This window comes from Vigna unguiculata, chromosome 11 (assembly GCF_037176805.1).
Source record: "Vigna unguiculata cultivar grain cowpea cultivar isolate G323 ecotype 2 chromosome 11, ASM3717680v1, whole genome shotgun sequence".
Taxonomy (NCBI): Eukaryota; Viridiplantae; Streptophyta; class Magnoliopsida; order Fabales; family Fabaceae; genus Vigna; species Vigna unguiculata.
The window spans coordinates 9194506-9321458 of record NC_140802.1 but is presented as its reverse complement, the minus strand read 5'-3'; the positions used below and the strand labels follow the sequence as shown (position 1 = coordinate 9321458).

Genomic DNA, 126953 nt, shown 5'->3' with positions numbered 1-126953 from the left:
AAGATGAAAAATATCTTAGAGATCTAAGAAAACTTTTCAAATATCAACATATATACTCAATGTTTGATAAAAAAATGACGCAAAGAACAAATAATAAACATAATAAAATTTTATCATAGATCTGATATCTTTTAAACTCCAATATATGTTGGATGGTGATAAAAAAATATTCATGACAATTACATTAAATTTTTATATTGTAGTAAATAAAAATTATTTATACAATTATATTGAAAATATTTAAGTATGATTGTAATGAGTTAGAAAATAAAAAATAATTAGATAAAATTTATCGAAATAGTATTCTATATGATGAAAATAAACAAAAATAAAAATATTAAAAAATTAACAAATGTGTGTCTTATAAATAATTTGGAGATTATTGTAAGGAATTGCACAAAGAAAAACAAATGTATAATTAAGGGTATGATAAGACGAAAAACATCTTAGAGATCTAAGAAAACTTTTCAAATATCAACATATATACTCAATGGTTGAGAAATAACAAAAAATATTTTAGCGAAATAAAAGAGTTCTTCAAATGAAATAAAAATTAATAATAATAAGTAAAGAATTTTTTTTATATTACCTAGTAAATGAAATGTTTATGCTATTAAACACTTATATGAGAGTATTAAATATTCTCATGTGAAAGGAAAATATACAATAAAAAAATATTAAAAAATAATAGAAATATTCAAATGTTAGACCTAAATTTTTTTTAATTGACATACATCATTTTCACATAATTACATAAAGGTTGTGATAAAATAAAAAATATATTGGAGATGCGAAATAAGTTTCATGACAAACCAAATATTTAGAAGAAATAAAAAATAAAAATCATCCTCATTTAAATTATTAAAATATTTACAATTAATTAAGTAACCCTATATATATATATATATATATATATATATATATATATATATATATATATATATATATATATATATATAGACACACATGTAAAAGGATTCAGTAACCTGGAGGTGTGCAATTACATAACTAAAGTGGTGGAATCTGTTAAGAGTGTGCCAAACCAGTAAAATCGCCTTATTGGTGCAGCGCCTGGCGGCAGGTTTGGAACCGCAAGGCGGTAGCTACAGTTCAGAGAGCAATAGAGAAGGGTGATGCTTGGCGATGGTAGTCGATTCGCCAAGCGATAGCCACCAAAAAGTGGGCTCCTGGAACGTGTGCGCCTGATGGTGAGGGGGGTCCCGTCAGGCGTTGTCTGCAAGTCTGGGTAGTTTGAGGCGCTTGGCGACTGACGACATGTGTCCCCCGCTAGGCGATCTGGAAGCGACAGCGCTTGGCGCCTCGTGAGCAGTACCAGGCGATCTGGTGGCAGTAGAATGATGTTTCTTTGCTGGTATTGTTTGCGTGATCTACAAGGCTTTAGTGATGCTTCAAAGGTTGGCTTGCTGGTGTTCCTTGATTTTTGTATTTTTGGACTATTGTTGGTGGATTAAAAGTTTTAAATTTCCCGTGTTTTTGGGAAATAACATTATAATAAATGAGGTTTATAAATTATTTAAAACCGTAATATCCGGTAGGAGAGAAGTCCTCGACCCCCAACCCCGCTTACAAAGGATCACAACTGCTTGGTTGATTTCTTCATAAAAAAAGTAAAGGATGGTATTCGTGGTCGACATAATGTCAAATGGGTACACAAAATATGAAAAGCTCGGATGAATGCCCAATTGTTCGGATAAAGCTGAGCAGGTGCCACGTTTAACTCCGTCAATAACCCCTTCTCAAAGGAGCTCAATGGCAATTGCAGACCGACTTTCAAAATTCAACAAAAAAATAACAAATGAAAATATCAAGAATGTAAATAACATTTAAACAATATAACACGATAAATGTTCTATTGCCCAATTGGGGAATGTAACTACAGTTGAGTTTTTAACTATTACAACAATGTTTATGAAATGCAATGTATTGCTTCATACATAAGCAATATGAATTCGTTCAAGTAATGAATTGTGTGATTTTAGTTTCCGCTTCTATCCAATAGTTGATACTTTTAATTTGTAGATGGGACAAACATTTTTCTCATGTAACCATCTCCTTATACAATTTCCTTGGTATTCATGTCCGCATTAAAGAATTCCAATCTCCTCTTTGTTTTTATATCATCCTGTAAAATCTATTTTTATAAATTTATTCATAGCTTCTTTTTGTGATGCAATTAATGCCTCAATTCTTGTCTTTTTTTTTGGATTTCTAAAATAAAAGATTACAATATACAAAATATTACTAAAGATAAGTATATAAAACGAATGAATTAAAACAATAAAACTTGGTTTTGGTTGTCAAGGAAGTAAATTTGATAGTAGACTTGTAATATCTTGAAGTCTCAATCTTCTTTCTCCTTCTCAAGTCTCAGCTCTTTCAAACACTTGTAGAGTTTATTTTAAAGTTAATCATTAATAAAAATAATTCAAAAAAAATATTATTTTTCGATAATAAGTGGGCAATATATATATATATATATATGAAAAAAAACTCTTGAAACTCGTGAATCGAAAAGTACCAAAAAAACAAAATTAGGTAGAAGAAAATAAAAATAACAACACAAATAGAAAGAAAAACACATACTAACCAAACATGATGATGAAAATATTTGTACACACGAATAACATGAGATTCAAGGAATGTAATATGCTAAAACCCTAAAACAATTACTCTTAGAAGAGGAGAAAGTAAAAGGAGGCAAGAGAAGTGATAGAGAGATAAAAGAAGAAAATAAAATATAGATTGATTATAGGAGAATGAAGATATCGCTAATTATCCTCATTTTCATAAACAAAATTATAATTTATTAAAAAAAGTCTTAACTCATTAATTATCATTTTTAATACCAATAAAAATTATCATACAATAATAATTTAATTAAATTTTATTTTCAAACATAAACTTATAATTAATTTAATGGAGTTATATTAGTAATAAAATAATTTTTGGAATTTTTTTTAAACATAATTTTATAATTATTTTAATAGAGGTATATTAATATTAAAAAATTGTTTTTGAGGCCTTTTTTTCTTAAATATAATTTTAAAATTAATTTAATACAGAAATATCAGTAGTAATTTTTGTTGAGACCTTATTTTAAGGGAGACCTAAAGCAAGTGCTTTCCTTGTTGTACCCTTAAGCCGACCCTATTATTCAGTTCTAAAAGTTTTAAAATTTTTCAATTGACTGCCTGCAGTTAGATTTTACCTAGCTGTATAACGTGTCTGGAATATCATCACATAATACTTAATTACAATAGACTTGATAACGAGGATTTCCGTTAAGGATTTACTATATTTAATAAAATATATTCTTAAAGCAAATTATAATTATAAAATAAAAAATAAAAAATATATTAAATTATAAAATATAAAATTATATAAAATTATAATTATATAATAATAAAATTATTAACTATAAAATAAAATATAATTTCATAAATTTTTTAATTATTTAATTTTATAGTTTATATTTCTATATTTATAAATAAGCCGTTGTAAAATATTAAAATGCAAAATTATATAATTATAAAATTTTAAAATTATAAAAATAATAAAATTAAAAAATTATAAGATTATAAAAATTTAAAATTTTGAAATTATAATATTATGATATTATAAAATGTCTGAATTATAGAATATAAAAATACGAATTGTAAAATTAGATAATTAAAAAATGATGAAATTAAAGTTATAAAATCATATATTTTATATTTTATATTTAATAATTTTATTATTATGAAATTATCTAATTTTATAGTTTTATATTTTATATTTTATATTTGAAATTATAATATTATGACATTATACAATTACAAAATTATAGAATGTAAAGATACAAACTGTAAAATTAGATAATTAAAAAAATGTAATAATGTAATAATTTTATTCTTATTTAATTATCCATTTTTATGTTTTATATTTTTTTTTATCTTTTAATTTTTAATTTTTATAATTTTAATTTGCTTTAAGAATAATTTTCAATAAATACAACAAATCATTGAAGGAGGTCATCACTGTTAAAGTCTCTTCCAAGAAAGTATTGTGTGGTGACATATAAACATAATGACAGGTAGGGTCGGTTCAAGAATAAAGCGAGTAAAACACTCACTTTAGGCTTCCAACAAAATAAGGTCTCAAAAAATATTTTTTACTACTAATATTTTTGTATTAAATTAATTATAAAATTATGTTTAAGAAAAAAGGCCTCAATTGTTTTTAGTATTAATTTATCTCTATTAAATTAATTATAAAATTATGTTTAAGAAAAAAAGAGGCCGCAAAAAAATATTTTATTATTAATATGGTTCTATTAAATTAATTATAAGTTTATGCTTGTAAATAAAATTTAATTAAATTATTATTGTCTGATAATTTTTATTTGTATTAAAAAGGGTTAAATATGTTTTTGGTCCCTTAACTTTCAATGAATTTTGGAATTAGTCCATTTTAAAAGTTTAGACCAATTTAGTCCTTCATATTTCAAAATACATTTAATCCTTTTATTTAAATTTTGTTAACTTTACTTGACATTTCAAACGTATTTCATAATAGTATTTGACTTAACATTAAAGTAAAAAGTATGTCAAACAATATTAACAACTCAAATACAATACTGAAATGTGTATGAAACATCAAATAAACATAACAAAATTTGATTAAAAGTACTAAATCTACGTATTCTGAAAGATGAAGGACTAAATTGGTTCAAAATTTTGAAATAGACTAATTCTAAAATTTACGAAAAGTTAAGGGATTAAAAACATATTTAACCCTATTAAAAAAGTAATTAATGAGTTAATTTTTTTTTTAATAAATCATAATTTTGTTTACGAGAAAAAAAAGATGATTAGTGTTCTTTTCTAAAAAATGAGATCAAAAACGGATATCTTTGGATGATGCTTAAAAAATCTTTATCGAAATGAATTTTTCAGTGAATCCCACTTGAACTAGCTCACGGGAACCAGTTTTTCCGAAAAATCCGTCCCTTCTCCTTTCTTTGTCCCCTTTATATAGATGGAAGTCTCGACGATAATTTGTTAAAATCTGAAGTAACCACTCCCTAGCATCCCGCCATTATTCATGAAATCCAGGGATACCTAAAATCAAGGGTTTTTTTCCCTTTCTTTCCGGAACCACCTCCTTAGGAGATATTTCAGATATTCCGCAAACCATAACTGATCCCTTTAAAATGATTGTGAAATGGGCCACCACTTATTGGGCGTTTATGACAATTTGGGCCTTTAATCGACTGCCTTTGAAATTCCGACCTACCGATCTTAATGATTACTTGTTCCTATTCATGAGCTCAGAGTTTGGCTTCGATCACCAAACGATACAATTAGCGATATCTTTATTCTTTTATAATCGATTTGTATTCTATTTTCTTTTTGTGTCTCTCAATAATTTCTCTTGTCTCTTCTTACTTTCTTCTCTTCTAAGAGTCATTTTTTTAGGGTTTTAGCATATTATATTCCTTGAATCTCCTCATCTTGAATTTCATGTTGTCTTGTGTACCAATATTTTCATCCTCATTTCTGATTAGTATGTTTTTTCTTTCTATTTATATTGCAGTTATTTTTATTTGTATTAGAATTAGAAATGCGTTTGTTTTGTCTAGTTTTGTTTTTCGTTACTTTTCGATTTGGGTTTCAAGAGTTTTTTTTTTCATATATCTTGTCCACTTACTGTCCAAGAACAATAATTTTTTAAAATTATTTTTATTAATGATTAATCTTAAAATAAACTCTGTAGTTTTGTGAAAGAGTGAGACTTTCAAGTTTACTTCCTTGACAACCAAAACTATGTTTTATTATTTTAATTAAGTCATTTTATATACTTATCTTTAGTAGTATTTTATATATTATAATTTTTTATTTCATATAAAAATATATAGATATGTCAACTAGAAAATTTGAATCAAACTATTCAAAAATCCAAAAAAAGAGAATAATTGAGACATTAATTGCATTACAAAAAGGAGCTATGAAATAAATTTATAAAAATAGATAAAACAAAATAAATTAGAAAATATAGGTGGATGCTCTTTGAATGAAAAGATAATAACAATATAGATATAGGTGAAAACAATAATAGAGAGATAGAACTAGTTAGTGATTAGTATAATGTTAACAATTCTAGGACTAGTTGCTTAAGCCAAACAAATATTCTCATAACTAAAGATAATAAAACCTTATTTAAGATCAACAATGTCTCAAGAAAGATTAGATGAATTAGTCCGATTATCTATTGAAAAATAAATGTTAAATAAAATTAATTATGACAATTCAATAAATAATTTTGCATAAAAAAAAGCACAACAAATAAATTTTAAATAAATGATCTCATTTTTTTAGTTTGTTTTAGATCTTCCAAATTTTTGAGCCGCTCTTAATGACAAGGTAAGGTGGATGTCATGTCATATAATTAACAATAAAATCTATCGGTCGAACTTAAAACATAATTAAATGAATTATATTATTTGTAAATCTAATGTAACATGGACTATTTATAAAAGATAATAATTTCATAAGGAAAGAGGAAATCTTTATTATATACTAAAGATAATTTATTATTGAAAATCTAATTCTAAATATTAAATATTCAGTTGATCTAAATGCCATTAATTATTATTTGTAAGTATACTTTAAAATGGATTAGCATGGTAATATAAGTGTTTAATAAGAAGATTAAGGGAAATGCTTACCGTTAAAGATAATTTAATTTTAAAAATCTAATTATAAATATCAATTATTCAATTGATCTATTTTTCACGCCATTAATTGTTATTTATAAATATATTTTACAATGGATTCCGTGTATAGATGGTAATTTAAGTATTTAATGATAAGGTTACAAGAAATTTAGAAAAAAATTTACGGTTAAAGATAATTTAATATTGAAAATTTCATTTTAAATATTCAATGATATCATGAATTATTATTTGAAAATATATTACAGCATGCATGACTCATAACGACAATTTAAGTAAATTTAAGTAATGAAAATATATCTATCTTGTTTTAGTCAATAATTTCTTTTTCATCATTCTTAAATGATTAATTTATTTTTTTATTCTTTATCCATATACCTTTTTTGTAAATAATACTAAAAAATAATTGATCATAAAGTAATAAAAAATTGAGACACGTAATTATTAAAAGAAAAATATATTCATTATTATTAATATATAATACACTATTATTTTTTTCTATATTCATAGAAAAAATATATAAAAAGTTCATGAGATAAAAAAAATTATGTTTTCATTATCAAGTAAGACAAGAGACGGGAAAAGAAAAGGATAAATGAGAAATATAATGAGTTTATGTCTAACTTGTTTTTCTTTAAAAACAAAAGGAAGACATATGAGAGTGAGAGATTATTACAATTTGTGAAAAACTAAAAAGACAATGAAAAGAAAAATAAAAATTATGTTAATAAATAAATTTTTGAAAATCTGATGTAATTTGGTCTTTTACGATCAATTTCGTTAAATTCCTCGAAACAGATCAATGATCTTTTCATTAAAATTGAAACTCTTAATATGGATGATTTGCTTTGTTGGTGTAATTAACATAATCCTAGTCTCAATTTTTAAATAAAAACAGGGAAAACCTAAATATTTTTATTTTTTATTATATTTAATTTTATATTTTATTATGTATTTACATTAAATGTTATGTTTCAATAAAAAAATTTAATTTTTATTAATTTCTAATATATGTTAGCTACAATTTAAAAAATTTAATAAATTTTAAATATACTTTTATATTATATATATATATAAATTTAAAAAAATCAAAATTTTGGGGGTCAGGGCCCCTCCCTACCCCCAAAGAGCTCCGCCTCTACTTACATAGACTTTACCTATAGCCTGAACTTTCATATACTTGTTTTTTATTAATTACCTTGAGTAACAGTTGGATTCTTCCATAAATGTTAATGAATATAGTTTTTACTTGCATCTGTTTGAGATGTCTCTCTCTTAGGTTGAGATGTACTCACTATTAGGCCGATATGTACTCGATCGGTGTGATGAGTATGGTTCTTGCTGCTGCACTGTGAATGTTGTCCTGACCAAGATGTGTCAAGACCATCTTGACTTAGATATATCAGCCTTTGCACAATCGGAAGGTGGTCCTAACCGAGATGTGTCAGGATCATTTAGTCTAGATGTATCAGGATCCCTTATTATTTAATAAATTTTAATATTGCATTTTTTTTTATATTTGAACACCTTGGTACTTTGATAAAACTATCGGAAGGAAACATATTTTTTAATTCTTTGGTATAGTGTTATAATTACATTTATACCACATAATATATAATTATACATTTATGAAGTATATTATTTTTCCAAAAGCAATTAAAATTGAAAAGTAATATTCTTTGTGACCGAAAAAGTGATCATTAAATTATGGGAAAATTGGTGATTAAATTGATCTCAAATTTTAATCAATGATCACTAAATCAATATTAATTTCAGTCATTAGATTTCGATCCCCAAAGCGGTCATTGATTTTGGTGATTAGAGCGTTTACTGAGTTTAATTACCAATTCATTCACCGTACATTAGTGATCAAAGAAATAGTAACTAATATGGGTTAGTTGGTAAATTGATCACGATTTTCATCATTGAGCGATTTTGATCATTTAATGATTGAAATTTCGGTGAATATTTCATATTCTTCTTATAGTGCATGTACAAATGATAAATTCAAACTTGTAGTGCATGTACTAATGATAAATTCAGACTGTTTACATAAAATTGATTAAATACTAATAATTTTATCATACTTATAAGTTATGATGCACGTATACGATACGTGTATCGGACATGACACGTATCTGATACGTCGATACATTTATTTTTAAAATAATAGGATATGATACGTGATAGATACGTTATGTATAAATATTGAAAAATATACAATAATTCTTAAAAATATAATAAATATATGATTGTTTTTGTGTGAATCAAAATTAAAACTATATGTACTAAAATTGTCAATATAAAAATATAAATTATTGTCATCATAGAAGTACTATTTAAAGAAAACTCTTAAATAATGACCAATTTTAGTAACCAAAAATATGTTAGAGACCAATTTAGAGACTAATTATGTTGTTAGCCAAAACCTAACAACTAATTTTAATGACCAATTTAGAAAATAATTCATAATTGAAGATATTTTAATTATCAATTTAAAGACAAATTATAATTTTTTGGAACTATTTTAGTTGTCAATTTGATCACTATATAGTGACTAATTATTTTTTAAAATTGATCACTATTCAAAGATTTACTTATAGTGTATGTAAGGCCCACTTATATTCTATACCCTAATGTTTAAGGGTTGCCCCAATCTAATGGGCCTAAAGGCTGACCCATGGGGTGTCTAAAGCCCCTAAGACAGCCAAACCCTCACAATCTGTCTTCACTTTGCAAAAACAACACTCACTTCTCTTTCTTTTCCTAAAACAGAACCTCTGCTAGGGTTTGTCCCTCTGTCCCATTCAAGCTAGATCAACTTCGTTCTCCCTTCACGTAAGTTAGTTCTTGAACCATAACCCCCTTTCTAAGTTGTTTTCATGGTTTATGTTGGGGCTCACTGTAATAAATCCAATCTTCCTTCTGTGCCACTGTTTCCAGCTCTTCAATCTGCTCTTGGAGCTGTTGTGGTTGTGGGCTTAGGTGTCGAAGTAGTTTCATAGCTCTTTCCAGGTAAGGGAAGCTAGGACTCTTACTGCCTTCGTGTTTCTTTATATATTATTGGTCTTCCAACTTTATTTCATGCTTGTGATGACTGAATGATGCTTGGAATAAGCTGGATATGTATTGTGAAATTGTTCTGGACGAAACTGTATGTTGGCTTGCGCGAATAGTGGAGTGAATCTGATAATCTCGCCCAAGCGAGTGGTGCTCGCCTAAGCGAGAGTATTAGGAAACCCTCCTTGGTATTGCGCGAGTTGTCGCTCAAGCGACGAGCTCTAGTCTTGAGGGAGAAGTCATCTCGCTTAGGCGAGGGGGTCTTGCCTAAGCGAGAGAACGTGACAACACAATTGTTCCCTCTTCGAGCTCTCGCCTAGGCGAAGGGAGCTCGCCTGAGCGAGAACTTTCTACCTGAGCGAGAAGTTGGACGAGAATGCACCAGGTTTTGTTTCTCCTTTGTCTTTGTATGTTTGCCACATGTTTGGATGAATTAATATGTTAAAGGCATGAAATGAATAATGTGCATGTATGGAATTGGTTCATGGATTGAATATGATGAGTTTGGTATAGATTTGATATGGAATATGAATGAAGGTTGGTTATAAAGTTTGGCATGGGATTGGTATGCATGATAAATACCTACTTGGTTGGTGAAACATGATTTGTATGTGGTTAGGACGTAATTCCATGATAGTTTCGGGGTGGTGCCTCATTGGTTAGGACGTAATTCCATGAGTCTCTCTAGGTGAGACCTCATGGTGGTGCCTCAGTTGGTCGGGACATAATTCCATGATCCCTGTTAGTGGGAGTTCATAGTGGTGCCCCATCTATATAATTTAGTAAGGATTCAAGGTAAGGTTGCATCCTGACACTCTAAAGAGTTAGTTAGTCTCACATAAAGCGTATTGACTCTAGTGATGAGAGTAGCAGAAGGCCTGAAACTTATTAAGGGCTAACCTTGTGTGTGAGGGATGAAACACTGTAACATTTAGCTCGGTAGAGCAGGGAAGTCCACCACAAGTGCAAGCATCCGCTGAATTTGACTAATTATATGTATCCGGATGAGTCGTGTCTGAGTCTTAGTGTATTGTTTGCAAGTCATAGCATGCTTGATTGACTTATGCATTTTGGATTTATAACTTTGTATGTGACTGTATGATAAATCGTTTTCTGCTCTAGCTTACCCTGTTGCTTGTTTGATTGTTATGGGTGTGGTTTTTCTCCTTTGCGATGATATCAAATTGTTGATGTGAGCAGATGCGAGGACTCCCCGTGGTCAATAGGGAAACAGTGATTTCGCTGCTTAGCATCTCTGGGATGGACTCTAGTTTTCTTTTAGGGTTATGGCCCATGTATTGTCCTGCATTAGTACTTTATTTTGTATTTTGTCGACACTCTTACATTATTTCGATTCTGGCATCGTGGTGTGCCTAAATTTATATTCTGGTTTCTCTTGGAATATTGTAAGGAGTAGTGTTTATACTCTAAGATTGCGTTACTATATTATTCTGTGTTACACTTCCTTTAATTAGATTAATAATTAAATGGGACGTTACAATGTACTACGACTTTATAAATTATATATTTCATTAAGTATCTAAAAATATCGGATACGATACGTGTAATACAGATACGTGACCAAAGTTGAAATATCGGTGTATCGTAGTAGTTTATAAGGCAATACAATAATTGTATGGAATGATTAGTTATCAAAGAAATCCTCGTTCCATTATATCTAACGAAAACAATACCTTTGATCGAATTAGATTTATTATTTTATTTGATTATTATTACACATGAATCTAATCCTAACAAACCAACAGAATAATATAGATAAAACATATCTATATATACACAAGATAAATTCACTATTTTTTTTTATATAAAAGAGATTACGCACGGATAACAATATATAACATAAAATTATTTGTACTTTTGCTTCTATTTCAACCATATATAGAAGTTATTTTTTGAAAATCATTATCATATAATAGTGAAAACATTTACGTTATGTATATGTGTTCACTTTTTTCAGATATTAAAAAATAATAAAATTATTATTATTGTTATTGTTATATTTATAAAATTAGATATAAATACTTTTATACTTTTATAATAAATAACTTTTATTTATTTATTAGATAATTGTTTAATTAAAAAATAGTAATTTTAAAAATATTGTTAAATTGAAAAAAGAAAACTGTTAACTTTTAAAAAAAAAATAATCACTTAAAGGGTAAATTGGTAAAATAATATTGAAAAATAATAATAAGTTATTTAAAAAATTATAAAATAATTTTGTTTAAAGGGTAAAATGAATGGAAAAACAAACGTGAATGCCAAAAAGAGAAATCATATTTATTTATATATATATATATATATATATATATATATATATATATATATATATATATATATATATATATATTAGCGTAAACGCAAGTACTATCGCATTACTGTATATGCATTTTTTAAATATGCATGATATTATATTAGTAGGTGATGATATTGATGTTATTAAGTTAATATACAAAATAATGTTATATTTATTAAAAACAAAGTGAAATGAATGGAGAAAAGATAAGAAAATAACTGTTGATGAATAGAAAAAAAAAAGGAGAGAAGATAAACAGTTTTACAGATAACATGAAAAAATAACAGTTAGTATTTAGAAAATAAATAAATAAATATATTGTAAAGGGTAAAATTAAAATTATGAATTGTGAACGTAAAAGTGGAAATCCACTTGATATATAGTCATAGACTAGTGTAAATACATGCGCAAACCAACTATGCATATGCATTTTTTAAATATGTATCATATTATATTAGTATGTGATCATTAAATTAACATACAAAGTAAATTTATATTTATTAAGACCAAATGGGAATGAATGGAGAAAAAGAAAAAAAAAAAAACTGTTGATGAATAAAAAAATACTATTAATATAGTTGATAGGAAACATGTAAAACTAATTGTTAGTCTTTATACATTGTAAAGGGTAAATTAAGAATAAGTAATTGTCACAAAACAAAAATTTCTAAATAATGACTAATTTTAGTGACCTATAATTATTAATATCTATAGCAACCAATTTAGATATTAATTTACAAAACTAAAAATTATTGGTTACTAAAATAGTCACTATTATGAATAAAAAATTATAATTGGTCACTGAATTGGTCTTTAAAATTAGCTACCATGGTTTTGGCTACCAATATGACTTAGCTTCTAAATTGGTCTCTAATTAATTAGTGACCAATTTAATGACCAATTATAATTTTTTATTTATAATAATGACTACTTTAGTAATTAATAATTTTTAATTTTGTAAATTGCTCATTATAGTAACTAACTATTTTTGCTAGAGCTGTCAAAATGAGTAACCCAGCCCAACCCGGCTCAACCCACCACGGGTTGATCATTTAGTGAGCCAACCCAACCCGATTCACTTATTAGCGAGGCAAAAAAAATTCAAACCCGATCCGGCACACCACGGGTTGGTGGATTAAACGGGTTCACTTAATTAAAAAAATAAAAATTTTTAATTTTTTTCAGTCAAAACTAAATTATAATTCTAATTAAAATCTAAATAAACTTTAATATAATCCAAATACAAACCAAAATCACAAAAATACAAATTATCTATGTGTTGGCTAAAAAAAAACAACCTAACATGACCCAAATGTAAAGCCTAACCTAACAAAAAACACTTGTGTGACCCTTGATTTGTGGGTTGGTGAGCCAACCTGGCTCACCACGAGTTCAACCCGAGTGAGCCGGGTCAAAAATCTATCAGTATTAAAATTTGTAAAAAAATTTCAAGACAACCCAGGCCGAACCCGTGGTGAACCGAGTTGGCTCGCAAGTTCCAATCCATTTTGACAACTCTAATTTTTTCTTTCTAAAATTGGTTTCTAGTTGAGGATTTTCTTGTAGTATGTATACACAAAAGAAGGAATATTATAATGTCATTAAGTTAATATAGAAAGTAAATTTATATTTATTAAGAACAAAGTGGAATGAATGGAGAAAGTAGAGAAAATAAGTGTCGATGAACGGAGAAAAAAAAAGAAAGAAAAGAAAATAATTGTTAAGAAAATTTTGTAGAAATCATGTCAAAATAACTGTTTTTTTTAAATGAATAAATGATTTATTGTAAAGGATAAAATAAGAAAAAAATAATTGTGGACACAAAAGAGGTAATCCTCTTTATATATAGTTAAAAACTAGCGTAAACACAGACCCTATCATGCTTGTTTGTACGTATATGCATAATATTATATTAGTAGGTGATGTTATTGTAATGTTATTATGGTAATATACAAAATAAATTTATATTTACTAAAAACAAAGTGAAAGAATGGAGAAAAGATAAGAAAATAACGGTTGACAGATAAAGAGAAAAAAGGAGAGAAGATACACGGTTTTACAGAAAACATGTAAAAATAATGGTTAATTTTTAAAAATTTAACAAATAATTATATTATGAAGGGTAAAATTGAAATTACAAAATATGGACACAAAAGAGAAAGTCGTCTTTATGCAATCCAAATCAAAAGCTAAAATTTTGCATTTTAAAAAATACTGTATAATTCTAATTCCAATTATTTAAGAAATGTACATCAAGAATTAAGGAAGAAATTGATGAAAATGTTAATAATATCCATTTTTTTTCATATAAACTTATTTGATCATAATTGTTATCACATCAAACTAAGACTATAAAAAATTGTCAACAATATAAACGATCCTTTTTATCATGTACTTAGAATAGAAATTCAACGAAAAAAAATAAGAAAAGAAAATATCAAGAATGTAATTAACATTTAAACAATATAGCATGATAAATGTTCTATTGCCCCATTGGGGAATGTAACTACAACTTAGTTTTTAACTATTACAACAATGTTTGCAACAATGTACGTTAGCAGAATGCACTGCTTCATACACAAGCAATATGAATTCATTCAAATAATGAATTGTGTGATTTTAGCTTTCCCTTCTATCCAATAGTCAATGCTTTTGATTTGCATATAGGACAAACATTTTTCTCATGTAACCATCTCCTTATACAGTATGCATGATATTCATGTCCACATTGAAGAGTTCCAATATCCTCTTTGTTTTTATATTCATCCTGTGAAATCATGCATAGACATTTCAATTAAAGGAGAAAGAGTAAAACATATTTCTAATACATCAAACTTAAATGAATAACCCCAATCTAGTATATAAAAAAGACTAATAAACTAGTACTTTATAAAATATACATGTTGCTATATTTGATACCTGACATATTATGCAAATATCAATTTGTTGTTCCTCAAAAGTTGACCCCTCCAAGTCATTAGGTAATAGATAAGTTTTTGTCTGCAATTGTCTTGCAATACTTTTTTCGGGCAAACCCCTTTCCAAGTGGTCATTCCCAATCCATTCACTCAAGAAGTTCCTGTTGTCCAATTTTGAACCATTAGCAATTTAAAGTTTTCCAATCACTAAGGTTTTAGTATTCTTTGGAAAATACACCAAATTATAACATACAAATACTTGCCTCATATGACATGTCATCAATGTCCAATCGCATATCACTATGAGGATCAACCAATGAAGAAACTTCTTGCACAGGTAAAGAGAATGCCTCATATGACGTGTCTTCCGTGTCCACAAGCATATCACTGTGAGGGCCACACAATGGAGGAAATTCCTTCATAAGAAAAGGGAATAACAGGTGAGAAAGAAAGTAGGCTTGTAAGGACTAGAAATCACCAAAAGTAAAAAGATTGACATATTACACGCAAGGCAGGAGGATGAAGATTATTTTGTATAAGCATTGAAGATCTTCTTGATTGATTTGTTGTTACATGAGAATGAAAATTGATGTGGTGCCTTCTCCTTCCATCTCTTTTATGATATCTTTGGAGATGCAAATAGTTTCGTCGAATGAGATGGTTAGAGTGATGCACTATTATAGATCTCCTTGAGCCTCTTCTCACCACTAGTGTATTCATATTAAACCCTCAGAGATCTTCAAAACCAAATAGAAGATGTGATGAAGAAGATTATAAAGAATGACAAACAAATGTTGGAATTGTGTTGTTTGTAAATCTAATGTCACATGGACTATTTATATAGATCATAATTAAATTAAGGAAAGAGGAAATATTTATTGTACGTTAAAGATAATTGAAGATTGAAAATCTAATTTCAAATATTAGATATTCAGCTGATATAATCTTAATGCCATTAATTATTATTTGTATATTTAGAATGGATCAGTAAATAAGGTAATATAAGCGTTTAATAAAAAGGTTAAGAGAGATATTTACCGGTAAAGATAATTGAATTTTAAAAATCTAATTCTAAATATTAATTAGTCAGATTATCTTTAACCTAGATCCTTGTGAATACGGTAATATAAGTATTTAAGAATAAGATAACGGAAATTTCGGAAAATTCTGACCGTTGAAGATAATTTAATTGTAAAATTTAATTTTGAATATTCAATTCACTTGTCTTTATATCATACATTATTAATTGCAACTATATTACAGTGTGTATAACTGACACAGATGACAATTTAAGGAAAGGGGAAATCTTTATGATTAACGATAATTTAATTTTTAATTTTAAAAATTTAATTTTTTTAATGACATTAATTTTTTTTAAAATTTATTGCAAAAGTAAATTACTTTTACAATGACAAGGAAGAGCCGCAGGAAAATCTTTATCAGTAAAGATAATTCAATTTTTAAAATATAATTCCAAATTTTATCAGTAAAGATAATTCAATTTTTAAAATATAATTCCAAATTTTCTGTTCGTATATGATTTTGGTACCATTAATTATTACTTTTGATATTCATATAATTTGGATTATTATTTTATTTAATCGTTACATTTCAATCCAATCCTAACAACAAAATAGAGATGAAAGATATCTATGTCATCATTATAAAAATGATAAAGATGGACTCAAATTAGTGAGTAATCATTATCAGTTATTGAATTAGTAAACAAATTCATTTCTTTAAAATGGTGCAAAAATAATGGTTCACATGTACCTATATGGTACCTATATGCGTTCTAGTAATGCCAAAAATAACATTCAATTGTTCAGTATATATGGTTTATTGATTCATGAACTTCTGCTATTATAACCCATCAAATCAAATAACTATTATATCCATGAGTAAAGAAAATTTATGAATGTAAAAGACACCTCTTGTTTGACTTTCATCGACTTACATATAGAATGAATAATTATTTAATTTTTTATTTATTGCAGACACTAGATATTCTGCCATGCCATCTCCCAAGATGTAAAAAGATTTAAGTGATAGAAACAAAATATATTAGGTTTAGTAGGATAACGATAATAAATGTAGACTGTTTTATTATTTCACAAATTTTAATAGTACATCGTAACGTTCCATTTAATCAATAACCCTAATTAAATTAAAGAGAACGTTACACAGGATAACATAGTAATGCGATCTTGGAACATAAGCATAACTCCTTACAATCCAAGGCACACCACGATGCCAAAAAGAACATGAAGTCTAGTCCAAGTACACTATGCAGTGAAATAATCTCTCTTCTGTTGACCAGGAGTACCTCTCACATCTGTTCCCATTAATAAATTGATGATCATCGCAGAGGTAAAAGAGCAACATACAAAGCAATCAAACAAGCAAAGAGTAAGCTAGAGCCAAAAAGATTTTATCATACAATCAAATATACTTTCACAGTCTGATATACATACATCATCCAAGCATGTTATGACCTTCCAATCAATACACTAAGACTCGACTCGACTCATCCGGATACATATAATCTGGTCGGATTCAGCGGATGCTTGAACTTGTGGTGGATTACCCTGCTCACCCCCGAGCTAAGTGTTACAAGTGTTACAATGAATCAATTCCCTCACACACAAGGTTAGCCCTTAATGAGTTTCAGGCCTCCTGCTACTCTCACCACAGGAGTCAATCCGCTCTAAGTGAGACTAACTGACTCCTTAGAGTGTCAGGATGCAATCCTTACCTTGAATCCTTACCAAGTTATATAGATGGGGCACCACCATGGACTCTCACTAACAGAGGCCATGGAATTACTTCCCGACCATTGAAGCACCACCAGGAAGTCTCACCTAGAGACTTGTGGATTTACGTACTAATAGCATATCAATCACATTCCAAACAAACAAATAATATTGATCATGCATTTAACACCTCACGCCATCCTTTGTAATCCATCTCATTCATATTCCATGTTGATTTCATACCATCCCATTCTTCCCAATTCGGGGATATAGAACTTCACCTCATACCAATACCATGTCATCAATGTAACATTATTGTTCATACCGAATTCATGACCACATATATAACCAATCATTTCATTGAAATCGCATGCCAAGATTTATCCAAGTTCATCATTCACAATATGTTGAGAATAAAGAAAATAGGGATTGAGATTAATCTCCTTTATGTATAAACCACACATAGGGTAATCTATTTATAATAGAGAGAGGTACAAGTAAAAAGAGTAACTGAAAATAAAAAGATTAAATAGAAGATATTGTTTGATATTGTGGTTATCAATATCTAACAATATCTTAATAATATCAAACAATATCTAACACAATCCATGAATCACATCACTCATGCAAATTCATTCATCTCATACTTTATAAATACATACCAAGACATACATATATCACAAAATAGTATTCATCCCAAATAAATGAGTGCCAACATTTAACTACTTGCAATTCCATACAATCAAGCACAACCCACAACCATAATTCTTACACCAAAATTTTCAAGAAAATTTATTATCACAAAACCAAAATCATTGCAGTAATGCGTGACACATTTCTCAAGCTACAAACATCTAATCGACAATCCAACCAGTCAAACCATAAAATAGCATGTTATGAACCACATGTCACAATTTGAGCTCAATCCAACGGTTAATGAGTCGGGAAAGTCAATTTTATTAAAACTGCACATATCAGAAAAACACACAGTCGCCCAGCGACCCAGGGCACTCGCCTAGCGACTGTGCGACACATCATAATACGAGAAATAACGTCAAATATCACAATTTCATGAATATTTGAACCCCTAACTTAGAAATATACCAAAAACTAACGTTTTCCCCCAATACTTTCTCATATTTCACAAAACATTAATGGCATAAAATAGAAATAACGTGAAATCCTAGCTTCCCTTACCTGGAAAAGGGCTAATATTGGACTTCGACTCTTAAGCCAGCGAAACCAGTAGCTCCAAGGACAGATCTATGAATTGAAATAGTGGCACGACAAAGGAGATTGGATTCACATAGTGAGTCCCGACATAAACCACGAAAACAACTTAGAAATGTTAGGTTCGAGAACTAACTTACGTGAACGGGAGACGGAGGTTGAGCTCACTTGAACTTGGGTAGATCTCCAAACCCTAGCAGAGGTTCTGTGGAGAGAAAATGGGTGAGTTAGGACACTGATTTTTCAGAATGACTTGCAATTGAGGGACCTTGGCTGCTTTAGGGGCCTTGGCACCCTATGGGCCAGGCCTTTAGGCCCAACAATGTGGCAGCCCTTAACATTAGGGCACTCAATAAAAGTGGGCCTTACATACATTGTTTTAGACATTTGAATACTTCGGTAATTTGGTATAATTATCGAATATATTAGGTTGATCAATCAATAAAACATTTTAGTTAATTCTTTTGTAAGTGTTATATAATATATAATAAATTTTAAATTGTATTAATGAATAATTTTATACCATATAATATATATTATAATTTTATTAAGTAAATTATTTTTTCAAAAGCAATTAAAATTAAAGAATAGTATTTGTGATTGAAAAGTTGTCATTAAATTATGGGGAAGTTGGTTACTTTAATTGGTTGTGGATTTCGGTCAACAAATTGGTTACTAAATCAATCACTACATCAGTTACTAATTTCAATCACTAAAGTGGTTATTGATTTCGATCACTAAATCGGTAGCTCATTCGGCCACTAAATTGATAACTCATTCGACTACTAAATCGGTCATTGATTTTGGTGACTAAAGCGACCACTAATTTCAATCACTAAATTGTTCATCATGCATTAGTCACCAATGAAATGGTAACCAATATGGGTTGGTTACTAAATCGATCACTACTTTCATCATTGACCAATTTTGTTATATACTTTAAATTTTATACTAGTTTGTCTAATAGTGCAAAATAGGTTTATTTCTTGACCAATGAGTCAAGTTTCATTATGCGTATTATTGCTACAAAGTACAAAGAAGTATTTTTTTATCATACACACATTCATTCTTTGTTGATCTTGTACAAGTATTCTTTCAACTCACAACTGTTTTTGGTTGACCATATCTGAGTACTCTTTAACAAGTTGTTCCTGCCTTAACCCAAGTATTCTTTCAACAAGTCACTTTTGACTTAACACGAGTATTTTTAAAATAACAAATCATTCTTGACTTAAGACAAATACAATGTCTTTGTGATCAACAAATCACGATTTTACACTCACTATAGAGAGTTACATCTTTCAATGTATACAAGGTTTAAACTCTATTAGTTTGTTAAATTGAATACAAACAATGTTTCTTCAAAAGCTTTAAGAGACAGAAATTTCAACAAAGTTTTAACACATGCAATAATGATTATCCTTGTTGTCTTCTTTAAGGAGTGCCTTTAGATAGGCTTGAAGAAACTGTTGCAGTTAACATCAATGGTGTTCTGGCAAAGGTCAAGTGGATCGAGCCACAATCGAATCGTGACGTTTAGGATATTACGCTCCTAAGTGAAAGAGCCGTGACTAATAGTTATAGCACTACAAGAAAATGCTTCATTAGTAACCAATTTTAGAAACCAAAAATTGTTAGTCACTATAGTGGCCAATGTTGATACCAATGCATAAAGTAAAAAATTATTGGTTACTAAAATAGTCACTATTATGAATAAAAAAAATAATTGATCACTAAATTGGTCTTTAAAATTAGCTACCATGGATTTGGTTACCAGAGGAAACTGGTCACTAAAAATGAGCTACTATGGTTTTGGTTACTAGAGGAAATTGGTCATTAATAATTAGCTACCTAAGTTTTAGCTACCAAAATGACTTAGTTTCTAAATTGGTCTCTAATTAATTAATGACCAATTAAGTGACCAATTATAATTTTTTATTTATAATAGTGACTATTTTAGTAACCAATAATATTTATTTTTAAAATTGGTATCTAAATTGGTCATTATAGTAAATAACAACTTTTAGTCACTAAAATTGGTTACTAATGAAACATTTTCTAGTAATGTAGCTTTTGACCTAGTGTTAAGGATCGATCCAACAATTGGTTTTAGAGTTAAGGTCACGAGTTTGATTCCCGTGGACAATTGTTAAGAGAGAGATTGTTGTGGGTTGCACAATTGTCTTGTGACGGATGCAAATGGGTTGGGTCACACACAATCCAAAAAACGGATTTCTAGTGGATTGTACCTAACTAATAACTATAGTTTTTAGCCTAGTGATAAACATGCAATCCAACAACAACCTGGGTCATAATGACTGGTGTCACAATGGGGATGGCAAAAAATCTTTTTGGATCCAATATTGATTAAACCTAGTGTAAACCGTACCATTACAATGCTTGTATTTTCTTGAAAAATTCTATATGCTAAACTAAATGGCACCCGAGACCATTCTTATATTTATATTCATGACATATATATTCAAAAACAATTTGATTGCGTCATACAAAAGATTTATTAACATATATTATTATCATGGACAACTAATTATTGTACAATAAACATTTTATTTTAAATTACAAATATTATTTTTATATTTTTAAAGTTTAATCAAATTAAATGAAACTTATTTTATATTTATATTTTTATAATGAAAGTCTTTTCAAGGACTCTTTTGAGTTAATGTACCGGAGTTTGAAATGAGGTTCTTCTTATGACTACATATCATAAAAGAGAAGAAGAGTGACATCATACATAAGAAAAAAATATATTAAAGAGATGTTGAAAATTTTTAATATTGAGACTTAAATCCAATGAAGATTCCAATGCATACATCTTCTTAGACAAAAGACGATAAAGGTAAGTGTTCATGTAGAAACAATTACAGAATATCAGGGAGCACAAATCATATCTTACATGAATCACTGACTTGTTGGATGGCCACTCCTTGATTTAGGTACGTCTCCTTTTAGTGTTGGCGGATTGGACCCTTAAAGGGTTACCTGCGGAAAGAACTTTACCGATCAAGTCAGCAAAAGCTCTCCAAAATCAAATCACAGATTACTTAATTAATGAAAAACGTACCTTTAATTGTTGAGGTCCACATGTATTTATAGAGCCATTAATTATGTTTTACCCTTCTTATGGGCTAGGCCCTTCTTTATTGCGTTGTGCTAATGTTAAGGCTTTGAATGGGCCTGGACCAGGCCCAAGTTCCAAGCTTGCAATCTGATATTAGAAGCCCCTCTGTTATTTCCTAAGTCTGGAGTAAGTGGCTTTTTACTCATGCATTATTCTGGAAGTAGGTGGCGTTAGCCCTTATGTATGTGTCATCATTTTGTGTGGTTAACCAATTGTTACTTTTTATTTTAGGACTATACGTTGGCGGTTTGGGCCGGGTAGTTAGCTATACTGCTCCTAGCCGCCTAAGTATAGTATAGTAAGAAAGTAGATAAAATTATGTATCAGGGTATGATTGGCTTTGTACTATGTTATGTACAAGGTGTTCTTGTACAAATCGAGTAGTCTTGGAAGACCTTGTTCTCCTTCTTCCACAAGCTTCTATATTGTTTGTGGAACTTCTCCTCAGCCAAGACATGTAAGAGGTGGGTACTTGCAAGTACTTTGACGCTCAAGTCAACAATCAAAGAATGAATATGTGGTAATATCAGATGATAGTAGACTAATTTAAGATGCCTGTTTCCTACCCTCTAATGCCTTACATGCTAATTATTGCAAGCTTTAACTGTGCGATTCCTATCATAACTTTACATCGAGATATGACTGGGACCTTCTCGACCACTAACAATTGATGTGGTATTGGCCCCTTTTTGTTTGGAGGTTCTTATCTTTTCAGTTATTGGGCTTGATCGAGATGAGTCCACCATCTTGAATTGAGAACATGTTGGTTTCACCCTTGTAGACAAGGTTTCAATCAAATTTAAAAAGAGTCTCATTTCAAGATTGTTAAAAATATCTTTTAGCACTTTATAGGATATACAAATATATATTGTTTTATAAGTAAAATATGAGTTTTAGAATAGGAGGCTAATGTTTGGAAAAGGAGTGGATAGAAAGAGAACTAGCGGAGGATGTTAAAGAAAATATCCATTTTTTTTAGGTAATAACTAATTTCTTTTATGAAACGTGATTCATTTTATTTAGATGTACATTTCCAATTACCGTGTAATTATGTGATCAGATTTAGGGTTAATATCTTTTACTTGTGTAATTAATATTCTCAATATATAGTTTAAAAAAGTGTATTCTTAAAATTGTTTGTTTAAGCTAGTATTCTTAAACATGATATCTTTAAATATCAATATTTAAAAAAAAAATTGTTAATAGTTAGAAGTATTATTTTATCATGATTTAAATCCTATACATCGTTTAATATTCAAACACGATTATTTATAGGAAATTTTAACTATGCAAGAGAAACATTTATTTTATATAATATAAAAAGCTAACTAGGTAACAGTAAAAGCTATGACAAAGTTCCATGACAATTTTAAATGAAAAAAAAAGACAGGGAAATCTCGTCCATATTCATTCACTAAGAATAACCTCCATAGGTAAACATTTACAATTTCAGAAACATTATACACTACAAAAATAATTATTTTTAACGGAGTTATATTTGACATTTCTGAGTTTTAAACCCCACTAATGATTTTACTAGGGGTTTGAAATTCTCCCAGAAGAGCAAGCGTGACTAACAGATTACGTGGAGTTTTAACAACCCCTAGAAGTAGCGCAACTTACCTGAGGTTTCGAAAACCCCCCATTAATGCCTGGGATTCTGAAAACCCCCAGAAATGCATGGGGTTTTGAAAACTCCCAGTAATGCATGGGGTTTTGAAAACCCCAGTAATGCATGAGGTTCTAGAAACCCCCAGAAATGCATGGGGTTCTGAAAACCTCCGGTAATGCCTGGGGTTCCAAAAATCTCAGTTAATTCCTTGAAAACCCCTGTTAATACCAAAAAGTTAGTGCTCATAATGCTAAAGTTGTACTTTCCTGATAATTGATTTGTTTAGTTAATTATTTGAGTACGAAAAGAACTTTATTCTATGGAATTTCTTATTTATTGCTTAACATTTTTGTACCAATCAATACAAATAAGCAAAAACTTCAAGGCCACTTCAAAATAAGCAATCAATACAAATATTCATTCAAATGGTACCAATACAAAAATATTCATTCAAATAGTACCAATAGTGGACTAGCAGTCATAATGCTTTTAATATAATAAGTGTTCGAGAGGTAGCATTTGAATGATTGTGACATAATAAGCAGTGCACTATCTACCTACAATAAACCAAAATGTAAAAGGAAATTAGAGCTGTTCCCCATTAGCATAATTAACCAAAAGTTTCCTAGAAGCATATTTGTTGACAATTTCCAAAAGTAAACAAAAAATATCATCTAATGCGGTGTTGGATGTTGATCATTTGTTTCTTCGTTAGGAACACTTCCTTGATCAGATACCTAACATATAAAAAATAATAATAATTAATAACTTTCCAAATAATAATATCAAACATATATTAATTTAATCAAGATTTAAATATTATCGTTGGTGCATGATTCATAGTAAAATCACGAAGCAACTCTCCTTAATAATTTTGTACAAAAAAATTAACCATTGCCTTCATTTCATTAAGTTGGGATGTCAATGTAGAAACCTATTTTAAAACACAAAATTAATCAAAATAGAGAAAATAACTCTTATTTTCTACTTTTGAAGAAAAAAATGGAGCTCTTTTGACAATCTTGGTTTACATAACATATTACTTTAAATATATTCAAGCGTCAAATTTGATAAAAGTAATGCATCATGATCAAAACTAAAAAATTAACCTGATTTTGTAACTGAGCATTAGAAGGATAACTTGAAGATGTTCCATTATATGAATGACCCTTGGAGCCAAACACTTTAGATGGACAAGGACCCAAACCCAAACCCCTAACACGTCCACAATGTTCTTGGCTTCCGAAAGCAAAAGCTAAGGAATCAGTACTTGATATTTCTTTTGATACAGATGATGATGATGATGTTGATTCATATACTTGAATTTTTTCCTACAAAGAACATAAGAAGAAACTAATTAAAATAACACAAAGTATGGTTGACAATTATAGACTTTATTAGAATTGAACTTACATTGATTTCCCTCGCTTCATCACTCACAAAGGCTCCATTAGCATGTTTATGTGTTGCTATCCATACCTCTCCTCTACTAACCTTGTGGCCACACTCTTTTTCCTACAAAATTAAAGAAAAAATATATGACACATAAATCCAAAAATTGAAACAAAAAGTTCACATCAAGACATGTAGTATTGTCACCATTTCATCTCTTTTCGTTGCAATGCTCTTAGATCCACATGTGTGAGCAATGGTTTGCTTTGCCCTATTATCTTTATTTTTCAGAGCATGCTTCTAATCATCAACATATAAAAATTAATAATCATTAACTTGAACAATGTTGATGAAAAATAGTTTCAATATACCTTTGTTTTTGAATTTAGTCGATAATCCACAAAAGAAGCCCAATGATCTCTATCTATTCCTAGTGGAGCCATTGCGATCAATTCATCTCTAGTACGTGTTCCATCATTTCTAACTTGCCACAATTCCTGTCGGTGGTCTCTCCACTTTATGTTAAGTGATTTAAAAGGATGTGGCTTATATGAACATCGGAATGGACATCAAACTTAGCCTTCAAAACATAAAACAGTTAAAATTAACAAGAGTTATATTATATTAAATCATACATTAAGCTTTTACAATATTGACCTGAATAGTATTCTTAAGTACGTCTTCTTTATAATCTTTAGGAATCTTCTTCCAACTAGAATAACTAATAGGAAGAGAATTAGAGTTTCTTGCAATGCTACCTAAGAACCTATTCAATAATGCTCCACCATCTGCAATTGGTTGACCCTCATTATTCCACTGCACAACAATCCTTTCATTAGGAGGTAAATGCCACACATCATTGGTTCGTAGTTGTTTTGTAATTCTCTTTCCTTGATCATCTACGGAATGTGAGAAAATAATTGTTACTAATTTATTATAAAGACAAATATACGTATAATATATTATGTAGTACTTTGTATATAGTTTCTTACCAATGACATTAACAAACCATGCTCTTTTTCGGGTTGCAGGCCTTTGTTCATCTACTTGTGACTCAGTCTCCTCATTTTCTTCCTTTTCATTTTTAGAATATGAATGTGATGTAGTTGGTATTGTTGGTTCAGATACATGAAATGATTGATATGGTGGCTAAGAATTAGATTGAGGCACAATTGGGGGCTGGCTAGTTGAAGATATCCTCACTTTTAAGGTTCCTGAAAATAAATTTGTTAGATATTCCTAAAACTAAATATAAAATCAAATTGATATATACAAAATGTAATGTAAAACAGATTATATACATAATACTTATTCATGAAATATGATAAAACAAATTACTTGGCTGAGGTGCAGATGGAGGTGGAGGGCAAGCATATTTAGGACCTTGTTGAATACTTGCTTGAGATGTAGATGGAAGTGGAAGGGAAAATGAAAATGTAGGACCTTGTTGAATATTTACTTGAGGTGTAATTGGGGTTGAAATTTGTACTTCAAGTCGTGGAGGTTGAGTACTAGGCAATGAAGAATGAGTACTCACTTCAAGTTTTGACTTAGACTTACTTGAGGTTGAAAAGTCTCCTAACAATAGATAAAAATTGATAGTTAGAAAAATAACAAAGCTATGCAGAAAAGAAAAGAATTGAAAAATATGCTTGTTATCTACTTATAAAGATGAAAATTTGCATTGCATTGCATTGCCTCAATTGGGTTGTTTATGCAGCATGCATGCTTGCTGCATGTAACTTCTCTTATCATATTTATAGTAAAATCCTGTTCAATATGAATAAAATAAAGACACAATTTATAATAGTTTGTGATCATAGTTCCATGTTGGAGAAGTAAGTATTGAGCGTAAAAGTTGATGTTGTTACTGAGAAGCAAAAACAAAACAGAGACAGTGAATGATTGAATTGGCATTAACTTGATGAAATTGTGTATGTTGTTTATGAATCATTTTATTAACCTTCTTACTGTATTTTTCACATTTTTATTGATGTTTGATAGTGACTAGACCTTAGATTTGGTTAGTGAAATAGTATAAAAGGAATACTTCAGAATATAAAGTAGCATTTCATTCCAAATAAACACTTGTATCATTAAGGTTAACTTAATTTCTTCTACACAATAAGTTTTATTCTTAATACTTTAAATAAATGACTAAGAAACACAAGTCTGTTGATCAAAGTTAGCACCTAAAATACATTATACGTCCAGGTTGAATCTTGAAAGAAACAAACTCTTCCATGAGAATAAGGAAATAAAAAGTAGGTCAGATCCTGCATTTTGGTATTAGGTGGAAGTATCTGGCACACACAAGTGGGGTTGGTATGTTGAATCTAACTGTTTTGAGCAGATTAAAACGGAGAGATCATAATTGTTAATCTACTAAAAGCTTGTTTTGAGTAGATTAAAATGGAGAATCATAATTGTTCATGTTTTTAAGTGATCATAATTACCTGAATGAGATTGATGATGAGTTGCAGGTGTAACTACACGTCCCCATGTAGAAGATTTATTGGTTGACATTTTCTTCTTGGTTGATATATTCTTCATCTTCAGGTGGTCTACAAATAAGATAACTACATCAAATTAAATAATGAAGGATAATAATTTAAGATGAATTAGTAAAATGACTCAACAATTGAAAAAAGAAAAAAAAAACCTTGCTAGTTGTATATTTCCATCCTCGTTAGAAAATAATATTCCTAGGTTTTGTTGTTCAAATGGCTCACATTCATGAAAATTGTCAACATCATCTCCACCCATGTTGTATAAGTCTCTAGGCTTCACATCATAATGTAACCAAGTAAAAGACAAAACCAACCAAATATAGCACATTCAATATAAGAGACACACACTCTTGAAAACTAAAAACATAAGCAATTTGACAACACTTTGTCAACACCCAATTTCGTCTAGGTGAATAAATTTATTTTCAAAATAAAAATAAATAAATAGTAAATAAAAAATAATAAAATGTGAAACAAAATTTTCTTCAAAGATTTTTCAAACTTTAATTTTAGGGAAAAAAGAGAAAAAAAAAGAGAGATGGATAAAAGAAGAAAAAAATTCTCTACACTACTCTACTTCTTTCCCATCACCACTCCCACATACACACCTCTTTTTTATCTCTCTTTAAAAAAAACTATTGAAGGAGGTAGAAAAAAGAAGAAAAAAAATTCTCTACACTCTCTCTTTCTCTCTTTACACCCACATATTAGAAAAGAAAGCAAAAAAAGAAAAGAAAAGAGAAAAGGTGAGGAGATATTGAAAATTTTTTAAGGTACATCACTCTCAATTCTTTCATCCTTTGATTTAGTTTTTTTTTTTCAATTTTCATTCTTTTTCTTAATCATAAAAAATATTTTTCCCCTTTCTTTATTGTCTGTTCGGTCGCTCGCATCGCATGACATCCAATTTAGACTTTTGTTTTTTTCTAAAAATAGATACAGATGATCTAAAAATAAAAAAATAGCTTTCTTTGTTTACTTTTTAATATCTATCTGGTTGCTCACATCGCAGTGACATTCACATCCACTTTTAAATAACTTTTAAAAAATATGAAACATTATAAAAGATAAAAAAAATCAATGATTAAAAAAAAGAAATTATTTTCAGTGTATGTTCGGCTGCTCACGTCGCTTGACATCAATATTAAAATAATACTAAAAATTTAAATAAAAAGGTATTCAAAATTATTAAAAAAATTAAATAATTTTTCAAATATTTGTCCAAATAGTTATTCATAAAGAACTACGTAACCATGATTCTCCATTCACAAGGAGATACATAGGAGCGAGGATTAATCCTCGTCGGGCCCAAAAAACCAAGAAAGTATTTTTGTTTATTTTGTACATCCTTTTATATTATTTTTTGGGAAAAATAAATATTTTGAAAGACCACACAACTTTTGCACATTTAATTAAAGGTACCGTCTTAGGACGGGCGTTGTGGGGTGCTAATACCTTCCCCACGCGTAACCGACTCCCGACCCAAAATCTGGTTTTTTCGCAAACCTTGCTCCTTTTTTATGGTTTCCCATAGTTTCCTATAATAAATATGGTGGCGACTCCAAACTCTGTTTTTACAAATTTTATTTTTTGGTTCGTCGTCCCGTCGCGATTTCGGTTGCGACAGATGGCGACTCTACTAGGGACCCTAGAGAGTCAAACCATTTATTTGGATGTGCAAAATTGATGTGGTTTTTCTTCATATTTTTTCTTTCTCATTTTTTTTGGGTATGTTTTTTTTATCTTTTTTTTATATTTAGAATAATTGTATGTGTATATTCTTCTTTATTTTTGTATTTGGAATAATTGTCAGGTGGTGGGTTTGGGTATACCTTGTATTCTCCCTTCACACACACATTTTGTTCATTACATGAGTGGGGCCCTATACCCGGGTCTGAGTTGCTTAGAATTAGAGGGGATTGCGTAGCAGTGTCATAGTGGATGTACTTCCCAAGTGATCATTGTGAGAACCTCAACTAGAGTTTGTTTGCTTCATTGGTACTCCCACTTCTTGTTGTTTACCAACTATTGTGGGAAATGCCATGAAGTGGGCCATAACTCTAGTGACCTTGATATTTAGGTATTAGGAAACTATCCTTATGAGCACATATACTTTCCCCTATAACTTTAAGCATCAAACTCATGTTGAATATAGGCACTAAAGGGAGACTATTTGCGTCCTTTACCCTCACCTTTCCTTATATATAATAATAAATTCATCACAATCACATCATTATTAGCCATAAACATATACATTTCATTAACATATCATGTGAATAAGTGCCTTGCAAGGCACAAACATGCATTGCATTCCATTTTGTGGTCATTAATGATATCTTATCCAAAGATTCAAACACATAGCATGCATCGGCATCAATTTTGGAAAATAAACAAAAAAAAAAATTGCACTACAATAAGTTCAAATTGTTTCCCACTTTCTTTATCACCAAATTCTTGGAATTTTCTTATGAAAAATGACAAAATAATAATTTTTTTTTTGTCAAATTAATGGATTTAATAAAGAAATAAAATATTGTTTATTATCATTTCTTTTGATGTACCCATCTAATCTTGCATGCATGAAATTGCTCAAATCTGTTTCCCTATCCATCTCTCTTCCATCGTAAACCTTGTTTTCCACCGTAAACCTTGTTTTCATTTCCATGGAGGATCATCACAAAGGGGACACATACCTTAAAATGATTTCAAGAAACTCTCTAAACAAAAAAAATGAAAAAAAGTCTACTAGACTAAAAACTCTGAAGGACAGTCTAGGCAAAAATAAGACCCAAAAAAAAGAAAAAATAGAACAAAATAAGGGGCATCCTGTCATATGAAATCAATTCTTTTCCTCTGAATTAAAGTTTATGTTGAGAAAAACAACCATGATTTGAAATTATAGGTGGCCATGTTTCTTTATCCAAAAAAAATAGAAGTAATTATCCTTTGCTACCCAATTTGAGCCTTTCAACAAATTTCTTTCAAATTATCCTAAACAAGGGTCACCCTCATAGTAAGGGTTGACATAATGTTTGCATTTGTTTCATCCGACTGATAGTTCACCAATAAAAAAAAGAAAGAAATGATATGGTTATATAGAAAGAAAAAAGCAAAAGTTTGAAGAATGACAATAAAAGGTCAAAATATAGAAAGAAAAAAAGGTGAACAAGAAGAAGTCAAACAAATTTCTGAATGAAACATTATTCAAAGATCCTTGTTGAAACAATCCTCATATCACTTGTTTGGGTGTTTACTATCATTTACTCCCATACCCCTAGCCTTGGCCACAATACAAGCCTAATAAAGTCCATACAAAATCAAAGATTGGTTGTTATCTTTCTAAGGTTTTAATTTAAGAGGAATTTTTTTTTTTGCTAACATGTTTGTTCTAAAAAAAATTATAAAAAAAGGATTGAAAAAGTGTGTTCATAGGTTTTCTTTTAAACATTGGGGCAATTTGTGTTTGGTTGACATGTTTCCAAAGCTCCAAAATCAACACGGGCAATCAAGCAATCTGGTTAAATTTGGGTTGTCCCCTTCTCAATTCATTCTTCATGAAATTCCATTTTTGCTCATACAATATCCTTCAACCCTAAACCTTGACCAACCTTAACATAGTCCATCTTTATCAATCCTAAACCCAAACTGAGGCAGTCACTTTGTTTATTCCTATAATTCATTCTAAATTGGGGCATTTATTTATATTGAAGACTATGATCACATTAGGGGCAACTTGTGAAGACCCCGTCACTTTTCCACCTCCTCAACTGGGAAAAGTCAAACACGCTTTTGCACCCTAAGACCATCCTCAACTGGGTAATTTTTTTTTGAAGTCCCCATCATTTTCTTCATACCATCAATAATTGGAAAAGCTCAAACACATTTTGTGCCCTGAGACCAATTCAAATTGGGGCAACTCCCTAGTTAATCTTCATCACCTCATCCAAGCCTTTTCAAGCCCTTGGAAATTTCATGGATGTCATTCAAATAGTGTTTTAAAAGAAATGATTAAAAAAAGTGTTCGTTAGTAAACTGATTAGACCAAAGAAATGATTTGAAAAAGTAAAAAAAATATCAAAGTAGAATGATTCCATGAATTCGAAATAACCATGAAATGGGGAACAATTCAAATTTGTTTTAAAAAAATGCAAAAGAAAAATTCATACATCCACGCATCCATGCATGCATCGTTATCTAGGTTTAAAAAGAAAATCATAGCATGTCATACATCATCAATGATTCATAACGTGTGCATATGCATAACTCCTCCAACATTTATTAGATTTATGGAAAAAAGAAAAATAAAAAAGAGCAAATAAGAGTCTTATAAGTCCCACCATGCATCCATGCATCCATGTATGCATCATCATATAGGTTCAAAAAGAAAATTATTCATGCATCATCAAATCATTGAAAATCATTTTAAAAAAAAAAGTCAACAATGATAATTTTTTGTGTAAGTCTCAGTAATGTTAGACATTCACGCGATGTTTGTCGACACTTCAAAAGCAAAATTCAAGTTCTCCTTTTATACATCAAGACCCTCTACAAGGCAATGGTCATTGATTTCTTATGTCACATTGAGACCCTCTACGAGGCAATGGTCATCAATCTCTTTACATCAAGACCCTCTACAAGGTAATGGTCATTGATTTCTTATGTCACGTCGAAGCCCTCTGCGAGGCAATGATCATCGTTCTCTTTACATCAAGACCCTCTACGAGGCAATGGTCATTGATTTCTTTTGTCACATCAAGGCCCTCTGCGAGGCAATGGTCATCGATCTCTTTATATCAAGACCCTCTGCGAGGTAATGGTCTTTGATTTCTTATGTCACGTCGAGACCCTCTATGAGGCAATGATCATTGATCTCTTTACATCAAGACCCTCTACGCGGCAAGGGTCATTGATTTCTTTATCAAATTGGGACCCTCTATGTGGTAATGGTCACCGAATCTTTAGATATAGACCCTCTCCTCAGGATTGGTCTAATCTCTTTTTCAAAAAGTCAAAGTTACAAAAAGATTTTTTTCGGATCGAGACCCTCTACATGGTAATGATCGTCGAATCCTTTGGATATAGACCATCTCCTCGGAATTGGTCTAATCTTTTTTTCAAAACGTCAAAGTACAAAAAAAAAATATGTTTTTAGGATTAGGGCCCTCTACATGGTAATGGTCGCCGAATTCTTTGGATCTAGACCCTCTCCTCGGGATTGGTCTAATTTGGTTTTTTCAAAAAAAAAATAAAATAAAAAGAATTAGTGTGTCAAATCGAGACCCTCTACTTGGTATGGTCAAGTTTGTCTTGAAATTTGTCTTCTTTTGAAACCCGAACGAAATTAGTGTTTTTATCTTTACTTATCTTTTATTACGATAATATGAAAAAGTCAAATTTTCATATTATTTAGTAAAATCTAAGTAAAGAGGGGCATCTATCAACACCCAATTTCGTCTAGGTGAATAAATTTATTTTCAAAATAAAAATAAATAAATAAAAAATAAAAAAAATAAAATGTGAAACAAAATTTTCTTCAAAGATTTTTCAAACTTTAATCTTAGGGAAAAAAAAAGAGAAAAAAAAGAGAGATGGAAAAAATCTGGTTTTTTCCGCAGACCTTGCTCTTTTTTTTTATGGTTTTCCATAGTTTCCTATAATAACTATGGTGGCGACTCCAAACTCTATTTTTACAAATTTTAATTTTTGATTCACCGTCCCGTCGCGATTTCGGTTGCGACACACTTCCTAGTTATTTAGTATGAAACTTGCTTTAAGTTGATACTAAATCCTAGGTGACTATATTTAAACATTAAACATCCGTAAACAAAAATATTTAAACAAATTAAAAGTAGAAAAGAGATGAAACCAAAAGAAAGGATAAAACATAGACATTTAACAAAAGGGGAAAATCTATTTAGTTTTAGAAAAAAGGAAAAAATTATGGCTGTAAAATTATAAAAGTGTCTATGATAAAATGAAGAAAAACACACATTTATAAATTTATTTTCATCCATTTTCAATCGTATTACATGGTTGTGTGATAAAGGCATTACTATAATATTCTTTGAATAAGTGGATAAAACTTTGAAAATTATCATAATCGTTTGAAACATATAAATTAGTATTATATATATAAAATATGGTTTAAATTTTTTAATAAATTTTATGTTTAAAAACTATTATATGCAACAAATTATTATGTTTCTGCAGGATCTCATCATAACTTCATCTTTTGATTTTTTATTCGGGTACAATACGTTTCATCTTAGAAAGAAAACCTAAAAAAAAAATGTGAAAGCAATGCATTTACGTATGAACATAATATTTGAATGCCTAGAAGAGTGCAGAAAGGCTGCAGGGTGAGTACAAGTTAGGCATGAACCGACTCAGACACAGACAAAGTTCAATCATATTTTGTTGAAAAGAGTTGCCGGCACTCATTAATTAACCACAACTTATGTTTTCAATCAGGCCCTGTTTTCTAATTTTAATTTGTTTTCCTGAGAATGCAATCCATTGTGGCCTATAGAGTGTAATTTATTGTTATTGATATGAATTCATAAGTAATAACTATTTTAGTTTAGCTTTTCATCACAACAAATTGCTAATTAAGAGTATATATTAATCATATTAACAATACAAAAGTAAGATTAATTAAAGTCATCTTTAAAATACCTTATGATACAAGGTAAAGCAAGGAGAAAACCCCTGTGTATTTATACAAGGCAAAGCAACAAAAAACACTAACAGAAAAAAGAAAAAATGGGAAGCTAATAAACTATGCTAATAGAGAAGAATTTTTTAGTAACATCATTTGACAAAACATCATTTACGTGAAATGTTTAAGAGCAGAATTTCAATGGATTTCACTTTATTGGAATGGAAAATTACCACCAGGTTATGAATACCATTAGCTACAAACTCATCACAGGTTCTTTCTTGATCTCTCTTTGTTCCCTTTACATATAATATTCAATTTTACTAGTAAATAAGAGAACATATTTGAGAATGAGGGTTGTTTTCTATGATGAATAGGAATATGATGAACGTGAATCTTAGGAAGAACTAAGTGAGGATTAACTTCCAAGTTCTCTAGAAGAGCATCATTGCATGATGAAAAATGAATGTAAACACTCAATCAACCAAGTCCACTACATTATTCGTCTACAGATACTGGTATAGTTGGATATCAATATCTATGGTATATATTCAATGCAAAACAAAGGCTGAAACTGAAAATATGAACAAGTGGTCTTTGAGACGCCATGATCATTGTTCTTTACTCCATGATATTCCTTATCTTCCTACTAACTCCCCTCCTTTCCCTTACTAACACAATTTGATACATAATCATTCAGTTTTTCTTGATAACTCTCATGAAATCTTTTATATAAGTAAATACCTCTTTGAGAGACCTAGAACTCCTTCCTGATGTATAGCTTAGTAATAGATAAGATATTTTCCAAAGCCATCACCACATTCTCATCCCCATAAAAGTAAGAAATTCTTCTCGCAATCTTTTTGTAAGAAACTCCTTGGAGTTCATGTTTACCAGGTCCTCTCACTTAATTAGGATTTAGTTGGACCTCCAAATACTATTTTTTTTTATCTATACTTCCCCTATTTTTTATCCTGGTTTTTTACATTCCATAAATTGAATACCGGATCTTTGTGGACCAAATACGGACTGGTCTATTCATTGGGTGACCACAATTATTTCAGAAAAAAACTTCAGATATTGAATCTTCTAAATAGGGTTAAAAGCTTTTTGATATTCTATCAGTGAAGTTATTGGTTTTAAATAAAGTTGTTTTAACATTCTATATACTATCTCTGCATTAGATTTATCTCTGCATAACTCCATTCCATTCTATATATTTTATCTCTTCATATCGTAACACTACAATCAAAGTCCTTTATGTAGTTCAACAATTGTTACTATAGACTTTTATTTTTTAATTGAAATGGTCCTAGAACATTAAGAAAATTCATTTATAGAAAACGAATATATTTTTTAAATTAAAATGTAGATGAATACAGCACATACAATTTTGCACAATTCAGAGTATGATGCAACAACTATTTAATAGGAAAGGCGCACAACACATAAATAAGAAAGATAAATAAAAATATTAAATCAGGAAATAATCATCTTGTTTTGTGCTACATCTCTTTTAAGCATTGATCAGTTTTTGAATGAGGTTGAAAAAGAGTAAACTGGAAATCCAATTAATAGTTTAACCAATAGTTTAACCATTGAAATGGAAAGAACGATGCAGAATTGAAAGCAGATAAAGATGATGAAATCGAAAGCAGGTAGAACAATGGCGAAATCGAAAGAATGATGTTTATTACCTTATTTCAAGGAGAACGATTGATGAAATCGAAAGAGCGAACGTCTTCCTCCTAGGACACGAGCCACAACTATTATAAGGAGATAAAATTAGAGAGACCACCGAAATCGAAAGTTAGCGAGCATGAAATCACTAATGTGTTTACCACAAAGAGGCACGAGTACTGATTTTAGGGAGAACGATGAAATCGAAAGCTTACTTCTAAAGCACGAGCCACGACTACTTCAAGGAACTGCTTCAAGGAGATGAAATCAAATAAATGAAAATGAAAGCATCAATGACGAAATGAGGGAGACGAGGGTACTCGTAATCCTACTTCTTCTTCGAGAATATGTGATATGGAGAAAGTATGGAGAAACTGCTACAAAGGTAACACGAGAAATGGAGAAAGAGAAAGAGACCAAGAGAAAACGCCCTTCAAAAATTATGAAAAAGAGAGAAAAATAAAAGGGTAACGATAATTTTACTAGGGTTTGTTAAAAAACCCCTTCTACTTACTAAAGGTTTCTAAAACCCTTACTATGTATATTGTAAGACCTGTGATATTAATTTATTAAATAATTAATTAATTAATAAATGCGAGTAGAAAGAGTCTTTATGACATTAATTATTGTTTGATGTGACGTGGAAAAGTACTAGCTCAAATGGTTGAGAGTACTTTAATTGTGTGAGAGGACTTGGGTTCGAGTCCTATGAATGTCAATTATGTGTTGTATGGTTTATTATTATAAGATTATAATGGTTATCACAAAATGTGATTTGGCATAGTGGTTATGCTTTGTTCTTATGAGTGGAAGGTCATGGGTTTAAACCTTGATGGGCATAGAGTAAGCTTTATTTTTGCTAACTATTAGTTGTGGTTTGAATGTGAAGAGGCAAAGAAAACCTAGCAGAAGGGTAACCATTAGGTGTTGAAAAATCACCAACTAAGAGACTTGAATAGCCATTAAGCCCACACTAAAGCCAATCTCTTTTTTTTTCATTAAACCACCTTAAGGAACTTATAAAAGGAAGAATGTAAGGGGCTGAATTGAGAGAGAGTCTGTGCCAAATCATTGGTGAACCAAGGAATCCCATTTTCTTCCCAATTTCAATCAAACATTCAGGTTAGGGGAGCTGTCTATTTTGTATACGAATTTTGACTGTGGTTCTAGGTTTGTTTATTCTCATATTGATTTTATATGGTATAAAATGCATATTATAGACCTGTAATTGGGAATGGTGGAAATTGATAATGTGCAATAAGTTTTTGTGGTAATGGAATATGACTGAATGAGGGTTTTGGTAGGGAATAGGGTAGAAAGTGATTCACTCTCGAGTTGGGTATATGAATGAATGAAATAGTATGTTTGATGTTTGCTAGCCATTGTTTTATGTTGGGCAATGATTGAATGTTATTTGGTATATTTTTGGGTTTGGTTTGACAATGTTTTGGGTAAATTGTGTGTGTAACAGTGAGGGAACTCTGCAAGTCTCGCCCAAGCGAATCTATCTCGTCTAAGCGAGAGTTGCAGAACCTCATGTTTGGTTTGGTTCGCGCTGCTCGCTCAAGCGACCTTGGATGGGGTTGAGCGACTTAATCTCTCGCTCAAGCAAGAGACACTCGCCTAAGGGAGGTCGCGAGGAAACCTGGATTGTTTTGAGCGCGAAACCTCATCCAGGCGAGGAGTTTGGTGGGTTTGAGCGAACCAGGGTCTCGCTCAAGCGAGACGGTCTCGCCTAAGCGAGATGTCGCGATCAAGTTGGATGTGTTGCTTGCATTGTAGCTCAGGCGAGACTGAATTGGGTGTTTGGGTGCCAGGGTCCAAGTTGAGAAGACTTGGATGTTTTACTACAGACAAGGAGTCTGTAAGGCAGGACTATGAGCGGGATAGGCTCATAGGGTTGGACCACAAATGAGTTAGTTTCGTGGGAGCACAGTGAAGTCCCAAGACCTAGTTCATGCATATGACTCATGAAGGACTATGAGGTCATGGTTGGGTAATTTGACAATGAGATATTTAATTATGTTATTTTGGGATGGCTGGCATATTTATCTCATGTAATTTGTTTAATTATTGTGCATAGCTCACCCTTTTTGTGTGTGTGGAGATGATCGGATGATTCGTTATCTGGGAGTAGATGATTTGACAGGTGGGCCAAGAGATGCATAGACTCGGAGCGAGGGATAGCTGGGGATTTATGTATATATGTTTATTATTTTGGTTTTGAGATAATTTTGTAACCTTTTGGGAGCCATTTAAATTTTATTTCAGTTTTATAAATTATGGACTCCAGTATTTATTACATTGTATTACAGTTTTAATTTTCCCGTGTTTTTGGGAAATGGTTTTATATTAAATGCGGTCGTATTTTGTTATGGAATTTATTTATTAAATATTAGTAATATTTATTAGGGCTGTTACATATATCTTTTGCTTGAGGTTATTATAACCCCAGTAATAAATCCCCGATAAAATTAGATATTTTTGTAGTGATAATTCTAATTCCAAAATACTTTTCTTGACAAAATAGACCTTATAAAACTTTTAAAATTTAAGAAAGTAACTTCTAATTTTGATTACAATTCTATTTAATATATATATATATGACTTCATTTCTGTTTTAAAAGGTTTGGACTGGTTTTATTAAAGGGTCGAGATCAATCCACTTGTTACCTTCAAGACCTCCTTTCCAGCTACTCACTCCCTCATTTTGTCCAAATCATCGTTTTCCTCCCTTTCCTGAAACAGGAGCTCTGCTAGGCCTTGAGCTATGTTCTGTTCGAAAGCTTTGGTCCTATGTTGTTCTCTATCTTGGACTCATCTTTCGCCTCCCATGGTTCTGTTTTCTAGCTCCGTAAGTTGTAGTCATGTTGTAGTGCTTTTCTTTTGGGGCCTATTGTTGGGTTAGCATCTTTCCATGTAAGGGAAGCTAATGATTGTGCCTTAGTATGTTTTTTATATTGAATGAAGGGATTATAGGTTTGTTCTTGTTTCAAGTTTGGGAATTTCATTTTTAGAAAATTTGGGGATTTTTGTTAATCTATAGCTTAATTCCATGTATTGATAAGAAAAGCTTAGTTTTCAAAATTTTAATTGTTATAGAAGAGATATTTGTGTTCAAAGAATTTGTGGTTGTCTATTTTATGAGAAATATATATACATATATTGAATTTGGTGGGTTATAGTGACATGTTGAAAGTGGATGCATGTGAGATTAAGTTGCGGGTCTTGGAGAAATATGGTTCTTGAGTTGAATGGAGATGAAACTCTTTTATTTTGGCAGGTGATGTAGAATATGGTACAAGGTTAGACTTTGGGGTTGTAACCATGTTTGAATTGAGGGTTTGATATTACTTAGCTAAGTTTTGCTTTTACTCATTTATAGACTTGGTAAATGTAGAATTTAGGTAGTTTAGAATGCAATTGGAATGAGAGATATTGATTGTTGCAATTGTTCAGTTTGGTATCATCTATAAACCACTTTGAAATGAGTTTGAGAAGATAAAAGTGCAAGATATCAAATTATGTAGTGGAACAAGTCAAAATCTCACAACCAAGAAGCATATGGTGTGGTGCTACCCATTTTCCTACACTGCACACTTTTTGTAAAATGAAGGTTCCAACTTCGTTAACTGTAGTGAGAGCAGTTGTTATCGCAAGGTCCCTTTAGTTTTGGTTGTTGACAACATTGACGTGTGTTGCTTGTTTGGTTCATAACTTTCTCTATAGTTATTCAATTAAGTTGGTTCTTTTTGCATTTAGTTCTTGATTCAATCATCTTTAATTTGAATGTAAATACGAAATTTTTGAAGCTTTACACAAGTTGCAATTTTATTTCTAAAATCCCAAATTGTTTGCATAATGTGTTGTTAAGTTGGATTGGATAAAAATGATAGGAATTAGTTATTTTCCAAGAGAGACATATGTTGTATGGTTTTTAATATGTGTTTTCAAATGCTTGTGTGAGAATATAGGAGATTCCATGGGGGAGGTTTATCCTGATACTCTAATGTTCATTCAAGACTCATGTAAAGAGGAATAAGTCACGTGGTGAGAGGGGCATGAGGTACTATCTTTAAGAACAACCTCAAGGTTCTTATGACGGTTAAAGGGACTAACCTTATATGGTAGGGTAAAACCCATTGACATTGGCTCTGCAGGTAGTAGAGGCCACCACAAGTGCAAAAACCACCAAGAATCATACATCAATGTCTAGATCCGGATAGTGTCATCTTGTCTGATGGGTTAGTTGATATTGCTTAGCTTGGTGTTATTGGTGCATTATTCTACAATTCTTTTGAGTGTTATATATATATATACATATATATATATATATATATATATATATATATATATATATATATATATATATATATATATATTCTCCTTTTAAGTGTAATTGCTTAGTTGTGTCTATTTCCTGTATGGTTTTCCTTTTTGCAATGATCACCAAATTTTGGTGTAAGAAGATGTGGAGATTCTTGGAGATCGTTCCGATGGTGGAGATGTCTTTGTTTAGACTAGGTGGTAGTTTTTGCTCTTTGGAGCACCCTTTTGAAGAATAATTTTAATTGTAATTCTTTGCTCTATTGAGAAATCCTTTTGACAAACTATTTCATGTTTAAGTTTTGTTTATGACATTGTTTTGTGCCTATGGTACTCATACCTTGGTATATTTTGGATAACTGTAGAAGGTTGATTCTCATATACTTCTATCCATGCTCTATTTTATATTATAATATGTGATGTTTAGATGCCGTTATTTAGACTAGGTGGTAGTTTTTGCTCTTTGGAGCACCCTTTTGAAGAATAGTTTTAATCGTAATTCTTTGCTCTGTTGAGCAATCCTTTTGCCAAACTATTTCATGTTTAAGTTCTGGTTATGACATTGTTTTGTGCCTATGGTACTCCTGCCTTGGTATATTTTGGATAACTGTAGAAGGTTGATTCTCATATACTTCTGCGCATGCTCTACTTTATATTATAATATGTGATGTTTAGATGTTGTTTAGACTAGGTGGTAGTTTTTGCTCTTTGGAGCACCCTTTTGAAGAACAATTTTAATTGTAATTCTTTGCTCTGTTGAGCAGTTCTTTTGCCAAACTATTTCATGTTTAAGTTCTATTTATGGCATTGTTTTGTGCTTATGATACTCCTGCCTTGGTATATTTTGGATAACTACAGAAGGTTGATTCTCATATACTTCTATTGCATGCTCTACTTTATATTATAATATGTGATGTTTTATTTACTAGAATTTATGTATTAAATGGGATGTCACAAAATATATATATATATATATATATATATATATATATATATATATATATATATATAATAAATTCAATTTTTAAACATAAATGTATTAAGCACTGATAACAATAAATAAGATAAAATTGTGTTTTTGTGTTTCTATTTCATTCATATGAAAATCACTTCTTCCATTGGAAGATCATTATCATATATATAGTAATTTTACTATTAAATGAGTATCACAATACTTTCAAGGGCATTTCTTCTAGTACTTGAAGAAATGGTGAAATGACCAATTCACCTTTAATGAAATATATAATTTAAACTTAAATTATCTTATCTTTCCCACATCGTCTTCTTTGAAAACTAGACCTATTAATATGGCATAGTTTGCAAGACTTTAGTCCTAACTCATATGAGTCAAGGAAAAAAAAAGTTTGGAGGACCAAAAAGTTTACATAAAAAGGGTCAACAAGCTAACATCATTACCACATTTATTCAATCTAAATCTATATTTAGTACGAACAAAATTGAGTTGGACTTATGTAAAGTTAAATTAGGCTAACATAATCTCAGGTTGGTAGATATGGACCCAGATCAGGTAAAGTCCAAGTTAGGTTAAGGTGAATTAGGTCCAAGTTAAGTCAAGTTGTGCCTAGTCAGGCTAAATACATGTTTGGGCATGTTAGATAAGATAAAGTCTAGTTTTAGGAAAAGTCAGGTTAGGTTAAGATAGCTCATGTTGGGTCAAGTTAGGTTGTACCCATGTTACCTAAGTCAAGTCGTGCCTAGGTCAAGATAAGTTGAGTAGAGACCATGGGTTGGGTAAGGCTTAAGTCAAGTAAGTCGATCAATATTGGGCTAGGTTAAGTGAAGGTTGATACAGTCCACATCAAGTTGAATCGAGTCATCTTGCGCACATTAAGTTAGGTCCACATTGTGCCAAGTCGAGTAAGGCCAACATTAGGCCCAGTTGATTCAAGCACACCTCGTACTAAATTGAGTAAGTCTGAATTCAGGACAAGTCAAGTCGGGTCAAATCAGACAGACTCAAGTTGGGCCCATGTCAGGCCACATAAAGTTGGGTTCACATTGGATTGAGTAAGTTCTAACTTAATTGGAGTCGAGTTGAGTCAAATTGAGTCATAGTGACCTTGGGCCAATTCATGTGAGGTCGAGATCAAGTCAAGTAGAGTATGTCCATGTTGAACCAAATCAAGTCAAGTCTACAAATTTTATTAACTTGCGAGTATTATAGAAAATTGCATATTTAAAAATAATAAGTGAAATTACTTTTAAAAAAATCTTGAACATATAAATAAAAAATTGGTTTTAAAGTATAATCCAAATAAAATTTCATAATAAATTATTAATATATATATATATATATATATATATATATATATATATATAATTATTCTTTTAAAAAAATAAATTCAAATAAATTGTACCACAAAACAATAGCTTAAAAACTTTAATCTCCTTAAAAACAACTTATTCATAAGTCTAAATTAAAAAGCATAAATCTATAATATAGAATTATAAATGGTTTTTCAATTATTATTATCATTTCTTTGACTGAAAATTATATTTTTGTTATTTAATTTATGAAAAAAAATATCAATTAATAAAAATCACTAATAATAAATAGCAAAAGTATGAATAGGTTGAATATCAGTATCTAACCTGTTAGAGTTATCCCTAAAATAAGTGTTATTCTTCATCCTCAACCTCTGAGAATAGAAGGAATGGAGGGTCAGAAGAGGAGAGCTCCATTTACTCAACTGAAAGACAAAGAGAGGAGAGAAGGGAGATATCGAAGTAATAAATAATGAATTCAACAATAGGATAATAAAAAGTATATTTTATAGAAAGTCATTTAAGGTTCAACAATTGCATTAGGTATTACACTAGACATAATGTCATTTCAACTTTTTCGTCCATTGAATTATAACTATATATTATATTAAATATAATATGAAATAAGTTAGAATAAATATAAATGTTGTAAATATATAAGTTAAAAAAATGAATCCAAATTGTAGATTCTGAGAATATATTTTCCAACTAAAATGTATTGGTCATAGTTCAACAATGAAACTTAATGCATTTATTGACTCAATCACAGGCTGGTTTTAGAAAATATAACTTTAGTGCATTATTCTAATCCCTCTAGAATGAATTGTTGATTCCAAAGTTATAACCAACATCAGTAATTTTGTTCTGTCTATACTAACAATAACAAATAAACATCACAGCAATTTGGTAGAATAATGGTGGACTGTAAAATCAGAATATGAAAAATAGTATACAGAATTCTCTCACCTGATTAGGCAAGTTGCCTGTCTTGATATGCCAGATATTATTCATCACTACAAGAAATCCATTGCTTTCCATTCATTTTGAACTCAACATCGAGAATCACACCTAAATTTGGATTATAATAATCCACTGATTTTCAATTCTAGCATCCCATAGTTTGATATATGGCCCTTTGCCCATCCGTAAAGGAAGAGGTTTGAATTGTCTGAATTGAACTTCTAGCTTAACCAATTGCCTGAAAACATGAGTCTGCAATCCCTTTCCAACATCGATAATCCTAGATGTGTGGTCTTGTCTACAAGAAAGAAGAAAGTGGGCTTGTGGAAGTTTAGCACGCATGCTTTCTTCTGATTTCTGCTCCACTGAACGGGGCTGAAGTGCCACTAGAACAGTTTCATTAATAAGAAAAATGCACAAAAAGGTTAAAATAAGTGATTGTTGCAGGTGACATCAATTTTGTGATTTTCGTGAGCATTTCTATTTTCTTGAGTATGTTCTTCATTTTGTTCAGTTAAAGTGTTCTTAATTTGAGTATTGTTTTACTTTTAAGATCTGTATGTGTGTCTAAAAGTCATGTTTAGTCATTACTTGTCTTGAATTCTTTGTTAAGCCATTTGAATTTTGCTATTCATTTGCTTGGGTGATTTGTGCATTTATGAGTTGATTATGTTGCAATATGTTGTTGTTAAAAGAACATTATTATCTCTCATTGGAGTCTTGTAAATGAACCTTCAAATCTAGATAACTTAGTTATCTTAATGTCAAATGAAAATTTTCATTGTGTTTGCGTAAAATTGCCTAAAATACCAGCTAATTCAATTCGGTTTTTGCGTGCCTTTGAGTGCTTTTCATTTTACATTTTGAGTTCATGCTTGTTGTTTAGTTCTTGACAAGTTCTTTAAAGTTAATTTTCCATAATGTTTGATTCAAGTTCTTGCTCTTTATTTTGATTCCTTAAGTTTCTATTCTACTACTTGTGTGGTAGTGATTCTGATTTGGTTTGGAAATATGCTGCAATAAAAGAAGAAAAAAAAAATAAGAACAAAATAAAATGCCAAAAAGAATCAAAGAAAAATAGCAAAAGAAAGTGGCAAAAGAGTACACTAGAATCACTACTAACACTTGTGCTTTGAATGATTTGTTGCTTATAAATTTGCAATTTGTTTGGTGCAGTTCTTACCATTGTTTTTGTGTCAATTTTTTTGTTGCTTGAGACTATATGTCTTAGCTTTGATGCTAAATGAGTTGCCTAGTGTACCATGGGCTCATAAGCTTGTAAAGACAAGAAGTACTTAAGTTTGCTTCTAGTAATTTTTTTGGTTTTCTTAATTAACTCTAGAACCTTTCTTTAGGTGTTCATTTTGGAGTGTTTACTTTTATTTTGTGTTGTAATTTCTTGTTAGTCTTTCATTTGTAATCTTTGAGTATGTCTGGACTTTGTCTTATTTGAGTTTGGCATTTTTAATTGTGTTTTTCTTGCTTTAATTTTTTGGCCTCTTTGGTTTGGCTATCATCACTACACCATTTTTCGCTTTAGGCAACAACTAAAAAGTGTGGTCTGAAGTTAAAAAAGTGTGGCCTAAACTTTTGGCAACACTTTGACAACAGTTTTCTAGGTGTGGAGGATACGTTTGTAGGTAGGGATGGCAACGGGGCGGGGCGGGGACGGGTTTCGCTATCCCATACCCATCCCCGCATAAAAAATTCATCCCCATCCCCATACCCAAACCCAACGGGTATCAAACTTTTTTCCCATCCCCATCCCCACCGGGTAACGGGTATAATCTCGTACCCATATCCGTACCCGTGTTCTAACTACTTCACTATTAATTTTTATAAAAGAAAAAAAATTACGGTAAAGAAAAGATAATATTATGAAATATTCAATATTAGGAGGATTTTCTTTGATGCCAAATACCTTAAAATAAATTATAATTGTTTACATTTTATATTAGAATACCAAATAAAATTTCATGTGAACCAAAACATTTATTAAATTTGCAAACTACAACATTGATGAACTTAGTTGATAAAATTAAAAAATATTTCAAAAAAATATAAAAGGAAAACAAATATTCAAATTAAAATATATTTTAAATGTTTGTTTACTTCAATTTTTTAAATTCTAATGAATCTCTTTTTTATACACTAATAAAAGTTATAATATATCACTTGATCAAAATGACACAAAGAACAAATAATAAACATAATAATAAAAGGAAAAAAAATATTCAAATTAAAATATATTTTAAATGTTTGTTTACTTCAATTTTTTAAATTATAATAAATCTCTTTTTTATACACTAATAAAAGTTATAATACATCACTTGATCAAAATGACACAAAGAACAAATAATAAACATAATAATAAAATTTTGACATAGATTTTGTATCTTTTGAACTTCAATATATGTTGGATAGTGACAAAAAAATATTCATAGCAATTACATTAAATTTTTATATTGTAGTAAATAAAAGTTATTTATACAATTAAAGTGAAAAAAATTACAGTATGATTAATAGTGAGTTATAAAATAACAAATAATTAGATAGAATATATCGAAATATTATTCTACATGATGAAAATAAACAATAAATAAAAATATTAAAAAACTAACAAATGTGTGTTTTAGAAATAATTTGAGAGACTATCGAAAGAAATCGCACAAAGGAAATCAAATGTATAATTAAGGTATGATAAAATAAAAAATACATTAGAGAACTAATTATTAAATTACGTTTGAAGTGGTTAAAATTAAATAGAAATATCATTAGTGACCAAAAAATTTGTCATTAAATTACAAATAAATTAGTAATTAAATTGGTCATTAAATCAAGTATCGATTCGATCATTGAATCAGTCACTAATTTAGTCATTGATTCAGACAATAAATCAACTACTACCACCAATGATGAAAAATAGTGACTGATATGGGTTACTGACTAAATCAGTCACCATTTCATGTTTTTCTTGTAGTGAATTATCATATACTATTCCTAAATATCATTATATATATATATATATATATATATATATATATATATATATATATATATATAATTTTAACCACTTCAAACAGAATTGAAAGTGAAAAAATTACATTATGATTAACAATGAGTTATAAAATAAAAAATAATTAGATAGAATATATCGAAATATTATTCTACATGATAAAAATAAAAACAATAAATAAAAATATTAAAAAACTAACAAATGTGTGTTTTAGAAATAATTTGAGAGACTATCGAAAAAAATCACACAAAGGAAATCAAATGTATAACTAAGGTATGATAAGATGAAAAATATCTTAGAGAACTAAGAAAACTTTTCAAATATCAACATATATACTTAATGGTTGAAAAATAACGAAAATTATTTCAATGAAACAAAAGAGTTCTTCAAATTAAACAAAAATTAATAATAATAATAATAATAATAATAAGTAAAGAATTTTTTTATATTATCTTAAATTGAGAGTATAAACATTCTCATGTGAAAGAAAAATTTATAATAAATAAAAATATTAAAAAATAATATAAATATTCAAATGTGAGGCATAATATTTTTTTTTATTAACATACATCATTTTAACATAATTACATAAAGGTTATGATAAGATAAAAAATATATTGGAGATGAGAATGAGTTTCATGACAAATGAAATAATTAAAAGAAAAAAAAAATAGAAAATATATATATACATATATATATATATATATAGGAGTTACTTAATTAATTGTGAATATTTTAATAATTTAAACGAGAATGGAGATATGGCGAGGACGGGTATTATGGCGGGTATATGTACATCCCCATACCCATCCCCATACCCAACTGAAAAAGTCGGGGATTCCCCATACCCATACTCATACCCAGTCAATGCGGGGATTTCCCATCAAAACGGGGACGGGTTCGGGCAATACCCACGGGGACGGGTTTATTTGCCATCTCTATTTGTAGGCTTAGGTTATAGGCAACGGTTTTTGTACTAAAGGCCACACAACTTATAAAAAAGTTGCCTTATAGTATTAAAATAAGCCACATATTTTAAATGTTGCTTATTGTATATAGATAACACTATCTAAATGTTACTTAGACAATACATTTTAAATGTTGTTTATTATTTATAAACAACACATTTTAAATGTTGCTTATTGTATGAACAACAATTTTTGAAATGTCTCCGTACATAAAGACCATACTTCTTTAAATGTTTTCTTTTAGATAACACTTTTGAATTCATTTTTAAATTAGTTTAGAATATAAATGTATATTTAAATCAATAGTTTTAAAATTATAATTATTTATTTAGACAATTCTTATATTTGTTTTATGTTATCGATTTATGACACATTAATTTATACAAGTCATTTTATATCACAAATATAATCATTTTATATGCACCCTTTGTCATTTACCTTTCAGGAGAACATAGTTCAATGACAAAAGTAACAATAGTTTATATCATAATTTGTGCCCCAAAAGCACAAAGCATCTACCTCAATGTCAAGTTCTTTCAAATAGGATATAAACAATAGTCTGTACTCAACCAAGAATGTGAAATCTTCGAATTAAAATTTCTTACAACTACAAAAATAGAGTACAACCCTACAGTCAATCATGGGTCATGGGTAGAGATAGGTGACATTTTATCAAATTTCCATAAGTGAGTTGGCTTCTACTCTGTTATTGGTACTTCCCATGTTGTAGTTACTACCATAGGGAAATCAGATGAGTGACCATGAATTGAAATATATACCCAGTACTGGCATATGCTAAAAAATTGTCATTGGCGCATTAAATCAATGTCAATATGAGAATTTCTAATATTCAATGGTCGTGATGCTGGCCACAGACTCAAAGATGACATTCGAGTAAGATTTTAATTTGGCGAGAGGCTATTCATTGCAACTAGATAATGAACTGTTTGATGATCAGTCTCTATAGCAACTTCTGCCACTTCAGAAGGTTCTTTTTTCTGCATTATTATTATCAGGATAAGGAAAACATTTCAAAAATATATGAAAAGATCACATTTAAGAAGAGCTTTGACAGACCATATTAGAGAGAATAATCATCCAACCCTAAACCACACTACCTGCATCATATTGCAAATCCCTTGACTTTCTAGTTCACTGAGTGTAGGAAGGTCGTTGATACCTTATCAAACTGAGCCAAAACAATATGATGTGTATTTTGATCATCTCTTTATTCTATCTCATCCAAATCATCATCACCTTCTTCATTTAATGGAAGTTTATCATCATCCTCCTCAATCATTTCCCACTTCATTCTGAGCCACAAGGAATGCTAGCTAACACTTCTAATAATTAATAAAGGAAAAAGTAACAATGTAGAGATTAAAATTAATAAAGTACGACTACTAAAGCTGAGGTTGGATCTGAAAATGAGAAACAGAACTATAGCATTTGCTTTCGCTTACATGGTTTTCTACAAGAGCAAGCAACATTTGAACAAAGAAGAGCACAACGATGCTTAGCTTTCTTCCCATTGCTCAAAATGGACCTCACACAAGTAAACTGAGAGAAGAAGATATGGAGAGAAACTGACTCATATCAGATACATCTAATTAACAAAGAAGAGAGTACAATATAAAAACATAATAGATTAATTTTATTTTTAACAACTATTTTTTTAACAACATCATAGTACAATATAACAACATAATAGATTAGGAAATCATGCAAAATTGTAATAGGTTACACAAGAAGACAAAGGTGCAGGTGTGCGAAAGTGAATCATTCTTTTCTCTACACAAATATATGCATGCAAGATGCAGCCTTAAATAATTTTATATAATTCAACAAAGAAAACGAAAACAAATTATATAATGTAGCTCTTAATATCCACTTATAATATATATATATATATATATATATATATATATATATATATTTTCAAAAGTCACTTTTTTATTTAATTAGCAACTTTCAAATAATATATATATATATATATATATATATATATATATATATATATATATATAAATAGCATCTTACTTCTAAGGATCCTACATTAATTACAAAATTTTAATCTCATAAGATTTTCTTTGAAGTATGCTAATATGGTATAACAATTAAAATCTTAAATCTTAAATATTTTAGATTATAACATTAAAAAAAGAGCATGGAATTTTGATTCATTTGGGAAAATATTTCATGAAAATGGAATAGATAGACTATGGACCAAGAACTTGCCATGTGAATAAGATTGTTACCCTTCAATATATAGCAGCAAGGTTCCAAATATTCGAGTCTCTAAGTTGAAGTAATTAACTACCAAATACCGAGACTTTTGGCAATCATAGATTCTGATATAAGCATTTAATTCTAAACCAGATAGACTGATTTGAAGCTTTAACATATTTTCACTATGAACTAACACACATATTCGTGTACTTCTCTGATGCCAAAGATTGTAAATAGTACAACTAAAGAAAGTGAGCCATAATAAACTTTGAATGAGAGAAAAAAAATCATTTCAAGAAATGGTTCCTGTTACACAAAAACGAACATAAACAGAAAAATTAGCAAAATCTATCCTCTACTTTTTAATCCTCTCTCTTTATTGCTCTTTTTTTTTCTCACTATATGAGTCCAATTATGTTATGAATCCTGCATATCTTCTTGTTCTACCTAGTCAAAATCTGCATATCTGAGCCCATAAAAAATATTGTTGTTCAAAAGAAAAAATGTGTAAAAATGCCAACGCAAAATAGTGAAATCTACCATTGAAAATGACAATATAATACCACCTCCAACCTCTAAAAGCTCAAATTAGATTCCATTACCTTTGTTTTTCGAAAATGCTCAAAGCCAAACAAAATTATAGTAAAATAAACATAAAATTGAACTGCAATTTGCAACTACATAGTTCTAGTCAAAACTTACATTGAAATCATGCATTCTACTTCTCTAATCTAAATCGCACACCCTACTTTGTCAAATTCGTCAATATAATAGATATCTCGGTCATTCAAAACAAGGTCACTACACTTAAGAACCTAAATCATAACAATAAAAATTAGGTTCTACACTGTTAATGTGTAAAAGGAGTAAAAAATCTCATTTGTGATCCATACAGTTTCTCCTTCACCCTAAACCAATTTTTACCCTAATTTATTCAGTAAAACCCTAAATTAGTGTCACCGGCGTGGAGAGATAAGACGCATGGACGCACCTGAGTGAGGAATTGCCGCATAGAGGACATGCACATGACCATAGGTTCACGAGGCCACTCTATTACAGTGAGAGACGCGCACATACGAAGCTTTCTTTTTGTGTGTTTAAGTAAGTTTTTTTGACGAAATGAAGGAAGCATTAACGCATAGAGGAGATGCATACACATAAATGTTAACGAAGTCACACTGTTGCGCGTATAAGAAGCTTAAGCTTGCAATGTTTATTAAATGTGTGTTGTGTAGGAAACAGGGAAAGGGAAAAGAATAGGAGGGATTTTTTTTATATTTTTTATGAAAACATTGTGTAAAAAATACTTATATTTTTTTGTATAAATTAATTAAATGTTTTGTAAATGTAAGACAACGTTTTTATTGTTTTGGTCATACAATTTAAGGCAACATTTAAATAAATGTAACATAAACATTCTACATTTTATAAAATGTAGTCTTTGACAATTTTTAAACCACACCTTCAAAAAATTGTGGTCTATGGTAATTTTTGAATAACACTTTTAAAATTGTTGTCTTTTATGTATTTAGGCAACACTTTTATATGTGTTGTCAAATTCAGTGTTGTCTAAATTGAAAAATGGTGTAGTGCATACTTGGTGTAAAGTTCTTTTTGAAGGTGATCTAACTTTCTTAAGGTAGCATCATAGGAGGTGGAGTACCTAGCCTTGAAGGAGAATCCTCTTTAGTGAAATCAATAAAAGGAAGTGCAAAAGTGATACACTTGTGTGAGGACAAAATCGAGAAGCTAAAAGGAGGAGCTACTTGCAAAGCTTTAATTTTGTGCACTTTTATTGTATTTTACTTGAGTTGTAAAATTATAATGTTTTCTTCTATTTTTTCATGACCTAATTAAGTGTCTTGGGGAGCCTTTGATGCTCAATCCAATCTCCTAATTAGAACCTCAATTTTACTATCGTAAGATGCTTTTAATTGGTGAAATTTTGAAGGTTTCAAGTTTCTTCTAATTCTATCATTAGGCCGAATATAGTTTTTTTTATTCTTGCTTTATAGTTTAGTGTCTCATAATAGTCTTTGAACTAATTTCACTTAAAAGTTTTGTGCGAAAGCCTTAAGTTCCCTTGGGTAGGAAAGCCTGGAGGAGAACTAAAGTCTTTTGTTATCCACTTCTTATTTGAAATTCCTTTAATAGAAAAAAAAAACAATATTGAAAATGTCTTGACATTATTCTCTCCAAAGTGGTAATGCTTTATGTTATGAGGAAAAATATTTAAAATAACTCACCTTATAACTTAAAGCATTAAACGTCACCTTAATTTGTTTTAATGGATAAAGAGTGAAATGACCATAACTAACCGGTGTTCTAGGAAGTGATGCACAATCATTCTTGAAATGAGTCAACTACTTACTACAACAAGAAGACCAATCTCGACTGATACAAACAAGTCAATGACGAAATAAAATCAGAAAAATCAATAGAACCCAAAATGACCAGATAACCACCAAACAAAATCATGGAAACAAAATTAGGGAAGTTAAGCGAAGTTAGGGAAAAATCAAGCCACGAACTTGTTCGTAGTGAGAATGGGGGAGGCACGCTGAAATCAGAGAGACGAAGTTGAACAAAGACGAAAAGGAAAGCATGGAGACAAAATCGGAAGAACAAAGAAATTGAAAGCAGGATTTTACCTAATTTAAGAGAGAGGGACAAAATTGAAAGAGAGAATGTCTTCCTCCAAGGGAACGAGCCACAACTCCTAAGGCACGAACAATGAAAGCAAGTAGACAAAATTGAAATTGAAATCGAAAGAGATGAAATCAGAGAAAGGAAGATGAAATCAAAAGCCAAGTCGAAAATGAAAATGAAATTTTAAAGAGACGAAAACGATGGAATGGGAGGTACACAATTTATCTTCCTATTTCTTCTTTCTATAAGTGACACTTTAGTTTTTTCCTAGACGATAGAGTTTCATAAGCCACTGATTCAACGACACCTTTTTTATGAGCAAAACAGTTTCCTAACCCTAACCAAATTAAAATTTAAAGAATTATAAAATTTTACGTGGGTTATTTTAAGAACCCCTTATACTTAACGAGTGTTTATAAAACCTTTCCTATATATATATATATATATATATATATATATATATATATATATATATATATATATATATATATGAAGGTTATTACTACCCTAAACAATAAACCCCGATTTTAAAATATGTTTTTTCAGTGATTTATCATAATTAAATTTATTTTGCAATTAGAATCTATTAAATCATTCACAAATATCTTATTCCATATTAAAAAAAAAGTTTATTGCTTATAATGTAAGGAATTTGTATGATTTTTATTTTTTATAAGAAAATTTTTTAATTAATATTTTAAACAAAAAAATTATGTGATTAATGATGATAAATTTTAAAATTGAGATACGAAAGATTTTTACTTATAAATGGTTCAACCTTCACGTTGTTATTCTTACTCTAAACTACTTGTAAACTGTTCATTTAATAATAAAGTCAGTGTATATGATAATAATTTTCCAATCATATAACTTTTATCTTTTTTATTGATATTAGTGTGTAATCTATCTGTGTAAAAGAATTGAATTTTTCTTGTTTATATATAAATATATTTTATCTTTACCTATGTATATTATTCTCTTGGAGGCTAAGAAATGATTTATATGCAATAATAATTAAATAATATAATAAATCTAATTATATTGAAGTCTAATGTTCCCGTTAGATAATGGAGGAGGATTTCTTGGACAACTAACCATTCCAAATAAAATTATTTGTTAAGTATTGTAAATATGCTGTGATTAGTGTGTAATGTGTTTTTATGTATAAAATTTGAATTTATCTCATGATTATATAAATATCTTCTTTCTCTACTTTTTACTTTGTATTTTCCATAGTTTGTTAGGATTTGATGAAATATAATGATTAAATAAAATAATAATCCAAATTATATGGATATCAAACGTAATAATTAATTGCTACTTCACTCAATCTAAAAGATAAATCATAATAATATATGGGTTTAGAATTGGATTTCAAAAATTGAATTATTTTTAATGGTAAATATTTCCTCTACCTCTAGTCTAGTCATTATCATCTTTATAATCAATATATTTTGACCGTAGGTTTACAAATAACAATTAATGTCACGATTTCATAAACTGAATATTTAAAATTAGTGTAATTAATGCGGTAATCAATGATAATTAATGATATGAAGTAAGTGTAATGTTTATTTAGAATTAGATTTTAAAGATTAAATTATCTTTAACCGTCAAAATTTCCTTTATCATTAACCACTTAAATTACCATATTTACAAGTAATCAATTTTAATGTAGATTTACAAATAATAATAAATGGTATCGAGATTAGGTAAACTGAATATTCAGAATTACATTTTCAAAATTAAATTATCTTTAGAAATAGATTTCCTTATTTAACTCTTACCTTAATTAAATTATCATCTTTATTTATAAATAGTGTTACGATAAATTTACAGATTACTCATCTCTTAACATCTTCTTCCGCTGTCGCCAAAAGAATTCTTCTACATTCATCATTGTCTTTCTTTGTCAATTTTTTAATCTGAAACATGTCTCATAATATGGCAGTGAGAGGACTGACCATAGATTCCCATTTTATAGTTGATAGTGATGAGAATGGGATGGTGTATGGAATGACACAACACCATGTAATTCAGCATCATCACTCTAATCATTTCATTCAGCCTAACTATTTGCAAGGTAAAATGTCCACCTTTCTTTCTCTACTTTTTCTGCTTTGATTGAAGAGTCCTGCAATCTTTTGTTATTTTCTTTAAATTTTTGGCATGCTGAATTGATTTTGTTTTTGACTGTGTTCACTGTGGATAATTTTCTCCAGCTCCATTAGAGAATACAAGAATGGGTATCCGAAGAAGGCATCGCCACGTATTTCACCATCGGCATCACCATGTGCAAGAGATCAGAGGGCATTCCAACTTTCACTCCCATGTTACTGTTCCATCGTATAGAGCTCCAACAACAACTCATCATTCAAGAACTTCTTCAATACCGATACAAAATGCACCTCGCAGAGCCAACATGCATAGTTTGCATCCTCCCGCATTTCGTGTAATATGTCATTCTCTTTATTTTTTGTAATTCTTAGTCCTTAAAAGTCTACTTTCTTTCTCACATATTATTCTCTTTTCCTGTGCAGGAACTTCCATCATATTTGGTCATGGACGCCGATGACATGTCATACGAGACATTTTCTAATATGCAGGAATCTTTTTCATTAGATGACCCTCAAAGTGATATGCGCTTGGACATCGATGGCATATCATATGAGGCAAGTACATTATATATAGTCACATGTATTTTTCTATTAATACTAAAATCTTAGTGACTATAAAAAACTTTAAATTGCTAATTGTTCAAAATTGGATAACAGGAGCTTCTTGAGTTAGGTGAAAGGCTTGGCAATGGCAATGGAAATTTAGAAAGGGGTTTGTCGGAAGACGTTATTACAAGACAAATGCCGACAAAATCTTTTCTACTACCTGAGAACTTAGAGGGGTCAACTTCTGAGGATCGAGAAACTGATCTTTGCATAATATGCCAGGTATAAAATATAGCAACATGTTTATTTTATTCATTCAAGTTTATGTATTAGAAATATGTTTTACTCTTTCTCCTATTAATTAGAATGTCATCATTTTATAGGATGACTATAAGAACAAGGAGGAGATCGGTATTCTTCAATGCGGACATGAATACCACGCAGATTGTATAAAGAGATGGTTAATTCAGAAAAATATTTGTCCCATGTGCAAATCAAAAGCATTGACTATCGAATAGAGAGGGAAATTAAAATCGCATAATTCATATTTTATTTCGGATCAAGTAGTACAAGTTGTAAAAGTAAAAAAACTCATTGTTTACGATTTTGATGAACTAGTATGCTTAGTTACATTCTCGAATTGGATAATAGAACATTTATCGTGATATATTGTTGTTGGTTAAATGTTAACTTTGCAAAATTACATTCTTACTATTTTTTCTTATTTTTTGCTTTTCCTATTGCGTAAATATATATATATATATATATATATATATATATATATATATATATATATATATATATATATATATATATATATATATATATATATGTATAATACATCAGATTATCTTATTTAATGCCATTGCGTTTTATAAATAGTATTATAATCAAATTAATTGGCAAGAAACAAAAGTCATTATTAATCATTTTCATCAAGAAACTACTATTTTTTAACTTTCGAATTTTCATAAGGTCTATTTTTATTTTTATTAATTCGAATTAGAATTATACAGTAGTATTCATGAAACTGAAAATGTTTGGCTTTCGAGAATAGTAATAATTTGAAGGTTATTATTAGGGGAAGAATATAGATGAGGCTTTTACTTTCTTTTTCTCATTCAAGATCATGATGAAGGTTGTTAAAGCTTTTATTGTTACCTAGTTATCTTTTATATTATATAAAATAAATGTTTAGTTTTCTTAGTTCAAATTTACTATAAATTATCTTGTATATAGAAAGATACTTAATCTAAATAGGGAAATATTTATTACATGTAAATCTATTTTCAAAATAATATAATCTTGAAAATCTAATTCTAAATATTCCGTTTATCTCATATCATTAAATTTGATAAGTCAATAGGAATGAGAATATAAGGTCAAGAGAAATGAGAAATGGAGAAATCTTTACTACTAAAGATAATTTAACCTTAATTATTATTTGTAAATTTATTGTAAAAGTAAATTAGTTATAAAGATGATGATGATGACAACGGAAACTTAAAGAAGTAATTTTACTTAAAATTTTAAAATCTAATTGTAATATTCACTTTATTTAATTTTGATGACATTAATTATTATTTCTAAATCTACTGCAAACATAGGTTAGATGATAACGACAAGGGAAGAGTTAAGAGAGATAAATTTTACCCTAAAGATAATTCAATTTTTGAAATTTCATTTTAAATATTTCCGTGATCTGATTCTGGTGCCATTGATTATTACGGTTCATGTTTTAGAATTAAATAAGAACCATCAATTATTAGCTTTGATATCATATAATTTAGATTACTGTTTTATTAATGATTACATTTCAATCAAATCCTAACAAACCACAAAAATATTAAAGATATCTACCCTCTCCCTGTCCCCTTCCCGCCCTCTTACAATTATATTCAAATTATATATGTAAATTAAATAATTTGTATATCTCACATTTTAATACTTTTATTATTTTTTAATAATATTTATTTATTGTATATTTTCTTTTTATTTGAGAATGTTTAACATTTTCAATTCAAGAGTTTAACCACATAAACCTTTCATTTATTAGATTATATAAAAGAATATCCTTTTTATTGTATTATTATTATTATTACTTCTCATATGAATAACTCTTTTATTTCGCTAAAATAATTTGTTATCTCTCACTCATTGACTATGTTAATATTTGAAAAGTTTTCTTAGATCTTGAAGGTATTTTTCATCTTATTATAACATTAATTATACATTTTTTTTTTTTGTGATTTCATTTCATGGTCTGTCAAATTGTTTCTAAGACACATTTGATCATTTTTTTAATATTTTTATTTGTTACTTATTTTATCATGAGTACTATATTTTGATTATTTTTATATAATTATTTTTATTTTCTAACTCATTATCATATATGTAATTTTATCATTATAATTATATAAATACATTTTATTTGCTATAATATAATAATTTAATGTAATTGTCATAATATATATATATATATATATATATATATATATATATATATATATATATATATATATATATATATATAACATTCTTTTATCTCCATACCTAAACCAAGTTAATGTGAGGATTTTCCTTCAAAAGTGGTCGAATGAATTAGACAAAATCTTCTACATTCTACGTTATATCTTAATAACTAATATTTAATACTCATTAATGTCGCATTTAATCATTATTTTCTAACTCATTATCATATATATAATTTTATCACTATAATTATATAAATACATTTTATTTGCTATAATATAATAATTTAATGTAATTGTTATATAATATATATATATATATATATATATATATATGTTATGAATTAATGGTCGTCCATTGATTTATACAATTACTCATATGATTGATAATCATATTATTCATTACTCTTTATGTAATATTTTGTATTTACTATTTGATTTTATATCCTTTCTGGGTTACCATATTGTATCTATAAATAGGACTCGTCCTATCAGTAATAAGACACACATACAAACAGAAGTTGCTCCCTACTCTCTCATTCTCTATTCTTCCTCTCCTTTGTCTCTCTTATTACCTTTATTTTATAACACGTTATCAGCACGAGGGTTATCCAACTGAGCGTGAAGGCATATTTTTTTTTCTCCCTAAGAACAACGCTCTACATTCCTTAACCGAGGTTCTTTCTAATCTTTTTCTCATTCACAAAATTTATCTCATTTTTTTTTGTGTAATGATAATTGTTTGATTTATTTTTCTCTGTCATATTATTATTATTATTTGATTTTAATAATTTCATACATGAAATTTGATTATATTAATATTTTATGTGCTAGTTCTAAAACATGTCAAATCTTGCAAAGCTTGAATTTGCGGCCCTTGATATTTCGGGGGAGAATTATTTATCATGGATTTTAGATGCTGAGATTCATCTAGATGCAATGGGTCTGGGTGATGCTATTAAAGAAGGAAATAAAGCATCTGAACAAGATAAAGCAAAAGCTATGATTTTCCTTCATCGCCATCTTCATGAAGGGTTGAAAATTGAATACCTTACTATAAAAGACCCTTCTGTATTATGGAAAAATTTAAAAGAAAGATATGACCACCAAAAGACCGTGATTTTGCCAAAAGCTCGTTATGATTGGATGCATTTACGGTTGCAAGATTTTAAAACTGTAAGTGAATATAATTCTGCAATGTTTAGAATTACTTCTCAATTGACTCTATGTGGAGAAAGAATTACTGATGAGGATATGTTGGAAAAAACATTCTCAACTTTTCATGCAACTAATTTGCTTTTGCAACAACAGTATCGTGAAAAAGGTTTTCACAAATATTCTGAATTAATTTCATGCCTTCTTGTGGCTGAACAAAATAATGAGCTTTTGATGAAAAATCATGAGGCCCGACCAACTGGTTCTGCTCCATTCCCAGAAGTGAATGCAGCAACATCTGATCCATATAATCATGGACGAGGTCAAGACCATAATAATAATCGTGGTCGTAATTTTGGCCGTGGTCGTAGCCATGGTCGTGGTCGTGGTCGTGCTATTAATCATGGTCGTGGACATGGTTATAAAGGAAATTTCAAAGAGAAACTTCATCAACAGAAGTGGAACAAGAATGCGAAAAAGGAAAAAGAAAGGGATGAAAATAATGGCAAAAAGGCTGAAAATATATGTTACCGTTGTGGTAGTAAAGGTCATTGGACCCGTGCCTGTTATACACCAAAGCATCTTGTTGAACTCTACCAAGAATCACTTAAAAAGAAGAATGTAGAAACACACTTTGCTTATGAAGATGGTGATTCTGATTATGGTCATATGGATACTACTCATCTTGATATTGGTGATTTCTTTTCTAAACCCGATGGAAGCATTGATCACTTTATTGGTGATAGGAGTGTTAGAAAATAGTTTTATTTTATGATTAAATTTTAAGACAATGTTTTATATTTAATTCATGTTGCTTTTATATGTACAAGTTTTTATGTTTTTATGAATAAAATCCTCTATTTTATTTTTTTATTTTATTTTATTTATTTTTTCTCTCCTCTTACAAAGTAATCTCTAATATTGATATTTATGTTTATATGAAGAATGAATATTGGCATTAACACCAATGATGAGGATCTGTGAATTGCTGATAGTGCAACAACTCATACAATTCTCAAGAGTAATAAATTTTTCTCTACTTTGGTAATGCGAGAAGTCAATGTTAGTACTATTTCTGGTACTACAAATATAATTGAAGGCTCTGGAAGAGCTACAGTACTTCTGCCAAGAGGTACAAGATTGCATATTAAAAATGCATTTTATTCTCCTAAGTCCAATAGAAACTTATTAAGTTTCAAGGATATTCGTCTAAATGGATATCATATTGAGACAAATTATGAAGGAGATGTTGAATATCTTTATATCACTCAAATTGAGTCAAATAAAAAATGTGTATTAGAGAAATTATCAGCCTTCTCTTATGGCTTGTACTACACATATATTAATGCGATTGAGACGCATGTTATTGTAAGCCAGAAGCTTACAAATAAGAATGAATTTCTTGTTTGGCATGATCGGTTGGGTCATCTTGGATATATCATGATGCGAAAAATAGCTGAAAACTCATGTGGACATCCACTTAAAAGTCAAAAGCTTCTTCAGTCCAATGATTTCTCATGTATTGCATATTCGCAGGGAAAATTGATAATAAGACCATCACCAGAAAAAATTAGAAATGAGTCAATCTCATTTTTAGAACGAATACAAGGTGATATTTGTGGTCCAATACACCCACCATGTGGATCATTTAGATATTTCATGGTATTAATTGATGCGTCCACTAGATGGTCACATATTTGTTTACTATCAACTCAAAATCAAGCATTTGCTAAGTTATTAGCACAATTGATCAAGTTAAGAGCCCACTTCCCAGATTATCCAATTAAGAAAATTCGTCTTGATAATGCTGGTGAATTTACATCTCATGCTTTTAATTAGTATTGTATGTCAATTGGAATTGAAGTTGAACATCCAGTAGCACATGTTCATACTCAAAATGGACTTGCAGAATCATTGATAAAACGTCTAAATTGCACGACCTTTACTTATGAAAGCTAATCTTCCAACGACTACTTGGGGATATGCAATTCTGCATGCTGCAGTATTGATTCGCATCAGACCAACAAGTTATCACAAATACTCTCCTTTACAGTTGGTGTTTGGTCAACAACCAAATATTTCTCATTTAAGAATTTTTGGGTGTGCTGTATATGTCCCAATTTCCCCACCAAAAAGGACTATGATGGGTCCTCAAAGACGTTTGGGAATATATGTTGGATATGATTCTCCATCGATAATAAAATATCTTGAACCATCAACAGGTGACTTATTTACAGCTCGATTTGCTGATAGTCATTTTGATGAATCAATTTTTCCAACGTTAGGGGGAGAAAGAAAGAAATTGGAAAAGGATATTGGTTGGAATGAATTATCATTATCTCATCTTGATCCTCGTACAAAAGAGTGTGAACTAGAAGTTCAACGGATAATTCATTTACAAAAATTGGCCAACCAATTACCAGATGCTTTTACTGACACAAAAAGGGTAACTAAGTCGCATATACCCGCTGCTAATACTCCAATCAGAATTGATATTCCTGTTGGACAATCTAATATAGCAAATGAATCTCAAACACGCCTAAAGCGTGGTAGGCCTTTGGGTTCCAAAGATAAAAATCCTCGTGTGAGAAAAAGGGAAAAAAGGCAAGATGGCCTAATCGAGGGGGTAAAAGTCCCAAAAGATTCTTTTGACATAATCAATGATTCGGTTCCAGAAGAACCTCAGGTACCTGAAATTGTTGAAAATGATGAGATCTCAATAAATTATGTCATGAATCATAAAATATGGAATCGAAATAAAGTCAATATTGACGAGGTTTTTGCATATAATGTAGCAAAGGATGTTATAAGTGACAATGATGATCAAGAACCAATGACAATTGAAGATTGTCGGCAAAGAAATGATTGGCCAAAATGGAAAGATGCAATCCAAGCAGAATTAGATTCGCTTGCTAAACGAAAGGTTTTTGGACCTGTAGTTCGCACACCTGAAGGTGTAAAACCTATTGGGTACAGATGGGTTTTTGTACAAAAATGAAATGAGAATGGTGAAATTGTTAGATACAAAGCACGGTTAGTTGCTCAAGGTTTTTCACAAAGACCTGGTATTGATTTTGAGGAGACATATTCTCCAGTATTGGATGCAACAACATTTAGATATTTAATTAGCCTTGTTGCACAAGAAGGTTTGAATTTGCACCTCATGGATGTTGTTACAACCTATTTGTATGGCTCTTTGGAAAATGATATTTATATGAAACTCCCTGAAGGATTTAATGTGCCCAACAAAGCAAATTCTAAAAAGGATTATTCAATAAAATTGAATAAGTCCCTTTATGGATTGAAACAATCAGGACGTATGTGGTATAACAGTCTAAGTGAGTACTTATTAAAGGAAGGGTATAAAAATGACCCTATTTGTCCTTGTATTTATATGAAAAGATCCGAGAATGAACTTGCCATAATTGTTGTTTATGTAGATGACATAAACATAGTTGGAACTCCTAATGAGCTCACAAAGGCAATTGATTGTTTAAAGAAAGAATTTGAGATGAAGGATCTTGGAAGGACAAAGTTTTGTTTGGGATTACAAATTGAGTATTTAAATAAAGGTGTTCTTGTACATCAAGAAGCTTATATAACGAAAGTGCTTAAAAAGTTCTATATGGACAAATCACATTCACTATGCACTCCAATGGTGGTGAGGTCATTAAATGTTGATAAAGACCCTTTTAGACCTCAAGAAAAAGATGAAGAACTACTTGGTCCTGAAGTACCATATCTTAGTGCTATAGGAGCACTAATGTATCTTGCTAATTATACTCGACCCGATATAGCATTTGCTGTAAATTTGTTAGCAAGATATAGTTCTTCACCTACAAGAAGACATTGGAATGGAGTAAAACAAATACTCCATTACCTTAAAGGCACTATGAATATGGGCTTGTTTTACCCAAATGATTCAAAATTAGATCTAATGGGTTATGCAGATGCAGGTTATTTATCAGATCCTCATAATGGTCGATCACAAACAGGATATTTGTTCACATGTGGTGGCACAACGATTTCATGGCGATCTGTGAAACAAACAATAACAGCAACATCGTCAAATCATGCAGAAATTTTAGCATTACATGAGGCAAGTCGTGAATGCGTTTGGTTAAGGTCTATAATTCAACATGTGCGACAAACTTGTGGTTTATCCTTGGGAAAAATGAAACCAACAACGATATATGAAGACAATAGTGCATGCATTGCTCAATTGAAAGAAGGATATATTAAAGGAGACAGAACAAAACATATTCTTCCAAAATTCTTTTTCACTCATGATCTTCAAAGAAATGGTGATGTAGAGATCCAAAAGATTCGCTCATGTGAAAATCTAGCAGATTTATTTACAAAGTCTTTGCCAAGGAGAACTTTTGAGCAATTGGTTCACAGGATTGGACTCCACCATCTTAATGATGTAAGTTTACATGAGGGGGAGAAATAGAAGATGCAAAGAACAATATTATATAGAATGATGTACTCTTTTTCCTTCACTAGGTTTTTATCCCAAAGGGTTTTTCCTAGTAAGGTTTTAACGAGGCACATTCTTTTATCAATGGACACCCAAGGGGGAGTGTTATGAATTAATGGTCGTCCATTGATTTATACAATTACTCATATGATTGATAATCATATTATTCATTACTCTTTATGTAATATTTTGTATTTACTATTTGATTTTATATCCTTTCTGGGTTACCATATTGTATCTATAAATAGGACTCGTCCTATCAGTAATAAGACACACATACAAACAGAAGTTGCTCCCTACTCTCTCATTCTCTATTCTTCCTCTCCTTTGTCTCTCTTATTACCTTTATTTTATAACAATATAACATTTTTTTATCTCCATACCCAAACTTAGTTAATGTGAGGATTTTCCTTAAAACGTGGTCGAATGAATTAGACAAGATCTTCTACGTTCTATGTTATATCTTAATAACTAATATTTAATACTCATTAATATCACATTTAATCATTATTTCTTATATTTAAAAAGTTGAAAATTATAAAAAAAATTTAAAATTACATTTATAACTAATATTTAATACCCATTAATATTTCATTTAATCATTATTACATCAATCAATATTCTTATATTTAAAAAAATAAAAATTATAAAAGAAAATTTAAAATTACATTGACCTCGCAAGATCATATCATTCCCTTTCTCAAAAGTAGAACTCCACATAACTCTCATAAAAAGAAAACTCAATTTTATCAACCTCATATTTTATTTGTATTACAAGTGTATCCTTTTATGATATGAATTAGACAATTCTACATTCCACTTTATATCTCAAAAACTCATTTAATATCCACTAATGGTGTATTTAATCATCATTATTTCTTATATTTTAAAAGATAAAAATTATAAATAAAACTTAAAATTGTTATAAAATAAAACTAATAAAAGGTACAAGAATAAATGATAGAAGGAAGATTAGACAATGAGAGAATATGGAACAACTTTATGTGTCTTATTAGTACCATGTCTTATTACCGATAAGAAGAGTCCTATTTATAAATACAACATGGTAACCTATAAAGGATACAAATCAAATAATTAATATAAATATTTACATAGAGACTAACGAGTAACGAATCATATGAGTATCAATTATATCAATCATATGATTAATTGTATCAGATCAATGGACGACTATTAATTCATAACATTCCCCATAGGAAAAATCCTTTGGGATTAAAACCTAGTGAAGGAAAAAGAGTACACCATTCTATATAATATTGTTCTTTACATCTTCTATTTCTTCCTCTCATATAAACTTACATCATTAAGATGACATAGTCCAGTCTTCTATTATCCCATAGGAAAAATCCTTTGGGATAAAAACCTAGTGAAGGAAAAAGAGTACACCATTCTATATAATATTGTTCTTTACATCTTCTATTTCTTCCTCTCATATAAACTTACATCATTAAGATGGCATAGTCCAATCTTGTGAACCAATTGTTCAAAGTTTTTCTTGGCAAAGACTTTGTAAATAAATCTGCTAGATTTTCACATGAACAAATCTTTTAGATCTCTACATCATCCTTTCTATTGAATAATGCACTATTGTCTTCACATATGGTTGTTAATTCCATCTTTGTCGGGGATAGCCACAAGTTTCTTGCATATGTTGAAATATAGACCTTGACTAAACATATTCACGACTTACCTCATGTAATGCTAAAAATTATACATGATTTTGACGATGTTGTTGTTATGGTCTCTTTCACATATTGTCATGAAATCATTTTGCTACCATATATGAATAAATATCTTGTTTGTGATAAACCATTGTGACACAGTGAGAATATAATAAATAACATACATCTGAATAATCCATTAGATCCAATTATGAATCATTTGGATAAAATAATTCCATATTCGTAGTACCCTTAAGATAACAGAGTATATTTTTTACTCCAATCCACTATCTTCTTGTAGGTGAAGAACTATATCTTGCTTATCAAATTTATAACAAATGAAATATCATATCAAGTATAATTAGCAAGATACATTAGTGCTCTTATCACACTAATGTATGGTACTTCTGGACCAAGAAGATTTTCATCATTTTCTTGAGGTTTAAGAAGAGCACTTATCAACATCTAACGACCTTACAACTATTAGAGTGCATAATGGATGTGACTTGTCCATTTAGAACATTTTATGCACCTTAATTATATAAGCCTATTGATGTATAAAAACCTCCTTTGTTTAAATACTCAATTTGTAATCTCAAACAAAAATTTTGCCTTTTCAAAATCCTTCACCTCAAATTCTTTATTTAAGAAATCAATTGTCTTTGTGATCTCATTAGGAGTTCCAACGATGTTTATGTCATCTACATAAACAATTATTATGGCAATTTCATTTTTTGATCTTTTCAAATAAATACAAGAACAAATAGGATCATTTATATATCCTTCTTTTAATAAGTACTCAATAAGATGGTTATACCACACACGTCTTGATTGCTTTAATCAATAAAAGGGCTTGTTCAATTTTATTGAATAACCCTCGTTAAAATTTTCCTTGTTGGGCAAATAAAATCCTTCAAGGATTTTCATATAAATATGATTCTTAAGAGAACTGTACAAATAGATTGTAACATCATCCATTAGAAGTAAATGCAAACCTTGTTGTGCAACTAAGATAATCAAATATTGCAATGTTGTTGCATTCAATACCAGTGAATATGTGTTTTCACAAATCAATATTAGGTTTTGTGAAAACCTTGAGCAACCAATTGTGCTTTGTATCTAACAATTTCATCATTCTTAATTTGATTTTTGCACAAAAATTCATATGTACCCAAAGTTTCACATCTTCAGGTGTGCGAACTATAGATCCAAAAACCTTTCCTTTAGCAAGTAAATCTAATTATTGTTCTTTGCATATTTTCATTTTGGCCTATTGATCCCCATTGTCATTCATAACATTCATCACTATATTATATGTTAAATTTTCGTCAATGTTGACTTCATTTTGGTTCCATATTATATGATTCATGACATAATCTATTAAGATCTCATCATTTTGAACAATTTCAAGTACCTGAGGTTCTTCTAGAACTGAATCATTAATTATGTCAAATGAATCTTTTGAGATTACCAACTTTTCGATTAGGTCATCTTGCATTTTAGCTTCTTTCTCATTCAAGAGTTTTTATCTTTGGAACCAATAGACCTACCATGCTTCAAGCATGTTATGAATTAATATCAATTATTTTCAGAGCATTAGCAAATGGTATTAGTTACCCTTCTTTTGTCAGTAAAACATAAGGTAATTGATTGACTAATTTTGAAAATGAATTATCCTTTGAACTTCTAGTTCACATTCTTTTGTATGAGGATCAAGACAAGATAATGATAATTCATTCCAACCAATACCTTTTTCCAATTGTTTTCTTTCTCCCCCTAATGTTGGAAAAACTTATTCATCAAAGTGACAGTCAAAAAGTCAAATTGTAAATAAGTTTCATGTTGGTAGTTCAAGATATTTCATTATTGAGGGAGAATCACATCCAACATATATTCTCAATTGCGTTTGAGGACCCATCATAGTCCCTTTTGGTAGGGGAAACATATACACCACACCCTAAATTCTTACATGAGTCATTGAACAAAAACCAACAACATAATAGAGTATTTGTGATAACTTGTTAGTTTGATGCGAATCAATAATGCAACATGCAAAATTGCATATGCTCAAGTAGCCATCGAAAGATTAGCTCTCATAAGTAATGGTCTTCCAACCAATTTTAGACATTTTAGTAATGATTTCGCAAGTCTATTTTGAGTATGAACATGTGCTATTGGATGCTCAAATTCAATTCCAATTGATGTACAATATTCATGAAAAGGATGAGATGTAATTTCACCAGTATTATCAAAACATATTTTCTTAATTGGATAATCTGGGATATAAGCTCTTAATTGTACTAATAACTTTGAAAATACTTGATTGCAAGTTAATAATAAACAAATATGTGACCATCTAGTTTATGCATAAATTAAAACCATGAAATATATAAATTATCCACATGATAGGTGTATTGGACCATAAATATCACTATATATTTGTTTTGAAAATGAGATTGGCTCATTTATAATTTTTCTAGTGATGGTCGTATTATCAACTTTTGTGAACTTATAGTTCATGATAACTCATTGGTATGAAGAAGTTTCTTGACTCTTAAGTGGGTGTCCACATGATTTTTTCAACTATTTTTAGCATCATGATATATTCAGGATGACCCAATCGATCAGGTCAAACAAGAAATTCATTTCTATTTGTAAGCTTCTAGTTTACAATGACATGTGTCTCAATTGCATTACTATATATGCAGTATAAGCCATAAGAGAAGACTAATAATTTCTCCAATACACATTTTATATTTGACTCAATTTGAGTGATATAAAGATATTCAATAATATCAAGATGAGTAACATCCATATGGCTATAATCAGAATCACCATCATCATGAGCAAAATGTGTTTCTATGTTCTTCTCATTATTTGTACGATGCTTTGGTGTACAACAAGTACAAATCAAATGGTCTTATTTGTACCATCGTAATGATAATATATACTTTCATCTTATTTGCCAATATTTCACATTTTTCTTTTCCCTTTTTCACATTATCGTGTCACTTCTGGTGACAAAATGTGTCTTTGAAATTTCTTTTACAACCATGTCCATAATCAATATCACGATCATAAAAATATAAATCAAATGTTGTTGCATTCACTTCTGGGAATGGAGTAGAACCAATTGGACATGTTTCACGATTTTTTTATTAAAAGCTCGTTACTATGTCCAGCCATACAAAGACATGAAATAAATTCATAATATTTATTGCTGCATTCACTTTTGGGAATGGAACAGATTGGGTGAATCTCATGATTTGTCATCAAAAGCTTCATTGTTTTGTTCAACCCTACAAAGACATGAAATAAATTTATAATATTTGTGAAATCTTTTATTTTTTTCACAATATTGTTGTTGTAGGAGCAAATTAGTTGCTCAGATGCTTTATTTCTTTATTTAATGGTATCACCAAGATTCATTGTATCTAAATGTATTTCAACATTTTATATCCAATATAAATAATTCTTCCTTATAATATCAAGGGTCACAAATTCAAATTTTGCAACGTTTAGCATGTTTAGAATTAGCACATAAAATAATAATATTAATAATAATAATAATCATCAAAATAATAATAATAATAATAATAATCACTGTTATAATAAAAATAAAAATAACAAGACGAAGATGAAAAATGATAAAGTCAAACAATTCTCCTTAGAATAACAAGAATATAAGGTAAAATTGTAAATGAAGAAAGGATTAGAAAAAACTTGTATTAAGACACGTAGAGTTATCGTTAGCTTCCACTTGTCCTCAGTTGGTTGGTGCATCGTGCTGATAGAAGGAAGATTAGAGGATGAGATAATAGGGAACAACTTTTTTGTGTGTCTTATTACTGATAGGAAGAGTCTTATTTATAGATACAACATGGTAATCCAATAAAAGATACAAATCAAATAATTAGTATAAATATTTAATGAATCATATGAGTATCAATTATATCAATCATATAACTAACTAACTAATTGTAACTAACTAACTAACTAACAATGTCAAATTAATGGACAACCACTAATTCATAACAAAACTTACATTGACATTGCAAGATCATATCATTCCATCCTTCACGAACATGCGGGCTAGAATGTCATGAATGTACTTCCTCTCAAAGAAACATAATACCTACATCAAATATTTGCACATTATCTTTATTATCATTTTCTTCTTCAATGATCACCTTTTTCTCACTTTTTTTCTTCTTTTCTCTTTTATATATATATATATATATATATATATATATATATATATATATATATTCTTGAATCTCTTTTTCTCTCGACTCCTCCTCTTTTCTTTTTCTCTCGACTCCTTCTCTTTATGTTTTTTTTTCTCAGCACCTCTTTTATTTCATATTCTTCACCAATTTTCTACGTGATTTTCATTACTATTATAAATCTAAACTTTAAATATACTCATGATCAACTTATATTTAACTATTTCATATATTAAATAAATTATTAAAAAATATGTGTACGCACCATCTCATATTATATAACATTTTATAAATTAGAGACTTTTAGTTTATGTAACATGCATAAGATAAAAAATCTTCTCTCATTATATAACATTTTATAAATCAGAGAGATTTAGTTTATATTACACGCATAAGATAAAAAATCTTCTCTCACATCTAATGTCTATTAGTTAAAATAGAATAAATTTTATTTTTTAAATAAAACAGTTTTAATAACCTAATAAATTTTAAACTTTTGGAGCTTTGTAGTACGGCTTTTTGCTGCGTTTGGTATCTTCACATGTAAGTGTCGTCAAAGTACTACTATAACTCTTGTTTGATAATACAAAAATATCAAGAAAATATATAATATCAATCTTCTCAAATAGTTTTTCATGTAGAATAATGTAGAATAATGTGATTCCTAACTTTTTATTATGAAGGAAAATACATAGAAATACGTAAGAATAGAATTATGTTAATCTTACAAGGTTGTTTTTCATAAAAAATTTGTAACTCTGAATTTTCCTATGAAAGAAAAAAATACCTTGAAGCATGATCAATCTTTATCTGATTCAAATAAATATTTTCATCAACATGCTTTTAAATAAAAATATATAATTCTTTTTCTACAGATATTTTGGAGAAAATAAATATTTTAATTAACGATCACATCAATTTTTATACGTTTAATTAAAAATACCATCTTTAGAGACGTTATAAAGTGCTAATAGATTATCAGTGCCCGATGAATTCTCAAATTCAAACTTGAGACTATTCTTATTTTTCATACGGAATTAACTTTCAAACCTAAACTTGATTTGAAAGACTATTTTTTGTAAGGGTTTTTTATAATTTTAATAAATAAATTAAGGTGACAACTCCTATTTATTTTAAATTCATTTTAAAATTATTTTTTCCGTCTCTTCTTTGTCCTGATTGGGACACAAGGCTTACGGTCTCAAGAAAGAAAAAAGGTTTTTGATGCCACTATATATCACAGAATCACTGAACACGCTTGTTGTATCTTGTTAACACTAGGCCCAACATCTCAAAATTATCACTATGCTCGAAAGCCAAATATTTGAGTTTCATGAATACTGTATAATTCTAATTCCAATTATTAAAAAGAAAAATAGACCTTATCGAACTTTGAAGATTTAAGAAAGTACTTTATTGATAACAATGACTAAGAATCACTTTTGTTTCTTGCCAACTAATTTGATTATAATACTATTTATAAAACGCAAGCGCATTTAAATAAAGTTAACATTTAAACCACAATATGATAAATGAAGACTGGTATTTTGACATCATTCTTTTTTTTACTATCATTTGACACTATCTTTCATAATTATTTACTTTTTCTTTCTTCTAAAAACATAAAAGTTAATTTTTCTTAAGACTATTTTACCCTTATACAAATTGTCAAATGCTCGTTGAATGGTGTCAAATAACGTTTTTCCATGATAAATGTCCTACGATAAATGTTTTATTGTCCAATTCGGGAATGTAAGTATGTTTACTAGTTCATGAATACTGTAAACAAAGAGTTTTTCATTTTTACAACAGTGTTAGCAACATGTATTGCTTAATCGAGAACAAAATATGAATTCACTCAAAATATGGTTTAATTTATGTTTCTATTCAATAGTCAACGCTTTTGATTTCCAAAGGGGACAAACATTTTTTTTCATGTAACCATCTCCTTATACAATCTGCATGGTATTCATGTCCGCATTGAAGAATGTCAATCTCTTCCTTGTTCTTATATTCATATTATAAAATTATGCATGTGCATTCTCATAAATAAAAGAAAGAGAAAAACATATTTCTAATACATAAAACTTGAATGAATAAAATATACATGTTATATTTTATACCTGACATATTATACAAAGATCAGTTTCCTGATCTTCAAAAGTTGACCCCTCCAAGTTCTTAGGTACTAGACAAGCTTTAAATTTTGTCTGCACTTGTCTTGCAATAATGTCTTCCAACAAACCTCTTTCTATGTTGCCATTGCCTAGCCTTTCACCTAACTCAAGAAGCTCTTGTTGATCAATTAACGGTTAGCAATTTATAATTTTTATAGTCACTAAGGTTTTAGCATTCATAAAAAAATGCATTAGACTATTTATATATAATATTCTTGCCTCATATGACATGTCGTGAATGTCCAAACGCATATCATTATAAGGGTCACCTAATGAAGGAGATTCATGTTCAAGAAAAGAGAATAACAAGAAAGAAAGTAGGTTTTTAAGGAATAGGAATTACCAAAAGAGAATGACATATTACACGAAATGAAGGAGGATGAAAATTATGCATGTTGTCTCTATGAGGTGCATTTTGTATGGGCATCGAAGAACTTTTTGAATGATTTGGTGTTGTTGGAACTCTATATGATGGGTCAGTCACGTTGGAATTAAAGATGGAGTGACCTGTGACATCTTGCGCATAATACTGCCAACGGGGAGATATGTGGTGGTGCCTTCTTCAGAGACCCATTCTTGTATTCTCTAATGAGCTTCCATTAGCACCGGGAAATGGAGCTGGAGAAAATGATCAACAAATGACCAAATCAATTCACCATGTCAAGAATCAACATTGGTAAGGTAATGTTGATATACATGAATACATTATAAAGAGAACAAAATAGAACAAGTAGAGAAAGAAAGAGAGACATTTTACCTTGTACATAGGAGATTGGAAGAGATTGATACCAAGCCCAAGCCAAAGCATCAATGGTTAGAGTGACGATGATGAAGTCCATGATGTTGAATGCAAAGAACTACTTTTTTGGCGATAGCGGAAGAAAATTTTAAGAAATGAGTAATTTAATTTGTAAATTTATCGTAACATTATTAAAAAGATGATAATTTAAATAAGGTAAAGGTTAAAGAGGGAAATCTATTACTAAAGATAATTTAATTTCAAAAATTTAATTGTAAATATTCAGTTTAAGTATTTAATGATAAGTGAAATCATTACTATTAAAGATAATTTAATCTTTAAAATCTAATTCTAAATATTCATTACAACTTACCTTGGTATCTTGAATTATTATATGTGAATCTTTAGGTGACACAAAGTTAGGACAACTTCGCTTTAGGAAGGAGGGTACGATAGAGAGGACTATCTTTTTATTCAATATACTGGTGAGTGATTCTTCAGGTGACATGAAGTTGAGGGGACAAAAAATGATATGATCCTTACCGAAAAGAGAACAATCTTTTCTAAATTTGAATATCTTTTGTAAAGAATAATTAAAATAAGAGTAAAGAACGCGAAATAAGACAGAAATGGAATGTGCCACAATCTAGTAGATTGATAAGTAAAGGAAGATTCACCACAAAGAGGTCCCTCTTTGATAAGAACCCAATCAAAAGAGTAGATGCCACAATCAACGATAGATAAGTCAAGTTGCCACAATCCAATCCACGATTGATAAGTCAAGACGCCACGATCGAGATTGATAAGCTTTTCGAAGGTTCGCCACAAAGATCTTTGTCTTTGATATGAACATAATAATATTGATGCCACAAAGAACCTAGTCTTTGATAATTCAAAGAGGATTCACCACAAAGACCTTTGTCTTTGATAAGAACGTTAAGGCTTAAGCCAAGAATCAAGAGAATCCTCTCTTAAATGAGCTAATTATAGTAATGGCTGAAAAGTGATTACAATTGTTTAGACCTTGAAATTTATAGGTGATAATGTAGATTTTTACCATTATCTTGGCTATCTTTTGCTAACAGAATCAACTCCTATTGAGCTTTTAACCCATTTAATCCTCGCTTTTACTTTGCTTTTGTGAATAAATACAATATGGGTTACATAGATCTAATTATACCATTAATCCCCTTTTTTGTGTCCAATTTAATGATAGGAATCCTTTGTCTCAAACCGAAGAAGTTGTCAACCAGAGAAGAAAGAAGAAAAAAAAACAAAATTGAAGATTTGACCCTGCATCCAGCACTGAGTACCAGAAAGTCAAGGCTCAACGCCATTTGCCTCACATTTTTCAAAGCTCAGCACCAGGATCAGCGTTGAGCGCCAGTTGATTCGAATTTTTGGACACTCAACGCCATTTGGTTCGCATTTTTGGGCGTTGAGCGCTGATTAGCTAGCAAAGTTGGACGTTGAATGGTGTGGGGATAGTGTTGAGCGGCACTTGTCCTAATGTGGCAAAATTTTTAACCTATTTCTTTTGGATTCTCAATGGGAAGGCATCTTTGGACGTGAGAGGCACGAAAGAACACGTTTTGAAGAGCTTGGAGGTTTGCCAGGGTTTGTGGGGACAATTCCTTCTTCCTCTTTGTATCTCCTTTCTCTTCCATTCTTCCATTAATAAGCTTGAGCCTCCATGACAATGGAGAGCTAAACCCATTTTTGTTGGGGTTAGATGTAGCCTCTGAACTCTTGTGTAAATTGCAAATGTTTTAATTATATATATGCCTCTTTCATTAAATGTTAGTCTTCTTGTTTCTTCACTTAATGCTAGCACTGATTTGACCATCCATTACATGATATTTGGTTCATGGGATGTGAAAATATCTTTTAAAACCTTAATTTGGAACAAGAAAACTCAATGGAGCTTGTTGTAAGACCCGTGAAAATTAATTAATTAATAAATGCGGGTAGTGGGAGCCTTTATGGCATTTAATTCTGACATGTATGACATGAAAAAGTACTAGCTTAAGTGATTGAGAGTACTTGGTTTGTGTGAGAGGACTTGGGTTCAAGTCCTATGTATGCCATTTATGTACTATTTAATTTATAATTATTTTAATAATGTGCTGGATCATGATGAGTGATAACATAATTATAGAATTATGTGAATTATCATGAAACATGAATTTGTTGAATGGTAGGAGTTGATTTTGGTGCGCAATGATTATAGTTTGGGGAAGACACATGAATGTTACCTAACAGTTTTAAAGCCTCTTGGAATGGAATAATCTTGTGGTAAATTGCTATAATGACATGGTGAGAGTTGTAAATATCTATACATGGATATGAATATAATGCACTAGTATAAAGGATTGTATAAGACCCGTGAAAATTAATTAATTAATTAATTAATAAATGTGGGTAATGGGAGCCTTTATGGCATTAAATATGATTGATGTGATGTGGAAAAATACTAGCTCAAGTGTGAGAGGACTTGGGTTCAAGTCTTATGTATGAAAATTATGTGTTATTTAATTATTATTATTTTTAAATATATGTTGATCATGTTGACAGATAATATAATCATTGAATTATATTAATCATCATGAAACATGAATTGATTGAATGGTTGGGCATTGATTTGGAATTGGCATGGTTGTGGGTTCAAGCCTTGGAGAACCCAAATTAAACTTTATTTTTTGCTAAACTTAGTTTTGGCTTGAATATGAAAGGGTAGATGAAACCCTAGCCCCAGCCAAGGAGGGCTGGAAAACCATCATGAGACAACTAATGAATGGTAATTAACATAAGATTAATGCTATTTTTCGTTTTGCCTCATTAAACCCACATTAAGACACCAATTAGAGGCTAATTAAGAGAAAATGAGAGAGGTTTTGTGGCTGGTTTTACTGGATTGGTTGAGGGAGACAAAAATCAGAGTGAAGAGAGTGTGTTAAGTGAATCATTGAGGCTGATTTGAGGAGAACTAAGGAAGGCTATTGGAAGCAAGGGAGAATCAAGAGTCATTCAAGCTTTTAAGCAAAAGGATCCAAGTTAGGGGTGCTGTCAACGCGTTTAATTGATTAAATTATTGCATGAATTGTATAATATATGTATATTGATCATGCACCCTTCATTTTCTATGGATTTCACGAGTTTCTGGAATTTCCAAAAACCGCCTAGCGGACTGATGGACGGCCGCCAGGCAACACATCAAATTCTACCTAATACTGGGTTCCTAAAAGGGAATCGCCTGGTGGTAAATCCCTAACCGCCAAGCGATGCATGGATTAATTTACCCAGTTTTTCTGTTTCGTTGCACTGCCTAGCGGTGATGAACACCCATCAGGCGACACAGTGATCTTTTGGCTCGTACTTAATGTTTTAGGGTTCAGGAATGTTTTTGTTTGGGGGAAAATAAAGTCCTAATTATTTGTGAGTGATTAGGTGTCATGTCTCGTTGGATTAGATGTAATGGGGGGTAAATTGGATGATATTGTATGTACGGGGTTGTAAGGTGTGATGATTTGAGAATTTTAGTATCTGAAATCAAATAATGGGAATTTAATTTGAGTATTGATATTATCGAAATGGAAAAATTAGCCTGATTAAATTGTTAAGTAATTGGAAGTATGTTGTCAACTTGCATTGGATGAATCTTGGGAGAGAGGGTTGCGTAGGTGTTGTACGAGTGCTGGAATTTTCCAGAATTGATATGCACCGCCTGGCGGCAAGCTTCGAGCCGCTAGGTGATATGGGTAACAGTAGAGGTTGATTGTGTTCCGAGTGCAGTGAGGATGGAAACTGAACTTCGAGCCATTGAAGTGTACAAGGGAAAGATGAGATATGTGGGTCAAGGGTTGAAGTAAATTGGAAGGAGTAAAATGAGTAGATGTAAATACTATGTTATGATTAGATGGGATGTAGTGGATGCTGCGTTATTCAATCTTAGGTGGAGAAACCAGAGTTCTATTTTGTAAAAAGAAGGACTGAAATGTAGAACATTAAGGTTAATTAGAATTGCCAAATTGGAGATTTGAGTGCAATTGTGGTAAGTTGTGGTGGTGGTGTCATATAACTATGGCAGTGTCTTACTTATTGATTGGACAAATAATGTAATAGTAGAGGTATGAGATTAACAAGAGTATGTATGATCTTAGAAGCATTGAGGGTAACCAAGTCTATTCATTTATAACTTAGGTTAGTGAACCTAAACGAAATTCAGAATGTTGGTAGAAATCACTAGGAGCGAATATAATAGATTGGGAGAAATTCTATAGTGAGGATTTGTGCTTAATCATAGTGTAACATGTTCAAGATGCCTATAAGTCAGTACAATGCAGATTACTGGTGCAGCGCCTGGCGGCAGAGCGGGACCTGTCAGGCGATAACTGCCAAAACAATGGGTTCCTAGTGCTCGTGCGCTTGGCGGCATGGGTAGTCCCACCAGGCGATAACTACAGTAGAGGTATTTCCTGAGGAGCTACGCGCCTGGCGATACGTGTCCCCCGCCAGGCAATTTTACTGCACCAGCCTTGAGTTGCTGGTTCTGCATGTGTGATCTACAAGGCTTTTCAAATACTTTAAAGGTTGGCTTGCTGGCGTTCCTTGAGTTGAGCTCGGAACGTATCCCTTGAGTTGAGCTCGGGATAGGGGTTAAGCACGTGGCATTCCTCGAGTTGAGCTCGGAATGACATCCCTCGAGTTGAGCTCGGGATGACGGATGAACACGAGGAACCCTTGAGTTGAGATCGGGTTGACGAGTGTTGCTGGTGTGAGTGTGCTGGTTGTGGCCAATACGGATGGGTCCAAATAGATTGTCCTCCTTAATTGTAGCTAACGAGTTTGATAGTCTTAGGACGTTACGACTATGTTTGTATTTGGGAACCTCACCTTGCGTTACGTTATATGATCTGTAACATGGTTTCCCACACATGCTCTATCGGTTATCGCCGATAGGTATGACAGCAAGACACCTTGAAATAGTCACTAGAAGATGTAGAACATGAATAACATGGTTGTGGCCATGTGATATGGAATCAAATGAGGGAATTCCTATGGTTTGATTGTATGATATATATATATATATATATATATATATATATATATATATATATATAAGTGTGTTTTATATGTATGTTGTAAGACTCGTAGAATTTAATTAATTAAATATATAATTAATTAATAAATGCGGGAGGAGAAATAATTATGACATTAAATTAGGGTTGGTATGACATGGAAAAGTGCTAGCTCTTGTGGTTGAGAGCACTTTGATTGTGTGAGAGGACTTGGGTTCGAGTCCTATGTATGCTAACTTTTGTGCTATTATTTTATTATTTAATCTATGAAATCATGTTCTGGTATGATATGATGTCTGAATTGGATTTGTTAAGTATGAAACATGAATTGGCATGATGGTGTGATATTGATTTGGTAAGTGCATGGTTATGGTTCAAACCTTGGAGAATCAAACTAAAAACTTTATTTTTAGCATTTTTGGCTTTGAATTGAATATGAAAGGTTGGGAAAAACCCTAGATAGTTGAGAGGCAGCCTTGGGTAGCTAAAAAACAGATCATAAAGGTCAATTAAAGGGTAATTAACAGTACCAATAGGTAAATTTCGTTTTGGGTAATTAAACTCTACTAAAAGCCAAGTTTAAAAGGGTAAAAAGTGGTCATAGGGAAGGTTTTGGCAAGCTGGAATAGTAACCTGAGTTAGGGCACGAGAATCAGAGAGATTAGTGAGGATTGAGTGAGGTTCTGGTGAAGATTGAGTGAGCACACCAAGAAGGGGGAGACGGTGATCAAAGGAAAAAGCTTGAGGATTTCAAGTATAGCAAAGGAAATCAGGTTAGGGGAGCTGAACCACGTCTTATATCGTTTATTGAATAATTATATGATTGAAAGTATGTGTGTTTTGCTGAACTTGTATTATTGGATTGAAAATGCTGAGTTCTGGAAATTTTCTAGAAACCGCCTGGCGGGCTGTTCATAGCCGCCAGGCGGCGCATGTAGAGTTCGCCTATTCTGGGTTCCTGGGAGGGGACCGCCTGGCGGTACATACCCGACCGCCAAGCGACACATATTAATTTCACCAGTTCTGGAATTTTATTATGAACTGCCTGGCGGTGATGAACAACCGCCAGGCGACGCGAGTAAATGTTAGCGATTTTGGTATATTCTAGGTTCAAGGGTGAGTATGATTGGATGAAAATGTAGTGGTAAGTGTTAAGGGGTGATATGGCATGTGTTTTATTGATTTGTAGCGTAATTGAAGTCGTAAATTGATGGAACAATGTACATGAACTCTAGGGTTGAATGTTGGGTTACCATTAGTTATGATTCAAAATTGGATACTGGGAAATTGCAGTGGGATTAAACGATCATTATATTTGAGTCTGAATTGTCCTGATTGTGTTGGTATATGAGCGGAGACTGATGGGGATTCGCATAGAAGGAAGAATGGTGAAGTCAGAGGTGCTGGAAAGAATCTGGAAATACCTAGATGGTATGCACCGCCTGGTGGCACGGGGTTTGCTGCCAGGCGCCGACGCAGACATTATACCCCAGATTTGATGAAACAAATGCTGAGGGGCTGGGGGTTTGTTCTGGAGAGAATTGGTTCAGTACGGTGTAAATAGGGTTGGGAAATCCATGGGTCAGGAGCTGCTTTTCTACCTTGATTGTGGTCAAGTATGTGGGGTAGGTTTCTATGAATCAACGAGTTCAAGTAAGGCTTGAGGTGTTGAACTAAATTTTCTGATATGGGTATTAGTAATTTAGTTAACTTGGGTTCATAATACTGCTTGAAATAAAGTCGTAGAATCGGGACAGTTGGAACTGGGAACATAATTAGTTGGAGTACATTGTGGTTGGCCTAATTCTTAAGAAACAATGTGTTATGGGTATATGCTGTATATTTGGTGCCAGAAATCTAGTAGTCTTGAGGAAGAAATTTGAGATAGAGAACATAAACCAGAGGGGATGGCTGTACTGGTATGGCGCCTGGCGGGAGGGAACGAATCCACCAGGCGATAGAGGGAAGACAATGAGTGCCTGTTAGTGCAGCACCTGGCGGGAGAGCCTGTGGCGCCAGGTGATTTACACCCAATAGGAAGTCACTATCACGTAGGCGCTTGGTGGTAGGAGTAATACCGCCAGGCGGTACCTGGAGTAAGGAAAGTATTTGAGGCGCTGTGCGCCTGGCGGTACGCGACACCCGCCAGGTGGTTTGGGAGCTGGCAGCGCCTGGCGACACGTGTCCCCCGTCAGGCGATTTATACTACTGCAGCGTTGAGTTTTGATTGTGTATCTGTGATCTACAATGCGTCTAGTGGTGCTTTAAAGGTGGGGTTGCTGGTGTTCCTTGAGTTGTGGCTTGGAACGTATCCCTTGAGTTGTGGCTCGGGATAGGGGTTGTGGCCAGTACGGATGGGTCTAGATAGATTGCCCTCCTCAGTTGTTGGTTGACGAGTTTGGTAGTCTTAGGACGATACGGACTATGTTCGTATATGGGAACTCTACTTGGCGTTGCGGTGTATGATCCATAGCATGTTTTCCCGCACGTGCTCTATCGGTTGTGGCCGATAGGTATGGCAGTAAGTCACCTTGATGTAATCCTTAGACGATGTAGAACACGAATAATCTGATTCGGGGGTCGGATTGTAGGAATAAAAGTACAGGACAATGTGGGGAATTAAGTTAAGTGCTGTGATATGTATGCATGTTGATATATATGTTTATAGCATTGTATATATGTGATTTATTTGCTAAGCTCACCCTATCTGCGTGTGTTTGGCGATGATCGTGTACGCAATACACGAGAGCAGATGTTGATGATGCAGGTAGCTTTGGTGCAGCTTAGTTGCGGAGAGGGGTTCGATTGGGAAATTCTTATGTTATTTATTGCTTTTGAAAATAGTTGTAAACCTTAATGGGTAATTTTATAACATTGTGATTTTGGTATTTATAAACTTTATTCGATCGTATAATAAAATTTAAATTTTCCCGCGCTTTGGGAAAATGAGGTATTATTAAATGCGCTGAGTATTTTATTTTTCTCTATTTTATTTACAAACCCGTAATATCCTGACGGAATGTTACATATGTATATATATTTATATGTTTATTCTGTTAAGCTCACCCTATCTGCTTGTGGTTGGCAATGATAATGTATGCGGTACACGTGAGCAAATGATGTTGTTGTAGGTGGTTCTGGTGATGCTTAGCTACGGAGCGGGATAGCTTGGGAGTTTTATATTTTATGATTTGAAATAAATTGTAAACACTATGGATGTTTTATATTATTTTGAGTTTTATAAATTATGGAATTTTGGACTATTCATAAATTTAATAAAGTTTTAAATTTCCCGCGTTTTTGGGAAATGATGTTATATTAAATTACGAGTATTGAGTATTTTCCTTATTTTATTATTTAAATCCGTAATATCCTGACGGGATGTTACAATTTGGAGCCACCAGGTGGTATGTTACGAAAATAGTGGGGCATTGAACGCATGGCGCCTGGCGACATTGAGGGTTTCGCCAGGCGATACCTATAAATAGTGAGCACCAGAGGCGCTTAGCACTTGGCGGTACGCGTCCCCCGCCAGGCGGTCTGGAAGCACAATGCGCTTGGTGCCTCGTGAGTAGCGCCAGGCAGTTTTGGTGAGGCAAATGTATTTTGCTATGCTTTGGACTTGCGTGATTTACAAGGCTTTAGTGATGCTTCAAAGGTTGGCTTGCTGGTGTTCCTTGAGTTGTGGCTCGCGATAGGGGTAAGCACGTGGTATTCCTTGAGTTGTGGCTCATAATAGCATCTCTTGAGTTGTGGCTCGGGATGGTGGATGAACACGAGGAACTCTTGAGTTGTGGTTCAGTTTGGCGAGTGTTGCCGGTGTGAGTGTGCACGAAGCGGCATGTACGGATGGGTCCAATTAGATTTCCCTCCTTAGTGTTTAACTAACAAGTTTGGTAATCTTGGGACGTTACGAATGTTATTCGTATTGGGAACTTCACCTGGAGTTACGGTGTATGATCCGTAGTATGGTTTCCCACACGTGCTCTATCAGTTATGGCTAATATGTGTGACAGCAAGACATCTTGAGGTATTCACTAGAAGACGTATAACACGAGTAAGATAGTGGTGGCCATGTGGTGTGAAATCAAAGGATGGAAATTCCTTTGGTGTACTCATTGTATGATTTTATCTAATGAAAATATATGGTTTATATATATGTTTGTCTAATTGTTAGCTCACCCTATGTGCTTGTGTTTGGCGATGATCGTGTACGCGGTATACGTGAGCAAAGGATGTTGCAGGTGGATCTGGTGAGGCATAGAGCCGGAGCAGGGCTAGTCTAGGATAAAGAATTTTGTCAGAACTTTCATATTTTTATGATTTTAAATAAATTGTAATCGTTTATATTACTCAAATTTTGATAATTAAATTGTGTTTATAATTACGGAATTTGAATTATTGTTGACGTAATAAAAGTTTAAATTTCCCGCGTTTTGGGAAATGAGGTTTCTTTAATTGGCGATTAATTACTATTTATTTATTTTATTATTTAAATCCGTAATATCCGGTCGGGATGTTACACTTGTATCTAGGAGTGTGGCTTGACCCATTTGTTGTCTTAAATCCTAGTGCATAAAGCATATTTGCATATTAAGAGTTCAATGGGATTGACTCTTAATAAGGAAATTTAGGCTCAATCCATTAAGGAATTAGGGTTTGAGTAGAATTGTGGGTTGACATTAGCATATTGATGTAGAGAATGTAAAATTGTATTTGCATGACAACAAAGTAGGTGATTCTAACCCCGACAATATCAATTCATATCATTTCTAATATTTTCCATTAACTAAGTGCCTTTAACTTCCAAAGTTCATCTTTAATCAATTATGCACAAATTTACTTTCGCACATGAAACTCAAAATTATGGAATCATTCTTTAGTTTAAATTAGTTATTAATTGCACTATTGATTAGTATTACACGAGTCTATTGGGAAATGATATCCCGACCTTAGTGGTTACTACTTGCGCGATTTGGTACGCTTGCCAGAGTCTTAACAATAGGCTTTAAAACATAAAAGATAAAAGATAAAAACGAAATAAAATATCAAAAGATATCAAAATATATCTGAAATATCAAAAGATATCAAAAGATATCCAAAAATATCGTAAGATACCAAAAGATATCAAAATATCAAAAGATATCCAAAAATATCGTAAGATACCAAAAGATATCAAAAATATCAAAAGATATAAAAAGATATCCATGATATCAAAAGATATCCAAAAATATCAAAGGATATCAAAAGATAATAAAAAAACATAAGCTGAGTCATTTACATAATTAAATATAATTAATAAATTTAATTATATAAATTATTCTTTAATTATATGATCTTCATGTCTCGTGTTATTTAATGCTAAAAGCTCCTAGTTAAGTTATTCTTATATATATTCAGGAAATAGTCCTCTATCATAACCTCCTTCCCAAAGCGAAGTTGTCCTCAACTTCGTGTCACCTGAAGATTCCTTCACCATTGTATTGGATAAAGAGATAATCCTCTATCATACTCTCGTTCCTAAAGCGAAGTTGGTGCTCAACTTTGTGTCACCTGAAGATTTCTTCACCTTTGTATTGGATCAAGAGATAGTCTTCTATCATACGCTCCTTCTTAAAGCAAAGTTGTCTTTAACTTCGTGTCACTTGAAGATCCCTTTCCCTTAGGTTTGGTAGTATTAAAGTAACTCCCTCCTTCTTAAATTTCTCTTTATCTTGAGTTGAACTTGATCAATCATTCATGGTTCTCTCTCGTTTGGAGAGAATTCAACCCGAATTCCAACAGATCTTACACACAACCCACAAACATAATTCAGAAACATAACCCTAAAATAACCCAAAATAGAAATTATATTAAAAATGAGATTTAGATCCTGAAAGAGTCCAATATTTTATTTTCAAATGCTTTAGAGGTTTGCCTTCAGGGTCAAATACCCACATGCACAAGTTATCAAACAATTGTAATTTAAAATTGTAATGCTTAGAGAAAATCACAAGAATATTGCTCAAATAAACCGTCAATTGTAAATGTCTTGGATTGCCCCTAAGTTTGATGAGAATGGACAAACAAACTTTATTTTGCGAATATATTTTCAATCTTGTGTTTTTGCCCATAAGTTGGTTAGGAATGGACAACCAAACTGACTCATGTGCAGTTCTTTTAAAATTTGGATTCAAACTAAAAAAGTCACTTTAAATGTCCAAAGTACTTGACAAACAAATTACCAAACACAATTTTATTAAATTCCAAGCTTATGTCTTTCTTTTCTATCACCCTTTCTTCCTTCCATTGTTGATGGCTTTTTCCTTTATAAACAAATCTTCCCTAGGCAACAAAATAATACGAGGCTAGTTAGTATTCTCTCTTATTGATAATTCAGATTGCTCTCTCATCTTTTTCTCTCTTCTCTTTCTTTCCTTTCTCTATTTTTTCTTTCTCTTTTTCTCTCTTATCTTTCTTTCCTTCCTCTATCTTTTTCTTTCTCTTCTCTCTCTTTCTTTTCTTTCTTTTCTCTCTTTCTCTTCTCTTTCTCTCTTTTCATTCTCTTCCCTTCTCTCTCTCTATTTCTTCTTTCTCTTCTCTTTCTCTCTTATCTTTCTCTTCTCTTTCTTTCTTTTCTCTTTCTTTTCTCTTTCACTCTTTTCGTTCACTTCTTTTTATCTCTTTTCTTTCTCCTCTCTTTCTCTCTTTTCTTTCTCTTCTTTGTTTATATCTTCTTTTTCTCCTCTGATTTTTTTTCTTCTCTCGCTATAAGTGTATATTTCTCTTATGTAAGTCCTTGTAATGTGGAAAGCTCCATTTTGTAATAAGGAAGTACAAAACTTTCCCTTATAGCCACCTTCAATACCTCCCATGAATAGGGATGGCAACGAGGCGGGGCGGGTACGAGTATCATGACCCCATGCCCATAATAAAAATTTATCCATATCCCCATCCCCAAACTCAACGGGTATACAACTTTTGATCCATCTTCATCCCCATTCTCCTTCCCACCGGGTAACGACTATATTCTTATACACATACCCATTCTTTTACTGTTTCAAATATCAATTAAATAATTTTTATAAAAAATAAACATCACACCGAAGGAATCATGATACTATCAAAATATTTAATATTAAAATAATATACTCTATTTTCTTTTCATGATGTCAAATTAAAAAAAATACTATAAAAGTATAAATCTCAAATTAAAGTAACAAATAACAACTAGTTATAATAACCAAAATAATTATATAAAAACTAGATAATTATATAGATAGATAGATAGATAAATAGAGAGAGGATGAGTAACATATAGTGCGAACAAAGACCAAACAGGAATAGGATTACGTGTTGGAATAAAGCCGGAGACACAACGAAGGAAGGTTTCATTTTGGTGAGAATGGAAGAGAGTGATTATCTCTGCGTTTACGTTTTTTTTCTCTTAACCATTAGACACTCCACACAATATTCATTTAAATTGCGTAACATAAGTGGCTGTTAATTAAAATATTTAATTTTTATGTTACCATAAGTGTTTTTTAACATAGATAACTTGATTTTTTTATTATAATTTATTGCTTTTTATATATTTTAATTTATTATGAGATTCATGTAATGCTGAAAAACTTATAAAGATTACTTTATTTTCGTAACAATGGTGTTTGGAATAAATGGGAGAAAAACTTAAGATTAAAAGTAGTAAAGGACACAAAAACTAAAAAGTAGAAAAAAAATAAACATATATGACAAATAATATAAAAATTATATGTATTTAGTGCAAAGAAAAAGAAGTAGACGAAAAGAGAAATATATAAATAAAAGTTTTTTATTTTTTTATTACCAGATGTTAATTTTTAATATTTTGTTAGTTGTGGGAGTTAAACTCACTTTTTCTTTCATCCTTCTTTCCAAACCTTTTAAACCATTATATGGTAACCAAACATAAATATGTAAATAAAAGATATTGTTTTAAACAATTTTAACAATATCTAATATCAAATCATGTTTATGTTTCTCTAATAAATAATAGACATTATGTTTTTCAAATTAACAATATATCTAACAATTATATTATTATTTTAAGTTGGTTTTAAAATGTTTTTTTAAAATTTGAAAACAAACGCTCTTCCCTTTTGTAATTTCTCTTTCATCTTCTTTTGATTTCTCTCTCTTCCATACCTCTATGTCTTTCTCACATCTCTTTTATAACTCAATTTACAACCTCAATTTTTTTATTATTTTCAAAATCAAGTTCCACCATAGTGAAATTGAAGAGTTAAATACCATTTTGGACCGATCAATTTCTTCTTTTGAGTAAGTTCATTTTTTATCTTTGTTTTTTTGAAGCAACGTCCACCCATCTTGATACAACTCCACAGCCACCTAGATGTATTCCTGAGATTGAGATGGTGGAAGAGGTCCCATGAAGTCAATGCCTCAATAGTTAAAGATTTCAACTTCAACAATATTATGTAGTGGCAACTCATGTCTTCTTGAGATTCCACCACTCTTTTGGCATCTATCACATTGTTTGCAATACTTAAATGCGTCTTTAAATAAAGAGGGCCACTAGAATCATGCTTGCAAGATTTTTGCTGAATACATTTTGTATTAAAATGTCCTCCATAAGGAGAATCATGGCAATGCCATAATACATCCTTCACTTCTTCACTAAATATGCACCTTGTACCGCACCTAACCAAACTCGACCAAATAAATAAACAACGTATATATCAAGGCAGCCAAGTATTCAGCTTTGGCCGAGTCAGCCTAACTTGTACCGGTTTTAACCTATACCTCTAGAAGAATAACCTACACCTCATGTAACCTCAGGTAGGTAGCCGGTCCAGGCCGGCTACTTCTGCAGACCTGATAAGATTAAAGCCCAGGCCGACAACTCCGATAAACTTAGTGAAAATAGAAGCCCCCGCATTCAATAGGTCTTAAGGTCCTGGGTTAGGGCCCAGGCCCACTCATAGCCCAAGCTAGAGCCCAAGTCAAGGCCCGGCCCATGAGGTAATCAGACATCATTAATGCTCTATAAATACACGTGGACCCCAGTAATTAAAGGTACGCATTCATTAATCACTGATTTGACCTTCTGAGAGCTTTGACTTACTTGAGCTTCAGAGACTCTTCTGCAGGTAACCCCTCCTGGGTTCAAGCTGACATGTATCAACCGGGGAGAGGCCAACTAAGGAGATAGCGGACTACATGGTAAAGTGACGCTTGTGCCTAACTCATCTTATTTGTTCTCTGTAGGAACAATTGGCGCCCACCGTGGGGCACGAGACGAACACCTTTAGTACCCGTTTTTCTCTGAAGATGGTTTCCACCCGTAGCAAAGCTGGAGTGAACAAGCAGGCGGATGCTGGTCCCTCTGGACCTGCTGGAATCACCCTTGATCTGGCCGCCATCCTAGACGGCCAAGCGAAGATGCAACAAGAACTCGCAGATTTGAAGAAACGCAGCGCGGACGAGATGGAGGCGCTACGACAAGAGAACTCTCGTCTGAGGCGAAAGATCGAAGCTGATCCCAATCTAAAGGGAAAAGCCAAGGAAACCTCTGAAGCTGCGAGGTCTCCAGCTTTCCAGCCCACAAAGGAAGAAAGTGAGTACAACCCCACTCCTCACACCTTCACCACCACTCAACAAACATCCATCCCCTCTACCCGTCCCCCTTACTTCCCATCTGCTCAACTAGGGTTCACCGCACCCCCAACCTCTACCGCTACCCTCCCTACCACCCAGATCACCTACAACATACCCACCACCCTGCACACCACACATGTTCCACCATACAACCCACAATACCTCCCGACAACCCACATCCCCCCCCACAACCTCACCTCTACCTTCCCCGTTATGATCAACCATCTCATCCCACCTCACCTGTTCCCTCCCCACCAGCCCAGACGTTGTCACCCCTTCACCGACTTTATTGCCAACACTCCTCTTCCGGCCCAGTGGGAACCTTTCACCCTGGACCGCTATACTAGCGAAACCGACCCTGACGAGCACTTTAAAGTCTACATCACTCATGTCGCCCTGTACACGTCCCAAGACACAGTCTTTTGCAAAGCCTTTCCCACCACCCTCAAGGGCTCTGCCCTAGAATGGTTCACAACCCTTCCGCCTTACTCCATCGACAGTTTCGACGTCCTCTCCCACATGTTCTCCACCCATTTCGTTGGCAGCCGCCCGCACCAAACTACCACCATCTCCCTCCTGGGCATCAGACAAGAACAAAGCAAACCACTCAGAGCGTTCATAGATCGCTTCAGTAAGGCAGCTCTTCGTACACCACACCTCAATTAGGAGATGATCCTCCAGTGCATGGCCCTTACCTTACAACCCGACCCCTTCACCAACAACGTTTATCTCCACCCACCTGCCTCCATGCACGAGCTCAAGTTACGTGCAGCTGACTATGTCCGCATGGAGGAAATGCAAACCCTCCACACCAAATTCTGCAACGACTATGTAGCCACCACCGCCAACCCCACCCCACAACCTAACCCACGTCCTGATACCCGCCACGCGAGCCCCGCCAACCTCGCTTCACCAGATACGCCCCTCTTACCGTAGCCCGCTCCCGCATCCTCGACGAGACCCTACAAGCTGATCTAATCCCTCCGCCACGCAAGACAACCACACCTCCCAACGCCGATATGACCAAATATTACCGCTACCACCGCAACCATGGTCATACTACAGAAGAATGCAAAGCACTCCAGGATAAAATAGAAGAACTGGTCCGTGCTGGCCACTTTCACCGCTTCATCCGTAGAGACGACCATTCCTCCTCCTCTCGATCCTGCCATCCCTTCGATCTGATCGTAGACATCCTCCACTTGACTCCCGTCACGACAGACGCCCCACCCAACCCACCAGTCAAGAACCGGAGCCGGCCCGAACCAACATCACCCTGCCGACCCTCCCCTACGTGGCACCATTAACACCATCTCTAGTGGCTTCGCTAGCGGAGGATCCACTTCCTCTGCCAGAAAAAGACACCTCCGCCATATCCAATGCATCAACCACATCACCTATTCCCACCATAGACGCCGTATGGCTCCTATCATCTTCACAGATGATGACTTTCACGGCCTCGACCATCAACAAGATGACCCCATGGTTATCACTATTGAAATCGAAAATTACGCTGTTAAGAAAGTCCTCATTGATCAAGGCAGCTCCGTTGATATCCTCTACTGGGCCACCTACCAAAAACTTCAACTTCCTGACACCGTCATGGTCCCATATGATGAGCCAATATATGGCTTTTCTGGTGAACAGGTATCCACCTGGGGCTACATTGACCTCGACACCGTCTTTCGGGAGGGGACCCAAACTAAAACCATCCCTATCCGCTTCCTTATCGTCGACGCGTCAACATCCTACAACATCCTCCTGGGTCATCCTTCTCTCAATACCCTTGGCGTTGTCGTTTCCACCCCTCACTTGGCCATGAAGTTCCCTGCCCCGTCCAGCGACATCCTCACCATCCACTGCGACCAGTGCTTGGCACGCGAATGCTACATGGCCAGCATGCGACCACAACTCCCAATCCAACAAACCAACCATATCGAACGACCCTCTTGCTCTAACATAGCCTTATCTGGCGAAGATCTTGACCCCAGAATAGGTCGGGATGTTCGCCTTGAACCAGTTGAGGACACCTCCCCTCTAGAGCTTCCCAATGGTCACTCTATTAACCTAGGCACCGGTTTAAACTCTGATGAGCGTGCCACCATCACACCCATCCTCATCAACAACACTGATCTTTTCGCCTGGTCAACCGCCGACCTCCCTGGGGTAGACCCCCAAGTGGCATCCCACAAACTATCCATATATAAAGAAGCCCGCTATGTATCCTAGAAAAAACGCAAGCTTGGCGAAGAACGTCGACAAGCAGCCAAGGTTGAAGCCGACAAGTTACTAAGCGCAGGATTTATAGAAGAAGCTCAGTACACCACTTTGCTTTCTAACGTTGTCTTGGTGAAGAAAGCCAATGGCAAATGACGGATGTGCGTAGATTACATGGACCTAAACAAGGCTTGCCCTCGTGACGCTTACCCCTTACCCAACATTGATCAACTCGTGGATGGCGCGACAGGGAACAAGGTGCTTAGTTTTTTGGATGCATATTCTGGATATAACCAAATTCCCATGGCCTTATCAGACATGCATAAAATCGCCTTCATCACGGACGATGCCAATTACTTCTATAGGGTCATGCCCTTTGGCCTAAAAAATGCCAGAGCAACTTACCAACGGTTGATGGACAAGGTTTTCAGCCACCTAATGCGAAACTGTGTCGAAGTATACGTCGACGATATGGTTGTCAAGTCCCCAAGTCATCGCCAACATGCTGAGGACCTGTCAGCAGTCTTCTCTGCACTACGCCAATACAACCTTCGCCTCAACCCTGACAAGTGTGTATTCGGCGTTGACCAGGGTAAATTCCTTGGTTTTATGTTAACCCAACGCGGCATAGAGGCCAACCCTGAAAAATACAAGGCCATCATCGAAATGCGCAGCCCCACTACTAATAAGGAGGTCCAACGTCTCATTGGCCGTCTCACATCCATTTCCTGCTTCCTACCCAAACTAGCCGAACAAACCCAACCCATAATCCAACTCCTAAAGAAATCCACCCGGTTCACGTGTACTGATGATTGTGAATAAATTTTCCAAAAACTGAAAACAACCCTAACCTCCCCACCTATCCTCCACAAGCTGGACACCCATCAACCCCTTCTTGTATACATCACAGCCATCGATTATACCGTCAGCGCCGCGCTTGTCCAAGAAATAGAAGGCACACAGCATCCTGTATATTTTGTGAGCAGAACGTTGTAAGATCCTGAAACCATATATCAGATGGTAGAAAAGTTGGCCCTATCTTTGATCCACGCGGCACGCCGCCTACGCCCATACTTCCAAAACCACACCATAACCGTTAAAACCGACTACTCAATCTAAAAAATATTACAAAAACCAGATCTAGCTGGACGCATGTCATCATAGGTCGTCGAACTGTCAGAATTCAACATCCGCTATGAACCCTATGGCCCCATCAAAGCCTAGTGTCTCTTAGACTTCGTCAACGACCTACAGCAAACACCCATAGAGGACCAGTGGACGCTTCATGTAGATGGTTCCTCAAATCCAAGAGGTGCCGGTGCCGGCATTGTCTTAGAAGGCCCCAACGACATCCTCATTGAAAAATCCCTTCACTTTGCCTTTAAAACGTCAAATAACCAAGCCGAATACGAAGCCATCATCGCCGGCCTTTCCGTAGCCCGTGAGGTAGGCGTCAAGAGATTAACGTGCAAAACTGACTCCAAGCTCATTGTAGGCCATCTAAATGACGAGTTCCAGATCAAAGACCCCATCCTTCTACAGTATTACCATCTGGTCCGTGCAGTCATTCAATCTGCCTTCGAACAAGTCCGCATCGAACACATCCAAAGGACCGACAACATCAGGGTCGATATCCTCTCCAAATTGGCCAGCACCAAGCTAAAAAACCGTCACTGATCCTTACTACAGCAAACACTATCCACGCCTTCAATCACACACACTTGTCAAAATTTAACCCACACCCCAGCTAACAATGTCACCCCCTCCCAAAGCCAAAACTGGAGCACCCCCTACATCCAGTACCTCAAAACCGGCAACCCCCCTAGATGCGAACAAAACTTGGCTGGCTAAGGCTGCTAGGTACACCATGATAGGCGATGACCTCTACAAACGCGGATATGGTCAACCCCTCCTTAAGTGTGTCACGGTAGAGCAAGCGCAATATATTATCAAAGAACTACACGAAGGTATTTGTGGTTATCATTCCGACGCATGCACCATGGCTACTAGAGTTCTTAGAGCTGGATACTTCTGGCCGACCATAGAAGCAGATTGCCAGGATTATGTCAGAAAGTGCAAACCATGTCAGAAACATGGCAACCTTATTCACTATAAACAAGAACAGCTACACCACATACTATCCCCATGGCCGTTCGCTAAGTGGGGAATGGACATTCTCGACCCCTTTTCACCCGGCAAGGGGCAGGTAAAATTCCTAATTGTAGCCATCGATTACTTCACTAAATGGATAGAAGCCAAGCTACTAACTACCATCACGGCCCAACAAGTTCAACAATTTGTGTGGAAGGACATTATATGCAGATATGGTGTGCCACATACCATCATCACAGATAATGGCTGACAATTTATTGACAAAGAGTTAGCCAAGTTCTACACTGGCCTAGGCATCAAGCACATCACAAGTTTTGTAGAACATCCACAAACCAATGGACAAGCAGAGACGGCAAATAAAGTTATCCTCGTGGAGCTACGCAAGAGATTGGATACCGCCAAAGGCCGATGGCCCGAAGAATTAATAGAAGTACTATGGGCTTACAGATGCATCCCTCAATCATCAACAAACGAATCCCCATTCAGCCTAGTCTATGGCGCAGACGCCATGATACCAGTAGAAATTGGCGAACCATCCCTACGCCGAGAAATGTACGACCCAACCCACAATCACCAAAACATGGCCATACATCTCGACCTTCTACCCGGACTTAGAGAAAAAGCCCAGATACGCAATTTAGCTGCCAAACAACGAGCTGCCAGGAAATATAATGCAAATTTATGTCCACGATCTTTCGTCATCGGGGACCTAGTATGGAGAATGGCCAGTAGTGCTAGAAAGAAGGATGGCAAGTTCTCCGCCAACTAGGACGGCCTGTACCGCATACGCGAAGATGCAGGAGGAGGAACTTATTGCCTAGAACACTTATCTGGGGAAGAGATTCCCAACACTTGGAATGTATCCCACCTCAAGTTCTACCTCAGCTGAATGTATATTGTAATCGAACCAATACTTGTAACCCCGGGTGTACTCTTTTTCCTCACCTGGTCTTTTTTCCCTAAGGAGGGTTTTGGCCAGGGAGGTTTTAACGAGGCACCCCTATTCAATAAATAAAAAGAAGGGTTCCCAACTATACGACTTTCCCATGTGTTTTCTCTCACATTCGTTTAAGTTCCCCACCCTTACCCCAAGTAAGCGGCCTGGGTCAAACACCCTTAACATACAATTCATCGCGTCACACATACATCATATATCATCGAAACTCAGCATATACATAACATACAGAACATTAATCGCATTAAACATAAACGCAAGTATACCAACGTAACATAATGTACCGGCTATTACAGACATAGGCTTAAATATTTTCAAATCAATAAAAGTTAAAGTCCTATTCTGCCACATCAGGAGCCACCTCTCCAGCATCAACCGCCTTATTCACCTCTTCAGCCGCCTTGTCCTCCACCCCTGCTTTCGCTTCCTCACCATCACTGCCTTCATCTTCATTCACAAGCCTCCCGTCAATGACATCCTTGTTAACATCAAACTTCACGTCCGTAACATCGATTCCCCCATGGAAAAATGCCGCTTGGCGTAGCCCTTTCTCAAAACCGTTAATGTGTTCTTGTATGATGCTATTCTTCAGATCATTGAGCTCACCAACAGCTCCGTCGTACTTCTCCTTCAAATCGTCATAATCTTCCTCCAATTCCCTTATTCTCTTGTTTAATTTCTCCTCAGAATCTAAACAACGAACCCTCCATGTCGCCAGCCTCTTTCTCTCTACATCCCAACTCTCCTTTGCCTTCTCTAGCGCAACCTTCTCTTCCTCTAGCTTGTCAACCTTCCTCTGCAACTCCTCCACCCTCTCCCGACCCCCTTCCTTCACTTCCCTCTTATATAGAGACCCCACACGGCGGCTCAATACTAAGGCCTAGCTTCCAAGCTCGACCATCGTCCTAACGATATGGTCCGCATCCATGCCATCAATGGAATTTACAATGGTATCTGGGAGGGTAATTGAAATATCCTTCCTCACAGATATTTCTGGCAATTCGATCAAACCAGATTCCGCCCCTTTCTCCCCACTGGCCGACCCTGCTCCACTAGCCGACCTCGTTCCGAGCAAGGCAACCCTTACTCTCTTCACGTCTTTTCCCTTTCCGTGTCGAGGCGGCAACTCAGCCTTCCTCTTTGTCCCACCGTGCACATGCACCTCCACCACAGATTCTTGCAAATTGGGAACGTCAGTCTTCCCAGCTGCCTTGGCCTTAGCGGCCATCTCCTTCCTCAGTGATTGGAAAAGCGCCAAGTTTTTCTTTCCAGATTGCGCCATGTGCCCTACAATAATACATTACAACTCGGATCAAAACAACTTAGAATTATTAACACAATTTAAGTAATAAACAGATACCTTCAATATCGGATGCATCGAATTATAAACTCTAACTAGGCCCTTAGTGGGCAACTTATCAACAAACTTCAACAAGATCTCCACCACCTCCTTATCACCAGCCGATAATTCATCCATCCCCATGTCCTTATACCGAGAAGGATTGCCTATCCAACTAAAAGGGAATTTGGTACTCCCATCTGCGTTCAAAAAATGAGCCTTGCCTCCTTCTTTAACGACAACCTTGAAGTACCCGTCCTTGAAATGCTTGAAAGACTGGGAAAATGCATCCAGTCTGCTGATACTGGGGCGACTTATCAAGGATAGCCAAGTAGCCGGCCGGCGGGGTCTGGTGTCGTAAAAGTACAAAAAAACGTAAGGAGTGGGCTCCAAATATAAGGATTGGCACAAGATGCGGAAAGCCTGCAAGTAGGCCCAACTATTCAGATGCAGCTGCGTAGGTGTCACATTCAATGTGCGCAATACGCCCATAGTGAAACCGTTTAACGGTAACCGCACATGAAGTTGAGAAAAATGGCACATATACATGTAGAAAAACTTCTCTATAGCACCCTCTTGCCCATGGCATACCCGGTCGATGGCACTAACTCTCTTCAGGGAAACGATGTCCCCACTGACACCCTTGGAGATGACAGGTGTGCAGTTTAACCAGGAGTTCAGTAGACGAGACCACCGGAACAAAGATGATTGGTTGCGGACGTCGGCAATCGCCCATCCATAGCCGCCTTTAGCCGGCCAGTTACTTTCTGCCAACTCTTCAGGGGGATCTTCTCGAACCTTCCTCACCGTCTCTATTGGAATCCCACTTGTCATGCCCCTAGAACTTGTACCCTCTTCGTCAAATTGTCTACCCCTACTTCTCTCTGACTCAGTACTCTTATTACTACTAGACGTAGATAACGATATATTATCGCTATTAGACATACCTGTTTTCGTGTTTATGGGAAGATGTCGGCTGAATTTGGGAACTAGTCAGACAGTATGATGCGCACAAGATCTCTGAATTCAAAACTCTCGCAAATGAACCAAGTAACCCCTCACCCATTTTGAAACCTATATCTATAGTCCAGGATCCCAAACGATGAAAACCCCTTCCCGTCAAAACAATACCCCAGACCAATCGACACCATCATTGCGAAAGACATAACTTTTAAAACGACGGCGCCAAAACTTCTTGATTTGACCCCTGACACCCCTTCAGACGGTTACCACCTTTTAGCCTTAACATTGTTCATCACACTTAAAGGCTGGGGGACTGGTGTATCACACCTAGCAAGTTCCGCTAGCATACCGCACCTAACCAAACTCGACCAAATAAATAAACAACGTATATATCAAGGCAGCCAAGTATTCAGCCTTGGCCAAGTCAGCCTAACTTGTATCGGTTTTAACCTATACCTCTAGAAGAATAACCTACACCTCATGTAACCTCAAGTAGGTAGCCAGTCCAGGCCAGCTACTCCAGCAGACCCGATAAGATTAAAGCCCAGGCCGACAACTCCGATAAACTTAGTGAAAATAGAAGCCCCCGCATTCAATAGGTCTTAAGGGCCTGGGTTAGGGCCTAGGCCCACTCATAGCCCAAGCTAGAGCCCAAGTCAAGGCCCAGGCCATGAGGTAATCAGACATCATTAATGCTCTATAAATACACGTGGCCCCCAGTAATTAAAGGTATGCATTCATTAATCACTAATTTGACCTTCTGAGAGCTTTGACTTACTTGAGCTTCGGAGACTCTTCTGCAGGTAACCCCTCCTGGGTACAAGCTGACATGTATCAACCGGGGAGAGGCCAACTGAGGAGATAGCAGACTACATGGTAAGGTGACGCTTGTTCCTAACTCATCTTATTTGTTCTCTGCAGGAACACACCTCTTTAGAGTTCATCTGCACCAATCTTGAATAAGTGAGGATCTTCCTAGATGAATTGAGAGGCATCTTTGATAAATTTCCTTCTTTGATTGCAATTGTGTTCCTCTAGGACCACGCCAACAACCTTAAAGTTAGCAATGTCAACGAACCATGCCTTTCTGTTATCTTGAACAATTTTTCATCAAGGAAGACATCTTTTATCTCCAACTCCTTGCTTGTGACCTTCTTAAATGATCTGCTATAACATTTTCATCGCCCTTCTATTCTTTGATTACTAGATCAAATTCCTAAAGGAGTAAAATCCATCTTATCAACCTCTGTTTTGAATAAGCTTTGGTGAGGAGGTATTTTATGGTTCCATGATCCGTGAAGACTATGATAGAGGTACCTATCAAATAAGCTCTGAATTTTTGCAAACCATATACTATAGCCAACAATTCTTTTTCCGTAGTTGCATAGTTGATTTGTGTTTCATTTAAGACCTTGCTAGCATAGTGTATAACATGGAATTTCTTTTCCTTCCATTATCCCAACATTGCTCCTATGGCGTGATCACTTGCGTCACACATTAGTTCAAAGTTGAGAAACCAGTCTGGTGCAACTATGACTGGTGTAGAGCATAATTCTTGTTCAGTAGTTGAAAAGCTTTCATACATTCATCATCAAAGTTGAATTTTGCATCCTTGATCAATAAATTGCTTAATAGTTTAGTAATTTTTGAGAAATCTTTTATGAATCTTCTGTACAATCCAACATAACTCAGGAAACTTCGTACTCCTTTCACATTGGTAGGTGGAGGTAGTTTGGAGATAACTTCCACCTTGGGTAGATCTACTACTATTATCTTGTGTGAGATTTTATGATAAAGCACAATGCCTTCTTCCACCATAAAATGAGATTTTTCCCAATTTAGGACTAGGTTAGTTTCCTTACACCGTTGAAGGACTAGTCCCAAATTCTCCGAACATTTTTCAAATGAAGGGCCAAAGACTGAAAAGTCATCCATGAAGATCTCAATGCTATTCTACATCATATATGAGAAAATAGCCATCATACATCTTTGGAATGTGGTTGGAGCATTGCATAATACAAAGGGTATTCTCCTATATGCAAAATTTCCAAAGGGCAAGTGAAGGATGTTTTCTCGTGGTCCTTTGGATCTATAGTTATCCGATTGTAGCTAGAGTATCCATCTAAGAAGCAATAATAGGTTTTTCCTACTAGTCTTTCAAGCATTTGATCCACAAAGGGTAAGGGGAAGTGATCCTTCCTTGTGGTTTGATTAAGCTTCCTATAATCAATGCACATTCTCCAGCCAATAACAGTCCTAGAAGAAATAAATTCATTTTTTCATTTCTTATAACTGTTATCCCTCCCTTTTTTGGGACTACTTGTATTGGACTTTTCCAAGAACTATCTAAGATGGGATAGATCATCCCTGCTTCTAAATGTTTGACCATTTCTTTTCTCACTACTTCTTTCATTGGAGGATTGAGTTGTCTCTAAAGTTGAGCAATTGGCTTGTAGGTTTCTTCCATCAGGATCTTGTGCATGCAGTAGGATGGACTAACTCACTTTAAGACTAAGATTGTGCATCTTATGGCTTGCTTATTCTTTTGGAGAACTTTTATCAATTTCTCTTATTCTTCTTTAGACAATTTGTTGCTTATGATGACAAGCTTATCATCTTCCAAAAAGACATACTTTAGATGTGGTGGTAGTTGTTTCAACTCTGTCTAGATCAACTGATCTTCTCTTGCTGGACTCAGCTCAATCTTTGGTGTTGATCTTGAACTAGCTTCTTTTTTTCTTTCTAGTTTTGCTATGCACTATGTTATTGCTTCTTCATCAAAGACATTAAAATTGATTTCTTCATCTTGTACTCTAACTTTTAGTTTTCCTTCATCTACGTCTATGATTACTTTTGACATTTTCATGAATGGTCTGCCTAAGATCAAAGGCAGATCCATGTCTTCTTCAATATCCATTACTACAAAATCTACAGGGAAGTAGAATTTATCTACCTTGATCAATAAGTTTTCTTATAAGACCCGTGAAAATTAAATAAATAAATAAATGTTTATTTAATAAAAATGCAACTGAAGGGATATTTATAGTAATCAATGGGGAGAGTTATGATAAGGAATAATACTAGCTCAAGTGGTTACGAGTACGTGCATAATATGTTGTTGTTTTAAGTTCTACGTGATGTTTTTGATCAGGAAAGAAATTATGATGAACTCGTCCTAGTATTGGGCATAACATAGTTCACGCTTTGTGATGGTCGGTCGCGTTTTGTGGTTTTCATTCATATAATGCATGCAAATCTTTCACTATTGTTAACGTGGTGGTGTAATGCACCAGGGCCTAACCAGCTATCATGTTTTCTTTTTTTTTTGGTGTTTAAATTCATTAGCTTTTCATGGAAAGTGTTAGCTTTTGCGTTCAATGCATAGACCCTTTACGTGTTTCGGTACAACTACGGTTTGTTATAACCTTTTTCATGCTAAAATGTGATAACTTTTCTACTTTTGGAAGGACCCACGGCATGCACATGAATGTGTCATGTACGTTTGTGGTGCAGACATGAAACCTACCTTTAAATCTTTGTTTATTAATATTTAAGACAATAATTAGGATTGATTGGACAACCTGGCTCGTTTACTTTTTGTGTGCAACCTCTTTTTCTTCTCTTCATACGAAAACCATATGCAACATTGTTGTCCTCTTCTTTAATTTTTTGGTGCATTATCATGTGACCACACGAAGATAATTGTAACAAAATTGTTTTTCTCTCACATCAAACCCATGATTTTGGGAAAGAAAAGTCAAAACTCTATTCTTTAGTGTGGGGCCGAGGGGGGAAGTAAACACCCAATGATCACGTTTTATTTTGAAAAGTTGTACATCCATAAATTGAACTATTATTCATTTATTTCCTGATTGCATGGTACGCGTGGGTTGATCATTCCCTTGAGTTTTGGTTATGTGCTCATCTTTTCGGGCTAGTGTGAATGTAGGATCAAAGTGCATGGAGATGACGATAAAACTTTGGAGTCTTGAGGGCCTGGACAACAACGTCATCGAGAGTTTCTTTGCAAATTTGGTGCTTGTACAAGAACCGTATGAGCTGCCACACACATTGGCTTTTTCACGTTCACGGTGCAGCCACGGTTTTATATATTCTAGTCAATTTTCTATTGCGGGCGTGTAGCTAGTCGTTAGGGGGGGTTGAACTTTAAAAGACCAAGTTGTGAAGTAGTTTGGGATTGAAATGTTGTGTTTAGTAGGTGCTTTTAAATTTCCAAGAAGTATATGACAGTACGAGTCTTTATTTTCTTTATTGGTGTTTGTTACCTTAGATGTGTTAATTGCATTATTGGAAGACATGCTAAATTGGTTGTGTTATTTATAGTGGAATATATGGAATTTTGCAGCTGCTACTAGAGGTAATATATATTCTGGCATGTGTGGTGTGTGGTCTATGGTTTATATTAGTTTCATTCAAGTGTTGGCATGAGCTTAAAAGTATGAATACATGTGCTTATATGATTGGGAGTTATGTTGTGTGAAATTGTAATTTAAAAGCAGATGTAAGGTATAGACACGTACATAAGTAATACGGATGTGTACCTTGATTGTTTGGGGGTGTGAAAACCTGTTTTGGGGTGCTAAACCAACAATTGACATGTTATTGGTATAGTGCCTAGCAGCAAAAGTACATTAGGCAATAAGAGTAATAAGGAAGTCCCTAAAGCGCATAGCACTTGGTTGTGAGGAGTGAACCGCCAGGCGATAGCAACCAAATTAATGGGTCTAGATTGATTGGCGTCTGGCAGCGAGGGGTGCCTGCCATATGGTCTGCACTAGAGTATCGCCTGGTGACGTTTAGGCAACACGGGGTGCCCGCCATGTCGTCTACACTAGAGTATCGCTTGGCGGCACTTAGGCAACGCCAAACGATAGTGTGGTATTTTTTGTTGCATTTTTTGTGTTTCGAGATGTCAGACCTGGGCCAAGGTATGCTTGACAATATCATGAGTGGGTAGGTTTATGATTGGTGATGGAACGCGTGATTAATATGAGCGGGGAGTTTCATATTAATGATACTCTCGTGTGAGGATACAAACGGGGAGGTTCATATGTTCCGTGCTCACACTTGAGAGTGTTGCGAGCGGGGAGGTTCGTAGCTAGATGGATCATGCGTGTTGGACTACGGGTAGTGAGGTTCGTAGAGTTGGACATCGAGTGAGGACGTTTATATAGTTGGACCACGAGTGGGTAGGTTCGTGTTAGCATTGGAAGCCCTTGACCCAGGTAGAGTGTGTACTGATCTTGTATACGTCAGGTTGATGATACTAAGAGTTTTACACGACTTTTGGCAATGACTTGAGGAGATGACTTGCTTAGGGCCCAATTACGAATTGTAGCTTGTAATGGGGAGTTAAACACGTAGCCATTCTAGGTTTTAGCCTGATGGTAATTGGAATTCTAATGTGAGTGCATGAGTTGTGGCTCGTACGAGTTGATTTCACTTGATTGCGCTTCATGGGGAGTGGCCGGTGAGGTTGGTAGTCTTGTGATGAATACGAATTGTGGTTCGTATTGGGGAGCTCTACTCAGTGTTACGGATTGTGGTCCGCAATAGGATAATGCTAGTGTGTGGTCTATGGGTGGTGGCCTGTAGAGGTGGAATCACGGATGGTGGCTCATGGAGTAAGTATCATCTCAATGACATTATCAGAGTGTGTAGAATTTGGATGAACATGGTGGGGGTCGTGAATACTAGTTTCCATATATGGTAACCCCAAAAAGGGGAGTCAGGTTAGTTTAATAAGTTGGAATGCAAGTTTATATTGTGATGCTTATTATGTTTTATTCTTTGAGCTCACTTTTTATGTGTGTGTTTGGCGATGATCGTGTAACTTGTTACACAGGAGCAGATCATATTGCAGGTGATGTTGTCGACGAGTAGCACTAAAGTGAGGGCTAGCTTTGGGGATATTGAATTGTAAACTATGTTCTATTAATTTTGTAATTTAATTCTGGTTGTTTTGGAACTCGGATATTATTGTGATTTACTTATGATCTTGAAAATTGGAATATTGAAACTCGGTGAATTTAATAAAGTATTTAAATTTTCTCACTCTTTGGAAAAAGGAGTTTATTAAATGTCAAATTATTAATTATTATTATATTTCTTTTAAGCTAGTAATATTCGGCCATGATGTTATATTTCCACCACTCCACATGGATGTTTGACTAATATGTCTACTAATTGTAGGGTCATTCACGTGGGTTAAAGATCTATATCTCCAACCTTCTTAAGCATGCTCAAGGGCATCAAGTTGATGCTTGCACCTAAGTCTAGTAGTGCTTTGGATGATAGTATTGCAGACAACCTCCAATTCCACTGTTTCTTGCTCCATTATTCTTCTCTTTTTGATAAATAATCCTTCATGAACTTGGCATAGGTAGGCATCTGTTCTAGAGCTTTGTGAAAGAAATGTTGATCTGTAACTTCTTAATCATCTCTAAGAATCTAGTGAATTGCCTTTCATGATATTTCTTTATTGGAGCATGAGGATATGGCAGATTCACTACAATATCTTTTTCCGTTTTCTTTGCTCTCAATTCTTTTTCTTCCTCATTTTTTCACTCTCAATCTTTTCTTTACTATTTTCTTTTTCTTTTCTTTCCAGGTTTTCTCCAATTCCCTTTCCTATAATAGTCCCTCTTCTAGTTGTAATGGATTGGCAATGTTCTTTTGGATTTATCTTTGTATTTGCTGAAAATTGACCATCCTATTGTTCTGCCATTTGCTTAGTCAGAGCTCCATTCTGTAGTTCTAGATTTTTTATCGATGCTTCAGTGTTCTTTTGATTTATGGTTGACACTTGGAAGAATTGAGCTAGCGCTTCCTCAATTTTAGTCAAATTCTCAGTGTGAGGATTGGCTTGCCTCTGATTTGATCATGCGTTTGTCCTCCAATTTTGATATGGACTTGAATTATTTTTCCAACCAATATTTTCATTGTAATTGTTGCTGAATAGTTTTGGCCTTCTTTGATTGTTTAGGTAATTCAGTTACTCCTCTAGTTCAACTTCTGCACAATGACTAATTTGGATGGTTTCTTGAGCAAAAATCACATTTTAGAAGTTGTTGTAAAGAGGGCATTGTGGCTGCTCCAATTTGCATTTTTGTCATTTGTTTTTTTAACTCCTCCATATGTTGGGATATGAGCTTATTTTGCACCAGTATAGTAGTTTGTGTGTTAAGCTCCAGGATCCCTCTTTTTGTTGTGGGACTTTTGTCATGGTATGCTTGATAGTCATTGGTAGTAATTGACTCTATGATCTCCATTGCTTCTTTAGCACTTTTCGTCATCATTGAGCCATCTGCTGCATCTAACAACATTTTTGCTTGTGGTCACAGTCCATTACAAAACATGTTCATTTGGGCCAATTCATCAAAACTATGATTTAGACATTTCCTTACCAAGGATTTGAATCTTTCACATGCCTTAGAAAGTGGTTCATCACTTGTTTGAGAGAATGTGGCTATAGCAGATTTGGTCCTTAAGTACTTCGAAAGAGGAAACAATATGGTCAAGAATTTTCTTTCTACATCTTCCCAACTGCTCAAGCTTTGATTTTGTTGTGATTGTAACCAAGTCTTGGCTTTTCCTATTAGGGAGAATGGAAAAAGTCTAAGATATGCAGCCTCCTCATTTTCTTCTATGATTCCCATAGTTCCACATAGCTAATAAAAAGTGTCTAAGTGGTTATAGGAATCCTCATCATCCAATCCTACAAATTAGTTAGATGAGATTAGTCACAATATTATTGGCTTCATTTCTATGACCTTTGTAGGCTTGACAATGTTAGAAAAATGTCTAGGTCCTTGCTACATTGCATAATCTCTTAGTACTCTCCTTTACTACACTCCTTCTTGCATGGTGCTCGAGGTAATTTAAAAACTGAGGCTGAATTAGTTGTATTTTCCTTCTGCTGTTGCTGTAATTTTGCAATGTGCTTATGCCTTTTGTTCTTTCTGTTATTCCTTCTTGTTTTCTTCTCAATCTCTAGATCAAAAAGCAAGACATGTCCTTCTTTCCTTGGCATACAAAACAAACGTAATAACAATAGAAAAGGATTAAACAATTTCAATTTACATATTTGTTGTTTCAATTATTAATTAACCTTTTAACAAGTCCCCGACAATGACGTCAAAAACTTGATTATGTTTTGTTAACAATCCTTTTTACAACAAGTGTACTATTATATTGAAGTAGTAGAAAGTCGTCTTCACAGGGACTTGCAAAGGTTTATCAATAATTGGATCACAACTTTTACACATTTAGCTTTTGATTTTACATAGGACGTATAAAATTTCAGTGGCAAGTTAGAGAACAAGGTTGATTGTGTTTATCTTTCCCTAATTTAGATTATAATCTCCCTTCATTTACTTAAAACTTCTTAAGATTATTGCTCTAGAAGCATTCTCTTAGGTACATCTAGATGCATCCCTGCTATCTAGAACCTAGGGAATTTAAACCCAAGGTGATCTTTCAACTCTTGGTAGAATAAAACCATGCATTACTGTTTGAGCCTTTCCCTGCCCAACATCCCCTCTGGATACTTGATTTAGCACTAGTACATGTATCGCAAGCTTGTTTGGACCATAATTCAAACTAGTTTTCCAACTTAGGTTAAACCAATTAGAATATCATAAAACTTATTAAAACAACTTGCAGCCAAATAATCTAGAGAGTAGAAGATAAACTAGAAAGGAAATTTAACATAGGGGAAATTCAATTACAACACAACCTTGCATCTTTAGAGTTCTAGCCACTCAAGGTGGAGATTGGTCTTCTTCCAATACAAGAAGCCATTCTTTACTTTCCTTATACAATATCTCTAATAAATTTCAAGAAGAAAGGAGTGGGAGAGAGGCTTATTCTCTATAGATCTGATGATTCCAACAAAGGGAGGGAGCATTATTTTATAGCTTGGTATGGCAGGTGCTTAGCTAAGTTTTTTAGGCTCAACCACACAATCCTCATGTCCTAAATCATCATGCTTTTGTTCTTAGCCCAAAGTCTAGCTTAGTGTTGAGTTATCTTTCTACTGTTGAGTTCTTTTGATCTTTCTTATCATTAGTCCAAGCTCAAGTGCATGGCTTAGCAACATTTCTCTAGCTTAGCAAAAGATCTTTTGATTGTGTTTGTAACAAAGGATCTAGTGAAGAAAAGAAGAAGATAAGAGAGAGTGAGGGCACGTAGTAGCAAAGAAGAAGAAAAATTTATATATCATCAAAGTCTTAATACAACCTTTGTATATCTTCCACAATAACTAAGGTAAGGGGAGGAGACATTTATCAATTTATCATTTTTACTTTTATTATCTTTTTATCTCTTCATAATTTTTTTTTATTTTTATATTTACTTTAAGTGAGGTATCCCTAACTCTATTATAATTTATATTAAGTTCCCATTGTTATTTATTTATATTCATCTCCAGTTGTGCACTGGTCCTATTTATTCAATTTATATTTACTCTCATTTATTTATTTATATTTATCTACAATCATGTATTGGTCATCTTTATTTATTATATTTATTTTTAGTTATACATTAATCCTATTTATTTATTTATACAATCATATAATTTAATAGCAAAATAAAACTTATGATAAATAAAGATTTGATTTTTGTAGTTAGAGGTATAACCTTGGGGATTTAAATGAGTGGTTAGGACTTAAGATAAGATGTTCTTGAGTTACTTTAAGCCATGATGAGACTTAATTATCCTAACTAGTTACTACAAAATTAATCAAAATCTTTATAAAGTAAAATAAAGATCCAAGTTTTATGGATTTGAAAAGAGTTTTCATTTTATTTTATTTTATTAAGATATGTTATATTTTTATGTGATACTTGTCTCACTTTCCTATTTTATGATTGTGTATGAAAAACAAAATCTTACAGTAGTAGTCTTTCCGGGAAATGCATGACAAACTAATGCGGTAAATAATTCGGTAACATTTCAAGGAACAAAAAATTCAACCATCACCTTTCTAAATGCTCTGGTTATCCTTGAAGGACATATTGGGGTCACTTTTTATTTACCCCCAATAGTCCAAGTGAATCTTATCCATAATCTTTTTCCTACACATGTTTAAAGGCTAATATACAAGAGGGAAACTATAAATAAATAATACTCCTTCCTCTTCTACTATAGAAAATATAATATGTACCAAATGATGTAAATTTAAGATGAATACAATACTGTAAACTATATAAATATATGTATATGTGAATATTTTAAGTAGTTATATGTTACTATAAAATTATGTGTTAAAATTTTATAAGTATAATATAGAAAATAATAGTTCAAAAAATGGTTGTCACATTAGATGGTATTAGAGCAATGTTTCATGTGAGATCTGTGAAATACGTTCATCATAAGATTTTTTTTAAACTACTAACTCATACAATTCCAGATAGCGAATAATAGGAGGAATAATGAATTGACTAAAGTACTACAAGCTATTAGAGACATGGCTACAACTCTATTAAGAAATCAAAGACATGAAGGGACCCTTGAATCACAAGGTTTAGCTGAATTTTGGAGAAATAAAGCCCCACAATTTTCTGGAGGATATGATCCAGAAAAAGCTAAATTATGGATTAAAGATGTGGAGAAAATATTTCGAGTTATGAATTGTGTTGACAACTAAAGGGTGAATTATGTTGTATTTATGTTGATAGGAGAAGCTGAATATTGGTGGGATAGTATCAAGAGATTACTTGAAGGAGGGATAATAATTATTACCTGAGAAGTATTTAGAACAATGTTTTTAGAAAAATATTTACCGAATGATGTGAGGAGAGCAAAAGAAATAGAGTTCATGCAATTGAGGCAAGGAAGTATGACAGTATGGGAATATGCTTCCAAGTTTGAAGAATTAGGAAAATACTCTACTTTCTTTTATCACCCAGAAGAAAGGATGAAATGTACAAAATTTGAAAATGGATTTAGGCCTGAATTATGAAAAGCAGTAGGGATACTAGAAATTTTTGATTTTGCTACGCTCATTCACAAGTGTAGATTTTTGGAAGATTTTAAGAACAACCAAAATAGCAAACCAAAATATTTTCGACCCTAGACAAATAAAAATAAAAGCAATGAGGGAAAACCTTATAATCACCCCCAATGGAGGTCCCAATCCATCATATTTGCATCAGGAAATTTTAGTGGACTTGTATATAATTATATCATATGCTTTAAATGCAGACAAAGTCATCATGCTAAAGATTGTCATCTTATGAGACTAGTATGTTTTAAGTGTGGAAAACCTGGTCACCTATCCTCTGAGTGTGAACATCAGAAGCCACATTTCAATCTTGCTACATTCAAGGCAAGACCTACCACAACAGGAACACTTTACACCATGACTGGATTTGAAGCCGCTAAAACCATTATCTGATTCAAGGTATGTGCTTTATTAAAGGTAAAAATTTAAATGTACTATATGACTCAGGTGCAACTTATTCATTCGTTTCCAATTATTGTGTTCAACACCTTAATTTGTCGATCTCTTTTCTAAAAACTAGTTTAGATTGTTCACTATTCATTAAGAATAGAAAATTCCTTGTAAATTTAGTATGTCTACCTTTATCTCAATTAAATGTAATCTTAGGTACGAACTGGATATCTTTCAATCAAGTCCTTTTGAATTGTGCTGAGAAATTAGTAATATTTCCAACCTGAAAAACAGTTCATTCATCCTAGTGTGTCACATTTCCTTAGTTTTACTAGTTAAAAAGAATGATGGAAGTTTTAGGTTGTATGTAGATTATCGTCAATTAAATAAATTTACTATAAAGAATAAATACCCTCTTCCTAGAATAGATGACTTGATGTATTAATTGCGAGGAGCCTCTGTACTTTGTAAGATAGATTTGAGGTCAGGATATCATCAAATAAGAGTAAAAGTAGAAGACATACAAAAAACTACTTTTAGAACTAGATATGGTCATTATGAGTATCAAGTGATATCTTTTACTGTAACCAATGCTCCTGCAATATTTATGGATCATATGAATAGAATTTTTCATCCCTTTTTAGATCATTTTGTAGTTGTATTTATAGATGACATTCTTATTTATTCTAAGACTCTTGAGAAGCATGAGGAGCACCTTCGAACTGTCTTGCAGATCTTAAAAGAAAATAAATTGTATGCTTAATTATCTAGGTATGAATTATGGATAGAGGAAGTAAAATTCTTAGGACATGTGATTTCTAATAAGGGAGTGTCAATGGATCCGACCAAAGTAGAAGCAGTTTTACAATGGGAACCACCAAAAACAGTGACTGAGATTCGTAGTTTTCTCGGTTTGGCAGGATATTATATAAAATTCATTGAGGGATTTTCTAAAATAATTATGCCTTTAACCCAACTCACCAAAAAGGGTGAAGCTTTTGTATGGACAGAAAAATGTGAAAGTAGTTTTCAGGAACTCAAGAAAAGATTAACCACCTCTCCTATTTTAGCTTTACCTGATCCCACCAGACACTTTGTAATATTTTGTAATGCTTCCAAAATGGTATTAGGTTGTGTTCTTATGAAAGATAGAAGGGTAGTGACATATGCTTCTAGACAACTAAGAACACGTGAGAAAAATTACCCAACCCATGATCTAGAACTAGATGTCATTGTTTTTGCACTAAAGATATGGAGACATTATGTTTGTGGTGGTAAGTTCGAAGTTTTTAGTGATCATAAGAGTCTCAAATACTTGTTTGACCAAAAGGAATTAAATATGAGACAAAGGAGATAATGGAATTTACGAAAGATTATGATTTTGAATTACTTTACCATCCAGGAAAGGCAAATGTAGTGGCAGATGCTTTAAGCAGAAAATCTTTACATATCTCTTCACTAATGATTCATGAAATGAATTTGTTAGAAAAAATTAGAGACATGAATTTTTCGGTCACCCTAAGCCATGATAAAATGCAATTAAACTCCATTAAGATCACTTGCAATTTACAGAAACAAAATCCATGAGGCACAAGAAAGTGATGAGCTCATTCAAAAGAAAAATAAATTGATAGGTCAAAGGGATGGAGAGAATTTTGACATAGATAGGATAAGAACTTTGACATTTAAGAAAGAAAAAATTAAGAAAATGATTCTAGAGGAAGCACATAAAAGCAAACTAAGCATGCATCCAGACACAACAAAAATGTATCAAGATCTCAAAAAATGTTTTGGAGGCCAAAAATGAAAAAAGAAGTGGCACAATATGTAGCAAAATGTCTAGTTTATCAAAAGGCTAAGATAGAACCCCAAAAGCTAGCAAGAAGGCTACAATCCTTAAATATACATTAATGGAAATGGGATAGTATAGCAATGGATTTTGTAGTTGGCATGCCACAAACCATTCAAAAATTTGATTCCATATGGGTTATCGTGGATAGGTTAACAAAGTCTACTCGCTTCTTACCCATTAACATCAGGTATTCACTAGAGAAATTGATTAAATTGTACATTAGAGAAATTGTGAGATTTCATGGAGTTCCAACAAGTATTATATTTTATAGGGATCCTAAATTTACTTCTAAGTTTTGAGGAAATTTACATCAGACTTTGGGGACTAAAATCCATCTCAGCTCAGCATATCATCCCCAAACTAATGGACAATCAAAGAGAACCATCCAATCTTTGGAAGATTTGTTAAGAGCTTTTGTGTTTGAAGATTCTGATAGTTGGGGTCGATGCCTGTCTTTGATTGAGTTCACCTATAACAATAGTTTCCATTCTAGACTAGGTATGGCACCCTATGAGGCATTTTATGGGAGAAAATGTAGAACACCTTTGTGTTGGTTTGAGACCGATGAAAATTTAGTATTAGGTGCCGACATGATTCAACATACAATTGAGAAAATCAAAATGATTAGGGAAAAATTGAGAATGACTCAGAGTAGGCAGAAAGTTATGTTGGCAAGAAAAGATGACCTCTTGAATTTCAAGAAGGTGATCATGTATTCTTGAAAGTAACACCAACCACTAGAATTGGTAGAGTGATGAAATCAAAGAAACTCACTCCTCAATTCATTGGTCCTTACCAAATTCTTAGAAAAACAGGCCTTTTTGCTTATCAAATTTGTTTACCCCCTTTCCTTTCCAACCTTCATAATGTCTTTCATGTGTCTCAATTAAGAAAATATATTTTTGACCAGTCTCATGTGATAAGACCTGGTATAGTACAATTAAAGGACAACCTTACATTTGATGCAATACCTATACTGATTATGCATAAGAAGGTCAAGGAATTAAGAGGCAAACAAATTTCATTAGTGAAGATCATTTGGAATAAAGCTACTCGAGATACTAGATGGGAATTAGAAAAAAAAATAAGCGAAATTTATCCTCATTTATTCTAGTCAATAAAAACAAATTTCGAGGACGACATTTTTGTAAGTGGAAGAGAATTATAACATCCAAAATATATATATATATATATATATATATATATATTATTTTTTTAAAAAGGAAAAAAATTATTATTATTATTATTAGGAATAACAATATATCTATAATAATAATTTGAAACATATAAATATGGCAATTATAAATATTCAAAGGATAAAAAATTGGTTAAATAATTATAAAAAAATAATTTTTTTAATTATAAAAATATATGTATATATATATATATATAAATTGTATATCTACATAGGGGAGTTATTGTGGTGATAAGAAGAACACAAAATATCTTTCAAAAATAATATGTAAGCAACTAAATGAGAAACCATACCACAAAACATAGTTTAATTTAAACTAAAAGCAATGATTACTTCACCTCTATAAATAACAAAACAGATGATGAAAGAAAGGGAGAAAAAGAAGTGGAGAGGAGACAATGGTGAACAAAGGATCCAATGAAAAAAAAAGATAAGAGAGAGTGAGGCCACGTAGTAGCAAAGAAGAAGAAAAACTTATATATATAATAAATTCAATTTTTAAACATAAATATATGAAGCACTAATAATAATAAATAAGATAAAATTTTGTGTTTTTGTGTTTCTATTTCATTCATACGAAATCATACTCCTTACCAAATCCTAAAGAGTTTGATTTCATCTTTCAGCCACACCATTCATGCTAGGTGAACCAGGCATGGTGTATTGTGGGACGATTCCATATTCCTCTAGGTACTTGGCAAAAGGCATTGGACGTTGTTCACCCGATCCATTATATTTTCCATAGTATTCACCATCGCGATCAAACCTAACATTCTTGATCCTTTTGTTGAGTTGATTCTCAACTTCAACCTTAAAATATTTGAACATGTCCAAAGATTGAGATTTATCATGTATGAGATATAGGTATGCATATCTAAAGTAATCGTCTATGAATGATATAAAATATTGTTGACCATTCCATGAAGGTGTTGGGAATGGCCCACAAATGTCTGTATGTATCAATTCTAAGACGTATGTAGCTCTATATGCACTTAATATTGATGTCTTGGTCTGTTTACCTCTTATGTATTCAACACAAGCATCAAAGTTTGTGAAGTCAATGGAATTCAAGATCCCATTTGACACAAGTCGTTCAACTCTATTTTTAAAGATGTGACCTAGATGTTTGTGCCATAATGCTCTTAAATTGGTATCGTCAATTTTACGCTTAGTACCACACGATTCTATATTGAAGGATTCACTGTAGGAAGTCACTGTATCCAGCATATACAAATTATCATTAGCCAAAAGTGATTTGGTTTCAATAATATTTGAATTTAAAGACAGTCTGAATTCATTGTTTCCAAATGAACACAAATAGTCTAATTTGTCCAAATAGGAAACTGAAACCAAATTTCGTTTAAATGACAGCACAACAAAAGTGTCTTTTAAATTCAAATAAAACTCGGTGCACAATAATAATCTAAAATGCCCTATAGCTTCCACTTCCACCGATTTGCCATCTCCAGCATATATCAATCTTTTTACAATCAATTGGTTTTGGGTAACTTATGCAACCCCTCATTGAAACACTAATGGTAGTAGTTGCACCAGAATCTAACCACTATGTGTTTATAGGTATTGAAGAAAAATTGACCTCAGATCAAACCATAGCAAGATCGTGCTTTAGACTCATACAGCTAAGAACAATTTCCATGTTCTCTTTCTAGTTCTTAAAGAATGTTCCATTTAGGACAGAAACTGAATTCGGATTAGTAGATATAGAAGCAATTGTTGTATTTAGAACAAGAGAAGTAAAAATAATTAAACTCACATCATAAAAAAAAAATATATAAATATATTAAAATAATGGTTTATCCTATCTCAAAACACCTAATGCACCATTAATATTAAGCCTTTGGACAATAATACTAAGTGCTAGGGGTATCTTGTTTTAATGATCAAACATTGATAATAAAGCATGTCCAACAACAAACCCATCTTTGGCTTGATTTATCATTGACAAAGTAAAACCTTACAATTATGACATGTTTACCATTACAGGTGTGTATGCAATCCGACCAAATATTAATCTTCCTTTGGGCCGACCAATACTCGCATGAATATACATAAGCACAAACATTTAACATTTCTCACTAACTATCTCCGCAAGAGAGGTCATTTTGCCGACTTCTTGTTTCAATTTGCTCATCAAAAGTGTTAAACTACCAATATTTGAATATTTATTTATTCTATAATCAATAAATCAAAATAAATAATAACCTTTTATTATTATTATATATACTTTATTTATTTATTTATTTATTTATTTATTTTGATCATGCAACCTAATGCACATGTGATGTGATCCTAACCTAAACCAGAAAATGGGTACATGGGCCAACACCTCAACAATGCTAAACCCAATGACCCACATCAACTTCAACCTAGAATGGCCTACTAAGGTAAGTCTTGTACTCAGCCATAAGTGGTCTAGTGGTTAAAAGGAAGGGGAGGGAGGGGAAGGTTGTGGGTTCGATCCTTCCTACTAACAATTTAGAGAAGAGTTGGTAAAGCCACAAGCATTGCCTTCAATTCTCTTTAGTGTCTTTTAAAGATAAAACTATAATGGAATTGAACTCCAAAATAAATAATACATTAGATTTAATTTAAAAATAACCTCTTATTTGGAAATAGTAAAATATTTATTATTATTTATTAGAAATTAAATATTACAAATATTATTGAATTATTTTTTTAAGAGTTATATCGTAAGTCATCTCAAACTTGGAACATATCTTAGGAAACAAGTTTTTTAAATAAACAAACGATAATGTAATTATATGAATTTTATCACAAACAATTCATGAGTTTAATTATAATAAACCATTAGTTTATTTAATCAAACCGCGCTTAATATGAAATAGTACATGTAAGTTTATTTTACTTAAATAACTTTATTCTTTAAAAAACATAAAATTAGGTATAAGAAAATTCTTAAATAATAATCAATTTTAGTGATTAAAAATATATTTAGAGATTAATATAGTGATTAATTTCTTAAATTAGAGACTTTGGTAGTTAAAATCTTGATAACTAATGTTATTGGCAAAAGCAAATATTAGTCTAATGTTGAAGCAAGATTTTGATGATGATAAAAGAAGCCTAAAAGCCATCTGGAAGTCAATATGAAGAACATGTGTTATTATGTTTAAAGTTATCTTGTAAAGTATAATTAGAATAGTTAGAATCAATATGCAAAGAGCAAATTATGGTATTTCTCGAAAAATCAAAGTGATATTCGATTATCACTTAGGATAATCGATTATCTTGAGCTGAGTTAATATTTTTTGAAGAAGCACTAGAATAATCGATTATCACCTCTGATAATCGATTATTTGCTCAAAACCTTGTTTTCAGAAAATGCACTAGAATAATCGATTATCACTAGTGATAATCGATTATCCTTGTCAGTTTGAGCGCGATTGTTCAGTTTTTTACCTAATTTTTAGAACCCGTATTTAAGGAACATCAGAGTTACTTCGAACTTACCTTTTTAAGAAGCTAGAGTGCTAGTGTTATGACTACAAAGAGAGTTCACTGAGTGTTCTCAAAACAAGCTTTGAAAACCTAGTGTGGGTAGAGCGATAACTTTTCCTGAGAAGTGTTCTAGTAGATTGAGTGTTGTTGTTGTTGTTGCTAGCAAAGCTAAGGTCAAAGTTCTCTGTGTGATTCAGAGAAAGGTGTTCATCTCTTGTGTGTTCAAGAGAGGTGTTTTCTTTCCTTACTCTTTTATTATCTAACTGTAATCTGATATTTGTTAGTGATTTAGTTAATCTCGTTTTTTAGAGATTAACAACTGGACGTAAGGTCTTTTGATCTGAACCAGTATAAATACTTATGTTCAACTTTCTTCTCTATCTCTTTATTTCATCTATTATTGTGTTTAAAGAAATTAATATTTGATTTAATCGATAAAATTTTGGAAAAATTTTAAAGTATTAATTTTATTACTTAAAACCAATTCACCCCCCTCTTGGTTTTTGTCCAAACACTTAAACATTCCGTCGCGCGATACCAGCAGTATGTATTAGAGCTGGCTTTGATAGTTATTCAAATTTTTCGAAAATGGTTGGACAAAATCAAACTTTTGCTGAGGGTGCGTCTATCAACAGACCTCCTCTATTTACTGGTGAAAATTATCCTTTCTGGAAAGTTAGGATGCAAAATTTTCTGGAATTTGTTGATAGAGGTATTTGGGATGCTGTGTTAAATGGTTCATTTGTTCCTGTTAATATTGTAAATGATGTGCAGGAACCAAAGTCATTCTTGCAATGGACAACAGACGAAAATAGATGAGCTCAGTATGATGTAAAAGCTAGAAATATAATTACATTTGCCTTAACCCTAGATGAGTTTTACAGGATCTCTGTCTGTACCAGTGCACAAGATATGTGGGAAATATTGCGTGTGACCCATGAAGGAACAGACAATGTGAAAAGGGCACACAAGAACTCCTTGATCCAAGAATACGAAATGTTTTGGATGCAACAAGGAGAAACTGTCTACTATGTGCAGAAATGATTCACACACATCGTCAATCATCTCACTGGTCTAGGTAAAACTTTTGACATTGATGAATTAAATATTAAAATTCTTAAATCCTTGAACAGGACTTGGCAGCCGAAGGTGATAGCCATCACGGAGTCACAAAATCTTGCGACGATGGCGGCCCTATTTGGAAAGCTAAGGGAGCATGAGCTTGAACTGGGTAGACTAAATGAAGAAGAAGATACTGGAAGAAAGAAGAACACTGCCTTCAAAACTGAAGTGGTTAAAGGCAAAAAGCAAAAGGAAGGAGAAGATTCGGATGACGATGAAAATCTTAGTCTCATGATTAAGAAGTTTACAAAATTCATGAAGGCCAAAGGTAAAAATCAATTCAAGAAGAACAAGAAGGAGAATCAAGGATCATCCTCAAATTTCAAATGCTACGGATGTGGAGAATCTGGACATGTCAAGGCTGATTGCCCAAATTCAAAGAAAAGTGAAGAAAAGAAGGGCAGAAAATTCTTTAAAAAGAAGGCATACATAGCATGGGAAGACAATACCTCAAGCTCATCAAATTCTAGTGATTCTGATAATGTAGAAGCAAATCTATGTTTGACGGCTAATCACCATGATTCTGACAGTGAGGTAAATTCTACTTGCAATGAAAATGACTATGATGATTTGTATAATGCTTTTCAACAATTACTTGTTAAATCTAGTAAATTGGATACTGCTCATAAAAATTTAAAATCAGATTTTAAAGATTTGCAAAGTAAATTTGAAAAATCTCTTGAAGAAGAAGAATTTTTGAAAAATAAAATTTCAATATTAGAAAATAAAGAAAAAGAAATTGTTGAATGTGCTTCATATAAAAGTTACATGTTTGATATATGTATTTTGGAAAAACATCTTGAAGATGGCTTAGAAAATAAAAATTGTGAAAAATTTGATCTCAAGAAAATCCAAATAAGACCAAGCATGCTCATAATCATAATTTTAAAAATAAAACTAAAAGAACTCGTAGAGTTTGGGTAGAAAAAGGAACGTCTCATATTATGAATACATATGCATGTACTGCTACATGTTTTTATTGCATGAAAAATGGTCATACTTCAAATAAATGCAATATTAAACATTTTGGTGTTCCAAATGGGAAGTATCATTGGGTGCCTGTTCATAAGTAGATATTTTTCTTCTAACCCCAAGGACCCAAACAAGTTGTTGGGGACCTAAATGAATTGTTTCCTTATTTTGTAGATGACTTCTAAATCCAGAAGATCAATGTGGTATATTGAGAGTGGTTGTTCAAGACACATGACTGGAGACAAAAAGAAGTTTAAGAACTTTAAAAGAAAGGCACAAGGATTTGTTACATATGGGGATAACAATAAGGGAAAGATACTTGGAACGGGTGATGTAGGTGGAGGAAATACTTTGGAGATCAAGGATGTACTATATGTGAAAGGACTAAAGCGCAATCTTCTCAGCATAAGCCAATTATGTGATAAAGAACTCAAAGTAATATTTGAGAGTGACTTTTGCACTATTCATCAAAAGGACTCCAAAGAAGTAGCCTTAAAAGGTATGAGACACAATAACATTTACTTGATTGATCTTGATACTACATCATCTAGTGATATAACTTGTTTGGTTGTTAAAGAAGAAAATCATTGGTTGTGGCATAAACGAGCTGCTCATATTCACATGCAACAATTAAACAAACTAATTTCTAAAGAATTAGTAATTGGATTGCCAAAAATAAAGTTTGAAAAAGATAAACTATGTGATGCATTTCAAAAAGGAAAATAAGTAAAATCATCATTTCATTCAAAAACTGTGATTTCTACATCAAAGCCTTTAGAACTTTTGCATATGGATTTGTTTGGTCCTTCAAGGACAAAAAGTTTTGGGGGAAATTATTATGCTCTTGTTATTGTTGATGATTACTCAAGATATACATGGACCTTCTTTCTCACACTAAAAAGTGAGGCCTTTAAAAGCCTTAAAGAAATTTGCAAAAGTGATTCAAAATAAAAAAGATTTGAAAATTAAAGTTTTGAGAAGTGATCATGGTGGAGAATTTCAAAATGAATTGTTTGAAAACTTTTGTGAAGAAAACAGAATTATGCATAATTTTTCAGCACCTAGAACTCCTCAACAAAATGGACTTGTAGAAAGAAAAAATAGATCTTTAGAAGAATTAGCTCGCACAATGTTGAACGAATATGATGTGCCTAAATATTTTTGGGATGATGTTGTGAGCACGGCTTGTTATGTATTAAATAGAATGCTCATTAGACCAATTTTGAAAATTACCCCCTATGAATTGTTTAAAGGAAGAAAGCCTAATGTAGCACATTTAAAAATATTTGGATGCAAATGCTTTGTTCTAAACAATGGAAAAGAAAATTTGGGTAAATTTGACTCTAAAGCAGATGAAGCTATTTTCTTAGGATATTCATTAACTAGTAAAGCCTATAGAATTTTCAATAGAAGAACCTTGAATCTGGAAGAATCGGTGCATGTTGTTTTTGATGAAATTATGGACCTTGAAGAGAACCCTCTTGAGTCAAATAAAACAAATGCAAGTGATGAAGAATACTTTAAAGAAGCTCTTGATGAGATGTACCTGAATGAGAACCCATTGACTGAACCTGAAGATCTTGCCAAAAGCTGGAAATCACCTAGAGGATTTTCTCTGGAAAATGTCATTGGAGATATATCAAAAGGAGTAGTTACTAGAAATATGTCAAATTTTTGTATGACTGTTGCTTTTGTTTCATAGATAGAACCCAAAAATGTAGAAGAAGCTCTTCAAGATGATCAATGGTGTATAGCAATGCAAGAAGAGCTGAATCAATTTGAAAGGAATGAAGTTTGGGAACTCATTCCTAGGGATGATTCACACCAAGTCATGGGAACAAAGTGGGTGTTCAGAAACAAGCTTGATGAAGATGGAAACATCACTAAAAACAAAGCCAGACTTGTAGCAAAAGGATACAGACAAGAAGAAGGTATAGACTATGATGAGACATACGCTCCGGTTGCTAGGTTAGAAGCTATACGTTTACTTCTTGCTTATGCTTCTCTCATGAAATTTAAACTGTATCAGATGGATGTCAAAAGTGCTTTCTTAAATGGATTTATTAAAGAAAATGTGTATGTTGAACAACCACCTGGCTTTGAAGACTATAAGTTTCCTAATCACATTTATAAATTGAAGAAAGCATTGTATGGATTAAAACAAGCACCTAGATCTTGGTATGAATGATTAAGTACATTTTGGTTAGAAAATAATTTTGAAAGAGGTAAAATTGATCTAACTTTGTTTATTAAAAGAGTAGATGAGCACATTTTGCTAGTTCAGATTTATGTAGATGACATAATATTTGGGTCTACTGATAGTTCTCTATGTAAGGGCTTTGCAAGTATAATGCAGGGAGAATTTGAAACGTCAATGATGGGAGAATTGACATTCTTTTTGGGTCTACAAATTAAGCAAATGGAAAATGGAACTTTCATTTCTCAATCTAAGTACTGTAAAGAAGTACTTAAGAAATTTGGAATGGATACTGCTAAGGAAACAAGTACTCCTATGGGAACCTCCTACTATTTAGACAAAGATGAATCAGGAATAGAGGTAAATTAGACTATGTTTAGAGGCATGATAGGTTCTTTGTTGTATCTTACTGCAAGTAGGCCTGACATTATGCAATCTGTATGTGTGTGCTCGTTTTCAAGCCAATCCAAAAGAATCACATCTTTCTGCTGTGAAAAGAATCTTAAAATACTTAAAAGGAACTGCATGTTTTGGACTTTGGTACCCTTCAGGAGCATCTCCTAGTTTGATAGGCTATTCAGATGTTGATTATGGTGGTTGTAAAATAGATAGAAAAAGTACTAGTGGTACTTGTCACCTCTTAGGAAGTTCATTAGTCTCTTGGCACTCTAAGAAATAAGCTTGTGTGGCTTTGTCAACTACAGAGGTTGAATACATAGTAGTTGGAAACTATTGTGCTCAAATTCTTTGGATGAAACAACAATTAGAAGACTATAATATCTTTCTAAATCATATACCTCTGAAATGTGATAATATCAGTGCTATTAACTTAACCAAAAACCCATAATGCACTCTAGGACAAAGCACATTGAAATAAGACACAATTTCCTAAGAGATCACATAAGTAAAGGCCACTGTGAGATAGAATATGTAGATACAAAGCATCAATTAGCTTATATCTTTACCAAACCATTAGCTAAAGATCGATTTTATGAACTAAGAAGAGACTTAGGAATATTAGATATTTCTTAAAAATGTCAAAACTCAAGTTCCTTCAAAAATTCAAAAAACAACATCAATAATCGATTATCGTTGCCAATAATCGATTATCAGCCACTCTTAAAAATTCCAAAACATTCTGGAATAATCGATTATTAGGTGCAACAATCGATTATCATTAATTCTGAGCCAAATATCAAAACCATTCTGGAATAATCGATTATCACTTAGGATAATAGATTATCAGCTCGTCAGGATTCATGTTTTACACAGCTTTTGAAACAATAATCGATTATCACCTTCAGATAATCGATTATTACACGTCGTTGGACCAAATAATTTCAAAAACTAACCGTTGTAACGGCTAGATTTGCATTAAAATCTGTGTATATGGCCGTTGAAGACATTTCTCTATAAACATAAGTCATTTTGGTCGCTGGTACACTCTTTTCTCACCTCACACACTCAAGAACCTCTCATTTTCTCAAAAACTCTCAAAGCTTCCTTCTCCTCCACTCAAACAATGGCCGAAGCTTCTCGTAGGAAGATTCCTACTCGTAGAAGAACGACATCTCGTGCCCTCAACCCTCAACTACACCTAGGACTGCCTCCATTGAAGGCTGGATTTCTGATGAAGATAGGAGATCTGAATTCATCACTTTATGGAAAGACAAGCCCCTTATCACTCTGAAATTCATCAAATCTCAATGGTTTGTCAATCAATGTTTTACAATCCCTGCTTTTCTTGCTGAACAAGGGCTCAAATTCTTCACAGAGATGCAAGGCACCTACTACCCCGATCTGGTACGAGCCTTCTACTTCAACTACAAATTCAGAGATGGAGTGGGTTTTACAAAAGTGAAAGGCGTCGACATCATTCTAGATGATGATATTTGGGAAAATGTTGCTCAATTGAAGGATTCAACAAAATATTTGCCTATAGATCATTTATGCGAAGACCCGATCAAGAAATAGGCTGACAATTGCTAGTAGGACCTCTCAAAGTTGATGAGCGTCTACTTCACTATCTTATTATCTGGATTTTATGTCCACGTGGTACAAATTATGGATAGTGCAGTGAAGTTGATCTCATGATTATATATGCTATGCTCAATCACATTCCTATCCATTGGCCAAGCATCATTCTTAACACAATGCTCAAAGCCAAGAGACTGCCTCAATATCCACTCCCGTATTCCTTGCTAATCTCTCGTATTTGTGAGTAAAAAGGTGTAAATGTCTTTGATGAACAATCTCATAACACAACTGAGGCAAAAAAAATTGCGGAAAATTCCTTGAAGTAGATGAAATTTATTCCTTTTGAGAATACTTACATTCACAAGGATGATATGCCTCCCTCGGACCATGAAGAAGAAGAGAATCCTCCCACTACTCTTATCCCTCCTGTGGACAGAAATATTGGCTCATCCAGTGAGGTTGGTGGCTCATCCTCTTCTGTAGAGGATCACATTTTAAACCTAAACCAGAGACTTGAAGAATTCTTTCTCATCTTCATTAACCAACATGAAGAAGTCACTAGCTTAATTAGAGGACTAGATTCTAGGATTTCTAATCTAGAACATAAGTTTGACAAATATGATGAAGATGATGACATGAGTCAAGAATTTTAAATGTCTACATCATTGTTATTATTTTTATTGCTATTGTAAAGTGTTTATCATTGTTATTATTTCTTAATAAAAGTCCATTTTATTTACCATTGTCTAATTGAGGGGGAGCTTTTTCTCTTAAAACTTTTTTCAAATGATCAAAACAGGGGGAGAACAAGTTTAAAATTTTAAACCAAACAGTGCTACTAACAAATCTACTTGTAAGATTTTTTGATTGCAGATACTTTAAACATATTGTTTTAATCATCATCAAAAAGGGGGAGATTGTTGGCAAAAGCAAATACAAGTCTAATGCTGAAGCAAGATTTTGATGATGATAAAAGAAGCCTAAAAGCCATCTGGAAGTCAATATGAAGAACATGTGTTGCTATGTTTAAAGCTATCTTGTAAAGTGTAATTAGAATAGTTAGAATCAATATGCAAAGAGCAAATTCTGGTATTTCTCGAAAAAACAAAGTGATAATTGATTATCACTTAGGATAATCGATTATCCTAAGTTGAGTTATATTTTTTGAAGAAGCACTGGAATAATCGATTATCACATCTGATAATCGATTATTTGCTCAAAACCTTGTTTTCAGAAACTGCATTGGAATAATCGATTATCACTAGAGATAATCGATTATCCTTGTCAGTTTGAGCGTGAATGTTCAGTTTTTTACCTAATTTTTAGAACCCCTATTTAAGGAACATCAGAGTTACTTCGAACTTACCTTTTTTAGAAGTTAGAGTGCTAGTGTTGTGACTGCAAAGAGAGTTCTCTGAGTATTCTCAAAAGAAGCTTTGAAAAACCTAGTGTTGGTAGAGCGATAACTTTTCCTGAGAAGTGTTCTAGGAGATTGAGTGTTGCTGTTGTTGCTAGAAAAGCTAAGGTCAAGGTTCTCTGTGTGATTCAGAGAAAGGTGTTCATCTCTTGTGTGTTCAAGAGAGGTGTTTTCTTTCCTTACTCTTTTATTATCTGAGTGTAATCTGATATTTGTTAGTGATTTAGTTAATCTCGTTTTTGAGAAATTAACAACTGGATGTAGGGTCTTTTAATCCGAACCAGTATAAATACTTGTGTTTAACTTTCTTCTCTATCTCTTTATTTCATCTATTATTGTGTTTAAATAAATTAATATTTGATTTAATCGATAAAATTTTGGAAAAATTTTAAAGTATTAATTTTATTACTTGAAACCAATTCACCCCTATTGGTTTTTGTCCAAACGCTTAAACATACTGTGCGATACCAACAAATGTTAGTGACCAATTTAGATACTAATTTATAATATAAATTATTTTAGTTACCAATTTAAAAACTAATTATAATTTTTTTATTTATAACATAAACTATTTTAATTACTAATAATTTTTAGTTTATAAATTGATATTTAAATTGATCATTATATTAATTAATTAATTTTATATATTAATTAATTAATTTTAGTCACTTGATCATATTTAAAAAATTTCTTTTAGTGCCTCTAATATAAAAAAAATGGTATAAAAACTTATTAGTTTATTTTGATATAATATTTAAAAATATTTATTGATATCCGTGAATATAAAAGATCTCTTAATAGTTTTATAGTTAAATATCTAAGTAAAAAGGGAAACTTTTTCTTTTTAGACGGACAAGTATACCATCGGTTCTCTCACACTAGTTGCAAATCATAACATCAATGTCTATATGTCTATAGAGTATAGATTCTTTACTTTGGCGCAGTTGTATTGTATCATCTTACTTCTTTGTTCTTTAGGTCATGGCATAACATTTGAATTCAGTTCAATATTCTCATGATATTGCTCATTCACTTGAGAATGTTTAAATGAACTTCTTTAAAAGTATTTAAGAAAATTAAGAATAAAATAAAACTGTATATATAAAATAAAGTTAACTTGTACAAAAACCAAATTTTAGAGAGACTAATGCAAAGTGGCTTATATAACTAAATTTTACATAAATTAAACTTATTTTACTATCTTTCTTTTGAATAGTAAAAATGACCTACATCCACTTTTAAATTACTATTTGTTTTGCTCTTAGTAGATAAAATTGTTCTTCTAGTCGAAGACCAAGGAACAGTCAAAGTCATTTTTAAGATGTTAATTTTCCAGTCGATGGGGACATGTACCGATTTGAAAATGGTAATTGGCTATAGAACATATAAGTCAATAATAATAGGTGAAACTGAGGTTTTTTTATCTAAACGTGATTCAACATATAATCTTGTTGATTCTATTAAATTGGAAATGTCATTATGAATCGGTCAAAATACATGTTTGACTTCACTTATTCAACCTGCTATGAGTAGTGCTAGGGATTCCTTTGGCATGATTTGGACTTCTAAGGAACAAAGTTTAAAAAACCATTAAATTTATGAAGTTAAGTCTCTAGTGGATTGCTTAAAAGTCCAACATGGATAACCGCGTGTTATGTTACAGGAAATTTCAAAGAAATGTCTTTTTCTCTTCATTTTAATCACATCATTTCTTTGCCCTCAATATTATTTCTATGAATACACGAATACGTAAATCTTTCTTAACTCTAATTTACCTAAATCTCTAATATATCTATCATGAAACTAATATTAATGATTAGTTTATTAACATATCATGTCATGATACATCCGATAAATAATAAATAAATGGTGTTAGAATGGAATTTAGATAATTCTGAAACCATCTTAAAAATTTGAGAAATGATTTTTTAACTACCGACAACTTTCTCTTATAATCTTAGGTGTCATTTTTTAAGTGGTTTTTCATTTTTTTCATCTTCTTATTCTTAATATTTCAAAATCACTTAGAAAATGACACCTTATATTATAAAAGAAAATTGTCAAAATTTAGTAGTCAATATATCATTGTCCTAAAAATTTTACAAAATAAATTTATAAGTTGAAATTTACGACCAATAAAATATAAGTTGGTGCATGCTTCTTACAAAAATAATTTCAAAGTGGAACTTTTTCTTACTAAGTATTTTCAGAACACACACCAAAGCTAGAGTATACAATAATGATTTCTAAAATAGAGTGAGAGCGCAATGCCCATTTGTGCCATCACAATGTTATCTATTTGGTTGTTCTTATTCTCATACATGTCTACGACTTCTTCTTCCTTAGACAGTTTAGCAGTGAGTGAATCCATCCAAGATATTAAGAACGTGACTTTGGTTTCAGCAGGTGGAATTACTGAACTGGGTTTCTTCAGTCCACGAAATTCAGCAAGAAGATATTTGGGAATATGGTACACAAATGTATCCCCTTTCACTGTGGTATGGGTGGCAAACCGAAATAAACCTCTTGAGAATAACTCAGGAGTTCTCAAACTCAACCAAAAAGGGGTTCTTGAGCTGCTCAATGCCACAAACAACATCATTTGGTCATCACCCAACACAGCAAGCAATACAGTGAATGATCCAATAGCTCGTCTTTTGGATTCTGGAAATTTTGTAGTGAGAAATGGAGGGGAAACAAAGGAGGATAGCATCTTGTGGCAGAGTTTTGATCATCCGGGTGATACACAGATGCCAGAAATGAAGCTTGGATGGAACCTAGAGACTGGTGTGGAAAGATATATAGCATCTTGGAAAAGTGATGAGGATCCTGCAGAGGGAGAATATGTTGTAAAAGTGGATCTTAGAGGATATCCTCAAATATCGAAGTTCAAGGGAACTGATATAAAAGCAAGAGCAGGGTCATGGAATGGCTTATCTCTGGTTGGAAATCCTATTCCAGCTCGTGGTACGTCTGCAAAATTTGTGTTCAATGAAAAAGAGGTGTATTATTGGTACAGTCTTAGTGATGAATTGGACTTCTTTGTGTATACACTGACCCCTTCAGGCACGGGACAAAGTTGGTTTTGGACAACTGAAACAAGGACACGGCAAGTGGTTTCAAGTGGGGAGGAAGATCAATGCGAGAATTATGCCTTTTGTGGTGCAAATTCTGTATGCATTTATGATGGTAACTTTCCAGTTTGTGAATGCCTAAGAGGGTATGTTCCTAACTCTCCTGATGAGTGGAATATATCAATTTGGCACAATGGCTGTGTGCCAAGGAATAAATCTAACTGTACGAACATAAACACAGATGGCTTCTTGAAATACATGCACATGAAGTTGCCAGACACTTCTTCATCATGGTTTAATGCAACCATGAACCTTGATGAATGCATGAAGTTGTGCATTCAAAACTGTTCTTGTACAGCATGTGCAAATTTAGATGTCAGTGATGAAGGAAGTGGTTGTCTGCTGTGGTTTAATGATTTGGTTGACATGAGGAATTTCTCTCAATGGGGACAAGACTTTTACATCAGAGTCCTTGCTTCCGAATTAGGTATAATATTGGATTTCTTGTTGATTATTGAATTATTCTAAGAGCTGTTGTGGGTAGAGTGAGTGACTTATATGTTGTTTCTTTCAGATCATGCTGGCCATGGAAACATCACCATAAAGATAGCAGCAATTACTATTGGTGTGATTATTTTCGGATTAGTCACATGTGCATGCATAATTATAAGAAAAAATCCAGGTAAGTACATAGATATAATTTTACCAATAAATGTAATGTATTAGGTATAAAGAAAAGAAAACATTCTTGTTAGTGTTTAACTATTGTTATTTTCTAACCATTCAGGGATAGCTAGAAAAATTTACAGCAAGCATTACAAAATTAAGCAGAAAAAGGAAGAGCTTGAATTTGCAACTTTTAATTTTCCGGTCATTGCTAATGCTACTGAAAACTTTTCAACCAAAAACAAGCTTGGTGAAGGTGGCTTTGGACCAGTATACAAGGTGATGAACAGAAACAGTATTCAAAAATTATGTTTTTCTTAAGGACTTTCTAACTCTGGCAGATGATTTTTCTATCAGGGCATACTGATAGATGGACAAGAGTTGGCAGTGAAAAGACTCTCAGAGAATTCTGGACAAGGGTTAGAAGAGTTCAAAAATGAAGTAGCGTTGATTGCAAAACTTCAGCACCGTAATCTTGTAAAGCTCCTGGGTTGTTGCATTGAAGGAGAAGAAAAAATGCTAATTTATGAATACATGCCAAACAAAAGCTTGGACTTCTTTGTTTTTGGTTAGAATTCTCACAATTTATCAAACATCTATGGCAATCTTCTTATTTCTTATTTGTGGTGTACAAATTTTGGGAAGAACAACTATACCAAATTTGTGTAATGTTTTACTAGATGAAACCAAAAGGAAGTTGCTAGATTGGCGCATGAGATTCAACATTATCAGTGGCATTGCTCGAGGACTTCTCTATCTTCATCAAGATTCTAGACTAAGGATTATTCACAGAGATCTTAAAACCAGCAATATTTTACTAGACACAAATTTGGATCCCAAAATAGCAGATTTTGGCTTGGCTCGATCATTTTTGGGAGATCAAGTTGAGGGAAAGACACATAGGGTGGCTGGAACATAGTAAGCTATTTTCTATATGTTTGATATTCTGTTTTTGAGTTTCAACAATTAACTGTGAAAATTTTGTTTTCAGTGGATACATGCCTCCTGAGTATGCTGCACGTGGACATTTTTCAGTAAAATCAGATGTGTTTAGTTATGGTGTGATAGTACTAGAGATTGTAAGTGGGAAGAAAAACAGGGAATTTTCAGACCCAGAAAACAACAATAATCTTCTTGGCCATGTAAGCATTCTGATATAACTTTGCTGATAATTAGTACAAAATTTAATCATCTGCATCAGACTAATTTAATTCTCACCTTCTTAGGCATGGAGATTGTGGACTGAAGAGAGGGCACTCCAACTGCTTGATGAATTGATAGAAGAACAATGCCTAGAGTCTGAAGTCACACGATGCATACAGGTGGGGCTATTATGTGTGCAACAAAGACCAAACGATAGACCAGACATGTCATCAGTGGTTCTAATGTTGAATGGTGAAAAATCATTACCAAAGCCAAAGGTTCCTGGCTTTTACACAGAATCAGATGTTACAACCAAAACAAATTCTTCATCAGAAAATCACACACTATGCTCAGTTAATGAACTTTCCATCACAATGATAGATGCAAGATAGGAAGTGGAAGCAAGAAAATGCCATGGCTTCACCTTCCAACGTAGGATATATCAATTTTGTCCGTTTTGGGTGGTTTTCTCTTTAAAAGACGTTGATAGAATCAAGAGAGAAAGATGTATTTAAATTATTTTTTTGTCTCAATTCTTAAAACGATGTAAAATTATTGACTGTACCTAAACAAATACCAAGTTTTAGGTTGAGAACATTGAAGCCATTGAAACTTGTGTATTTGTTGATGATAACCAAATGTATACTCTGTCAATTTGTAGCGATATCTGATTGATAATATTGTGAAAAGTAACAAATTGTGTTATGCATGTTATTATTTACTAGTGACACCCAATAGTTGACACCATTAAACACTACATTTGACACAAGTCACGTAAGCTCGTGGCTTAAGTCAATTGTTGTAGTTTCATTTCAAATTTAGTTACATTTATTAATATAAATATTTATCTATAAAACTTATAGATAAAATGTAATAAATTATTTCTTCGACATACGGCTGTGTTTGACGAGTAATATTATTAGTGAAGTGAGATATCACAATATAATGATATAGATGATGATGAATTACTTTACATAATGGAAAACATTCATTACTTCACGTAAATAAATCAAGATAAATATCAAAAGAGGAAGAAAATATTGTTAAAACAAAATCAATTAAACTAAATAAGCAAAGATAAACTCTAGTTTTAAAACATGGAATTCTACTCCTGCATAGCTATGATAGAAACCTCTAGAAAATAACATCATATAAAAGACAAACCATAATAATTTAGAAGTTGAAGAATCTCCTTTAAAAGTTTGTAGTTCCTTCCAACACCATCTATATCATCCAGAGGTGTTATATTGACACATGATCCATGAGTCACTTCCAACCCACTCCATAACTCGGTGATAGAGTTGCAACTTGTGAAAAGATCTTCATACGAAAGACCATTTTCATGTTCTTCATCAAAAGATGAAGATGAAGATGATGAGGGTTGAAAATCAAACAACAGAAAAATAATATTTTCAAGCAGAACACACACATAAATAAGTAGAAATTTAAATAAAATCACACAAGAAATTTAACTTAGTTCGACACTTTAAGGTTACATCCATGAAAACTCAACAAAAGTATTATTATTTAACATACAATTTTTTTGGCAAAACTTGTAAACCTTCATACAATTTTTCTGTATAAAACTCGTGCATAAACTACAAACCCTTCTCATGCAATTTTTTGTGGACAAGACTGCAAATCCCTTAATGACACATAACTACCCAAGTCCCTTATACACTTAAGAGGCTTACTGAGTTGTGGTAATCACTCTATAATAAAACATTCATTTTTATAATATCTTCCTTATGCTCCCGTGGGACTTTGGGGAATAACCACTTGAGAATCAACATATCCTTCCTTCACAAAAAGTCTCACGTGCTCTGAAACGAACATCTGACACAAACACACTTCCAAAAGATCTGCTTGAACCACTCTTGCCAGTAGTTATCTGCACAGACTCATTGATGGTGACAATCTTTCCCCATCATTAGCCGTCACCGCCTTGCACATCAAACTTGTTGACAATCTTTCACCAACACCACACCAGCCAAACTAGACCCCATCACACATATCAAAGAAGTCATTGAACAAAAAAGATAAGCAACATTAACCCCTTTCTAAGAAGACCCTTCTTATCATGCAAAATTATTCCTTTTCCTCCTTTGA

The 126953-nt window shown here is 32.6% G+C and overlaps 3 protein-coding genes, 1 long non-coding RNA gene and 1 pseudogene across 5 annotated transcripts; 3 read left to right on the top strand and 2 right to left on the bottom strand.

Moving 5' to 3' along the window:
* Positions 1-14742: 14742 nt before the first annotated feature.
* LOC146880967 (putative E3 ubiquitin-protein ligase ZFP1) lies at positions 14743-73369 on the bottom strand. The gene is made up of 5 exons (XM_085669194.1): positions 73346-73369; positions 71659-71822; positions 71515-71618; positions 71240-71412; positions 14743-14877 (listed from the first exon to the last, which is right to left on the bottom strand). Exons 1-5 carry the CDS (start codon positions 73367-73369, stop codon positions 14743-14745), a joined length of 600 nt encoding a protein of 199 aa, XP_085525320.1.
* Positions 24827-27923, bottom strand: LOC114168545 (uncharacterized; annotated as a pseudogene). Its single transcript, XR_014986472.1, has 8 exons — positions 27890-27923; positions 27614-27721; positions 26617-26735; positions 26150-26306; positions 25815-26056; positions 25529-25737; positions 25179-25280; positions 24827-25096 (listed from the first exon to the last, which is right to left on the bottom strand). The product of XR_014986472.1 is annotated as an uncharacterized LOC114168545 (transcript).
* On the top strand, positions 54384-55657 carry LOC114170145 (uncharacterized). Its single transcript, XM_085668862.1, has 5 exons — positions 54384-54522; positions 54662-54889; positions 54939-55111; positions 55214-55384; positions 55486-55657. Exons 1-5 carry the CDS (start codon positions 54384-54386, stop codon positions 55618-55620), a joined length of 846 nt encoding a protein of 281 aa, XP_085524988.1. The 3' UTR covers positions 55621-55657.
* Positions 73370-98153: 24784 nt separating the features above from the next.
* LOC146880966 (uncharacterized) lies at positions 98154-100420 on the top strand. The gene is made up of 2 exons (XR_014986396.1): positions 98154-100085; positions 100199-100420. It is a non-coding gene; the product is annotated as an uncharacterized LOC146880966 (long non-coding RNA).
* A 21808-nt stretch (positions 100421-122228) lies between these two features.
* On the top strand, positions 122229-125236 carry LOC114168563 (G-type lectin S-receptor-like serine/threonine-protein kinase At4g27290). The gene is made up of 7 exons (XM_028053438.2): positions 122229-123522; positions 123610-123717; positions 123823-123980; positions 124059-124269; positions 124382-124619; positions 124693-124843; positions 124928-125236. The coding sequence occupies exons 1-7, from the start codon at positions 122229-122231 to the stop codon at positions 125234-125236; spliced, it is 2469 nt and encodes an 822-aa protein (XP_027909239.2).
* Positions 125237-126953: the final 1717 nt, after the last annotated feature.

Coding starts and splice junctions, on each gene's coding strand:
- LOC114170145 (XM_085668862.1), top strand. CDS start 54,384: ATGGCAGTGAGAGGACTGACCATAGATTCCCATTTTATAGTTGATAGT. Junction 54,523..54,661: donor TCAGCCTAACTATTTGCAAG/GTAAAATGTCCA, acceptor AATTTTCTCCAG/CTCCATTAGAGAATACAAGA. Junction 54,890..54,938: donor TTTGCATCCTCCCGCATTTC/GTGTAATATGTC, acceptor AGTCCTTAAAAG/TCTACTTTCTTTCTCACATA.
- LOC146880967 (XM_085669194.1), bottom strand. CDS start 73,369: ATGGCGTTGAGCCTTGACTTTCTG. Junction 71,823..73,345: donor CGTTGAGCCTTGACTTTCTG/GTACTCAGTGCT, acceptor CCCCGTTGGCAG/TATTATGCGCAAGATGTCAC. Junction 71,413..71,514: donor CATTCACGACATGTCATATG/AGGCAAGAATAT, acceptor TAATTGATCAAC/AAGAGCTTCTTGAGTTAGGT.
- LOC114168563 (XM_028053438.2), top strand. CDS start 122,229: ATGCCCATTTGTGCCATCACAATGTTATCTATTTGGTTGTTCTTATTC. Junction 123,718..123,822: donor AATTATAAGAAAAAATCCAG/GTAAGTACATAG, acceptor CTAACCATTCAG/GGATAGCTAGAAAAATTTAC. Junction 124,270..124,381: donor CTTGGACTTCTTTGTTTTTG/GTTAGAATTCTC, acceptor ATGTTTTACTAG/ATGAAACCAAAAGGAAGTTG.